General features: G+C 39.7%; 6 protein-coding genes across 8 annotated transcripts; 2 read left to right on the forward strand and 4 right to left on the reverse strand.

Annotated features, from left to right (window-relative positions):
• Positions 1-5,502: 5,502 nt before the first annotated feature.
• Positions 5,503-24,238, reverse strand: pde9al (phosphodiesterase 9A like). Its single transcript, XM_036150225.1, has 20 exons — positions 24,174-24,238; positions 18,471-18,588; positions 17,918-18,073; positions 15,695-15,765; positions 14,602-14,679; positions 14,396-14,439; positions 14,268-14,325; positions 14,020-14,090; positions 13,584-13,671; positions 13,414-13,495; positions 13,256-13,330; positions 13,072-13,158; positions 12,871-12,975; positions 11,715-11,797; positions 11,272-11,428; positions 9,958-10,071; positions 9,605-9,709; positions 9,377-9,505; positions 9,189-9,284; positions 5,503-5,919 (listed from the first exon to the last, which is right to left on the reverse strand). The coding sequence occupies exons 3-20, from the start codon at positions 17,984-17,986 to the stop codon at positions 5,872-5,874; spliced, it is 1,560 nt and encodes a 519-aa protein (XP_036006118.1). The 5' UTR covers positions 17,987-18,073; positions 18,471-18,588; positions 24,174-24,238; the 3' UTR covers positions 5,503-5,871.
• Positions 24,239-26,612: 2,374 nt separating this feature from the next.
• Positions 26,613-41,017, reverse strand: hepacama (hepatic and glial cell adhesion molecule a). 2 transcript variants are annotated; one of them, XM_012868016.3, is made up of 7 exons: positions 40,915-41,017; positions 37,232-37,579; positions 36,451-36,732; positions 32,997-33,087; positions 32,686-32,753; positions 30,054-30,124; positions 26,613-28,121 (listed from the first exon to the last, which is right to left on the reverse strand). In XM_012868016.3, exons 1-7 carry the CDS (start codon positions 41,015-41,017, stop codon positions 27,735-27,737), a joined length of 1,350 nt encoding a protein of 449 aa, XP_012723470.2. In that variant the 3' UTR covers positions 26,613-27,734. The 2 variants fall into 2 exon arrangements, with proteins under 2 accessions (XP_012723470.2, XP_036006119.1); XM_036150226.1 differs by having other exon boundaries at positions 30,054-30,139.
• A 6,986-nt stretch (positions 41,018-48,003) lies between these two features.
• LOC105930049 (sperm surface protein Sp17) lies at positions 48,004-59,758 on the reverse strand. Its single transcript, XM_036150138.1, has 7 exons — positions 59,653-59,758; positions 59,263-59,433; positions 59,114-59,193; positions 58,951-58,998; positions 55,710-56,015; positions 51,713-51,917; positions 48,004-48,964 (listed from the first exon to the last, which is right to left on the reverse strand). Exons 2-7 carry the CDS (start codon positions 59,414-59,416, stop codon positions 48,909-48,911), a joined length of 849 nt encoding a protein of 282 aa, XP_036006031.1. The 5' UTR covers positions 59,417-59,433; positions 59,653-59,758; the 3' UTR covers positions 48,004-48,908.
• An 827-nt stretch (positions 59,759-60,585) lies between these two features.
• Positions 60,586-65,584, reverse strand: LOC105930048. 2 transcript variants are annotated; one of them, XM_021319282.2, is made up of 10 exons: positions 65,368-65,584; positions 64,977-65,282; positions 64,723-64,776; positions 64,588-64,623; positions 64,367-64,483; positions 64,218-64,242; positions 64,066-64,106; positions 63,935-63,985; positions 63,789-63,844; positions 60,586-62,060 (listed from the first exon to the last, which is right to left on the reverse strand). In XM_021319282.2, exons 1-10 carry the CDS (start codon positions 65,411-65,413, stop codon positions 61,929-61,931), a joined length of 864 nt encoding a protein of 287 aa, XP_021174957.2. In that variant the 5' UTR covers positions 65,414-65,584; the 3' UTR covers positions 60,586-61,928. The 2 variants fall into 2 exon arrangements, with proteins under 2 accessions (XP_021174957.2, XP_012723486.2); XM_012868032.3 differs by having other exon boundaries at positions 63,741-63,844; positions 65,368-65,581.
• A 99-nt stretch (positions 65,585-65,683) lies between these two features.
• LOC105930047 (multiple epidermal growth factor-like domains protein 6) lies at positions 65,684-83,363 on the forward strand. Its single transcript, XM_021319280.2, has 27 exons — positions 65,684-66,613; positions 66,729-66,816; positions 68,371-68,559; positions 68,668-68,773; positions 70,275-70,508; positions 70,605-70,706; positions 70,886-71,077; positions 71,309-71,419; positions 73,318-73,510; positions 73,630-73,766; positions 74,702-74,926; positions 75,102-75,243; positions 75,350-75,473; positions 75,863-76,054; positions 76,160-76,297; positions 77,129-77,311; positions 77,451-77,645; positions 77,784-77,932; positions 78,020-78,188; positions 78,267-78,401; positions 78,814-78,966; positions 80,939-81,140; positions 81,292-81,432; positions 81,553-81,738; positions 81,994-82,065; positions 82,986-83,112; positions 83,208-83,363. Exons 1-27 carry the CDS (start codon positions 66,492-66,494, stop codon positions 83,359-83,361), a joined length of 4,161 nt encoding a protein of 1,386 aa, XP_021174955.2. The 5' UTR covers positions 65,684-66,491; the 3' UTR covers positions 83,362-83,363.
• A 123-nt stretch (positions 83,364-83,486) lies between these two features.
• LOC105930046 (multiple epidermal growth factor-like domains protein 6) lies at positions 83,487-121,031 on the forward strand. Its single transcript, XM_036150139.1, has 49 exons — positions 83,487-83,848; positions 84,024-84,173; positions 84,699-84,878; positions 88,304-88,420; positions 88,997-89,146; positions 89,268-89,420; positions 89,711-89,926; positions 90,631-90,735; positions 91,292-91,436; positions 91,521-91,732; positions 91,922-92,140; positions 92,265-92,374; positions 93,209-93,362; positions 93,757-93,856; positions 94,097-94,269; positions 94,530-94,766; positions 94,853-95,040; positions 95,174-95,294; positions 95,625-95,775; positions 95,903-96,042; positions 96,273-96,419; positions 96,702-96,812; positions 98,325-98,480; positions 99,874-99,990; positions 100,092-100,253; positions 101,220-101,438; positions 101,565-101,726; positions 104,025-104,165; positions 104,844-105,059; positions 107,376-107,554; positions 107,827-107,929; positions 108,057-108,215; positions 109,412-109,574; positions 109,942-110,045; positions 111,587-111,766; positions 111,854-112,075; positions 112,243-112,422; positions 112,555-112,746; positions 113,068-113,217; positions 113,346-113,449; positions 114,066-114,268; positions 116,804-117,024; positions 117,153-117,299; positions 117,428-117,592; positions 119,670-119,821; positions 119,921-120,089; positions 120,164-120,272; positions 120,626-120,762; positions 120,898-121,031. Exons 2-49 carry the CDS (start codon positions 84,080-84,082, stop codon positions 121,029-121,031), a joined length of 7,569 nt encoding a protein of 2,522 aa, XP_036006032.1. The 5' UTR covers positions 83,487-83,848; positions 84,024-84,079.
• The last annotated feature ends 4,635 nt before the right edge of the window (positions 121,032-125,666 follow it).

The raw sequence follows: 125,666 nt of genomic DNA on the forward strand, positions 1-125,666 counted from the left end.
TTGGTTTCTGGTTAGGAAACACTCTGATTGTCTTTGTGGGTAATTTAGAGACAGGCCCAACTCGCTCATATAAAAAAAATAAGGGGTTTAGCGCTACAAAAAAATCCCTAAAATTAGCCACATGTTCAGTCATCTGTTTTAAATAAAGCATATCTTAGGCATTAATGATATGACACGTTTTATTTATAGCTAGAAGTGTAATAATCATTGCAGTTTATGATGAGACAACACAATGTTTGATTAGTGCATTCCTACAGGTTAAAACTCAACACACTGTCACGCTATGTGGTGAAGTTGGTGGGTAATTACCTTTATTTAGGTACACACACAGACCAAAATAAGCTTTCTCTCCTCTTTCATCTCAACAGCCACTGATGCATGTGGTCTGCTGTTTTCTCTGTTGTTGCCTCGAGATTATCTCTTTAGTACCTTACGTCAGAATAACACTCAAACAGCCGCGTTGATCAAATGAAATTGCAGACTGATGAGCTGCAAATGTAGCTTAGTCATGCTACATGAATTTAGAAAGCTCAAGCAAACCTTACACCTAAAGCAGAGTACAAACAATCTTGATTCATGCAAGTTGCTGGTGTGTCATCTTGGGATTTTATCAGAACTACACAGGTGGCATTCGGGAGATGTCAGATGTAGCCTGCAGGTGAAGTAATAGTAGAGTAATTTACAACGTGATCCAAAAAAAGAAGAAAAGAAAGGAAGGTAGCAATAAAATCAGTTGTGGAGTACCTGGAGGAAAACTACCACCCTCCACGTGACTCGCACGGAGGGTGTTTCAGGAATGAGGGGTGTGGATCGTGGACTGGGTTTCAGTAAGTGCACCTTTAGATTGTAGACACTTGAAAAAGTAGGGAAATAAAAGTTGTATTCTGGCTTTTAGTGTGGAGCAGCTTATTAAAACATAACGATAGTGGGGTGAAAACATGTAGATGGTGTTTTCTGTGCTACATGAGACAGCCTTCACGGATATAAGAACCAGCTATCAGCATTATTCTGTTACTCATTATGCTTTCACTGAACTCGGTTCGTCTCTTGCTGTGCAGCATTCTCAAATCTGAGCTGTCTTCTGCTGGGCTATTACATATGAACACATCTGGGAACATTCCGTTTTACATTTTAAATCTGGTATTGACATCCTAGCTGGGCTTTCGTCTTTCAAAGATTGGAAGAATGACCCGAAGAAATGAACTCTGAACACTCACACCAGTTTATATAGGCTCCTTTGCTGACTCCACTACTTTGGACAGGAGCAAACGCTAACCGATATTTAAATTTATATTGAGCTTCGAAATCACTGAAAGCACTTAGTTTGTGTCCCAACCAACACTGGTAAAATGGATGATATCACACCAATTCATAAATTTCTACATTACCTCTCAGTTTGTCAACGAGTACACTTTAGCATCCTCCCAATTGGTTTTTAAAGCTTGAAATGGTTTTAGGCTGAAACATTTCTGAGCTGCTTGTCAAGTATGAACCACATGGAGCGCTCAGATCCGCTGAGACGTGCTTACTCTGTATTCCCTAGATAAGAACTTAACAAGGTGAGGCAGCATTTAGTTCCTAAGCTCCTCAACTCTAAAGGAAAACATGAGGCGTGGGGGAAATGGTTGGCTACTTTAAAGCAGGGCTGATATCAGAAAACTGCCAAAAGTGACTTGGTGAACTCAAAACTCCTGACAACTCTACTTTTGGGTAATGTTCATGGTGTGACTACGATGTGCAGTGATTTTTTTTTTTTTTTTTTACCAACATAATTCATAGTAAATGGTTTAATTACGGTGGCCTAAAAAAGTATTTACACACACATTCCTCCCCAATTTCTGTTCTTCATGTTTTCTTGTCTCACAACCTGGAGTTAACCTTCTTAACAACCTTCTTATTTTCAACACTCAGTAATGGCTTTTTTTCTGGGCACGCTTCCATAACGCCCAGCTCTATGAAGTGTACAGATCCTTCAGTCTCTGCTTTGGAGCTCTGCAGCTCCTTCAGGTTTACCTCTGGTCTGAGCATTACCGCCTACTATTGCTCAAGAGTGAAATCAGAGAGCAACTACATTTTATTTATTAATCCTGTTCGCATGAGGTATATAATAAGTGCTTCCTGGCTATAAATGGCACTAATAGATAACTGATGATTTCCTTCTTTTATTAATCCTTCCTCCAGATGTGACCTTTCTTCATTATATTTACTACAGTTAAACAGAACATGTAAAATTGTTTCTTCCATATGGCATTCATCACATAAACCTGTTTCATGTTACCCTATTAAATGTAATGTACTATCTAAATTACTGTGTCCCAATGTAATACGGTTACCTACTGTTCTTTTCTTGTGTTTTCTATCTTCAGAACTGCTTTCTGTACATTATCAACAAAAGCAAATATAAATCTTCCCCGTGGTTCTGCTCTCTATATAATCTGCCATCACTCCATAACTTTAATCCATATCAGAGATTTCGCCTCATTTTTTCCAAGTGGCAAAATAAAATCAATGTTATTTTTCCTGAATGCTTTTTCTGCTAATTTATCAGCTGCTTCATTCCCCTTTAGCCCCATGTGACCTGCTACCCACATAAAAGTGACTCTGACCCCTTTCTGAGCAGGTTTTGTGTGTATCAGCAACACAAAATATATTTTATTTTTTAATTGAAGGACTTCAAGCTCAAGGCCTCCTCCTTTTTTGTTCATCTTCTTGGTTTCTAATTGGCGGTTGGCCAGAAACGTTTGGTTAGCATTACCTGCATCTACTGATAGGGAATGTGGCTCAAAATATCTATATTATTTATACATGTATTATCATATTTTGTTAATAATCTATATTTTCCTGAAAAACTTAATGAAAATTTGAATGCTTTCACCTTCTGAGTCTCCCTGTAGTATGTTTATCAAATTAAATGTTTCTTTATTTTTTTCCTAAATTTCCCCAACATGTATCATCTCTCCCTCTCATATCCCCAACAAACAAAAATAACATGTTCTATTGTTTCACTTTCTCCACAATACTGACAGTTTCCTGTATTATGTTTTTGTATTCTAAGTAATGAGCTAAGTCCAGTATGTCCAAATCTTAATCTTGCCAATAGTTTCTCTTCTCTTCTGTTTCTCCTCCCTGCTTCTCTCTTTTGAAACATATAATGCCATCTTCCTTTGTTATCTTCAGCCCATTCTTTCTGCCACTTTTCCTTCAATCTTTATTAATTATACTTTTTGCTTCGGATTTGCTTGTAGTTACTGAAAGGTTCATCAGTCCTGTTGTTGCCTTTTTTTCTTCTTCTCTATCTGTTGTTTCATTTCTATTAATCCCAATATGTGCTGGTGCCCAAATAAATATAACTGTTAACCCGATCATCATCTGTATTCTAAATAATGATTGTTGTATTTCTAATAAAATGTCTGGTCTACTCTCTGAATGGCTGTATTTTAAACTGGTTAGGGCTGAACTGGAATCTGAACAAATTATTGTTCAATCTGATTTTTCGATTGCAATGCAAATTGTAATTGACAATAAAATTTGATTGATTGATTGATTGATTGATTGATTGATTGAAAGTCTTATTTCTTCTATCCACTGTACTGCTAATAATAATGCTAACATTTCACCTGTGTACAATGACAACCCATTTGCAATTCGTTTTCTTTGTTTTAGCTGAAATTCTAGTATGTTCAAGGCTATTCTTATCTCAGCCTCTGGGGTCTTTCAGAAAACCAACATAGAGTATTTTGTGCAGATCTGCCACACAAAATAAGAACAGAAATAATAAAATTACAGGTTGGAAAGTAACAAAATAGGTAAAAAATTTACAAGGGACTGTAAATTGACATTTGGATGAACATTCTCAATTTATGAACATTACAGAATGAAGCACAATCTGTTTTAATCCTCTGCATACGGATCTGCCTTGAGTACATATGTCTATACCTCCCCCTTCCACCTTTATCTGTTGAAAGTCATTTGTCCCTTCCAGGCTGGGTCTCTTTAACCAGGGAGGATACAAAATGCTGCAGCGAGCTCTTATGAGAATTAAAAGGCGAGACAATTCCCAGGCAGATTATGTTATCAGGCTCCTCTCCTTGGGAGCCAGCTCCCTTTTTTAATCTGTTCATGTCTATTTTAAAGATAAGGTTTAAAGCTTTTTTTTGCCTGAGCTTAAAATTCTTGGGCTGTCCTAAGTTTAGCACCCCTTTGCCCAATTTGGCGTTATTTGCTCTGCTGTCCATTTAAACGTTATTTGGATTTAATCACGGCTCCTGGTCTCGTCTGTATTTTTCCCGCGTGTTTGACTATGAACTATGTGAGGCAGATAGCTCCTCCTTCTAAATTTTTGGAGGGTTATTGCTTTAAAAAATTAGTATTTTTTTGCTCCACAGTCACCCCGTGCGTTCTCAGGTTGAGTGTACAAATCAAAGTGAAGATCAAATGCAATCCACTGGTTTCTTTTCAAGGCCATTATTTAAAACTGTTGATTCTGACTGCACTGTATTATAACTGGATCAAATTTACATTTCATACACCTGCATTGTAATGTATTGAAATGAAGCGAAGTAAACTTAACGTGTTCTTACTGATTGTTTTGCATGCAAGGAAATGGTGCCTTGAGATCGTCTTTGTTATGATCTGGTGTGTGTCAATTGAGGAGGATTGTATTTAAGGCGACAGTGAAGCAGGGGGTTAGGGAGTTTGTCCTGGAATTGGCAGGTTGCCGGTTTGATCCCCTGCTCGTGTCCTTGGGCAAGACCCTTCACCCGAATTGCCTGCTGACATTGGTCAGCCTTGCTTCTGTCAGTCTGCACAAGGGGAGCTATACTACTAACATAGCTCTCCATCATTAGGGGGTGAATGTGTGGGTGAATTACTGACTGCAGTGTTAGGTGCATTGGGTTCGTCAGACTACTTTAGGCGCTGTAGTACCATTTCAATATCAGAACATTGTGTTCTGGGTTGAGGCAGAGCTGGCCCAAGACTGCATTAGGTTCTAAGCAGAATTTTATAAGGGTGCTCGGATACAGCCGTCACTATGATTATGTTTTTTTGAGAGTGTAAAAGACTTGATTCAAGTTTAATGTTTTGTTAATAATCAATCACTGCAAAAAAAAGGCAATTGCACTAAAATTAATTCACAGTGTGCATGAAATGTGACCTTAACTCAAGCATGAGCGGCACAAATTGATTAAATCAGCATTAAAATATGACTGTGAACATAATTATTTGTTAGTGTTTTTAGAGTTGCAGCTGTTGTGAATCTTTCCAGTATAAAGTCAAATGCCCTGTTGGACCCGGGACCAACGGGGGGCCTAAAGCAGCTGCAATATTTGCTAATATCTCTTATATTAAAGCATACAACATACTGCATGCACTGTTTTTCACAAAAAAGTGAACACTTGTAACTCATAAGGACTATTAATGAAGAGCTGAAAGTATGAAAAACCATAATATTCGAAAAAAGAACCAACCAACCATACCAGCCAAAACTTTATTGCTTCGATTCAATCCAAAAGATGCCACTTTGGTCCATTGTATTTAATAAAAAATGGCTAAACCTTTGGTCAACTAGGCAAACTCACCAAGTCTACAGAGTGTGAAAACATACAATAAGTTAAAAAAATTACTTTTTGTGTAGAGAAAGCCATTCCACTGACTCTATCACTACAAAATGCAAATATAAAGAGAGCAATGCTTTCACACCATAAATATGCACGGAAGGTCAATACCTTCTTTCATCGTCCACTGTTAAAGTTCAAGATATGGATTGTCTAATTTTAGTTCAGCATTTTGTGGGGCTGCCTCGCTTTTATCTCGCCCCCCTGCTTCAGCTGTCATCTTCAGAATGCAGCGCTGGATGTCTTCACCAGGGCCTCACTCACTTTTCAAGTCTTTCCTCAATCGGCTCATGAAAGAAGACTCCTGCCAAAAACAAAAAGAGAAAGGAAAATAAAAGAGCTGAATTTAAAAAGTCAGGAACCTTTTGGCCTCAAGGACAAAAGTTTAAATTAAAACTGGTTTTTAAACACAAGTTGTCAATTGCTCTGTTCAGATAGTGCTCAATAATCCAACACTGCAAAAGCCTCAAAGGTAGCTTGCAAAAGTCATCCTTCCTCTTGTTTTTGTTTTCATTTTGAAACACTACAACCACAAACTGCACAATATTTCATTTAGAATTGCAATGAAAGCTATTTTTAATGATTTAAACTTAATCTGAAAAGTTTCAGATTATTCAGCCCCCCTTGAGTCAACACATTTTAGAGTTGTTTTTTTCTGCAGTTATGGCTGCAGCTTTGTCGGGGTATTCCTCTACCAGCTTTGAACATCTTAAAAGTTATTTATGTATTGTTTTTATTTAATCCAATTCCTTCCTCCAAAACAGCTCTGGCTCAGTCAAGTTGGATGAAGGCGTACTCTATAACGGGCTAACTCTGACAAACCTGCCTTTACCTGCCGATAAAAGGCATCCCCACAACGCGATGCTGCCGGTACACTGCAAAAATACAACTATAAATAAATAAGATTTTCTTAAAATGAGTGTACTTGTCCTTGATTTGAGCAGGTAAATAAGATGATTTGCCAATAGAATAGGATTTTTCCACTTAAAATAGGAACAATTCATCTCCATCATCTTATTTCAAGTGCAGGATGTCTAATTATCTTATTTTAGGGGTAAAGATACCCATTCCATTGGCAGATAATCTTATTTACAGGCTCAAATCAAGGACAAATAGACTAACTTTAAGAACATTTTACTTGTTTTTAGATCCGTTTTTGCAATGTAAAATGTTTCACTGTGAGGATGGCTGGTTCAGGGTAATATGCATGGAAGAAAAAGGGTTGAGTAAATTCAGTTTTGATCTCATCTAAATACCTTCTTTCACATGATTATTGTGACCCCTGGCTTGTGGAAAACTGCAAGCAAAACCTGTTAGGTTTTTACATCAACAAGGTTGTTCCTTGTTGCCACTTTGCCCCCAAAGACGAGCATATAAGTGTCCGTCGGTAATATAAATTATGTACTGCTTTGTGTTTCCCTGTAACATAATATCCAAATGAAACACATGGAAGTGTTTGGTTGTAATGTCAGAAAGTGTGGAAAAGTTTCAGGGTTATAAAGACTTTTGCAAGGCCATGTAGATGGATGATGTTTCAGAACCATGTTGATAGTAAGGAGTAACTTTGCATTTATTTTATTTTAGAAGAAGTGAAGTAGAGTAAAATAGACTTTGTGATTTCAGCTCCTGAACAGAAAACACATCTTATCACTGCAGGGAAAAAAAAGAAGAGTGTTTTAAAATAAAAATGAAATGGCAACATTTTCACCAGTTTGTTTTCACCAGTGACGGAGTGAAATTTTAAATCTCATTTTCACTCAAAAATGTTTTGTTCCTGTCTTTCCTGGAAGCTCCTTAAAACTTTTTGTGTTGGCTTTCCAACTGAACGCTTTAGATTTGCCAGGTAACTCAATTATATGGGATTATGAGAGCAAATGGATCTCTTAAAACTGGAAACTGCGAATCCAACGTGGTGAAAATGCTGCACATTCCTGATTATATATGTTTTCTGAGGAGGGTTTTGGACACAGAGCGCTCATAACACTCGCACTAAAAACACGCAAACACAACCAAAGGATTCAGTTGCTTTTACTTACACACTCCCCCACTGCAGACCTTACTTCTTCGCCGGGCCTAATGGCACATTTTCACTTTTTTTCTTCTGTGCCTCATTGAACAAAAGATATCTTTATGTTAGCAAGGAATGAGAGCGTGTGTTTGAGTGTTAGTCTGTTTTTCAGTGAACTCATCCTGGTTCAGAGCTCATGCAGCAGTAGGAAAGCACACCTCCACATTATGGTTTCCCAATCCAATCCCCAAGCACTGATCTAATCCGTCAGCACATGCTAGTTTTGATTCTTCTTGATGTGTGCAGACAGTTTTTTTCACAGCTTTTTTTTTAATCCCCTCACGAAAAACATATAAAATTGCTTGTTTTTGTGTGCACCTTGCATTATTACGCCGTTATGATGTCGGCACTATACAATCTTCCAGAGTGGTGGGCATATTTCATTGTCAGAGTAAGCAATTACAATGCAACGTCTAAAGTGATTTCATGTCAATGAACTGTTTATCATAGAAGGCTATAAACAACATTGAAAAAGGCCTCGTAAAAGCTCATAAACTCTTGTCTTATTCGCAACCTTGATTAAAAAGTGTGTCCTCTGTGTTCTGTTTGTGTTTGGGCAATTTGGCCGGGGTGTGTGCAGACTACACAGGGGATTGTCGAGTCCACGACAGTGAGAGAGAACTGGATGCAAAACAGCAATAAGTTTTGCTCCTTTTTACTTGTGTTACAACAGCAACAACTTGGCTGCCCTCGAGGAATATAATCACAATTCTTACTGTTGCGTAACTTGAAATGAAAACACAGTTTAGAGTATCATGCATTTCTGCAAATAGATGTCTCTGAATGTCTCACACTGCAACTTTAAATCAAGCATTTGTTACTTTGAAGAAAAGAAAAAAAAAAGTCCTGTTTGCTTTCTGGCAGAGAATAATTGTAAAAGATGATTTGTGTCTTGGCTTGGGGATGTAACGGCTTAGTCTTGCCTGGCTGGAGGACAGGGGGAGTTGGATGGTTATGAGTGGTAATTTTTTTGTTACTCTAGTGAGCAAAGCGTTGTTCAGCCCCATTGTTTCCCGGACATCCAGGAATGTTTGAATAGTGCTGGTTTGGGTCAAATCTGGAAAAAAGTGTTTTAGTGTGACAGCAATAAGAACCCTCTGGCACTTTGGAGAAACTGTCAGTAGTACAACTTCCACAGATTGCTTGCCTTAACAAGTTACATTTGATTCAATAAAGGATGTATAAAGCAGAGATATTTGGTGCAAATCATTTATATATATATATATATATATATATATATATGGCTTCAACCGGATGTTTCAACATTTGTCTTTTAGTGGAAAATGTTTCCCTGTTCTCTGGGATTTCAACCTGAAAAAAGGTTCCCTATTTGACTTGCCTTTAACCCATGTGAGGTCTCCCTGTTAATGTTTAATCTCCAGGTTTGTTGGAGATTGCACTTATTAGTCTTTTTATTTAAAACCTCTTTTTTCTACAACAAATTGACATGTCCTCAATAACATCATTGCGCTGGTAAATAAACAGACAGGGAAGATCATTTCTACCTGTGACATTGAGTCTTCAAGCTGCTTCAGCTCCTCGTAGTGGTCTCGAGAGTCTCTTAAAGGCTGAACCATGATTTCTTCGATCTGAGGGAAAAGCTGACCAAAATACACACAAAGAGTGAACAACTATTGCTGGAAACAAAAGTGCTTCAATAGCCACCTATATCTCTAAAGGCATTGTCCAATACCTTCATGACTGTCTCAAACATGGGGATGAGGACAAACTTGATGAAGCCAATCTGAGCGGTGGGTTTGGTAACTTTGTCTCTATCCATGAAGGGAGCTACTGGAAGACCCTCAGACTTCTCCCGGTCACTCTTAAAAACAAAAGAGGCCATTGCATTAATATTTTGTATAGTTTTCAAATTTTTTTCTGAAATATTAGCTCCTTCTGGGCAAAGGAAAATTCCAGCTACCTGCATGAAGTACTCTTCCAGTAAGCAGTCCACCCACGGCTCAGCCACCTCAGTTGGCCTCACTTCATTGGAAATATCGCAGCACTTGATCAACAGCTTCTTCAGCTAAAATAACAAACATAAACCTGTTCATCCTCAAATGTAATATGCCCAAGAGAGCTGTGGACAAAGAAGGTTATTCTTACTGTGAAAAGGATTTGTTTTGCTCATATTTCTAGCGTTCATTTCTTATTTATCAGTGATGCAGGCTATACAACCTCTGTTCCTTGCAACAAAAAAAACCTGATCCATTTAGGGTAGCTCTACAGTAAAATAAACAGGTGGTGATTTTGTAAGGGAAAATGTTTACATACGCATGTTACATGCTCCTCGTTGTTAAAATCAAAGTTGTCCAGGTTCTGCTTGAAGCCATCAAGAATCTCTCCGTGCCTCGCCATGTCAGTGGCCAGAATAAGGGTGATAATTGCCTGAAAACATGAGAGGAAAGGGCAAATCTTTTTAGCACGTATCATGGCGACTGCTAACTGCACTTACACTTTGGCTGAAGAGTCCCTGCTCTATAAGGGTAAATGGATTGAGCCTTTGTGTCTTGTTCAGCAGTGATAGCAGGATGGAATAAGATATAGACAGTCGGATTGGGCTTCGTCTGCAGTATTGCCGGCGCTCCTCCAGCGAAGAAAGAGCTGAGCCAGAAAGCAAAGCTCTCACTTTACTGCTCCATCTATGTTCCCATAAATGGACCAGTAAGTTCTTTCACAACTGAAAGAACGAGATCTGGGATACAAACGGCCCAAATGAGCTTCAGGGAGCTTAAAGTATAGCTGCTGCTTGTCCCTACTGAAAGGAGTAAATTGAGGTAGCTTGGGCATCAGGGCATCCCTTACAAGCCTCTCTTTGGAGGATTTCCAGGTAAATCCCACTGGGTTGAGATCACGGGGAAGACCCAGAACCTGCTGGAGGGACTATTTATTCTGTCTGACCTGGGGACGCCTTAGGATCCCCCAAAATGAACTGGAGGATGTTGCTGGGGAGGGGGATGTCTGGGGTTCCCTCCTGGACTGGTTGTCCCCATGACCCGATCTCAGATAAGCAGAAGACAATGGATGGATTGATATACTATTGACATCTAACAAAGAATCTAACCTCACCAAAGAAGCAACATTTTGACAAAAGTTCTGTCACTTTCAGAACTTTTTGCCATGACCGTGTGTTACGTTCAACAAGTCAACCGGAGGTTTGAGGGACAAAGACAATTCAGAATGAAATGCTTTATCATGGTAAGGAATTGCATGAGTGGAAATATGTTTATTGTTATTAGACAAGAGAAGTAAAGAGTTTTAAAGTGATCAGTGGATTAAAAACACACATGCAACATGTAAACTCGTGGATTTGTTTTGACTTCAGCTTTTTTGTTGGCAAATGTGTGAGTTTCAGGGTTTGTCAGAAAACCCATCGACACGTCCCAAAAACACAAGTCCGTGGAAGTTTTTTTTTTTTAATTATGAAATCAAGAATCATGAAATGGATTTATGACTCTGGATGAACATATAAGGGGAAATGTTAGCTGATTTAAGATAAAACTGAATCATATTCATCAGAAAGATTCATAGATATGTGGCAGCAGTGTAAACGATTGAAGAACAACTCAATACGATCGACATTCTTACCTGTCGGATCTTCTTGAATGCCTCAGGATCCACATTAGCGAAGATGTTGCACTCAGGAAGGGAAAGGATCTGAAAGGCCACAGCACAATGGTGGTTCTCCAGCGGGGAGATGTCGTTGTAACGCACTGCCAGCTCTGTGCGAGCGTTGATTTGGTACCTGATGGATGGATGAGATTGTTAAATGCATTTGAGATGGTTGGATAGTCAGTTCTCATGAAGTTCCTCTGATAAGGCTCTCACCTGCGTGAAAGTCAGATCAAAACATATCACTGTGGTAATCTCAGTCAGCATGTTTTCATACCTGAACTCTCTCCAGGCTGAACTAGTTTCACAGCTCATCAACAACAGTGTTGTGCAGAGTATTTCAAAACATAGTGGGGGTCAGTGGGCATCTGCAGTGCTGCATCTGTCAACAGTGCTAGAGACAGAGGGGAGAGCCTTACGTGTTGTTGTAGCCAGGGTGGTCCAGGTCGTGACACACGGCAGCTGTCATTAGAATTCCCAAATCTGTGAGCGTTAGCTTCCCCTGCAGGATAATGCAAAATGACAAAAAGCCTTTGACTGGAAATTCACTGGGAATATCTCGTTTAAACAATCTTAATTCTGACAGAAGATTTAGCAAAAAAAGATCAGGAAGCTTGTGCTGTGCTTTATTGGGTTGCCGTAGAAAGGATTTTGACAGCACAAAGCAGAGCGTGATTTTAAGCTGGAAGAAAAACAAAGCATGATTTTTTTTAAGTTTCTATAAATAAAGATAATAAATGTACTTAATACTTAGTAAAACCACCTATCACTTCAGTCGCAGCTGCAGTCTCTCTACCAGCTTTGCACATCCAGAGGCAAAACGTTTTGCTTGTTTTCTTTTGGGAAAACAGCTCAACCTCAGCCACATAGCTAATATTGGTACCGTCGAGAGGGACATATTTTACCTCCTTAGCTATGAATCTCTGCAGCTCCTCCAGAGGTACCACGGGCCTCTTTAGGCTGCTTCTCTGTTTAGCTCTTTGCTGACTTTAGCCAAACAGTAAGGAAGCTCTTGTCCACTTTCTGTCTTAAGGGCAGATTTTGCTTTATAAGAAAATTTCTTATTCAGATTTGCTGATTTAAAGGGGATCATGACAACAAATTTCATTTTTACGACTCTGACTGTGGTGGAAAGTGGTGGAGTCATGGTTGTGAAGTCATCTTAGTAGAGCTGCATGTCATTACCGCAACTGAGGAGTGACATTTGGCCTGACAAACAACAAGCCGAGGTTATTCTTTTATGTAATTCTTAGGAAAATTAACATTTGTAAGAATATTAACTACATGAAATGTTTTATATAGTGATGTCATGGCACCATTAAGTGTATCAGATTAAAAGCAACTGGATACATATGCACTCCATCCTTTTTGGATTTTAAAATAAATGTGAAAAGAATGCAACATTTTCCCTACTACTTTAAGGTTATACAGGACTTTGAGTTGATCTGTCACATAAAATCCCAATAAAGCACAGGGAAGTTTGTGATTGTAACACACATTTAAAAATAAAATAAAATTCAAGACACATGAGTAACTTTGCAAGATCTGAAAAAAAAAACCAGACACCGATCATACCTGCAGGTTGCAGAGGTGAATCATGCCATACATCATCTGACTAACACAGAAGCAGTGACGGAAGTTGTGGAAGGGATTGTTGCGATAATTTTCCTGAATTGCCAGCTAGGAGCCAAATAAATACACTTTCAGTTTACGTATCGCAGAATGTTAAACCAACCAGTGTTTCTAACCACTGACACGTTTGTCTGGTATATTTACCAGCCAGCGCTTCAGTGTGATGGGATTCATGTTAAATTCCTTCACTAGTCCCAAGTCATGGTACATGAACTCCAGACAACTCAGCATCTGTCGTCACAAACAGAGTGGAAAATAAAAAAAATCAGCAATTAGGTTTATTTTATTAAGGGGTAACACAAAACTGTAAAGATGGAGATCAACAGACCTCATTGTGCTCCCAGTGCCAAACATCAAACGTTGGCTTCTTCAGTGCATCGATGGTCTCCTGAGATAGCGTGTACTGAATATGGCAGATGAACAAAGACGGTCAGAAAATCCACGCAGCTTTTGCAGCCTTGACTGGATGTAATGCAGAGGAAGTACCTTTGGGTATGTGGGGACATCTCGTCTGGGCGTGACCTTCTTCCCATCATCTGAGAAGTTGTATTTGCATGAACAGTTTATCCTAAGATCAGAAGTAGACGCAACAGATTAATCTTTTCCTGTTTTTTTTTCATCGCATTTATTATGTGCGGTGTTTTGTTTGAAATCACCTGCTTCCAGATGTTGAAGTCACTTCGTCTCGAAGTTTCCTCAGATCATTTTTACACTTTTCTATTTCGACTACTTTCAAGCCCTCCACTGAAACATGACAGGCAATACGTTAAAGTTTTGCAGATGCTTTTTTTTTTTTGTTGGTAAAAACTCCCTTTCCAAAAAAGGTTAAAAAACCAAAACAACTGAACTTCAGTTCTTGCATTTTTCTCTCTTCCTCCAAAGAGCGTTCTCAGTTCAAAGCTAGTCGGGGAGCAGTTTCAAGCTTTTAAGCTGTAGGGAGCTTGGGACTGCTCCCCACTAGGTTTGAATTGACAATGCTCTTCAGATGAAGAGCCAAAAATACAAGAACCAAAGTCCAGCTGTTTTGTTTGTGTAACCTTTTATGTATTGGCCATGTCCTGGATGACCGAGGCTCTTCACCAGCAAACTCACTTTCCACTCTCTTCTCCAATGCTGCCAGCCTGTTGTTGACCTCGGTCTTCAGCTCATTGATGCGAAAGGCTCTGTGACGCAGTTAAGAACAAATGAGAAATCAGCTTTGTTTGTAGGTGACTCAGTTCACTTGTCGGGGCAGCGATGTGGGCTGTGGTGGAAATGCTTGGGTTTTATGAACATTACAGAGGTATGTTTAAAGATGGGGACGGCAAAGCTTCAGACATAACAACAGATGAAGGTGTTACCTGGTGAACTGCTCAGCCACGTGAGACAGCACACTCTGAAACATGTCCTCTCTCTCTGCTGGCATAAAAAAATGGTGAGTCATTAAACACCCATTACATTCCCATACAACTGATTTTAAAGACTTTACCTTCTGGCTGACCGGTAGGCAGCGGGACAACTTTGTACAGAAAGCTGTTAAGAAACCAGATGTGTACATTTTAGTCACATTTGCGTGAACTATCACGTGGAAGATCATGTCAGAGCTCCTGAGAGTGTGACTTTATCTTAAGAAAATGTCATGGGAAGAAATCTGAGCAGAGCATGAATATTTCTGCAGCATTTCTTGTACGTTACGTTGGAGAGTTGGTGGGCATCGTGGCGTCAATGGAGATCATGGCACCTTCTGGATTTATCACCTTGATGGGAGCGTTCCTGTAGAGAGAGAATAAGATTGTCTCGTGGTGGAACAATATATGCCTTTTTGGTTTGAACGTTGTCACATTTAAACCCCAGAGTTAAATGAAAATCAGATTAGGTGTGAGGGTATTTTTATTCAACCCCATTTAACCAGATGCCCCTTAATAAAAGCCACTATAGTAAACGGTATTACAAGCTTAAAAGCTTCAAAGATCTCCAGGAGCACTGTTCTGCCCATCTGTGTAAACATACCAATACATGGGAATATTGGCAACTCGGGAGGACCTGCAGACGTCCACAGCTCAGGTAGAAAGACTTTTGACAGAACAACTAATATTTATATGCAAAACATTATAGAAAACTACACATTCTCTTTCTTCTACGTCCCAATTACACTGCAAAAAGGGAACTCAAAGTAAGTAAAATTTTCTTGAAATTAGTAAATTTTTCCTACATTTGAGCAGCTAAATAAGACTATTTGCCAATGGAATGAGTATTTTTACCCCTAAAATAAGATAATTAGATATCCTACACTTGAAATAAGATGATGGAGATGAATTGTTCTTATTTTAAGTGCATAAATCTTACTTCATTGGCGAATAGTTTTATTTAGCTGCTCAAATCTTTTTGCAGTGTATGTACTGCTTTGTGTATCTTGAAATCCCAAAAAAGTTTGTGGCTATAACATGACAAAATCTGAGAATGTTTAAAGGGTGTGAAAACTTTTGTAAGTGAGAATACACTCTGCCACGGGGAAGAAAGACAAAAAAGAAAAATAAATCTAAACAACAACATCGACATCAGCAAGATTTACTCTAGAAACAGTGACAAAGAGCACAAAGAGAAACTCAAATGTATCATTAATCATCTCCAGTTTTGATATGTATATGACGCCAACATTGTTTAGCCAAACGGAATAGAATATTCTTTTATTCGTCCCACAGTGGGGAAGGTTTAATGCTACATGTATTTAATATATTTATGTGATATCTCCTTATATTGCATTACAAAACCAAGCCAAACAACAGACCTGGGAAGGTTGGATGAGGAACACAGAAGTTCCTTGATGTCGCCTGGATTACAGTGCCGACTGAAAACCACCTGAAATACAATAATTCATCAAAGTCAGATCCAAGGTTAGCTACACCAGCAACCAGGATGTATGACAGCGGATCTCTGCAAAATAAGTTAGCAGTAATAAAGAGCATTTCATAAATGTCTTGTGTTTACAAATCTTACACAGTGAAATGAGGGTTGGACTGTCTCATCTTAAATAAGGCAAAGTTAGAGGCTGCATTGCTTCATGGGAATAATTTGGAAGAAAACAACAGCTGGAGTGAGAGATTTCCTGGAGCTCTCAAAGATGTCACTCACGTGCAAACAAATCAGTCGAGTTTACAAGAGTAAGTCAGCACTTGCAGTCTGTGTAATTGAAGGAATGAGCAATGATTTACAGCAAGGACCCAGCCAGAACATAAACTGCAGTTTTCATGGGAGCAGGGGCTGTAGCCCAAGCTGTAAAACAAACAAAATATACATCGCTGTCCAAACGATGGGCTTGGAGCTCCTGTAGAGACGTGTGTCTGGGTCAGATTTCTCCTTAAAAAGCGTTTTACATCCCTAAATGAGCAAAGTTTCTGCTTCTTATTTCTGAATGTTTGGAACCTAGACGGACAAAAGGAGCATTGTTGCACATCCTAACGCCCAACAGCTGTTAGACTTTATAACCATCACTGCTCCCAACAACTCAACAACTCGAGTCTTCATTCTTGTAACAGTAAATAGTCTGTCGCTGTTTTTTGTTTGCACAAATAGACATGCATGCTTTGTGCATTTCCAACCTTCTTAGTTAAACAGTTCTTTAATCCAAGTATGCTACTTATTATAACTGTACAGAATATTTTTCTTATGATGAATATTTCCCCTGTGTACTCTCGTATTAATATATATATATATATATATATATATATATATATATATATCTTTATTTGTATCAGAATGCTCCTTTGCCTTTCATTTTGCTGCTGGTACACCTAAATTTCTCGACTGAGGAACAATAAAGGTAATTTCTATTTCAATCTATTTTATTCTATACATGAAATCTAAGCTTGACTTTATTTGTTGAACTGTTCATATTGTAGGGTCTCTTAAATTGCTAAGCTGTTACTCTGTTGTCATTATGGAGAAAGTGGAAAGGGGTTTTACTTAAGTATTTTTCGAGCTCTATATCATAATAATTAACAATAACATAATTATTTTTATATATAAATGTTTCCTGGTGAATATGACGTATGAAGAGGCTTGTTGCATGTTTAACACGTGTTTTGTCGGCAGCACCTATGATTAGACGCTTCACCGTCTAATTTTAGATCCTTGTTACGGTACTTGAATCCTCTCCGGGAATAGCTGCTGTGTGGCAGGTGACTTATTGACGGGGTTTTTGGTTTACCGCTGTTTATTGTGGTTTATTTTACAGCTGAAACACGAAAGATTGGTAGTCATTCATATTCTTGACAATAAAGTAATTGGATTTGAGAGAAATAGCTGATCTTTAAAAAAAAACTTACAAAAACAAGTCAAAGAGAGACAACAAACCCAGCAAAACTTGTGAAATATATATTATATAACTCTTATGGAAAGCAATTGTGTTAAATATTTGCTGCTGTCTCTCTCAAAGTCCATGCTCATGTTATATTTGCATCAACAGAATAATTAATATTAAATCAGGTCACTTGAACATACATATACAGTTGCATTTCATTCATACAAGAAAATATCCTATAATATAATAATTATATAATTATTCAATCTTGTTTAAATGTTAATTGCATATTTTTTTTATTCTTATCATTTTTAGTCTTTTCTAATGGCATTTGTTGTTACAGCTTTTTGCCTCCATCATAGCCTTTTTGGCATGTGTTATTGTGCTAAATAAACAAAATATTAAATTAATGCATAAGCTTGAGAAGTATTTGAGACTGAATATCAAAGATGCCTTTGTTTCAATAAACAAATAATTTGATCCTTAAAGTATGTAACACCCAAAACCCATAAAAAAGAGCTGCATGTTGGGTTATTTTTTATGCTGACTAACACATTCATTCGCGTTTAATCCATTTTTAGTTGTTGTTGCGCAAATTTAAACCAGTTATTTGGACATATCATGCAAGTTAAAGTTTGACCCAATTTAATAAATAAACCCTATCAAGCTCATTACTACAAACTTTATTGAAACATTTGGAATCAGTCTTACCTTTTGCACCTTCCCATCAACATCCAGGTAAATGTTTCTGGGAGGGAAAGACGAGGAACTGGAGCCCATGGTGCTAGACACCTGAAGAGGTTCTGCTTTGGAGACCCTGCTACCAACCTGAAGTGCCAACAAACCGATTCGACTTCTCAGGGTCTGCTGCAAATAAGGCAATATTATGGTATGCTTAGCACATTTATGCAGACAATCAGACATTCAGTTGAGTAATGGGAAAGAAAATCTAACAAAAGAAACAGGTTATAGCAACAGACACTATGTTAAAAGTTTCTGATAATAACTTAAAATTAGGTAAAATGCTCATAAAACTTTAAATGTAAAGTAGTCCTGTTTGCATGCAATAAATCAATAAGACAAATTAGACAGGTAGTAGCAACAGACACTATGCTAACTGTTTCTGATAAAACTTAAAATTAGGTAAAATGCTCATAAAACCTTTAAATGTAAAGTACTCCTATTTTGCGTGCAATAAATCAATTAGAAAAACAAAACAAGTGGATGATATCCTGTAAAGTATCAGTGCATGTGTTGAACTCACAGCGTCAGTGATGCTGCTTCCTCCCGTGGAGACTGGAAATAAGGTCCCAGGTGCAGAAGATCCGGCTTACTCACGTCTCACATGAAGGCACGTTCAGACACAAACAACCACACGCAAACTGGAAGCGGTGAAGAGGAGAGGAAGGCTGTGAGTGATGAGGCTGATGATGCTGTACAGGTGAGAGCAATGGAGTACTGCGTGTAAGTGGCACTTGTTGCCATGGGACCGTTACTATGGAGAATAAAGAGACGATCATCAGTTCTGAAGGGGTGATGGGATATTACGTGAATGGGCTTAAAAGCTCTGCATTGTCTGAGTTAAGGCAAAGGCTTAAGTATTACAAGGATTTTAGAAGGGAAGAAACATACTATATAGCAAATGCAAAAATATGAATATCTCTTTCGAACATTTCTCCTTGTTACAATATTAGAATATGCTTAAAAATCTAAACGTCTCGACACATTCTTCTTTGCAAAATAGCTCCAGCTCAGTCAGATTTTATGGATAGTGTCTTTGTGGAGAAAAGCATCCCTCGCGCCCTGATGCAGCCACAGCCGTCTCACATTTGCAGATGAATGTTCAGCTTTTCCACACGCAGTATTTGTTTTTCGGCAGACCAAAGTGAGCAACTCCTCCCACGTGTTCGCTGCGTTCCCCTACATGGCGTGTAGGCAAACTATAATCAGATGTTCATGTGGCTTCTTCCTCCTCTTCCATAAAAAAAAAAAAAAAAATGATTTGTGGAGTGCAAGACAAGCAAAACGAATGACTGTGGTAGGAAACGAACAATGACACAGGACTATTCTCATCCTGGACATGATCTGTTTGAGTTGCAGCCATCAGGAAGGCTTTACAGATTCATCCAGATACGCACCTCCAGCTTTATACCCCAGTGCCAAAAACCTTAAACCAACAATAATATGGCTGCTATCAGGCATACCTAAAATGGCAAGCTGCACCTTATGTTCTACCTGTTAAAAAAACAAAACATATATATTTTTTTTACTACAGGATAAGCTTTGCAATATGTTGTGCAGATGTATGGCGATAAGGCTTTGAATTTGAATTGAATTTAAATAGTAGTCGTCCTTTTGGGTGATTGAGCCACCCAGGCCGTGAATCCCTGCAGCTCTCTGAGCTCGGCCAACCTGCAGAGGAAGTTAATTTCAACCGCTTGAAATCTGGATCTTGTTCTTTTGTTCATGATCCATCTGCCATGATTGTAGGTAGTGGCCACAACGCTGACAGAGCTCTGAATTAACAGCTCCCCATGTCCATAGCTAATAAAGTACACCCCAAAAACCTACACTACATACATAAAACCCTGAAAGGAGAAAATACTTTCTTTTAGACATCATTTTGTAAGTTTGGGAACAGTTAAACTTCAGCTGAGATGTGTCCGAGTTCAGTTTGGGGAATTTAAAAACAGTAATTTAAATAACAACAGAAAAAAAGTATCAATGTGGTTTTTATTTTGTCAGTGACTGATGCAAACATCCTCCTTTGTTCTGCCCATCTTTTTAACTTAAAAAATACAATTTAAAAGGAGACATTCTATTAAGACAAGGGACAACTATGAAAATCAAACTGCGACCATTCAACGCAAACTGTCCTGCCGTACTGCTACAAACTCAACTATTTGAGATGTAATGAAATAATATGTTCACCATCAATTTTGTTATCGCAACACTTAGTTGCTTACTAAGGAAATGTTTGCTTTTGTATGGTAATGAAAGTTGAAATATTTGTGTGGGAGAAGCCATTCTGGACAGCCAAAGAAAAAGGAGGGGGGTTTAAGGGGGGAAAAAATAAGTAAGATATTAATTACTTCAACAAATGGCCTTTAAATTATTAGGGTCTTGTCAGATAAAATAATAAAAGTCAATTTTTTTTAAAAGGATTGATTACATACTTTTGCTTTGCTCCCTTTTACCCTTTGTCCAGAGGAAATAAACAAAATTTTAAATAAAAATGTTTCAATGAGGAAATGTTCAGCTGAGTATTTGCCAATTATCTGACTGGTGTTAACAAGGACATCTGCAGCAGGGCTCAAACAGGTAGCAGGAGGTGTTTAATTGGGACTGGAGAGCGAACATCACCTCCTGTCAACTCAGAGGACACATTCTCTCCACACACATGCAGACACACAAACACACACACATCCTTTTTGTACTCTGAAGTGATGCAGCTCTCCAGAGTCTAATTACTCCCCTTTCCCCGCTCTCCTTCCACACCGGAGGAAGCGTGGAACATGACAGAACAGACTGTGGCACCAGCGTTCAATAAGTGAGCTCACTAGAGATTAAAAGCAACTTTCCAAAGCCCGGCAAGACTGACCCGCTTCTATCATCTGACGACATCTTATGTTGCACAAGCGATTATGCGCACGTTTCTGTGTATTCTTGCCGTCATGTGAGGACACTGCGCTGCATGTGTATTCATGAGCCTGAGCATCGGTGGATAAATGGTGCTTCCATTAGAACAAAGACAGCAATGAGCAGATCAAACCAGGCGGATCTGATTAGGTTATGCAACTGCGGGATTCACACCTTCAGCGAGGGAAGATCCATTTCAGGATAAAAGCAATCGATAAAATCAGGAGGATTTCCATGACAAAACATGTGCAGCTGGACCTCTGAGGAAAACACATTATCCTTATTATACTGATGGATCGGGTCAATTTAAGTCCATGAATTTTTACACATTTACTTCACATGTAAATATACCACATTACCAATTTCAATCTTTTTTTACGTTTTATGCAAGGTAAATGTTTCCTTAGGTACCAGGCAACACAAAGAAGGGGAAATTAATATGACTGATCTCTTACTCCTATGCGTTGATGGAGCTGTCTTGCTGGGGAACTGAGTTCAAACAAGTTTGCACAGGGAAAAACAAAACAATGGAGCGGCGTAATAATAACCCCCTCCAAATTTAGAGAAACATCTTTCAACTGCTGTCTAGCTTACTGACAACAGATCAGCATCATCAACAACATCCTATCATCAACAGCATCATCAACAACATCCCAGATAATCTCATGTCAAAGATGAAGAGGGATTCAGTCATTTTGAGAGAAGTAGACATTCTGAGACAACATTACTCAAAGCAACATATATATATATATATATATATATATATATATATATATATATATATATATATATATATATATATTATAAATTATTATAATTATAAATATATATTATAAATATATTTTGGTAAAGAGGCATTTTAAATATATATCTATATCTATCTATCTATCTATCTATCTATCTATCTATCTATCTATCTATCTATCTATCTATCTATCTATCTATCTATCTATATATATATATATATATATATATATATATATATATATATATATATATATATATATATATACTGTATATATTTAAAATGTCTCTTTATCAATTTAGGAACCCATTAAAATATTAATTTATTTACCTCTATGCAGAAAAACCACTCAGGACAGGGAAACAGTTGTAAAAGGTTTATAGAAGGAACGATGAGCGTTTTCTGTAGGGAGGATGGAGCGAGCCAGTTGCAGAAAGGTATAACTGCAGACGAAGTTTCGGAAATCCAAGACGACGATCTTAAGCGTACTGTGTTAAAAAGGAGGAGGTAGCTCAGAGGGAGAGGTACCAGTCTGGTTTTGGATCTGAGGTTCTGAAAGCTGTCTAAATTCTAGAGGGACCGGTGTTGCTGTGTGAGTGGGAGACACTCTGTTTAGTGATTCTGTGACTTTGCACACACAGTGCTAACCTGGCCAGCCAGATTGATGAATTGTAGCACTCTACGTTCTGCATATTATCAATCTGGGACTGATGCCATCTAATCTGTTTGGGGAATGGAGGGACTGATTGGGCGAAGCGACACCTAGTGCCCGCCTACCAAAAGTTGGCTTTAGCCAGTCACAATAGAAAATTAAGCCGTAAACAGAGCGCATCTCGAGAACCCACAAGAAGGTAAACTAGTCAAGGCACTTCTTCCTGTTCTTGTTTCAAAGAAGAAATTGTGGATTCTTGTGAGTTGCTATGCGTACGTCCTTCCGTCGCTGCCATGTTTGTGTTGGTCCAGCTGTGGGCTCGTCAGCTCTTGTTTTCGTCACAGCTGGCATGTCCCGCCTTAAATCATAATACTGCAACGTGATTGGCCCGAACCGATTTTGGTTCGATCACAAACGGTTGAAGCAGGAGCGGTACAAGATGGATTCTTGTGTGTTTGTGAACCCATAAATACCACGAGAATTCATCTTTCAGGCAAGGTTAACACAGTGCAGTTGGTTCCACCTATTTTTAGGAATACCAGAGTCAAGGGGGCTGAATACAACTTCTCGGTTTTATGATAACCTCTGAAAACCATGTGCCCTTTTACTTTTACATTACAATGAACTACTTTGCTTTAGTATATGTAAAAAAATGAAATTAAACCTGTTGAGGTTTGTGAATGCAATAATGGGGAATAGTTATAGAAGTACAAAACATTTACCATGTTACTGTTTTAACTCTTTCATTTCACTAATTTAACATGGTCATGTAGATTTAATGTGCTTCTGCATTTTATTGTGCTTTACACTAAGCAAGAGGCTTGCTGTGTGGGTTTCATGGTTCACTGCCACAAACAAGTGAGGACTGTGAACACCACACAGAAAATTAATCTTTTACACCTGGAAGTTACACTTTTGCTTAATGTGTTGCACTAGGAGTCCATGTGAAACATTTCTTTCTGTATGAGAACGATGACAATGAAGCGTTTTGATCTTGGAATTTTTTTTTTATTGTTTTTTTGCATGTTCAGTCTCTAACATTAGGCTAGCCTTTTTTTGAGCACAGTGTAAGCGCTATAAGATGATTGCTACATGCTACTGCTGACTGATAATGCTGAAGTTTGTGTCTGCTTTGCATCTTTGAGTTCTGCACTGAATAAAGCTATTCTGATGTTATTTTATAGCATCATTTATCCTTCTTTAAAGCAGATTCACAAATACTCAACTGATTTACTGTACAGTAAAACATAATCTGAGAAACCTGGACTATTTTAGATTGAAACCAATGTGAAATGTACAACAGGCTGGTCAAACCTGGACTGAATTTTTCCAAAATGATAACGGATGTTTTAAAAAACAGTAATTTGTGACTCCTTAATGTTCAGGGGTTTTCTTTCTCGTTATTAATCAATCTGATGTTGAACTTTAGAATCACTTAGGCCATTTTCACAGCTGATAGTCCGGTAAACCCGGATCGATTAAGGAGCAAATTGCAAATTTTCAGATGGTGCGGTTTGCTTTCACACTGCCCTTTGTTAAACGAACCAAACCTTATGACCAAACCGTTCAATCCCTCGCCTGTGGTGTCGCTGCACCAAGAAGCACACACGGAAAAAGATCAGTCAGCAACACATCACAACTTCCTTTTGTGCAAAAATGTAAACAAGATGGAATGGCAACAGATTTTAGCAGTGTGATTGCAATGCTGTCTTTTGGCATGTGTGCCACAGAAGCACAATTCAACAGTGGACTCAGCATGAGCAGAGGATGAGGCAGAGAACCACGGAGATCTTTATATTTTACACATGGCTCCTTATGAGGTGGTGGCGTGCGAGCAGGGGGCACACAGCTCCATTGAACTGATGTCACACTTACACAAATTTTGAGCAAGGTATTTACAATATACGAGTTACTTTATTAGTAATATTTACCCAGATTGCCCTGCCCTGTAGTCCACTTCCTGCTTTTGGAGTGGCCTCTGGTCCGCTTGGTATTCACATGTGTATTCAAACTGCTCCAGCGTTCAGTTTAACCAAGCTGAGACCTAGGCTTTGAGGTGGACCCAAGTTTGCTTTTGTGGTCCACATCATCCACAATTTGATCGTCCATTCACACCTCCCCAACCAAACCGAACTTTCTGAGCTAACGAACCAGAACCTGATTAAAGCTGACAAAGCATGGCTAAAAAAGCACCAAAATTCAAAAACCTAGAAATGCGTAGATTGTAGTAACTTAAATTGTTCTGGAACCCTTAAATTAGTTTTTTTAATGAAATGCAGTAATGGTTGTCTTGTTTTCTGTGTTTATATATTTTTTACTAAATATTTAAGTAAATACTGAGAGTCAGGTCAGTGGAGGTGAGTCAACAGATTTAGTTTTCTTGCTAGTGACTGTTTTGCTATGAGCCGGGTTTGTTTATAAAGGGCAGACGGATTTGCTGGTGTGACTGCTCACAACTACTTGACAGGGTCTCACATGCACGGACATGCACACGAAAGAACCCGGGGGCCACGCTGCAAAAGACAAAAGCTCAATTTATAACTGAGCTGGGAGTGCAGAACTGCCTCCTAACAAAGCCTATACAGAGCTGGGAAGGATTGTTTGTCCTCTTGTGGATTTCTACTGTTTGGGCTTTTTTTGGGTCACATTTCAATCTTCTTTAAATCAGAGAAGGATGACCTACATGAATACTGTAGATATTCTGTTTTCAAAGTATTATGACATTTTTAAGACAAAAAACAACAACAATAAAATAACCCTAGCCTTTAAAAAAGGATAGCTCACAAGGTAACTTCCAACTGTCACAAAGAGCAATAAATCCTGCCACAATGATGAAATTAGAAAACACATGAGAGACACAGTCATTGACATCTATCAAACATAATTATACTGTGAGGCAGATACCTTGTCTACTTTTAAGACTGGGCTTAAAACCTCTTGTTGTGATAAAACTAGAGTGGCTTGAGCTCTCTGTGTAGTTATGCTGCTATAGGCCTAGGCTGCTAGAGAACATAATGACCACTTTAACTCACTGTTACATTCTCCTACTACTCTCCATTTTTGCATTATTTGCTACTTCAATTTTTAACTTTGTGTTCTCTCCTCCATCCTCTTAGGTTAAAAACTTTTACACTTTTTAATCTGTCTGTATGATTGGATTGAATTGAATTGACTTTATGCTATATATCCTGTCTCTGACCTCAGTCATAAATCTGGTTGGAGGTTCGGGGTCCAACCTTAACAAGTCAGTCAAGCTCAAAACCTTTTAGTGTGGCTGACGTAAAACAATTACAAATGTATTTTGTATTGACTCTTGTTATCTTTGTCAGATATAAAAACTTGACAATGCAAGGAAATAAGGTTTTGTAATGACCTAGTAAAAATTCAGACTCAAATCAGAATGAGAAACTTTACCTAAAACAGGCTGTTCAAGCTTGAAAACCCATTGTGACTAAATTAATAAAATTGTGCATAGATGAAAAAAATCCTTAATGACATTATCACAAATCCACGATAGTATTGTTTTTTGGACAACTGTGACAAAAGTAGTGTTTAGGTTTAGGAGGCAATTTTACCACATAGCACCCAGCTGTTTAGGATAGCATTATTTGCTTAGTAAATTAAATAATTTTGAAATTGTATTTTATACAAATTCAGATTATCTATGTCTGATAACAAAAACTAATTTGAAGATCAAAAACATTTAATTTTGGCAAAAATAATAGAGAATATCTATAGGCAGGCAAAATCTTTTTCACAGCTCTGTAGTTTATTAGTTGTGTTAAATATTAATCAAACTGAAACTTGAAGAACCAAGATGTAGAAATGCAAAAACTGCAACTCATTATTTGATCTCAACATGTGTTAGTTATAGAAATTTACATTTAAACAAAATTAATTTAAGATTTTTTTATTTTTGAATTCAAGACTTTATATGCATTTGATCACACATTAAATTTAAAAGTTTCTCTTTAACAGGATTTTTCACATATTTTTGATCTGTTGTTTAAACCAACTCCTCGTGCCAATTTTAGGTGAAACAAAAGTTCAAATCAGTGAAAGATATACATTAAGATAAAATTTGCACAAATTTTTAAGGACCTTTAACCTTTTAGGGTCGAAAGCGGAAAGGTGAATGAGAAGCAGCCAAATCTTCATAGTGAGTTACTTTTACACAGTGTGGTCTGGTCAGATTAAATGCATGGGTGACACCTACTGGACTGAAGAAGCATTACAACGACAGTACATACAATTCCAACTGACAGGAAACCATAAAATATGGTAAACCAAAATTTAAGATGTTTTCTTAACAAATATGAACGTGTTTTGTGTGTTTGGTTACTTTAAATAATCTTAGAAAGCATGACATGTACTTGCAGGAGCTGGAGGATTTATTGTCACAACGAACAAGATACAATTTATAACAAGATTATTTTTATCTTTATGTTGTAAAGTGACCTAATGTGAAAAAAATGCAATGTGTGTTGCAAAAAACAAAAAACAAAAAAAAAAAACCAAATAATTCAAAGACAGAAAACTATTGACTTATATACATTTTGTGTGGATGCCACATAAGAGGTGGCACATTACTTAGCACCCCAATTTTTATTGCAGAAGAACATTTCTGAGATTTTTTTTTAAAGTCTAGCCTTTAATACGATATTATTATTAAGTGTTGGAATAATACCTTATTAAGAGAAAATATTTAACAAAAAACTTTTTTTTTAAAAACAAATCTAACTGACGCATGTTTTAATTTATAATTTGAGGATCTTGAAGAATAAAGTTGTTTCTCTCCCCCCCACTCTAAAACCTTTTTAGAGTGCATGGAATTACACGTTTTTTAAGGAAGAAAAACATCTTGGTTTTAGCATTCAAGGCACTTGAAATTGGTCAGGTGAGATTAAGCGATGGGAGAATAATAGACAGCTCCTAGGTATTATACAGGGCATGTGCATAAACTGGTCAAAGATCTCATTCTACCTATGATCTCACATTGTCAAATGTTACACAAGAGGATCAATTGCTGCCCTGTTGGCAAAAAGAGGTAAGATCGTGACTGTAGTGGTGCCCCCAAGTAAGTTTGACTGAATATTTTGTAAAAAAAAAAAAAAAAGAACGTCCCACCTTAATTTTGTAAAAAGGAAAAGAGCAAGGAAAAAAACAAAGGCTTTTTACACATCTTTAGTTTGGGTGCCAATAAATGTGGCTGAGACTCTAAGGATTTGCAAAATTTTTAAATCAAAAACTCAGCTCTGTTATTCTAAGTACTATATATACCAGAATCTTACATGATCTCCTACCTGCTGGTGGTAAGGACACTATTTAAGAGAAACGCATAACGGATCCTGTGCATAGCCATACAGAAGTGCATCATAAATACTGTCACATGAGGAAAAAGGAGTGAACCCATTTTTTATCCTAGAACGTAGAATCCGAACTAAACATGCATTTCACTTATCCTAGTGTGAAAACTATAATCCAGACGGCGGTCAATGCTGTGAGGAAGCGAGAGTCTGATCACTGGGATCTGAGCCCTCTGTCTCCACAGGCAGGTGGCTGGCTGGGATGCCCACTGGAGGTCGGACCCTCCTCACGGGGCTGAAACTGCGGGGGGACGATCCTGGGGAGTGAGCCGGGGAGCGAGCCGGAGAGCAGACAGGACGTAGGACAGGGGCAGGGAGAGGCTGAGGGAGAGGCTGAGGGAGAGGCTGTGCCAGGGGAGAGGGGCTCCGGGGGTACCGGCGGGGAGTGGACCAGATCGGCCGCTCAGTTCTGTTGGTGGTCGGGGGAAGGACGGGAACATAGGTTGCAGGGATACTGATTTCTGGTTGGATGGCAGTGATGCCCGAGGATTCTTCCAGATGCTCCAAAGTTTCCTGAATTAAAGAAAGATACATCTCAGATTCATCCTCTGCTTATTTTATTATTTTAACTAACATCATTTGTGGGTTAAATAATCATTTAAAACAAAGCTAGCATTGTTGTCCAGGAAAAAAACCCTCCATACTTTTAGGACATTTTCAAATTTTTTTCAGGTTGCTAGTACTTACTTTACTGTGCGCTATTGGGACTTTATGTAATGAATCAACACTAAGTACTGCCTAAATGTGAAGAGGAAGGAAAATAATAGTTTTCTAAACGTTGTGGCCTGCATTCAAATCCAACCCCAATGACTCAATACTTTGCTGAACCTTTAGCCTTATCTATCTTCCCATCACCTCTGACCAGCTTCGCTGTCCCTGGTGAAAGGCAGCATGCCCACAACATGATGCTGCCATCACCATGGTCTACTCCGGGGATGGTCTTTTCAGGGTGATCTGCCAGAAAAGGGAGTTTTGGCACCAATGTCTTCAGAGCATCTTCTGTCACATATTAGATTTGCTATATGACTTGTGGCAAAGTGAAAGTGGGACTTTATTATGATCTGTTTGTGTTTGAGTTTGTCATTTTAGCCCCATTTTGGTGTGTCAATGATTTCCAAGTTATATATATGTTGTTGTTTTTGCTCTGTTCCTCACTGCCTCAGCTTCCTGCTCTGCATCAGCTGTTCCGCATATGCTCATCAACTCACCTGTGTAGCACTTAGTAATCAAACTCCTAGCGTAGAAACTCCTTGCTTCACTTACTTGGTCCAAGTTTCCTTACAACGTGCTGCAGTTCTGATTTAAATCTTTGTTGCATCAGGCTGCTTCCCAAATCTTTTGTCATTGAGTCCAAATAACCATCAAAAGCTGGAAGACTTCAACTGAGTTTCTTTGAATATTGGCTTTTATTTCCCGCCACTCTTCTCGATAGGAGAAATTTGTGAAGCGTGCAACTACTGTTTGTTTAATTAACAGATTTTTCCACCTGAGCTGTGAATCTCCGAAACTCCTCCATAGTTGCCATGAACTAGTTGGTTGCCTCTCTGATAAGTGCTCACCTCGTCCAGCTCTTCGGTTTAGGCAGACAACCAAATCTTTGTAGGTTTGTGGAGGTGCAATTTCTATTTTCAGATGATAGATTCAGCAGTGCTACATGAAATGTTGGTATGGGATTTCAAAACCTAACCCTACTTTAAACTTCACCGCATTAACCCTGATCTGTCTGGTGCATTTCTTGGTCTTTGTGATATTGTTTGCTCACTAATGCTCTCCAGCTAACCTCAGAGGCCTTTATAGAACAGCTGTATTTATGCTGAGACAACATTAAACACTTGGTAGACCCTATTTACAAATTATACAACAGTAAGAAGCTGAATAAAAATGCAAAACAACCTTTTCAGATTTTTACTTGTAAAAAGCTCCTACTTTATAATAGTCACTTTGTGATTGTTTATCCCGTAAAAACCCAATAAAATATGTGGATATTGTGACGAAATGTACAACGTTCAACGGATAATAAAACTTTATTTTAGAAAATTTAATCTTCAGATTTTTCTTGCTCTGCCGCCATCAGGCTCTGTTGCAGCTTGTGTTTTGGATGTCTGAACAATCAGTTCAAAGCTCTTAATTTAAATCTACAGTCAGCTTATTGTCTGTATGCAAAACTCACAAAAATATCTCGCACATCACTTACAGAAATAAAGGAACAAATTCAGCCGCACATTGTTTTTAGAACATTTAAACAACTGCTTTCATGCCTACACATTAAATTAAAACCCTGAAACCCTGTACATAATAGATGCACATTAATTAAGGATGTTCCGCTGTCCTTGTAGGCATGTTTAGATTTTGCTTTAGGCTTCTTCTTAAGTTTAGTCTCAAAGACAACATTATGAGGATGTAGCAATCCTAAATAGAGGTTTTGTAAATAAAAGAGAAACTCACATCTTCGTTGAGAACGTAAAGAGGCATGGGGCTCCGTCGGCCAAGCGTAGTTGGCTTGGGCACCACGTCAACTGTAAAAGACAGACCTGTTAATATGATTTAGATATGAATTGACAGAACCCAGAAGAGTGAGGGGAATCTCACAGTTAACCACTATAAGTGTCTAGGAGGTGTTTAAAAAGATGTTTGGAAAAAGCACAAAAGGTCTAAGAAGCGTTTTATAAAAAGAAACGGTACTGTTCATTCAGTCTGCTGCATCAAAGGGCTGGACTTTAATGCCTGCTTGTCATTTTACTTATTTGCCATTTAATACTTTTGCAGTTTTGGTTGTTTCTGACATCATGTCAAGGACTTTGGTTTCTTATGTACATTAGTGTTCTGCACTTTTAGTATTTCAAGTTATTAGGATTCTGACTGGAGCTCTTGTCTTTAATTACTATGTCTTTTTTTTTTCTTTTTTCTTTTTTAAAGTGCAAAACTATTTTGGAGACCAAAGTTTCTGTTTTGTTTTTGGGCAGTGTCTGTTTTCCCAACTGCTGGTTCCTAGTGTTGTTCTTCTTCCATGTTTTGAGCCTGGTTTTCCTATGGTGGCCTCTGCCTCTGCATTAACTCTGCAGTACTTTGTCTGCTTTATCAGGTTCCACTTATTAAAACCTTTTTGTTTTACCAGCCTCCTGCAGCCGTCTGTATTTGGGTCCTCCAAATATCCACTATGTCACAGGTTCATACCCAAATGATTCTTCTCCAGGAAGGAGTCTGTCAAAGTTAATCAGATCATACCCGTGGATATTTTCTTTACTTGGTAGAGGAGGGATTTGCAGCAAGGTGACACGTATTGTGATAATGTTTCCTGGCTTAATATTTCTAGCTTTTAACTTTTACGGAACATCCTGGATTTTGAAATGTTGGCAGACTTTTAAAAATAAAGGTCTGCACTGTAAAACAAAATGTGCTAATTGTTAATATAAATTTAACATTTTTAACTTCAAATCATTTTATCTTTGTTTATCTTTTGACAGTGACTGCTCTCTCATGCACACAGAGAGACGTCGCCTGTGATCGTTTGTATAAATAATAATAATAATTTGAAAAAATAATAACCCCTAACAGCAAGAAGAATACAAACAGTCTTCATAAAAAATAGACAGAATTGGCCAAAGTTGGTAATGGGAGGTCAAGGCTTTACAAAGACAGGAGATTGGATCAATATTTTTCTCATTTTAGATCATTTAAACCCTTACTTCCTGAATTTATTCACAATAACATAAAACAGTTCCTCTAAATTTAACTCTGAATGAACAGATTCTAAATTAAATAGATATTCATGCAAGTGAGGTAGTTTAAAGGGACAGTGCGTAACTAATTTGGCATTTAATTTACAAAAATCCAGTATTGCTTTTATAAATACATATTCTGGCAAAGTCTAATTACCTCACATCAAAAATTAAAATGTTCTCGTAACTTAGAATTGGTAGTTTATAAATACATAGGTGTCGGTGCACCCACTGGGAGGCGACATGTTGCATCACTATTTCTGATTTCAGTAGCCGAAAGGGACCAAACTTGTAAGCCATACTTGTTTTCCTTACCTGTCTTCTATATGAAGACATGCTGTCGGTGGAAGAGTATAAAACAAGTAAAGACAACCATAGATCATTCTATTTGGCGTTTTCTGTTGAAATGAAGGACCATCCATACTCTTTGCCCAGTGAGAAGGAAGAGAGAGTAACCAAGAAAAAAAACACAAGTAATAACCAGGAGAAAACGAGAGTCTATATCGGTGCAGCTATTATTACCAACTGGAGATAATTCATGAGGGGGATTTAAAACGGATTTGTTGCAGGCTTTCTGCTGAACAGCAGGTAAGTTAATTCAATATAACAATTAAGTTTATTTAGGCGTCATGTTAGAAACAGGCAGTGTAGTCCAGCAACCACCCTGTCCTCCTGGCAGAAATGGCTCATTTGTCTCTCTCTCCCTCCCATGGAGTATGTGGGAGGGAGGCGGAGGGATATCAGCTGGCCAGTTCACTGTCTGTAGTGCAGCAGTGAGATCTGGTCACCTTACAAATTTTTAAAGTCGCTTTTTTTAGAGCCCAAATAAGCAACTACATGTTCAGAAATGAGCCCATAAAACCGCGTCTCACAGAATTTACAAGCAACTTTAAAAAAAAAAACAAGCGGTCTTGGCAATAGTGCCAGGAAACATTTCACACGATGACCGTAGCTATTAGGAGTAGCTTGGTATCAAATACATTGAGGACATGTTTACGCTGTCACACTCATGATACTCCATGGCTTCTGTAGTAGTTAATACGCACTTAACGACAAGATTGTTTGTAATTCATTTAGCGCACCACTAGATGGTATGCCAGTGTGAAAATCTTACACACTGGGGCTTTAAGCATGATTTGGCAGAACAGCAACCACTAGATGGCAGCAAAGTATATCCAATGAAATCCGTGGTATGTGTTAAACATGCACCAACAGTTCCAAGTGGTCATCATAAAATAAAGTCAATATTAGATTGATATGTTAGTGATGGTGGGCTCAAACCTATACCCAAATCCTGAATAACACAATTTTAATGTTAGTTACTGAAAAAAAAAGAATAGAGTAAAACTGTTTCTCACCATCATGGCCATTTTCACTTTGCTCCATATAAACAGGAACTCTTTGGGGAACAGGACGGTGTTTCTTCCTGCAATAAATCCAATAGAAACTTTGAATTATGCTAAAACATACCCCAAACCTTGGGGATGAACTCAGACACAGTAAATACTACTGTTGTTTTATGTTTTCACTTCAAGGCCACTTGAAATTCTGCTCACATAATTGTATGCATTATCAAAGCCTGTCAGAGGAGAAGGGGAAACAAGAAGTTACGAGAGGAAAAGAGGTGGACAAGAAGAGGGGGAAAAAAGGATAAAAGAACAGCTCTTACTTGGAGGGTTTCCAGCAAGCACATACTGTCACCAGGGTGATTAGGAGGAATATGCCCCCGGTGGACAGGATGATGTATAACGAGCTCCGTCCTAAACCAGATTGGTAGACAGAAAACAGAGAAAACAGAGAAAAAAAGGCATTAATAAAAGTCTAATTAAAGTTCTGACTTTTAAATCTACTGTAGCTACGCTATTTGACCCTGAAAGCCTTTTGAGTCGTTTCTTCTTCTGCATCTCTTTTATTCATTTGTCATACTGAGACTGTGCTGGCATGCCTTGGATGCAGTGAAGGAGGACGTAAGGGGAGTTCCTCTGTGGCATTGTGTGGTGCTGCTATGCATGCAAAGGGATTGTAGAGCATGTCTGAGGACCTGTAGCTGTCTGTGCATGCAGCACTTAACAGTACACCAATAATGAAGTCAAAATTGTTGTGGCTCACTGAGGCAGAGCATCGTCCCCACCTGCCTCCCTCCTCATAAATAACTCTTCGTTCATTGGACTAGACTGCCTTGCCCCCGCTCTCTCTCTCTCTTTAGCCTGACATGCTGTTCTGTCCTGGCGCCCCATAACAGCCACTCTGAGCCAGCCCTCTTACAAACACAGCCGGGATTTGCGCTTGTTGTAAACAACATTGTTAGGGAGGCCAGCATGCCTGTGTACTGGTCGGCATGAACTGATAATTGCTTTGATTGGCCTCTGAAAACGGCTGTTTTGTAAACAAAGTACTGAAAGTCCTCAGGCGTCCTCCATTTTTGTATATTTTGCTTCAAAGTAGGAACACTTCTAAGCTTCTAAGAGGCTCTTGGATCTTTCAGCTTTCGAGATGTCTTACAAAGATTTAGCTTGGACTTTGGCAGTTTTTCCAGTCCTTTTCAGTCCAATATTGTTTCACCGTGTTTCTTTCAGGGATCAAAGGCTCCTGAACTCTTGGGGTGTGCAATACACCTAAAAAATATCAAATTTGGTAAAGAGACATTTTTAAATTGGACCTTGATGCACGTTGTTGCCATCAGCCGATCATAGACATCACTTTTCTTCTTAGTTAAATGTAAAGGAATTTTTAAAGTTTGCACAGTGTGACAAATTTTCAAATAATCAGCACTTCAGGAATATGTACTCTTCTCATTTGATACCAAATTTAAACTGTCTTGAGCTCAGAAAGATTGACTATGTGAAAAAGTCCGAATAGGATATTTCCTGATCTCCTCCATGTAATTTATATAAAAGTGAAATCAAATATTATTGAGTCTTATGCTGTTGAAAGAGTTTGAACAATTTGTCCACAATTACCCCAGTGAAGTATACAGGACAGCTCAGAGAGTTGAAAATGAACTAAATTAGCAATAAGTTATTTAATTCAACATATTTCCTTTTAATTTAAAGTCATTCATATGTGCTAATGCTTTTAACTAGAAGTGATGAACCAACAGTTCATCACTTCACAACCTCTACACACAATCAAAAGTAACAAGTAAAAGTAAGTTCTATTTATTTGTATAGTCCACATTTGCATCAAATGTTTTCCAAGCTCACAGACACAAGCATAAATTGTTGAAATTGTTTAAAACTCTGGTTATAAAACTTTCACGCTATGAAGCGTTTACATGCAAATTTAGTGATTAAATTTTGCTTAAAAAACAACAACAACAAAAACACAAAAACTGCTCATGTCCCTATATGTAGCATGACATTTTTAGTTATCCGGAAGTAGTAGTGTCAAACATTGACAGCAACATTTATTTTGATAAATGTTTGTTGTTGTTCTTGAAGATAATTTGTAAGTGATTAGTCTCTCCCGAGGGTGTTTAATAATTAACAAAGCTTGTGTCAGCCACGCTGACACTGATCAATATTTTATTTTTTGTGCAAAGATGTTGAAAAGTTATAACAATCTTGATTATTTAAAAATTATTCCATACATGCATTGGCAGATCAAGAGGACAAGGGAACATATAACACCACAGCTTAAAGATATTTTAACACAAGTATGCACAAGTTGCAATTCGTAGTTTTATAAATCACATTTTGAATATAAGTCAATGGTCTTTCTCTCCTCTCTGCTTCTCCTTTCGTGTCTCCCTCCCCCGTTTCCCTGCCTGCTTCTATCAATTTTTTTGGAGCATCTTTTTACATATCTTGCAAACTATAAATTATGGATCTGGTCAGCTGGACTCAATGAGAAATCTGGGCAAAGGAGAGCCCCTGTGCCCGACGGGACATGTGCAGCTGGACACATGGTGGGAGGAGGATCGTGTGTCAGTCCATTTTGTCAGTCGAGGATGTTGAAAATGTATTCAAAATTGGATTTGTGATAACAGGATTTTTGCTTTTTGGAGCATAGAGAAATTGTGAAAATTGTAAAAATGTCGGCAGCTGTTTTGGCCTATATCAACGCTGCCTTAACTGTCTATGTGAGGGATATGTCCACTACCAGCAATCGAAATGCTGTGTAAGCAGAAATGCAGACCAGCTGCGATTCCTGAATTTGCTAGCTGGATGAGAACAATCTTGAAGAAAGCTGGAAGCTGGACCCTGGCACTATGACCACGATTTTGGCTGCTTTGGAATCACCATTAAGATGTGCCAGTGATAATTTAAGGCAGACAGAAAAACAGGAGTCTGTATGCCCAAAACAAATGCTGCTATCCAAACTAGCTCCCCTGCAATCTTAATTTCTCCTGGATGTTATGTAAACAAGACACTCTGTGACATCTGTCACATGAACAAGAGCATTACTGCACTGCCTGATAATGTTTCATCACTATCAAAGACTAATGATCGCAAGTGCTGTATGTTTTTCTGTTCATGTACAGCACTTTGAATCATCTTGTTACTGAAAAGTGCTATATAAATAAACTTACTTTACCTTACCTTCCAGTTAGATTAATTGTAACAGGAAATAATAATACAGATTTTTTTAAATGCCAAAGGTGCACAGATTGTTTTACTTAGATTATAAGACACAAAAAATGATTTAGAATTTCCCCTCAAAATACACATCTCAGCCATATTTATGCACAGCAAAAAATATACTTCTATAGCTGTATTGTTTTTCAAAATTAGAATAAATTAAATTGTCAAGATTCGGAAAAAGGACTGGAGAGAAAATTAATGGAAAAGTAGCTAAAAGTCAAAAGAAAATGCTGGAAGATATTTCTTGGGAAACATAAAAAGGTTTTGTAGCTGGACACACATTTCCAGACAAGTGAGTGTTACTGAAATCAAAGACAGGACCTTTTAATCAATGTGAAATGCAACTACTTAACACTGCTTTGGTCAAGTAGGATTTTTGAGATACTTTAAGCTCCAGTTTCTTTAGAGTTGAACAAGTGTTTGCAGGCAAGACTTATAGATGCATTAAGGACGAATCATTCAGCTCAACTCATCTTACCATCTCATTTCTAATGTGAGCTTTCGTAACCTAAGCTTCTAGCAGTGTAACAGGCCACCTACTGTAGACGGTGAGCCGAACGGGGATGCTCTTCATGCTGCTGATGGGGTTCTCCACTGTGCAAGCATAGATGTCGTCATCGGACATGAGAACGCGTGAGATGCTCAGCACTTTCTGGTCGTGTGAAAGCAGCAGGCGTGAGTCATTGGTCAGCACCTTCCCTCCTTTCAGCCAACTGTAGATGGGCTTTGTGCCATTATCGTGGGAGCAATGGAGGTGGAAATGCTCGCTGTACTCCAGGACAGAGGAAGCCATCATCTGGATGTAAGGTTTTGACACAGGAACTGAGGAGGATAACAAAGTACAGCTAAAAATGATTGAATATGGTGAAAAAGTTCAGTATTGTTTTTCACTCATTTCAAAAAGTGAAACTCATATCAGCTAGACATGGATGGAAAAATGTCACGCCTTTGATCTACTTTTGATGATTTTGAGGATTCAGTGTTAATAAAAATTTTATTTTTTGCATTAGAAAACTACCATAATTACCATAAAATAAATCAAATATTTTTCACTTTCTGTGAAATATGCAAAATAATGACTTTTTTTCCATGATATTCTATTTTTTTGAGTTGTATTTGTAGTATGGACTTGAGAGTGAATTATTATTTCCATTTCAGAAACTGAATTACCTTGCCTGTATTATAATTACACTTCGTATTGAAAGTCTGTTTTTGTGTTGAATATATTTAGTTTTTTTTTAACACTTTTCCTCTTTGCGTTTCAGCTTATACATTTTGGAGCATTTAAAACCCATCTGATACACAAAGTCAGTCTGAATACCGTCCACAGTCAGCTTAATGTAGTGATCTCCGGTGAACGTGTCGTCTGTGATGGAAATTTCGACCTCGTACGTCCCTTCATCTGACAGCTGCAGCTTGTGAAGCAGCAGGGAGCCATTCTCAAACACCATGATGCGGCTGCGATACTCGGGCCTCAGGTTTCCGATGATCTCGGTGCCGATTGACTGAACGACAGTGACGGGCTTCACTTTGTCCTTCTTCACCTGCCATTTAATGACAGGCTTGTCAGAGCTGCTGCTGGAGTAGCTGACCGACAAGAGGGCCTCTCTGCCCACCGTGCCCCTCACCACCTGGGTCTGGCTGGTCACGTTCACTCCAAATGCCTCACCTGTAAGGCAAAAAGAGAGTGGTGATGCGCAAAACTGTTGAGAACATGCGTGCCTTGAAAAAGTATTCATATCTCATGAACTTTTAAAGATTTTTCTCGTAACGACAAAGTACTTTGCTTTATTAGGAATTTATACAACACATCAAAACAAAGCTGAACATAGTAGTGAAGTGTAAGGAGAGTGAATTTTTTTTCAAAAGTTTTTTCGTAAATACTTTGCAGAACCATCTTTTCTGTAGCAATTACAACTGCAGATCTAGCTAGCCTGCTTTGCACATCTGGAGAATGAAAGTTCTTGCCCCTTCTCCGGCATTGTCTATATTTAAATTGTTTACTTTTGAATCACTGCTGCACCCTATACTGTAACCCAATTTTACTGCAATTTACAAGCTGTATGCAACGAAATTTCGTTCTGTACGCACTCTGTGCATACAAAATGACAAATAAAGCTGTCTAAGTCTAAGTCTAAGTCTCTAAGTCTTCTTCTCTATAAAACAGCTTAAACTCTGTCAGATTTATTGTCCATTAAATTTGTTTTTAGCTCTGTCCATCATGCACAAACAACTTCTCTGTCCCTGCAGAGGAAATTGATCCCCACAGCACCATACTGCCTCCACCATGCTTCACCTTGAGTATGGTGTGTTCTGGGTGATGTACAGTACACAGTGAGCTTGGCAACACATGGATTGTTTAATGCTCTAGCAACCATTGTATTGGGTTACCAGAGCATTAAACATTTCCAACCTGTTATTTTGGCATTTCCAAATAACAGGTTGTGCAGTGTTGTGCAGCTGGTTGCACCAGGTCTCTTTAAGGGTACCATTCTCATAGCTTGTGTTGTTTTAGGACCAAAAGGCAGGAAGGAACATGGCAATCTCATAATAAATGAGCAACTTTACTGAAAATTACAAAAGTCCAGACTTATTGATACAAAACTAAAACACAAAGGGAAGAAACTCAGAATAAAGAAGCCTGGGTTGATGTGTAAATATACAGAACTTAAACAGAGATGAGCTTAAAGAAGACTCCACAGTAGCTGCGGTAAATAGTTGAACAAACCGGCAAAAAATGAGAAGTTAGTGCTTCAGTCATTGGAAGATTTATCACAGGACTGCTTCCAAGGTGAGTTTATTAGCAGAAAGACTGAAAACCTGGAGGGGAGCAGGAGGCTGAAGGAAAGGGAACAGTAAACCCATAAATTAATACACAGATACTAGAAAAGTGTACAAAACAGGGCACAAGCCAACACCAGATTGAATATCGACCGAAAGGTACCAAAGAAGCAGGAATAACAGGGAAACCAGAAGTGAACAAAACGCAGTCATCCATCGTCATCTCCATGTGGGTACCCAGCGGACCAGCCCATCCGCCTCCTGTCTGTATGCAGACTCATCACCATCCTGGATCCGCCCGATGACTGTGGTGTAATCTACAAACTTCAGGAGCTCCACAGATGGTTCCGCAGATGTGCATTCATTAATGCACAGAGAGAAGTGCGGGGAGAGAACACACCCCTGGGGGTTGCCGGTGTTGATTGTTCTTGGGCTGGAGAAGATGCTTGTGAGGATTTGCTTTCAATATCCCGAATGTGATGATTGACTGCTTAGATACAAGGCAGCAAAAAAAACAAAACAAAAAAAAAAACATTTGCTATAAAGATGAAAGTGCAGCTTATTAATACTATTCCCAGTAATTAACAAGAATAGTAATAATAAAGAAGTATTAAAAATATTTAAAACTTTGAAGTCAGCTTTCCTTTGGTGTAATTTGTTTCTTCTTAAATAACGTCTGTTTCTATTGTCCACGTTTAACCCCAGTGTCTTACTGCAATTTAGATCATGAAAAATGTCTGAAAAGCCGACCCAGATGCTAAAGAAAGCTGGTAATGCTGCTCCCACACTGTTTTGAATGAGTTGTTTGCTGTTCAGTTTCAGTTTCTCCCTTGTTATCTGCAAGAAGTCAGAATACATTAACATGCTGCATGCCTTGTGGCATGTTTGGCACTCCTACAACAATGAGCAGCAGTCATGAACCAATTAGCTGACCTCTTATATCAGGACTGACTTTATCTTTTAAACTCTTTGAAAGGTGGCCAACACTAGTGTTTTTTGAAAAAAATGAATAATTCAAACAGGAGAGGACAAAAGGTTATGCATCAAGAAATAATGCTATTTCAGAATAGAACGTGAAACCCTTTAGAAAATCCCTTTTCTTATAATAAGAACAGCTTCCTCCATAGTCAGCCAAGAGCTTCAGAGACCAACATATTGGTACGCATGCCTGTTTTTGTTTGATCCTATACATCTCCATCACTAATCCTCTTCTCAGAAACCCCCGTTGAAATTTCTCATGACCTCTTAGAGCGAAGGAACAAGCATTGTACTAATTTTGATTTGTGCTCCCCAGTTATTTGTCCACCTCCCGGCGCTTTACGGGGATCAGGTTTTTCTAATGTAAGTCACATTTTACCTTTACAGTGCAGCTCTGTCTTGGAAACCAAACAAAGCAAAGTTATTATGTTCACAGTGGAGGTAGCCATAACTCAGCTGTAGCTGGACACATGGAGGTCCAAACATTGGCTGCGAGCCCGTTGGGGGGGGGGGCATCCTACTGTTCGGCTCCAGTGATGGAGAGATCAGCCTAAGAGAGAGGGAAAGTCTGCGGCGCTCTCTTACAGAGAGGCAGTTAGCAGGGCATCGCCTCATTGCTGTGGTAACCATTTGGTCCCCTTGACAAGAGTTGCCAAGGCAATAGCACAAAGGGCACGATTGTTGCAGCGAGTTTCCTCCCTTGAAAAGAGCTAGAGCGAGAGAGCGAGAGACAGGCTCACAGAGAGAAATTCTTTGTCACTGGTGAAGCTGGAGATAGACACAGGATCCAGTGATTTCTAACCAAATCTGGCCTGCTTGGGTAAACAGGGCCCATGGTACTGTCATGAACTTAACTTTTTGTGGTTATTTCTCTGGAATGAACACATAAAAAATCCCCCAACGAAAAGCAAGCCGCAGCTCCTTCTACAAACCTTTTTTTTGTTTTTTATTAACACTCTTGACCTCGCATTGTCCTCTTCATTTACCCTCTCAATGGCCACTTTCAGCTCCTTTTGAGCACAAAATGTGAACTCAACAAACCCATTCGGAAACAAAACAAGAGGATCATATGCACAAAAAAGAAAAAAAAGAAAACTCTTAGACCCCACTAATCTGTTGATTACCCCCATTCTAAAAATTCTGTTAGGTCTAAATAAAACTTTCCTTTACCGGTAGATAACTTTTTGTAAATGATCTGTTAGTTTGGTTAACTTTGTTGACTGGATGGCAAATGTTTGCACCTACCCATGAAGAGGAGGAGGAGGAGGAAGAGGCCGAAGAGTGTCAGCAGCGGAGGAACGTCCCTGAAGTTGTCACCTTTAGAGGAGGGCTTCCTCTCCACCTTCATCTTGTGTCCTGGGCAGAGTCTTTCTCCCGCTCAGTGAGCATGGTTTATCCACCCCGGGCACGTCTCTGCAACACAGTCCTCTCTCCACTGCCTGCCTGCCTGCCTGCAACGCTGGCCTCTGCCTGGACACACTGAGCCCCACTCTCCCCACAGCACCCCACTCACACAGCCAACAACAGCCAACTGTGTACGTGTGTGTGTGTGTGTGTGTGCGTTCATGTGACACAGAGACGGTGTGGACAGAATAGATCAGTCCTTCTTTTCCTCTTAACTTTGAACTTTAAAAACAGGGGATAAAAGAAAACGTGTTTTAGATACAACCTGCAATGTCTTTTGTTAGTTTTAAAGCTTCTTAATCTGCAAGTAAAGAACAAAATTATACGTTACTTTGTGACTAGTTTGAACGTCTCTGTAATAACATATAAGAAACTCACAAAATGTCTCCCTTGTTTGACTCGCCTTAGTCTTTCTGCACTAAACTACAATTTAAAACATGCCTTCTTGAGCTAAACATGCTATTAATCCCAAAAAATAAAATGTTGGTTGAAGCCTTTTTTCTCTCCTGTACCTCAGTGGTAAATAACGGTGCCTTGCTAAAGTACTTATTTTAGTACGATTCAACATTTTGTGACATTCAACCATAAACTTTGATGTATTTTACAGTGATTGTATGCCATAGGATTGCACAATATCAAGAAAACATGTACTTGTGATACTATAGTTTAATATTGCAATTAGGATATTAATTTAAACTAACGCACATCTTCCTTTTCTTCGCTGCCCTTCTTCACAATATCCCCACTACTTTGCATTTGTGTGTGTATTTTTGTGGTATGAGTTCAGGTTATATTGATTCACTAAACTTTATATTTTTAATCTTTACCACCTCAGCTTTGGACAGGGGTATTCAGCCTCCTCCTGCATCCCGTTTGGCCTTGAGTGCAGTGAGAGTCTCTCCAATAGGCCGGATCTTTTACTTGCATGCCAGTTTGCATAAATTGCACTTGAAATACAACCATGTATTGCATCCAAGCTTTCCTTTGTAATCTCAATACTGTAAACATCGATATTGGGATGACAACAGCAATTCAATATTCTATACAGCTCTGTTATGACAGCCCAACACAAGTGATGCATAATTGTGAAGCTGCAAGAGATTGCTACCTTCATTGATAGGTCAACATTGATTAGAGAAGCAGCCTTGATGTCAAAGTAAACTCTTCAGGAAATGCACAGATCTGCAGCTTAAGTGAGAGAATCCGTAGACCCTGACAAATGTAAACCACACACTTTGAGACCCTGGCCATCATGGAAGAATTGCAAGAAGATTACCATTGTTGAAAGAGGCACATAAGAAATCAGTTTTTTAATTTGTCACAATCTACACAAAATGCTACGTGTGGTAGAAAGCTAATAAACACATAACCCTGAAAACGCCAACCTTCTCCTGAGAGACATGGCAGTGGCTGCATCATGCTGTGGGGAAGCTCTTTCTCAGTATAGACTGGGAAGACAGCCAGAGCTGATGAGACGATGGAAAGACTGAACACTTGGGTGCAGGTTCTAGACATACTGGCAGAGCTGTGGTGGAGGTCAGTAGTAAATCCGCGTCTTCGTTTACAAATTCTCTCCATCCAATTTATCTGAGCTTGAGCTTTTCTTTCTTTCTTTCTTTTTTTTTTTTTTTACAAAGAATAATAGGGACATTTTCAGGCATTCCACCAAAATACGTATATAAGTATTGGCTCCAGGTGGTGGAAAAAAGCAGGCCACACTTCTCTGATTCTTATTTGTGAAAACAAACAACAAACAAATAAATAAATAAATAAAATAAAATTAAATTAAATTAAAATAAATAAAAAATTAATCTATTTTCAGCAAATGTGGAAAAGTTCAAAGGGACTGTATACTTTTGCAAGGTACACTCCATCTATTTAATAGTTGAGCAACAAATAACAGAAAAAAATATAGTGTATACTTACTTTGTCCTCTAGGTGGAGTAAAGGCTGTATTTAGACAGCAACCTCTCCTTTGAGAAGAACAAAGTGAGCAGTAGGAGGGGGTGCATCAAAAGAACAGCCTAGGCCATGTTTTCACATTAAAGCTGTGTAAAGCTAAAGACAAATACCAATATCACTGCTGGACCCTATGAGTAGCAAATGGAGCAGATATTTTTGATAGAAAGATTTTTACACCTTAGATATTCTTGCCAACTATCAGATTGTTGTTCTTATTGGAAGGTTTGTCACCTTTTTATTTCAGATATGGTGCCATAAAATGTTCATATTATATTATAGTCTTTTTTTTCTTTGCATGTTCCAGATTACCCTGTGTGCGCTGATGAGTCAGCTGCATTATAAGTCATCTCTCCCACTTTCAGATATTCTTTATTGAGCTGGATTGCGTTGGAAAACAAAGGTTGGCTCTCTGCAGAGGAGGAATCATGGTTGACCGAGAGGTCTGGGACTGTGGGAGCGGCTGCTGTTAGCCACCCAGCGTTCAGCCTCCTGTGTACCGAGCCATCAAAGTCCAACCTCTCCCCTTCACCTCTGCTCTCTCTGAAAGGCGGGCTTCGCCTCTCCTCTCATCCTCTAATGGGCTCTAAATCAAGTGGGACACTTCTCAGACATGAGAGGAAGAGAGACAGGGAAACAAACTGAGTTTCACATAGTTTTGGGCTAATGGTTCATGACTCAGACCATTGTTCTCACTAAAGCCACTAGCCAGACGTTTCCATCAAATCAACCAAACTCCATTTAGATTGAGTTTGTCACCTACAGAACAACATGTGACGGTCAGTTTTTGAATGTTTTGCTGTTTTGTGGTATACTGTTTCTAATCAACATGCCTCTGATGACATAAGGCCAGAGGTAACCCATTAGACAGCCTTTGAATTTATCTTTTAGATTCTTTGATCTTATTGATATTTATTAAAAAAAACATTTCATGTGTGTTTAATTGCACTATGTTTGGCTGGAATTGAGCCATATGTAAGAATATCAAATGGATTTCAGGAAGATATGGCAACGATACTTGGAAGTAGTTTGAGAAGAGAACCAGGGTCGCCTGTAATGGCTGGTTTTCTTTACCCAAGATCTTTAGTGTTTATTTCAAGCACCCGTGGTACAGCCCTGTTGCCATAGTTCCAGTTAAAGGGGACATATAATCCAAATTCCACTTTTTTAGTCTTTAAATACATATTGTTGTGTTCTTGGAGTCTCTGAGAGTGCAGAAAAGTTGAATGTAGTTTTTCTAGGAGCAGCGTAGATAACCTTATATTCAATTTGGGTCTTACTTTTTCCAGTTATATGTATTCTCTATAATGTTTTTTGAATAATTATGTCACAGTATTTGCTGCAGAGCTACTAAACAAGATTGTGGACTTCCGGTTTACCAAATTTGCAAATTCACCATTTTTATTCCCTGCCCCCCGCCCCCGAGATTTTGTAGTCCAAGTTGAAGAATGTCGAAGCTGTGAGTGGATAATTAAAAATGTTTGGTATTTGGGAATTCAGACCAAAATATTGCAGTTTCACTATCTATAGACTACAACTGAATGATTTAAACGTTAAAAGGAAGGCATTAAAAAGCATGATATTTCCCATGAGAGGGAAGAAGAGGGAAAAACTCCCATTGGTCAGGGAACAGAAGGAGAAACGTTGTTTGAGTAAGACAAAGTAATACAAGTTCAGATTTCATCTTCTGCTACTGAACAGGTAAATCAACTACTTGAAGTGATACCAGCAAAGGACATAATTTATTCATTTTGTTAGGGGCCTAAATGAACTAAAACAAATCTGATGGAAAGATTCAAACAGGAATTTAAACAGATTCATACTTGTTAAAGTTCTGGAGTCCTGGGCGTCCCATGTTGTCATTGACCCAAATCCACATGAAGCAGAATGAGCAGCTTTCCTCTTCAGTCTGGTGATCTATACTAAGATACCCAGCTGTTTCTATTGTCACTGTATATTTATTAGTGAAAAAAAGATATATCACTGGACATTATCTTTAAACACATTGTTTAAACTCTTAGAAACATTTATAGATTTCTCCAGTCCACACTGTGAAGTGACAAAATTAACAATGACTTTTACCTATATGTGGTCATAATGTTTTGCGTCTTCTCTTCTACAAATTGGATACCTTTACTGCACTACATACACGGTAATGATCTGGTGTAATTTGTGCAGCTGTGAGTTAATTTATGTCTGTTCTGTAATTCCTTGCTAAACTGGGTGACTTTGTTGAAATAAAAAGATAGGAGGGGCCAAGGTGGTGGGGGCTGTGGGGTAACCAAGGGAAATAATATAATTGCGCCCCCTGCTGTTTATGTCCTGGCTTATTCATCTCTAATTATGACCCAGGAGACTGGATATCTTTTTCTCACTGACAAGCTGTCCAAGAAATGGAACAAGCCAACCAAGCACATCTTTCCTACCTTTTACTCCTAAAATAGTCCTACTTCAGCTGCATAACGCTTTCAGAGATGTTTAAGGCTACCGTCTGTTTTTACAAAACTCCCTCACATGGAGATCTTTCGCTGTCCTGACAATCATGATTTCCAGGCTGACATTGTTTGAAATATGTCTTTCTCTTCGCTGTCAGAATTCAATCTACAGCGCAAAGTGGGTGTTGTGCTATGTTTAGAGGTGTGCATAATATTGATTGTTCACCCACAGTCATTAAAGAGACAGCAGAGAACGTGGCCATGGCACCTCTGGGACTGAGTAGGAGAAAAGAATAGGTCCAAATAAAACCCATAGAGGATGTTTATGAGATTGAGGAGGAGGAGGAGGAGGAGGAGTAATGTCAGCCCGAGAAGGAAGTGTTTGCACTCTGCCATTGCCAAACCACTTCTAACGAGATGTCGGCTGTCCTATCTCTACAGCTGGTGACACAGCCCATCACAGGAGTGCGTGTGTCAGTATGTGTGTGTTTGTGTGTGTGTGTGTGAGAGACGGTGGGAAAGAGTTGGTTTGAGTGCGTTGAGCATGTTAAAAGCATGGGCTGTGTTCTTCCTGTGCGAGGAAGCATGTGCAGCTCGGGTTTGTGCAGTGTGCTGCGTGGCTCAGATGTGTGTGGGTGGGCTGAGTGGGTGCACAGGGAGACTGAAGATGCACTATCCTGTTTCTCATAAAGTGAACAAGACTGCCTCGGCAGATGAGAAGAAATGGAGATACGCTTAGCTGGTTTATAAGAGCCTTATTATGATAGGTCATGTATTATTAAATATAGTGCCTGGAAAAGGTATCTATGCCACTTTAACACTTTGTTGCGTTGCAACCTGAAAATGTGTTCGAGTGAGATTGAGAAGCGCAAAGTAGCACATAGTTGTGAAGGATTAGAATAAAAAAAAGTTAAACTTTTTACAAATACAAAACGGAGAGGCATGCGTGTGTAGAAATGGTTCAAAACCACCTGCAAGTCTTATTCTAGCTCTTAGTTTTGAACATATAAAGAGAGTTGTCGCATATTCTTTCTCGTACAAACGGCTCAAGCTCAGTCAGACTAAATGGAGAGCATCTATAAATATTAGTTTGTTAGCTCCGGCCACATGTACTTAATTGGATTGAGGTCTGTGCTTTGACTAGGCCGTTCTTCCACCATTGTAGCTCTGGATGGATGCCTAGCTCAGTCCTGGTGGAAGGTGAATGTCAGCCACATAGCCAAGCCTTTTCAAGCGTCCAGGATTTCTTCCACAACTGTCTTGTATTTAGTTCCATCCTCACATAAACTCTGACGCGCTTCTTGGTCCCTGCAGAAGAATGATGATGCTATCAAGCTTAAATGTGGGGATGGTGCGTTCAGAGTGACGAGGTGTGTTGGCTTTGCATCACACGTAACATTTTAAATGTACACCTTAACGTCCTGTTTCCAACTTGGTTATTTCTGACCAGAGCACATTTTGCACAGCTTTTCTGTCCTCCTTTCATGGCTTTTAGAAACCTGCAGACATGACCTGTTATGGCTTTTTTTCTAGCCACGCTTAAACGTTCAGATGTCTGCTGTCAATAGCAAATGGTTTTCTTGTCAAGGCTTTTTCTCTCGATCCGTGGGTCTCTGCAGCTCCTCCCGAGCTAATGTGGATGACTTGTAGCTGTGCCGTGCTTCTTCCATTTTGAAATGGTGGATTGTGCTCTTTGAGATGTTCAAAACTCGGTATATCGTTTTATAACCCAGTCCCGCTTTAAACTTCTCCACAGTTTTATCCCTGACCTCTCTGCTTTGTTCCTTGGTCTTCATGACAAACTTCTGAGCTCTTGATAGAACAGCTGCATTTCTAGTAAATCTAAATTCAGTTTACTAATTAGGGGACTTGCGATGGCAGCTGTTGGTCTAGATTTTATTTCGGGGCATCAGAACAAACAGGGCCAAATACATTTGCCTCGTCAGACTTTGCAGATCTCTGTAGACGTGAATGAGCTATTATGAGACAAAATGTGTAGCAGGTTCCTGCCCCCTTCTCAATTAGTCACCTCTCTGTGCTGCTCCATCACACCAAATCCTATTAAAATACATTAAGGTCCTTGATTGCAACGTGACAAAATGTGGAAAAGTTAAACGGGTGTTAGCAATGTTCCAAGGTACTGTTGGCTGTAGATGAGAGGATCTAGAGAAATGATCAAAACATCTCCATCCTTAAATGATGCTGGTTCTGCGAAACGTGCAAAAACGTAACTCTGAAACAAAACGGCGTTGTTTAATAAACATTATTAGTGCAAAACCTGGGAACTTCGTCTACGGCTTGGTAAATACATGTTTATGTTATAAATTATTCATGAGACTTCTTGCATAAGTGAACTCCACAGGAGACAGAACCGTGTTTCAGCTTCAATAAAACATGCTTCCTCTGATTAAATCCTCTGCTTCTGTTGCAGAGGAGAGCGAGCTGCTGAACGTTTTTACCATTTAATGCGAGGGGCGAGACGTAGGTGAACATAAACGGGACCTGTTTGAAACAAACACATCCTCAAGTTTTGCTGTATAGTTAGAATGGATTTATTAGTGTAATGCCATGACTCTACACCAAGGTTCAGGTACTACTCAGTTGATTTTTGAAGCACAAAGGCTCTAAAAAAAACTCTTACAGCACAACACAAGAACATAGCATAAAGAATTAGTATCTTATAAGGTAAAGCTGTACCAAAATGCATCTGGATAGGAGTGTGGATACGGCATGCTTACTGCTCTGGAAGATCAGATTTATAGAAAAATGCCTGGAGTTGTGAAAAGACTTAACACGTGGTCAGAAAAGATATAAATAACAAATAGAACGTACATAGCTACGTTTCTTTTGGTGATTTGGATGCTTTAATCATTTTGTAAGCAAATCAGATAACTGTCAAAATACAAGCACATCATTAAACATCGAAAGATCAACAAACAACATAAGCCACTAATCACCTAAAAAAGTGATGCATACAAGGTGCCTACACAGGATATATGCACTGATCCATTCAGAAATAAAAGAAGCCCTGTTTAGCTTTTGGAGGACATTCATTTTCACATTCACAGATCATCATCTAAAAACTAGCACAGTACCAGAAGTTTCACAAGTACATGCAGTGAGTTGCAAATTCTGGGTCAAAGACATCCGCACTGATGAGGCTGCCGAAGAAGCAGGGAGGGAGTGTTAAAGTTCACATATATTTCACATAACACACCCTCGAAACTGTTCATTTTCTACAGCTAAGTCATGTTGGGAAAAAAAAAAAGGGGAAAATGATTTGTGTGTTCATGGGTGTGTTTGGGTGTGCGTGTTAGGGGGGAAGGGGTGGGGGTGGGGGGGTTAAAAGGTAAGCTCTCCAACCAGCTGGTGCCAGCCATCTCTCACTACCTCTTCTTCTTGACTCTTCTCCCTCTCACCACCCGGGTCAGGACGGGGGCGTCACTGCTCCAGCGCCGATGTGTCCTCTCTCTCTACTGGCCCCGATCTTCCTGTCTCTAAAAAACAGAAGCGGGTGAGGCGTGGTGAGGACACGAAGAGTCTAGAAAGAACTGTTCCTATATCCAATAAAGTCAAGCTTAAAGAGCCTCTGAGATGAAGTGACACACTGGGATCGTACTGGAAATAAAAATAAGCTGAGAAAAACGACTTTTTATTCAAAGAAGTTTATCAATTCTACTATGTTCTTCTCGGCTGAAATGACTGATGAGCGCTTCCCTTGTAAAAAAAAAAAAAAAAAAAAAAAGGGGGTCTTCCCCTGCGGGAGGAGCTCAAGATGCCTTACTTCGTCTCCGACAGGTCCATTAATTCTGCCCGGCCCTTTCAGGCTTATACCATACCTAGAGCACCTGCAGCTATAAATACACCTCCTACATGAACACATAAAGCATCCGGCAACTGGGTTAGAGAGACTCAGCCATGCAGATCCATGTTAAATGCATTCTCCTGATTAAAAACCAGCCTGATCTGGAATAAGAAGGGAGTACATATGATTACAGTTTTAATTCATGTTGATCTCGTTTGACGGCTACAAGAATCGATTTAAGGAAAGTTTGGGTAAAATATTTGATTTTTATCTGTCGTTTTATTCTTTACCTTTATTTTTAACCAACTGCTTCTTTCCTTATTTGTTGTGTTTGCTTTTATTTAGTCTTTTTCTCTATTTTCTTTCACCTGGATGCAGGTCATTCACCCCTTTAGCCATGTAGCTTTGGCCATGCTGTGCCCAACTGTTTTTTGGACCTTTCAAACTGACCAACAGGGATGCTTCTTATCCGCCATGGCAACCAACAATGCAAGGTAGCTTTCAAATCTACTCATAGAAATACTCATACAAAAAGAATGCATTGTAGTAACATGTTTTCAGAAAGTTATACACTAGCAAATAACATTACCTGTGAGATTCAGGCAGTTTATCAGCCCTTTTTCCTGTAATCCAGATGAATACTTGCTACAAGCAAAGACAAACTCATACGGCATTGTTTAAATATGTCATGAGTATGAAAGGGTTTTAAAAAAGGTACAAAAGGTAAAAAAGATTCTTTTTTTGTGACTTTTTTTTAATTAATTGTCTATTCTTTTTTGCTTTTCTTGTCTGTCTTGTTATTGTTGTTTTGTCTCTCCAGGCTCCATCATTGTTGTGCCAAGTCCACCTTGTTGCTTGAATTAGATTTGGTGCGTCATGCCGTTAAATCAATAAAGTCCATTATGCAACTGGAGGAATATCTCACTTTCCCCCTTTCTGCAGAGAAAATCTGACCGGACATCACATGGCGTGAGAACAGGACAGAAGAGAAACAAAAACAAATCAGGAAGTAGGAGGGACAATTTTCATTCAATGTTTTTTGTTTTTTTAAATACAACATATCATAATTGCTTCTGAATTTCCAATTAAAGCTCCAAGGACACATCCTGTTTTTGGATTAAAACTGATGATTCTTTGTCCAGGTCATTACAAGAAAAAAAAAACTTGTTCAAATTCCAAATAATAGTTTAAAATAATTCATGGAGTAAATTTTTGAAACTCTAGACTTTATGCAACATACTCAAATATGCCTGATGATGGTGGCGAAGGTTCCCAAAGCACATGTAGTCTTACATGTTTTCATCAGGTCTAAGGGTAAAGTTTCATCAGAAGTCTTGATGTAAAATACTTTAAAGAAAGGGAAGAAACTGAACCTCGTCTACAGGTTAGGAGTTAGGAGTATACTGGTACAAACTGGTACAAACGTATAACTAACAATTTAATTTATGTCTTAAGTCGCACTTTAGTCAGAGGATACTTCAGTTTGTTGTTTCTAGCAAGGATAAACTGTCATCACCTTCAACTTCACGGCTATGTGACACAATGTCGTTTTAGAGTTGGAAAGCTAAAATATTCCAACTCAGGCTTCAACAGACATGTTTTATAGTTGCTGGCTACCCTCTAAATACCGAAGTCCCTTCCTCTAAACTGACTATTCATCTTCCTGTGAAGTTTTCTGTTAAATGTATTCTTCCTGTAACACAAGTGGGACAAATTTTAAATTACAAAAACATGCTTTCTCTGACTTTTGTCTCTTACAGAAACGCTGGTTTGTAAAACGTAAGCACTACCTGGTAAAACAACTTTTGATGTAATACGGTAATCTCCCCCCCCCCCCCCCCCCCACACCTCCTCTTACATCAAATACAGCCTAGTAAATAGGTGCAGGATTATGGTACTTGACATTTTCCAAGCAAACGGCACCTGAACATCTTCTGCCTCTTGCTTCTAGAGGCAGATTCATCCCGGCCCTTGAGGGGAAAAAGTGAGCCGAGACATTCAATCATCTGTCGCTATCCCGTGGGGTAATTAAGTGAGTCACTCAGTTATGGCTTGCATTAATCACACTTGGGTTAAACCATGAGGGACTTTTAAAAAAGATGTGCTGAGTTGTATAAAGGATTAAATGGTTCCTGTGCTGATGTTTAAGATGGCAGATCGGTTTGTGTTTCTTCATCATGCACATATGTTTATCTTTCAGAAGACCTCCTCAGAATGTCAGGCCATGTTACTCCATGTTGCTTTCATGGATGTATTTGGCTTTATCTAAATATTCAATCAGTGTGGTCTAATAAGTAACTTTTCCGTCACTTACCTTAAGTTATCTAGTGTTGCTATGTTATGGAGCCTCTTTCTTACTGTGTGTAAATTCACTAACCATAATGCCTTTGTTAACAGCATTATGGGACTTAGGCTTACCCCTTGGCCCTACAACACTGACCTGAGCCCCCCTGGCTGCTGTGGAGCACATCCCCAGTGCTGCTCACCTCCTCCCCTTCGGTTTTGTCCTCTGGCTTCATCTTCTTACGAGTCATGTGGCCGCGGAAGCCAGCCTGGATCTTGGCAGCGGCTCTGTTGGCCTCGGGGTCGTCCAGGGGGATGTCCATGATGTCCTCCTCCTCCTGGGGCCGGCTGCACTCCTCCTGCTACGAGGACAAGCAGGTTTATAGCAGCACGGTAACAGATTTATGGATCATGTGATGGTGTTTTCTCTTCGTTTTTTGCTTTCTCTCGCATTAAACACTTGTGGGAGTTTATCCGTCGATAACAGATTGCGAGACCATATTTTGCTAAGTTTACTGTAAATGCTTAACAGTTGTAATTTTTTTCCTTTGAAGTATGTTTAATTTAGCCGCTCTTATCCGATATATTCATCCTCGGGTTCTCCGTCTAACAACATCCAACTTTCTCATTTTTGTCCACGAAACAGTCCCAGTTCAAGCCTACTAATTTCAAGATTCGGTCTTTTATGTTTTTATGCTTTGTCTTTATTATTAAACAAAGTCAGATAAGAGGTAAATCTCTAATCATACATAACAAACAGTAGGTAAGGGCGCAACTTTGAACAACTTTTTTTATTCCAAACTTGCTAAACTCACACCTGAAGCCATCTTTCAAAGGAAAGAAAGAAAAAAAAACACTCTCTCTGCCAAATTTGCCCCAAAAACAAGATGATCCAGCACAAAAAAATAAAAAAATAAAAAAAATGTAGCTGTGGTCCACGACAGCCGCTCAGAATCCACTGTCCCAGAGGAAAAAATGGAGGAGTGGGCGGAAGAGAAATTCTGGCTGGTGACAAACTGTCAGGGAAAAAGTGCCTCGGATATTGATGAGTTACGTAAACACCTATTCAATTCATTCGGAGACAACAGATCGCGCATATGTCGTGCTTTTGCTCATGGTAACGGACTGACATTTCCCAGAAACAAACAATAAACGGCAGCCCACAGAACGGTCCCACTGCCATCCCACCAGCTCAGTGAGGCAGTGCATCACGTCTCCAGTGAAACCCCTTTCAGTGTGGGAGTGTGACCACCCACCTGTTCGGCCAGCATTCATTAGCCTCTCTGTCTGACTGCTCACAGAGCAGCCAGAATCCAGCTCTTTCACAGGAGATCGGAGACGTACACTGCCAACACATCCACTGTGTTGTTCAAATCTCCCGGAAAGTTGGAACGCTTTATCTTTACAACACAATCGCCTCTTTTTTGAAAATTAATCTTTTAAAAGAACACAAAAAAACAACCTATACTGCTTTAAAGGATGAAAAACAACAACAAATCTAGCTTCTCCGGGCAATTTGACATTTCTATCAGGCATCCCGAGTAAGTAACGACGGAATTGCCCCAAACAAGTAAAAAGGGGGATTTATCGACTAAAAAGTTCATCTGAAGCATCTACTTACATTGTGACAGTCCATTCCTGTTGCTCTGGGACGATTTCAGTCTTCAGGTGAGCAGATTTAGTTTGTCTTGAGTCTCTAAATTTTGACTTGGGCCAAGGAGGATGCTCTTTAGGTGAGTCTCTGATACAATACAGATGCCTGACTGGCTCTCACTAACAGTTGCTGTATGTTCAGTAACAGCCGCTCACGCACAGAGGGAGAAGGAGCGAGAGAGGGAGAGAGAGAGAGAGAGAGAGAGGGAGAGAGAGAGAGAGAGAGAGAGAGACCTTCTACAAACGTAACAGCTTGTGTTTCATCTTTTCAGTCTCATTAGGGTTGCTGACCTACTCTGCTCACTTTACCCGTGCAAATGTCTAACAGATCCAGGAAGCGCAACATTAAATGGAAACTACATATCATGGGAAGACTGCGTATTCCATGTGGGCAAGCTAAACGTTGTTAAATTCTCATCCGAACGCAAACAGAAAGCAGCCTGCATTATTAAAACGGTACAACTTTCTCCGTCACAGTAAGGAATTCCACACAAAAAAATAGAAACCAAAAAAAAAACAACAACAAATGACCGGCTCGGACATACTATTTAAAGTCCAGATGGCCGAAAAACATCAACTGCTGACTAAATTTCTGCAAAAAAAAAAAAAAAAAAAAAATCTACATATAGTGTGACAACAAAAACTGTGCGGGCATCTTGGGCTGTTTTCTTCTCTTTTTTTTTTTTTTTTTTTTTTTGCGCTGGGAGGTGTTATAAATTTATTAGAGACAGAGAGAGCTAACAGCCCTCTCCATCCCTCTGATCCCAGCTGGTACGGCCGCCCACACTCCTCTGCAAGCCTCACAGACAAGACGGGGGGAGAGAGAGAGCGGGAGGACCAGCAAAAACATCCATTTATCAGCGTTGTATGTCAAACAGCAACGTACTGCTGCCAATTTGCGGCGCTTTTCATCACGGTGATTGCGGCACATGCCTAACAGCTCTAAGCTGAGTTGCTCTGATAATCAATAGATCAATATTAGGACATTGTAAACACCTTTTACTTGATTGTGATAAATGACTATGCAGCTAATCGGCTCACATCTGCCTGATGTATTGAGTGCATGTCAAAGTGGTGTTTTCATCAATCTAAGGACTTTAAACAGAGTTAAAGAAGAGGCATAGGAAATATTCAAGTATTACAATGGCTGTCATATAGTGTCTTTGTTTTAACTAAAGTTAGGGGTTTATACTTTTTTTTTTTTTTACACTGCATGTTAGAAACTGCTCTAAAAGGTAGATTACTGATTACTGACACAGAGGGTGCCTAGCAACTATCGGCATCACATCTCCTATTAAATCCATGACGACACGTACATGGTGAGGGAGTTACCATAGTAACATTCTCAGTACCCCTCTTCCTACACTCCCTCCCTGCATGTTCAAAGAAACCTGGTTGGTCAAATCGGATGGCGGGGCATGTGTGTGTGTGTGTGTGTGTCCTACCTGTGACAGCACAAGAATGTTGGAGACAAATTGTTTAGGCGCTCTTTTACGAGGACAGGCTCTTACGGAGTCAAGTTTCAGTGTGGGGGGCTCTCCCAGGAGAACTTATCTAGCGCAGGCAGATTTTGTTTTGGATGAGCAAACAGGTCTTGATACAGAGTGATAAAGACCTGAGAAAGACATTTTTTTTCATATCTTGCCAGGTAAGATGGCATTTAAAGTATCAGAGAGACTATGACACGTCACACAAGAGAGGAAACTATTTTGGAGATATTTTCAACGCCTCCCGCCTGGAAGTCATGTGCCTATGTGGGTTTATTATTGAAGGTAACCTTCTCTATCAAAAGTTTACATATAATTGCTAACCTTTTAACCTTTCTCTTTTTGGGGCGGATGCATAACAGTACCTAAATAGTTTTTAAATATGAGAATTGGGTTAAATATATACCCCCACCCATTAGAAAGCTGTGTTCTCTTCCCACAAACGGTACAGTTGATTTAAAATGTTTCATTTCCTGGCCCATAGACTTCTATAGGTTGAGGTCTGTGGCCTTCCAGAACCTCCAGACCTGTTCAAACTATGCAAGGATGGATAAAATTGTTTCTCTCATTCGTTTTAGCCTCAATTAGTTTGTTCTCAAACTGGAAAGAACGGGAAGCTCTTCCTGACCTGGAAATGTCATACTTCACAAGAACTTAAGTGTAGAACTCCTGGGAAGTGGTCACAGGCTCCTCTCATCGCAGAGTTTGCCTGTGAAGTAACCATGACCATTTTAGATTTCCGACCAATCGCGTGCGACACCACGCAGAAAAGAGAGGTTCTGCCCAGCATGTGCGTCAAAGAAAAAGCTGCAAGAACTCCCGAAGGAGCTCTGGAAGAACAGAAGTACATCGTTTGGTCACGCCAGGAAAACAGATGATTGAAATTAGCTCAACCATATCTGGTAGGAACACCAGGCCAGATTTATACCAGGACCTTGCTGATACTTACACAATGTGTTTTTTTTTTTTTTTTTTTAAACAGGGATTGCTGTTTTCTCAAACAACCAAGATTACCTTTTCACTCTTGTTTGCAGGTGCCGCGGTATCCTCCTCAAACCCAGCAGGCCTTTCCTCCTCCTTATGGTCAGCAGCTGTCCAATCAGCACTGCCAGTGGGGGTGATAGTCTTCTCTTTCTCCAGTTCTTCGCTCTGTTCTTGCACTTCCGAATTAGCCATTTCCACTTCTTGTTCAATTGCGTCCTGCTTTTCTTCCTCGACATCCTCCGACTGTGACTCCCCAACGATCTCGGGCCTTTGCTCATTCGGCTCGGGGAGATGCTCTCGATTTTCCTCCAAGGGTTCCTTCCTCTGTCGTGATTTCAGTCACTGACAATTCTAATTCAGTGGGCTGTGATGGGTTTTGTATCGCCCCGCTATCATTCATGTCCTGATCGTCCGTCTCGCTGTCACCTTCTGTGCAAACTTTGTCTGTCGTCTCGTCTTTTTTAGCGCCCTGCTCATTTGACCGCTCTTTTTCTTCTGTCTCTCTATCTGGGTCGGGTTTGTCCTCAAATATCTCCTCTATATGTCCACCTTCATCATCTGTTTCATAATCTTTCATTTTGTTTTCTAATTCAGGCGATATACCACCCATGTCCCTTTCACCGTCATTAATATAATTTACATTATTTGTTTCCCCTTTATCTTTCAGTGTGTTAAAAGCTGTGTGATGGCTCTCTAGTTCCTCCTCTTCAGCTATAACTTCCCTCTTTATGATCTCCTTTTCAGTTTTATGTTGATCTTCTGTACCAACCATATCTGTTGAACCTGTTGCAAGCTCCTTAAACTCGTCTTTTTGGGGCATTTCTGATATATTAGTAAGCTCAACCTCCATTAAAGAATCTTCCTCAAGTTTCTTTTTCAAACCCTCAGTAATGCACTGATCCTCTGGAACATCCTCAAAGCTAATCTCAGCCAAAGAATCGTCCTTTGGTGTAGCAGTGTTGTCTAAAGGATTCTCAGAGTGTGCTAAACCTTTATTGGTTTCCTCAAGAGAAGCTTCGGTTTCTGTTGTTTCCCTCTCATTTGGTTTTTCTGCATGATCCTCTGCTTCCTGATGGATTTCCTGAGGGATTTTAGGCTGAGAAGGGAGTAATTTGACATCAGTTTCTTCAAACTGATGTTTGATAGTTTCCTCCTCTTCAGTAGCATCTGCATCTTTTTGATAGATGACGTCTTCTGATGTTCTTTCTGTTCCTCCCAGCTCTGAAGCACAGACATCCACATTACTAAGAGCAAAATCTGGAAGGCTCGCAACTGGTTCTGCTACTTCAGCATCCTCCTCTGAGCCAACAACCTCCTTATCTTCAAATGCACCATCTCGTCGATCTTCTTCCTCATATTCAAACGCTGCCACCTCCCTCCCATCTACATTTGAAAGTTCTTCGGCAGGCGACAAATTAGAGAGGTCCAAGTCAAGCTGCGTTGTTGTGCAATCTAGAGCAGGGTTAACATCATTATGCGGACCGTCCATTTCATTGGGTTTAGCCGTGGTTAACTCATTCTCCTCGTCTGTACCTCTCTGTTCGTCTGACTGTTTATCTGCGCCGCATGTCTCTTCCGTATGTCGTAAATCATGTGAAACAGCATTTTCTTCTGTAGGATCATTATTTTCTTCATCATCATCTGTGCTTTCAGCCGAATCTGTTTCGTCTGAAACAAGAGGCTGTTTGGCGGAAAGAGTTGCATCTTCTTCTGAGAGACTTGGTTCATCTTCACTTTGGGATTTGTTTGATTCTTCTCTAAAAAATAACAAGAAAATGAAACATTTTCGGAAATATTACAGATTAAAGCAATGCTTAGAATATGCCGCTGTACATTGATTTCACTCAACTGAAACCTGCGTATGTCCTCTGCAGCTGCTGGTCTCAAGTAGTTCTGTTCTGCCTTTTCCCTTTCAGCCTTGACACTGCAAATCTGGCAATACTGTGCTAATAATTATAGCTTTGTCATGTCTCCATAATTATTTAAAGGGACTTTTTTCACATGGTGGCTTTAGAAAGAGACATTATAACATCTTGGTATCCTTCAAGCAATTGTACATATGTTGCTGTAGAAAGTTATTTGCTGCCTCACAAATTTCTTCTTTTTATGGCCCACTTAAATGGTTCAGGTCATCGAAAGTCACATTGTATAAAGATAACCTGAGTCAATACAAAATACTGTTTTCCAACAGTGGTTTCATGCATCACTTGAAAATAAAGATCTAAACTAACCTCCCTTGTTAGATCATGAATTAACTGTGATTAATCACATTTTTTTTTTTTGGGGGGGGGGGGGGGGTAAATTTGCAAGCCACAGCTACAAAAGACTAAAGTACGAATCAAGAAGTCCCTTAAGCAGAACCTGTCAACAAAACTTAGGCTAAAAGATCTCAAAAGGCAACTCATCATGCTCTGTTTTGAAGAAATTCAAGACACGAAAGCAGTCAGCTGAATAAAATGGCTGTTTCCCACCCTTGGTTTATGGGGTGCACTGCAGGGGCCTCTTATTTCTCCATCCACAATCTAAATCTGGTATCATGGAGAAGATAAATCTTTAATAATTCAGATGCAGTGGTCTTTGAGTACCAAGGAGTTTAGACAAAATCAAATAGATAGCTGTGGTATTTTTACTCACATTTCACCTCGGGATTTCCAATCAGAGCAACAAGTTGATTTATTTATTGATTTATTAAAAGTTGATTTAATAAATAATTTGTTGATTTATTAAAAGTACCCCTGATTTATTAAAAGTACCCCTGAACTCTTGCCTGTCCTCTCAACCTACAATCAGTTGTGGAGGATGACAACACTGGGCCAATTTGTTCCTGTGAAAAGGAGAATTGTTCCCTTTTCAACTTTTGTTACATCCTTTCTCGGGATGACGGACTACTGCAAAATATGACTCTGCTATTGGCTGGCCTTGCTTCTCACTATCTGGCATTTTATGATAAACATGTTGTATGAATCTGTCTGAATAACTGGATTTTACTGATTAAATTCATTGTATTTTAAAATAAAGGGATATGAATTGGACCCATAGCTCTTTAAAAGTTCCCTGGGACAACACTGGTTATGAACCCCTCCTTTCGCAATTGACAGTGCATCGAAAAGGTCCACATAAAACTGTAATAAATGACAAACTGACTCTAGGCTTTTTAATGATAAAAAGGTAAACTGCGGAGTCATCTCATCAGAGCACGCTTCTATCCTGTCCCTCACGTTCTTCCTCCATCTCCTCTGTTGATTCTGCCAGCTGCACCTAAATAGACTCACTTGGAAGCGGTCTCCTCTGCTGCTGTTTTCTTTTCAGGACTAGCAGTCTGGGGAAAAAATTTTTTATAAATACAGAGCAAATTAACTTAAACTCATTTTAGTTAGGTGTATTGAAAGCTGTTATGGTGTAATAAATAAATAAATAAATAAAAAGCAATCTACCTCTGTGTTCTTGAAAGCATGGTTGTTGTAGAACCTGTCTTCCAGTCTGGCAGCCCACTCGGCGGGGTCCAGCCCACTTTCTGCGAGGAAAAGAAACGCCAGTGACCCGTGTTTGCGTTTAACTGGGAAGCGTTTAACGCTTCAGTTACCTTGTCTTTGTTTTAGAAGCTTATCGAAATACTGCGCTGCATATGAAGGGATGTCGTCCGGCTGGTCACGGAGAACCTCTCGGGCCAGTCCCTCCAGGACGGCCCCGAATCCTCGCGGGACCCTCAGGTGAGTGTTGGAGAAAGGCACTGACATTTTCCGGGACTACGTGTCTGATTCCAAGACAAATAGAACCAGGAAGTATTTCCGTTTTTTCCCCCCCCACACACTAATACAATTTAACGCCTTAACAGGGAGCTAAATCGTGCGAACGGACTTTCTAAAATATTGTTTACGTTTGGAATTAAATTCAAAGTAGTTAATGACTTCAATTGTGTTCTGTGAGATTCATAAAACTTCGCAACACAAAAGTTAATAGTAACACGTGTTACCTGAAAGCTTTTTTTTGTTCTTCTTAAATCCACCTTTAGCGGCACTTTAAACGTTTACAGCCAGCTAGCGCGACCAGCGCTGTGCTTTGTTGATATCTATTACTAAGCGACGGTTCCAAGTACGGCGACAAAGAAGGGTCATGTCCTACACACGAAATACTAGTATAATACAATCAAATCTTTATTATATACATAATTACAGAGTTAAAGAAGATTATACATAAACATTTGTTATTGTATTTTTTTAGGAGGCTTGACAGACGGAAAGGAAAGAAAGCAAAATTACATTCTTGAATGCAGAAAGACATTTATTTAAATAAATGTAGAGCCTATGTTACAAAAATCTAAACATAAAACAGTAGGCATTTTATGACCTTCACAGTTTTCTAAGATCTGAACATATTTTTTTTTAATTCAACATTTTTATTTTACAGAACCCCAACCTTTATCAAAAGAAAATGAATCAATGTGTACATTATTATTTTAAACAATCAGTTAATGCTGCAAATCTGGGTTTGTTGTCAGTGTACTCCTAGTACACCAAAAAAATAGGCTGCACATAAATCTAAGTTAATATCAACAAAAGCAATCTTTTTTATAATGTTTTTAAGTTTTCTTCAGTACACTGTAATACATTTTAAGTCTCTTCAGTGTAGAAACAAAAGTTCAAAAGCTGCCTTAAAACTGCAAGTAAAGTCAACTTTCGGTTTTGCATATTCCCAATTTAAGAAAGGTCAGGACGATTTACCACCATAAGTTAAATGTTGGAAAACTTAAATTCCTTGTCAAAAACTAATTATAATAAGTTGAGTTTATAGGACAAAATGATTTTTTTAACTTAAGGGGGCCGTCAATTTTTACAGTGTACACAATGACAGTATGCTATATTCCCATTAACAACTAAAACACATGGTTTGACTAACTTGCTTCCAAGTTTAACATGTAAATGAATCCCATCATAAATATTGTGAATTTTGACACCACATAAACATAAAACCTAACAATGTGTTATACATGTGTTTTTCATCTGCACAAACATGTCTGTGCATAATTCTTTAATATTTTCTCTTCACTCAATATTCTATTTACAATCAGTCCGCCTTTCTTGCCATTATTTAAAGTGTATCTTCATGGCATTAGTTGTCAATGGACTGAAACAAAAACACACAATATGTTTCAAGAATATAAAAAGTTGTTTAAATCATTTATGCAACCCTGAATATTTATATGTATATATATATTTTTTTCTTTATTTTAGTTATTTCCTGTTGTTTATCTGCTGTAGCTCAATAAGTGTAACATTTCTTTGTGTTTTTTTTCTTTTTACACAAAGACTTACAAGAACGTTTAGAAACCCTTAACCACACTAGATGTAGAAAGAGCCTTTCTCTAACCTGACTTTACAGAAAAACCACAGCAATGAGCTGTGGCCAATTCACGCCTTCCTGACACAGAGTGCAGGTTTCGTGGAAAAAAATGCTGGTTGTATGAAATCTAGAGACAACCAGAAATTCATCTGATTTTGACTCAAACACATTACGTTTTGAGAATTTCAGCCTATTGTATGTTTTATAATAATACAATAAAAATCTGACTGTCTTATGAGATCCAGGGCCACTTTAGAAAGTGTTGTTAGCTGTGGTGCTGAATGCTCAATGATGTCAGTGTTGAAATCTTTGAAAAATAACAAAGGTAAAAAGCACTAATGTAAAATAAGGTATATTTTAACTTCAACAGAATGATTCCTAAAGGCAACAATCAGTGGATATTCACCTGGAGGATGATTTCTCTCTCTGAGTTTGCTCCGTTTTTCTTGTTTTCTAAAGGCTCTGACGAACAGTCCGACTGTATCATGTTTAAGATAGTATTTCTGAAGTGAAATGATCTGTCCCTTTAAAGTGATCAATTTAAAGGTAAAAAAATTGCAGTGATTCATATTTAGTTTTATCAGCTAATACAATTATTACAAGCAGCCTATACAGATATGCAGGTCTACTATCAAGAGTAACAAACACAGCAAAACAAGAAAACACTTGAGCTCTGACGTCCATGATTACACCTAGAGTTTTTTTCTATTTGTGTTTCAGCCACTGCATTTATATCAGGACTTGATGGGATAGGTCTGCACTTGTACAAAACCGCAATAACAGGACTATTTTTAACTTATATCACACATGAAGTATGTCTATAAGTAACTGAAATGTGATTGGGAAAATTTACCGGGAAATAGCGGATGATTCCTGGGCCACAACAGAAACGGACTGAAATACCTATGGTCAGGCATATGTGATAACTGCATACTCAGAGTTGGTGCTCATCTTGCGGCTGACTTCTCTGGGCTGGGGCACATGCAGTCTGTCAGCTGAACGCGAGGCTTGCAGGTGGCATCTGGATTCATCTCCTCGCCACTGCACATGGACCAGAGAAAAACTGATGTTTAACAATTAAATATGGGACGTCTACTAATGCTCCTGCATATACCATCTAAATTAAACTGTATATAAAAAAATTACAAGCACTCAATAAAGCCACATTACATTGACTCTCACAAGGTTTACGCAATCCTGTCAGATTGCCGTGTTTGATGTAAAAAAATTAAACGATGGCAAACGATTTACATTTCTTTCCTCCTTTAAAGCAACACATACATCTTATCCTGCACAACTGAAATACAGACAAATTATGGGGTGAAAAATATATAAAATAAAAAAAAACCTGCAATAACTTGATTGTATATGTCTGTAAATCCTTCCTCTGATATTTTTTAGAGGATCCTTTGATGTAAAAGCAGCATTGAGTTGTTTTTGTTAGAGGTTTATTTACATTCTGCAACTTGACTGTAAGATTTGCCCGCTCTAGCTTACAAATTTCTCCAGATCCTTCAAACCTAGAGAGCATTTCCTGTCCACAGCCCTCCTCAGATGACCCCAGAGAGCTTCTGTCAGATTTAGTTCTGGATAGGCTATTCATCTTGTGGCCATTCTTTTGGTGATTTGTATCTGGAATATGATTGGTTTTACTAAAATGGAGAAAATGCATTAATGTTCAACTTTCTGGAGATACCTGAAAATTTTAAGTCACTTAGAACTGTTAATGATTCAATTCGCCCTCACTGAATCCCTGCTTGCATATGATGAAAAGGCCAGACTCGTGATAATACGACCACCATTGTTCACTGTGGTGTTCTTTCGGGGATATGCTGCTGTTTTAGTGCCAAACGTACCTTTTGTAAATTGCGGCTCAAAAATTGAAGTGGAGGATTCAGTATGGCTAGAAAATACTGTATAAAAGCAGTCCATTTGTCATTTATTAAGGAGAGTATAAATAGTTTTTTTAAACATGTACAAAAAATTAAATAAAAGCACCCACATTTTTTTTCCAGAATTGCCACTCCTTTTTCTGTTGTTTATCTTTTGACCCTCATTTCCTATCAAACATAAACTCATTGGTTGATAAAAAATTATTTTAAATCCAGGGCTTAATTGTAATTGAGGGTCAACGTGTGCCCAGATAGACTAAATGCTGAAACTGAATCAAAAAGACACATAAGGCAAACTATTTCTTTAAAGGTGAGCACACCTATGCACCTGGAACACTAAAACTGTACCGGTTATATGTCATGTTAAAGTTGTAAAATGGACATAATTGACGAAAACGGTTGTGTTTTAATGCGCATAACCAAAGCAACTTGCATACAAGCTAAGCCGTTATTGCTTGAAAACACATGCAAGCGTCTGAGCAACCTATGTGGCCCTCCAAAAAATGTCTGTATTTCAAAAATATGCAAATGTTTTGAAACAAAAATGTATAAACGGAAGCAATGCAAGACATGAAGCAAGGTGTACAAAAATAAAAAGAGAAAAAGATCTTGAGCCTGATATAACTAAGTATAACAGACCTAAACTCCTGCAATAGAGAAACAGGAAACCATGCATTTTTTATTTTTTTTAATACAATTCCCTACTCATTGAATGCATCGAGATTATGAAAATGAAAAGATTGTTGGCAAACCATCCTGTGCAAAAAAAGATGGTGGTGGAATGATACGTGAATCGCTACGATTAGGCTTGGCTTGCTTTGTCTCTCACCTCTCCTGTTCCTAAGTAGCCAACTTGAGTGAGCTCGGGTGTACTGACCCCTCGGACGGTGATCATTATATCTGCATACGGAACCTCCGGGTCCCCCTCATTGTCTGGGTCAAACACAACAACACGTTTTACCAGTAAATGTCAGTCATCATAATGTCAGCTGTGGTTCTGATGGTTCTGAGAGTTCATCTTACCAGGTGGAGGAATGCGTAAGGTTATCTTCTCATTTTGAGTGGATGGCATCCCTGCATGGAGAATAGGACACGTGTTAGTTGCAGAGGTCTTTATTTATTTTAGTCGTTTATCTGATATTTGGATGTGTCACCTTTTACTGGTGGAAGGGAGGCATTTGGGGGTTTAGGTGAGCTGGTAGGGTTAAAAAATAATGATTTATAAAACCTAATGAAGGGCTATGCAAAACAAAGATTGCACAGTTAATCTTGCAGAGGTTTGAACAAGAGCACAGATTATACTCACCATGAACGGGACACAAGCCGCTCCCCTGGAATGAGAAGGCCTTGTCGTTACAATACGTCACAGATACCAGTCTGTGCATATGTGTTTTCTTCTATGATTTACGCATAGTTTTGCAAGTGCTTTCAAATTGCATACTGCATAGTATTTACCTTTATCATTCCTGATCTGCCTGCTGCGATTAACACACAAGAAGACAGTCAAAACTACTAGAACCATGGCCACTGTCAGGGTTGCCGCTGCCAAAACCTTCATTCCATGAAATCCTCCTGTTAACATCAAAACAGATGTAATATGACTGATGACATTTCAGATCAGTTCCTAAATATGCATTTTATAAGTTGCAAGGTTTTTGTTCTAGCTGGTGCCTCACCTCCGTTTGAAGTCCCTGGTTCAGCAGGAAGCGATGCTAAGATATTTAAGATCATTGCATTAAAAAGAATCGATTCTTGAAATAATTATGGCAATTATGGATTATTTTGTGTCGAACATTAGAAACGTCTCTTACTATTTTTAAGATCAATATTTGGGTTATTTGTCCAGTTTGGGACAGTGTCTTGAGCTGCAAAAACAAGAAAAAGCCAGATTGTTATATCTATCTATTGACCTATAGTCAAACAATCAGTAAAGAATACTGTTAAAGCCCTTATTTCTGTGTTAATAAGGACTATGTTTTTGCTTACATATAATGAAAACACTGCATTTAAGATTAGATTATAACATTGAACCGATTTAAAAATAAATAAATATAATGTTCCATACCTTGAAGTCGAAGGAAAACAATGCGCACAGTGTTTTTTGTAAGTTTAGGGTCGTCTGTAGCTTCTGTGTAGCAGCTGTAGTTCTTATCTGCATCTTGAGTAGTAATATTTGATAGGCAGATGGACACAGTGCAAAAGCTGCTGCTACTTTTACTTTTGTTGCAAAGAGAGAGATCAGACTCTGTCCTCCAGGAGCCACGGACAAATCCAGACGAGCAGTTATAGGTGCAGTTCAGCATTAGACTGTCCCCCCATTTTACTACTTTGTAATCGATGGGTGCCTCTGAGTTAGCAGAACTCATGTGCCCTGTTAAGAGAGGATCATTCAGTTACATTAGAAGGAGAGACTTTATGTTACAATGAAGGTGAAACTTTATGAAATCCTTTTTTACCTTGTGGTCGAAGGAAAAGTATGATGAAGTGGATTGAGATCCTCATTGCTGCTCCTTTTTTTCTTATGCCTTTGCCTCTTATACTCTAAAACAACGAAATGCTTTGTGTTCTTGCAGGCTGGCTTTTCTTGCACCTGCATATACCCACGTATATGTTCCTTCTCCTGAGTTCGGGTACAGGAAGTGGTATTTAAAAGGATTCAGGGGTGTGTAAAAACAATGCACAACTTTCCATACATTGCAACTGACTTCCTGCACAGGAAAGTTCTTTTGAAAAACTAAAAGGGCAAACACATCATGGAACAAGAACTAGCATTTTTTTGTAGTAGATAACAAGTTTTTTATTTTTGCATTAATACCATTTATTTTCATGCTGTTGACACCTGGCTTAGAAAAGGCCATGGCACATGTTAACACAGGAAGTCTGATGGTGTCACTTGTTCTTGCAGCTTTGCCTCTGCTCCAGCAAAGGCTGTGTTAAACTTGTTATGCTTCTCTCTGTTTAAATCATTGGTTTTGCAGTTATTTCCCTGGGAAAACAAAACGTGTCTTGTTTGCATCCATTAAGTTCAAGGAAGCGTCTAATTTTTATATCTATTGCATAGTCTTTCAATGTCTTAAGTCACCTACTTACAGTGAATGACAGCTCATGGGTAACATAAATAATTTGCTGTGATCCACTAACAGAAACAACTAGGCTAGCTTTTGCGCGTGCTCATGCATAATGAAAGTCACAGATACAGTTACAGAACCTAATTGCACATCACTGTCAGCTTGAGTCCCCACCTGGGAATCACATTTCGTGCTCATTTCACTTTCAGACAAACAGGCCTCTCGCTTTTATTGGGTCTAAAGAGTTGCCGTGTAGGATTAGCCCAAAAAAGGTCTGCTCTGAAAATAGAGAAAAACTGTAACATGCTTAGATACAGGATTAGAGATCCAGATATAAAGTGTTTGTGGAAGGCTATGTATTTGATATTTGTTTCAGCTTCTGGGATTTTTCTGCTGCTTATGCATCCTGGAGCTGCTTCAGGTAAGAGAAACAACCCTCATGAATTTGTTTTCTAAAGTGCATTTATCAACATGATGAATGATTTTTTTTTTACATTCTTTCTAATGCCACTATGGAAGAAGTCCCAGAAGGGAGTGCAGATCTTATTCTCAGTGAAGAAATAGACGTTGGCGTATGTCCTGAAGGAACCTACTTCAACCAGCAGCTTTGTTTGGATTGTCCTTCTGGTCATTTGTAAGTCATCAATTACATTTGAAACTTTAGGACTGGGTTTACCTTTTTTAATGTGGGAGACAGGAAATTAACAATTTATGTTGTTTTGCCTACTTAAACATTTTCTGCTCTAAAGCTGCCCTGGCAATGTTTCTGCACCTAATCGATGTCCAGCAGGAACATTCAACCTCTACACGGGGAAAAGCAGCATTGGTGACTGTAAGGTAAAGCTCCCATTCATATCTCTTGGATTCATTAGCCTTAATAGGAACAATTTACATAAAAAAACACTTTCCCCAGCTTTTTGACTTGTCATGGCATTAAATAAAAAAATAATCAAAGAGAAACTTTTTCTAAGCAATTAACAATAAAACGTTACAGTGCTTTCAAAAGTACTGATACAACTTCAGCCTTTGCTCATTTTATCACTTTACAATCACAAATTCCAGTGTATTTTTTTGGGATTTCATGGGATATGTTGTGACCAAAACGAAGTAGTGCGTAATAGTAAAGTGGACGGAAAACCATATATGACATTCAAATCTTAAAGGTTCGGTGTGCATTTGTGTTCATGACTACCCCCCCCCCCCTTCTCTTTAAAAACCCCTAAATGAAATCCAGTGCAAATATCTGCAGCTTGTCATTAATTAGTAAACGTAGGCCAAATGGTTAAAAGTTTGCCCAATATTAACGGACTTCAGTTTTTAAGAGAACATTATTTAATAAACCTAAGGTTTATTGTGGATTATTGTAATGAAAAGGAAGCAAAAAGGTTATCCTATAAGAGCCCTTGTTTTGTCTCACATGAGAACAGTACAATACAACAGAACAATATAGCAATTATTATTATGTGAGACTAACCTGTTGGTTTGGGAAAGATGCTTTATTTTGGCTAAATTATAAATTTCAGCTAATTAGTAGTAAGCAAAGCAAATTTCAAGGCAGGTTCGGGCTACTTTGGCGAGAGAGCACTGGTGCCAAAAAGCAAGATCATAAAGACCGAGGAACAGACCAGGCAATTCAGGAGTAAGGTTTCAAGGACCTGAAAAGCAGGGTTGGGTTATAAAATGATATCCCAAAGAGTAAACATCTCCCAGAATACGGTTCAGTTTATCATCTAACAACAGAGAGTATGGTACCAGTGCAAACCTACCAACATATGGCTGTCCACATAAAGACAGGAGGGTATTAATTAATGAAGGAGTCGATATAATCGGCTGGTCGTCCAAAATGCTGCAGTATGTATAGCAGAAAATGCTGCAAACCATCCATACCGGGAAACATGGCAGTTGGTGGTGATTTTTCAGGAGGGAAAGAGAAGCTGGTCAGTGTTTGCAGCAAGTTAGATGAAGCCAAATACAGGGAGCTGCATGAAGAAAACCTGCTAGAGGCTTCAAAAGACTCAAGATAGAGGTGAAGGGTCACCTTTCAGCAGGGCCACAGCTCTAAACATGCAGTAGAATATTTTAGATAAAAGCATGCTGACAATCAAGATCTAAATCCAGTTGGAAAAATCTGTGGAAACATCTGAAAACTTCTGTTTATAGATGCTCCCCATCTATTCTGGCTGTGCTTTAGTTATTTTGCTCAAAAGAATTGGTAAGCATTAGTCAGTCACCAGGTGTGCAAAGCTGATGGTAACATACCCCCAAAGACTTGAAGGTCTAATTACTGCATTAGGTGGTTGTGCGCCGTTTTAAATCAGGAAGCGGAATATTTATACTTGTATGAATCAAGTTCTTTTAAATGTGCTCATTGCTGGGTGCTTCATGTTGCAGCCCTGTTTCCCAGGCCTGATCAGTTCAGAGGACCGAGTGGATTGCCGGCTGTGTCCCGCAGGCTTTTCATGTGACCCGGCCAATGGAAGACTTTATCCATGCCCAGCAGGACAACATTCACCCGAGGGAGTCCTACAGTGTCTGACCTGCCCTTTTGATTCTGTTTGCACGTTTGGGCTCCCTTATAAGGTCACCATCAACCATTAAAGACATGAAAAGAATAGAAAACACTTTTACAGTTTGACACAGAAAGAGAAAAAGTACCCGTTTTCTTTATGTTTTTTTATATACCCGCAGTGTGGACCTGGAAAGGAGCCCAACGTGGATCACACTGAATGTATGGACTGCTTCCCAGGTTTTTACTCTACTGTTTGCACCGCTCAGTGTCTGCAGTGTCCAGCAGGTAAGTGCTTCTATAAAATATTACTTCTCTGTCTGAACTGTTTCTTTTTTATATTTAAAAGTTAAACCCCATAAATGTTTAACTCTTAAACATTTTGCTGCTGTTAGTCTGCCCCAGGACAGCTGTGGTGACAAACACAGCTCATCCCCGTCAGGGTGTGAATGTGTAACCTGACTCTAGCCATATGGATTTTGCTCCGCCTAGCTTCACTCACATCCATCTGGGACCTCTCCATAGGAATTGCCTTTATTGAAGGCTGGGCCTTATCAAAAATTCTTGCATATGATTGGATAAGCCACTTGTCTGTCATCTTTATCGACGTGCTATTTCAACCACTCACACCGAAGCTAACCCGTGACGCTGATGAGAGCGACACAGGAAAAAACAAAACTTTTTTTTTTTTTAAATGTGTTTGCGGCTCTAGTGGCACACGTTTTATTGACAGTGAGCTGACAGGAAGAGGTGGGAAGACAGGCGGCAAAGCGCCGCGGGTCGGAGTCGATCCTGGGCTGACTGCGTTGAGGACTAAAGGCCTCCTAATATGGTTCACGCTAACCGCTCCGCTACGGACGCGCCCCGGAAAACAAAACTTGCCAAATCCGGCCGGGAGAAGGGCGAAAACATCGTTTCCACCAACAAAAGCCTTCAGAGCCGTTCTCTGATGTTCTTTTAATGAAACAATATTAGGTAGATTGGACAACACGGAAGAAATAGCAGCATCAATGTTAACGCTTGCTTCCTCGATGCGAGCAGCCATTGTCTGAATCAGTCTCATGGTCGCTTCTCCACTACGTCACATCTATGAAACTCCAGCCCTGCATCCTGATTGGCTGGACAATAAAATTGGTTGGAGAAATCACTCTCTATGGGAGAGGTCCCAGATGGATGTGAGGGAAGCTAGGCGGAGCTAGGCAGAGCGATATAAATCTGCCTAGGGTCAGGTTAGTGAATGTGTGCATGAATGGGTGAATGACTGACTTTAGTGTAAAGTAATTTAGGCAAGGCAAGGCAAGGCAAGGCAAATGTATTTATATAGCACAATTCAGTACAGGGACAATGCAAAGTGCTTTACATGATTAAAATATAGCAAATTAAAACAGAATAAAAGCAAGTAGGAATAAAATGTAGATATTAGAACAAAGAAGTGGTGATTCAGTTAACTAGAACAGTTGAAGGCAATCCTAAACAAATGTGTTTTTAATCTTGATTTAAAGGAACTCAGGCTTTCCGCACCTTTACAATTTTCTGGAAGTTTGTTCCAGATAAGTGGAGCATAGGAACTAAATGCTGCTTCTCCTTGTTTAGTTCTGGTTCTAGATATGCAGAGTAGGCTGGAACCAGAAGACCTGAGTGGTCTGGAGGGTTGATACACCGATAACAAGTCTGTGATGTATTTAGGTGCTAAGCCATTCAGGGATTTATAGACTAGGGTCGTCAGATTTGGTAAAGCGCTATACACGTACAAGCCATTTGTCATTTACCATAAATGTGTCTTCTGTAGGAAGTTACTGTCCAGAAAGCGGGATGTCACAGCCGTTCCCCTGTCCTCCTGGTTGGTCCTCCACACCTGGACAGATGTCCTGCCGTAGTTGTAATGAAACATCCTTGGAGTGTGGGGGGTCTGTGTCACCCCGTTGGAGCCAGTCTATCCACAGAACTGGTCAACCCGGCACCTGTAGACCAGGAACCTACAAACCTGCAAAAGAAGATGGAACTTGTATTGTCTGTCCAAACGGTTGGTATTAACCATGAATATTTTAGCTGGATATTTTTGTTGTTGTTCCTGGAGGAAACCAAACATGTGTTGGTTCTTATTTATCCCCTTTGATAGGTTATTATTGTGTGGGAGGTTTGGCAGTACCCTGTCCAGCTGGGACTTACGGCCCCAAGGAAGGTCTGCAGAGACTGAAGGACTGCGCAATCTGCCCTGCTGGTACAGTTCTAACAAAAGCAAGCCTTCTAAATGGTTTCAAGTCCAAAGGTTTGCACAAAATCTATGGGCTTGAAAGGTTCCAAGTCATTTCCCCCCCCCATCTTTAGATACATCAGCTTACCATACAGGCCACGTCCTTTACAAAATGTTCTTCTCATCTATAAATACTTTTCCTCAAGGGTTTTACTGTCTGGAAGGGAGCTCACAGAGACCTACCTCCCAGTTCATCTGCCCACAGGGCTATTACTGTGAAGAGGGCACCGCCACCCCTCATGGGTCACCTTGTCCTGCTGGAACATCAGGGGAACAACTGGGTCAGACAAGTAGGGCAGCCTGCAAAAGATGCAAAGAGGGACGCTTCTGTCCTGCAGGTTAGTCTTTGTTCTGATGAAACTCACTTCACCGGAGCAACAGATTCTGAGATGCAAATAAAATGTGTCCCAGAAAGCAAATGTGTGCTCGCTTGAAGATCCCAACCCCACACACAAAGATAGATAAAAACTGCAATGTGAACAGTGCTGCTTTTTTATAATGCACAGTAGCTGTAACAGTTGAATGAGGTCTTTCCAAATGTTTGATTCTATGTGTTTTACATTAAACAGGCTCTTCAGGTCCTGGTTTGCCCTGTGCTAGAGGAAGGTTCTGCCCAGCCGGCACATTGGAGGAAGTGACCTGCCCATCAGGCACCTTCACCCCTCATCAAGGAGCAATAAGTACGTTTTCTGCATTTGCAGTTCAGTGAACATACAACAGGAACGTCACATTAATTGTGGGGATTTTAATTATTTATTTAAACAGCGTTAAACCACTGAATCTTTTTAAAAGAGAACAAATGAGTGTTAGAATTTACTGTGGATATTCTCCAGTCCCCACACTGTTATAACTATACAAACAGACTCAAATATGTCCATAAACCTCCGTTAATATTTGCAAATGGCCCTCAGCAAATAGTCTGGTTCCTACGTATTTTGGAGCCATTAACAATGTCCAGAAATAATTCTGGTTTGACATTCACCACTGTTCTTAAGAAGACTGAAAAAGATCCACTTTCTACAGTGCTCCACTACTACTGGCAACAAAACATATCTTGAGCATGAAAAAACTGCCATTGTTTTTTTTTATTGTTATTGTAAGGGAAGCAAGACAAACAATGCCTGTAAGAATAGCTGAACAGACCAAAAGACAAAGGTTATGTGCAAATATTATTAAAGAGTCCAGTATGGTTCATTAAGTGCACAGTGTCATCTGGATGTGGATCGATATGGTTAAAAATAACTTGAGAGTCAGGAATAATGTATAACAACTACAACAACAAAAAGAGAAAAACCGTCCTTAGTTGAAGTCATACCGATTAGGATTATAATAATAACGAGGGTTATTTTATTAAATTATGGTTTGCTTTTAACCACTTGGGAATGTCAGGTCCAGAGCAAGCCATCAAAGGTGCGGATGGTGCAGTGCAGACACCCCAGGGGTACACCCTGACCATTTTCCCAAAGGTTAACCTTAACCCATATCGGGCAGCTCTGTCCTGCTCTTTTGTTGTTGTATAAAAGGGTGTTAAGATTATGTATCCCCAATCTTGTGTGATGCGTTAAAAAAGACACGGCAGAGCAGCATACAAACCCCCCTCTGCCATGCTTATCGTATCCTTTGTTTATTACATATTTTCTTTTAAACATTATTTTGTTTAATTCCTTATTCCATTGTTTTGCTTATTTTAATGTAATGCATTAAAATACAATGTCGTCAGTTTGCCGACGTCACCCCCCCCCCCCCCACCCCCCCCCCTCCACCCCATGATCGCAACAATAAAAGCTAGGTCTAGTTCAATGGGGCTCTACCAAAACAGTTGATACAATATCCAACCTGAATGATGGTAAATTATGAGATTTACTGATAGCTACAAAAAGATGTGGTCAGGTGTATGTGTACATTTGAGCCAGAATTTTTTTTTTTTTTTTTTAGCAATAATAGAAGTTGTGTTCTGTGAGCTCATTGCACCCTAGAATAAAAAAAAATAAAAGCCACAAATTAGTAAGATATTAAATTACAACTGATTACAGCATGAGTATATGTAAACATCTGACAGAAACTGTACATACATACATCTACTTGTTCTTTTTGGAAATCAGATAAAGAAGGGGCAAACACCAGCAAGGCTTTGAATGTATATTAAAAATTAATTGCATTGTTGTTTGGTTTTTAGAGTATTTGATGTCTAAATTTTGCATACATTTCATATAATTTACTCTTTACATTCCACAGTTATGCAAAGAATAATTAATATTGTACTATTCAAATCTATCAGGCAAAAAATTCACTGATTACATAAGTTACTGAGTTGCTAAAGATTCACACTAGGAATCATAATGTGCAGACGAGAAACGGCAATAGATGAACGAAAAAGAGGGCAAACACAAACAAACTACGGTAACTATAAAGAAAAACAATCATAAAATAGAGTCAGCAACTGACAAAATGATGGATGACAAAAAAACAAAATAACAACCTCGCAATCAAAGTTATTAAAGGCGGTTTATGTAACAGATATCTCGGCAGAGAAGACACACGCATACATTAACTTCAGCAATCTAACTTTTTCCTCCAGGTGTGAAGGATTGCCTGAAATGTCCAGCTGGTTTCTACTGTCCAGAGGGGACAAGTGACCAGGTGCCCTGTCCACCAGGCTCCTTCAACCCCTTAGAAGGGCAGGATGAGGTGGACGATTGCAGAGAATGCTATGCAGGAAAGGCTTGCACACAGATAGCTCTAAGAGCTCCTGATGTAGACTGCATGCCCGGGTAAACATTAGTTCAGAAACAAGAAAGTCTTTTTTTGTCAAGAATGCTGTTGTATACTCATGGTTGTGGCACTGCAAACGTGGTGAGGTTGAAAACTTGTAACGTATTTGTTTTCCTAGGTTTGTGTGTCCTCCTGGCTCATCAAAACCCAACGCGCCAACCAATGCCTGCCCACCGGGAACGTTTAGCAGTCGCATCAACCTTACTGACCGCTCACAATGTGAGCTGTGTCCAGCACAATACGCCTGTCTAAGAGGTTACATTTTCTTTATCTGTTCAGCTGCTTTTTAAAAGGACTTACATCAGGACAAAATATTTTAAAACATGGGGCGAGTGGTGGCCAAGTGGTTAAAGCACAAAGCTTCGGTCCCAGAGGTTCTGAGTTCAACTCCCACAAGCTGCCATTCTGGGTCCCTGACCAAGACCCTTAACCCCAGATTGCTCCCCAGCACCGCACAGTGGCAGCCCACTACTCCCCAAGGGGATGGGTTAAGATGCAGAAGTGAATTTCTCCATTGTGAGATCAATAAAGTTCAATTATTATTAATTCAATAAAATTGTCTTACAGAGCTTGGTGATGTCTCACTCTAATTTACAGTGCCTTGCAAAAGTATTCGATATACGTTAGTATATTATATTTTGATTTATTGTGATAGAGCAACAAAAATATGAGCCTAATTGTGAATTGCATACACCTAATCTTGTTTCCGTGTAGAAGATACTACTAAATAATATATATATATATATAAATATATATATATATATATATATATATATATATATATATATATATATATATATATATATATATATATATATATATATATATATATATATATATATTGAATCCAATTACCTTCAGAAGTCAACTAATTAGGGAGTTCAGTATAGATCCTGCTCTTTTGTAAATACCATCGAGATTTGTTTGAGAGCTTTAGTAAACCGTATTTTGTGTTGTTTGAAAACACAAAATTACAGCTACAGAAAATATGTAGAAGTTAGAAGCGGTAACATGACAAAATCTGTGAAAGTTTAAGGATAATCAATTCTATTGTAGGGCACTGTAAATGCATCCCCGGCATTATTTACAGATTTAATAGTTGATGATTTATCATCTTTCCTGCATATCATTACACTTCATTGCTCCATTTTCTTACTGTAAAAGCAACGTTTTAATTTCTACCGTATTAGGAACAGGTGGCATCCAAAGGCCTCCGCTCCTTTGTTTCGCTGGCCATTACTGTCCTCCTGGAACGATGTTTCCGACGCAGTACAAGTGTCCGGTGGGGACATGGAGCAGTCAGAGTGGGCTGGAGGCTGAAACGGAGTGCCAGCCGTGCCCTCGAGGCTGGTACTGCCTGGCCGGGTCTGCAGCTCCATCAGGCCGGTGCAACTCTGGACACTACTGTCCTGAAGGTATACGCTAAGAAGGTCAAAGGCACAGGCAGTAAAGTTTATACGTCTGCGTTTAAAGGACGAGCTTATAGAATTGTCTTTTTAAATATTTTAGCAACATTTTTAAAACGTTTCAAATGTGCTGTAACCGTGAGTCGCTCGCTTGGATATGACTGTGGTGATTTTGCCTCCTAAGGGACAGCATATGGCACCCAGTACCCTTGCCCCGCCGGCACCTACAGCATACAAATGGGCAACAGATACAGAGAGGACTGCTTGATTTGTCCCGAAGGCTCGTTCTGTCAGCTGGGAACCTCCAAACCCTCACCTTGCCCCCCGTACGTAAGCAGAATATCAGAATGTCGACGTGCGACTGAAGGGAATGAAGCAGGCGTAACACCTCCTGTATGATCCAGTAAAATTCACTTCCACACTGTCTGTCAGCTCTTCATTTCGCCGCCTGAAAGGAGGTCGAAGGCTGGAGGACTGCTCTCCTTGCCCTGCTGGCTATTTCTGTCCCCACTCAGCCACTATCAGCCCCAAAGTCTGCGGAGCTGGCAGCTACTCTGTAAGACCCCATTAAACCACAATCCTGTGTGACTGGGCGACTGACAGCATGAGTGGAAACCAGCACTGGTGTATTCCCATCATTCTAGACATGGTGTTGATTGTCCTATTTTTAGATTGCATTTGCCACCCACATGCAATCATCTCATATTACTCACCTGCTATGTACATCTGTAAATGCCTGTGGAAGGGTAGTATAGTGCTTTTGTTACAAAATATCACCGTTTTGCCTTCTCGGTTTGAGGCAGGCTTTATGTTCCAGCCTTTTCCAGGTTGAGTCTTTCTTTCTCTCAAGTTATCAGTGTGCATTTCGCTGTCTCCCACCTCCGTACCAGTTGATATCTTTAACTTCGACTCCCTGAGCGTCTTGTCTGTATCTCTTGTGTGAAGGACGAGGGCTCTGCAGAGTGCTCTCCATGCCTCCAGGGGCACTACTGCAGTAATGAGACCACCAGCGAGGAGGCCATGCTGAGTGTCATGGTGTGCCCACCTGGTTTCCTCTGCTCGCAAGGTTTGGCCAGGGAACCTCAGAGATCAGCCACGCTCTGCCCTCGAGGTTTCTACTGCCCCGGGGGAGGCATTGTAAGTTCTGCAGCGTGTGATATGGGTAGAAAAATAACTATATTGAATATAGATAAAAGCATGCCAAGAAGTGTAAATATTCTGCCTGCAAATTTTAACGCACAGGACCCCAACCCTGTCCCGTGCCCTAATGGGACGTACAGTGCATCTCCTGGTCTGCGTGATGTGTCCCAGTGTGTCCAGTGTCCCGAGGGGAAGTATTGTTACACCCGGCAGCCTCAGGAGCAGCCGATCACCGGGCCTGTAAGAAGAAAAAAACTTATTTAAGAGGAAACACATTAATTACTTTGCAACCTAATGAACGGATGTGGGCAAATTTGTGAAAGTGCAAAAACAAATGGCTTATAATAATTGAATCTTTGACTGCAGAAGCATAATCTTACCCAGAAAAATATGGAAAAATCCAATATTGAATTTCAGACTGTTTATTCCGAGATGGGGAAAAATCCAATGTGAAGGAATTTTTTTAACAATGTCACTGGTGGCGCATCAGCTGGTAAACCATACAAATGTGTCTCATATAAATGCAATTTACAGGTACTTTGCTTTTTAAAGATGGATATTAGTTTCTATTTGCTCCTAATTAGTAGTCTGCGACTTTCCATTTTGCTGATATATGAATGTGGCGAAGTGGCCCTATTTTTTTAAAAATGAGAAAAAGGAAGAAAACAGCTGTGTAGTGACAAGGATGAAATTACTGTCTTGCATCTTGGCCTTATTAGAAGATGTACAATTTTCTATTTTGCCCCTTTCTTGAATTGTGGTTGCGGGCTGGACAGAATCCTTCTAGGGGCCGCAAACAGCCCACAGGCCACCCTAGTCAAAGATGCCCTAACACAGAGAAAAAGTGCTCCCATATTAAATGTTTGATTATTCACATTTTCAGGGTGAGATTATACCCCTGCAATAAATTAGAATTTTCTTTTAAGGTTTTTTTGCACATTTTTTACCAGCCTTGCCAGTAAATCTATTATGATTTTTAGTGACTTTCACACATAATTTTTCTTAATTTAATTTTTACATTTTTATAGTTATATTTACAGATGAGCATTTTTCTATATTCTTCTGATTAAGACTGAGCCGTGTCCTGACGGGCACCATTGCCCTCCGGGTACCGGCTACCCCTACACGCATCCCTGTCAAGTTGGCAGTTTCAGGAACAACAAGCTTGGTCACACTGGAGAGGCCTGCATTTCATGCCCGTCTGGGCATTTCTGCAACAAACTGGGAACCGATCGGCCTTTACTCTGCCCTGAGGTGGGACCTGCCGAGCATGGATTTCTCTCGCATTTTCCACGTTTCTTCGAAGATAGGAGTTATAGATTCTTAAGTTGCTCCCGTGTTCTATAAAAGCTCAACTAACATCAGCTCTGCTCTCATTTATTACTTATTCCAGGGGTTTTACTGTCCAGACGGCACTTCTGCTCCCAAGCCTTGTCCTGAGGGAACTTACAGCTCGCGCTCTGCTCTCAGCGAGCTCTCAGAGTGCACCTCTTGTGGCGGCGGCCAGTTTTGCACCGGGGTTGGACTGACAGAGCCTTCTGGAAGCTGCAAAGAGCGTTTCTACTGCAGAGTGGGAGCCAAGTCTGCAGTAAGATGATGCTATTTCTGTAAAAGAAGCAGCAGTGCTTAGCTTTTGATATTTCAAATATCACGATACAATTTTCAGCACTTTATAAAATGAAGTGAATTTTCACCTGATGTTTGTGCGCTTTTTATTTATGCCTAGACTCCAGTTGATGGACCAACGGGAGGTTTATGCCCCCCTGGGGGTTACTGTCCTCAGGCTTCAACCTCTCCCCTCCCCTGTCCGTCTGGCACTTTCAGCAACAGCACTGGCCTCAGCAGCCCTGAGGAGTGTGTTAGCTGTCCGCCTGGGTAATTCAACTCATTCTGAATCCCCTTTTTTTGATAGCAGATGGATTATTTTGATTTAGAATCACATCTTCGCTCTTCCCGTTACAGTTTTTATTGCTTAGGTTCCAACAATACCTCGCCTTCAGGACCTTGTTTTCCTGGTTTCTACTGTACCGTGGGATCTTCTTCACCGGTCCAGAATCAAGTAGAAGAAGGTTTTTATTCCCTGGAGGGGGCAGCCAGGCCAGAGTCATGTCCTCTAGGCACTTTTCAGCCGGTAGGAAGTGATAACTACATACAATATCAATGCTGAGATAATGATTGTGCTTAACTTGCCTATAAAACGTCTCCCCAGCGTCGAGGTGCAGGTTCATGTGTGGCGTGTCAGGAAGGCAGGGTGTGCAATCGAACAGGCTTGGCCCAGCCACCAGTCTGCCCCACAGGACATTACTGTCCTCCTGGTTCCTCTGCTCCACGGCCCTGCCCTTCAGTCAGTATCTCCGTCTCTCAGTTTGTTGTTCTCCTGGTCTGTGATATCACTTCTGTTCACCTAATAATTACAAATGCTTTTCTGAGAATAAGAGAATAAGCCCTGACCAACAGGCTTAGGGCCCTAATAAATCTGATCTGCACCAAGCTTCCTGCACTTCCATTACGTCTGCACCACTGTTACCAAAAAGAAAAGACTTGTTTATTACTCCATCGACTGCGGTTATGAACCGTTAAGTTTGTCAACTTCCTGCTCCGTGCAGCAACCTAAGAACCAATCTTTATTTAATTTGTATTTTTGGAAACGTTTTAAATGTGTGTGCGCGTATGGGGTCAATTATTTTGATATGCATTGTACTTTTTCCTTGTAAATGCTTTTCATGCAGATGATGGTGAATAATCTGATATTTCAGGGCACTTACTCTGATCAGCTAAGTGGCGGGGATGTGAAGCACTGTCGACCGTGTGAGGCAGGTTCGTTCTGTAGCAGAGCTGGCCTCGCCGCACCTCAAGGTCTCTGTGACCCGGGTCACTACTGCACCTCTGGAGCCACCACAAGCGCCCCTGTAAGTTCCAATAAAAATATTCAAAAAGAGTCAGACGTGTGCTTTTAAATTACGTCGATAGGCATTGCCAAAAAAAAATTATTCATACCTCTTTGACTTTCAGACGACTCCTTATTAATAACTGGGGTGCAGCTATGTTAAATTTAATCTTAGTATAAATCTAGCAGTTCTGGGAAGGCTTCAGTGGTTTGGACACTCGTGAACAAACAGCATCACGAAACCATCAATACCAAGCTTTAGAGAAGTTAAAGCAAGGTTAAGCTATAAAGCCACATCCAAAGCTTTAAACTCTTTGTGGAGCACTCTTCAATCCAACATCCAAAAAATGGTAAGGCTATGGCACAACCTACCAAGACATGGATGTCCGCCTAAACTGACTGGAGGTCATAAATCCAAGAAGCAGCTAAAGAGCCCATGGTCAGCTCCCAAAGAGCTGTACAGATCCAAGCTCAGGTGGAATTATCTGCAGACATGTTTACTATTAGTTGAAAGCCTAAATAACCGTAGAACGAGTAGAAGGCTCTGTTCTGAGACCAGAATGTTACGTGAGGAGGAAAATTAGCTCTGCAGATCACCCTGAACACACTCTTCCCACCTTCAGAGGTGGCAGCTTTATGCTGAGGGGACATTTTTCGTCAGCAGGCCTAAGGAAACGGGTCAGGCTGTAGGAAAGAGGGATAGGGCTAAATTCAAGGCAAAGATGGAGGAAAGGTTGTTAGAGGTTTCAAAAGACTTGAGACTGGGGTGGAGGTTAACATTTCCTAAAGACAAAGCTCCTAAAACATACAGCCAGAGATACAATGGATCGGTCTTTTAAAGCTGTGGCCCCCAGACTGTGGAATGCTTTGCCTTCATCTTTGCCTTGACTCTGTTCATTATTTTAAGAAGCAGTTGAAGACCCACTTGTCCTGACTGGTTTTTAGTTGTTTTTTAAATGGTTTTGTGCCATGATGTAGAATTTATGCTGTTTATGGTTTTTTATGGAATTTATGGTTGTTTTTATTGTGAAGCCCTTTGTGGTTTTTAATCCTCTGAAAGGAGCTATATATATATATATATATATAAAGTTTACTTACTTGCTTTACTTAATATAAAGCATTGTTCTATTGGGGCTAAATGCATTTATAACTTTCAAATATTCAGTTGTTACAAATGCTGAAATACTTGTTTCTTTTTTTCCCCCCTTTACACTTATATACTACAGTTTGTTGATCTATCACATAACAATATTGATAAAATACATTGTGGCTTGCAGTTGTAACGCCACAATATATGAAAACGTTTAAAAGAACGTAAACACATTCACAAGGCACCGTACATTTACCCTAAAGAATGTTGTTCGGATGTCTTGGTGTGGTAAATTGTACCTGCGTATTCCGTCATGTGGATAAAATCTTTTACAATCTGTCTGCCAGGTGGTTGTTGGCGATTTGTGCCTGTAATTCAGTTTTGCTCAAGTGAGGCAATTTGTCAGCGTGGTGCCGCGTATGAGCGAGCGGGAGGGGGGTAGAGAAAGAGGAGAAACAAGATAATTAAAGAGGGATAAATGTCCTGCTTTTCTAAGCAGAATCAAGCTGCACACAGCTCTCACATTTCTACACCCTTTGGCATTAATTTTCATGTCGACCAACATGAATACAAATAATAATAAAAAAAAATGTTTTTCTGTTTGTATTTGGTCAATTAAAAGCTGCAGCTCTTCATTTGAAGAAGCTGTTGATGTTGCGTAGGAAACGAATGACAGGCACCAGCCTCGACTGCCCACATCTCTAGCTTTAAAGAACATTCGAGATGGAGCCAACATGATCGGAGTCCATCATGTTTTGACATCCAAGATTTTTTTTTCTCTCTCAAAGATAAAGTTTGAGGATGTTCTGAAGATATCCAGTTATCTTCAGTTTAGCTTTCTGGAAATTAAATTTGAGAAGCCAACACACTGTCCTAAAAAGTAGACTTTTCTGAACTCCTACAGGTAGCTGTGGCCACTGGAGGCGTGTGTCCTGCAGGCCACTTCTGTCTGCGAGGGACCAAGTTCCCACGGCAGCACCCCTGTCCTGCAGGGACCTGGAGCAGCTCCGTAGGAGGCCAGAACCCGTCCTCCTGTTGGGGCTGCCCACCTGGATTCTACTGCAACAGCACCGGACTCAGCCAGCCTTCGGGAATATGTGACACGGGTATTTGTTTGTCCATCAACAATGTGCCTTATTCTAAAAAAAAAAAAAATGATTATAGTGTTATTTAAAGGACATTAAATGTAATATGTTTTAGCATGAATTATTTAGATCAGTTTTCCGATTCATTTTATGTTTTTTTTTTTTTTTATAGGTTATTACTGTTCAGGTGGGGCAATGTTGTCAAAACCCTCTGATGGAATAACAGGCGACATTTGTCCAGCTGGACACTATTGTCCCCCAGGGTCAGCTTTTCCAATCCTTTGCCCTGATGGGACATACTCAAACAGCACAGGTATGCCACACAAACATGAATAAATAACACACACAGGCTGCATATCCTTTCTAAAACGTAATATTTGAAAATGGCAGCTTGTCTTAACCTTCTATTGATTGTTTTTTTTTGTGAATAAAGGGGCAGAGGTGTGTGATGAATGTCCCTCTGGGACGTACTGTCTGTCCGGAGAGGGCGTCCAGCCCTGTCCAGCGGGTCACTACTGTCTTGGTGGGGGAGTGGAGGGCATCTTGCCCTGCCCCCCTGGCACATACAGCTCTCGGTTTGGTCTACGTCAAGTGGAGCAGTGCCTCATTTGTCCAGCAGGTGGGAGTGTTGTCACATAGTTTTGGGCGCTACCTCTCAGCACATTGGTATTCTGCACATAAAATGTGCTGCTGGAATGGATTTTAATTTGTTAAGCTGCAATTTATTTACTGGTCGGGCTGAAACTAATTGATAAAAATTAAAGGCAATAATTCAGAGTTGCGTCGTATTTAATTAACTAAATGAGAAATATATTATGATGTGATGAGGGTTTGTTATGAACACTTCATGCGTTACAGCCAATGTTTCCTGCAGGTCTCTACTGTGATGACTGGGGCCTGTTTGAGCCTACTGGACTCTGTCAGTCTGGATACTACTGCATAGCAGGTACAATACATACACAGCACCTCAAAAAAGTATTCCACATATATTCCTGTATATGTTTTTTTAACCGTGTTTCACAAATAAAAATCTGCAAAGTGTTATTTTAAACCACTCTATTTACTCATCCTTTTTAGCAAAATAGCTGAAACTCAGTCGTACTGGACGGATGAAGAGCGTCTGTTAATAGCAAATTTGCAGTCTTGTCACAGATTCTCAGTTGGATTTAGGTCTGCATCTTGACCGGGCAACTCTTGCACATGGGCACGATTCAATCTAAGATATCACTCCGCCGCTTCGTCTGTATGTCAAGAATCGTTTTGCTGCTGCAAGGCGAACCTCTGCCTTGGTCTCAAATCTTTTTGCTGCTTCTGTATTTAGATGCATTCATCATCCTGACACCTCTTCCCCATCCTTGCTGAAGGAAGGCCTCCACAAAATGCTGCTGTCATCACTCCAGGCATGGTGTTTACGGGATGATTTCAGAATCATAATACCGGAGCACTTTCTGCCATGTTACCTGCGTTCCCTACCTGGATTGTGTGGCAGACAGGACTTTCTTATGGCTTTTTTTCTTCAGCCTTTTTCTTCTTGCCAGCACTCCACAAAGGCCAGAATTGTGGAGTACGTAACTAATGGTTCTCCCAACTGAGCTGTGGATGTTTGCAGCACCTTCAGACTTAGCATAGGCCTCTTGGCATTTAGTCATCAATTAGGTGACTTTTGAAAGGGCTGGAAACAAACGCATGCCCAGTTTTCAGAGTTTTTAATTTTATTTCTTCTGGCACCACAGTATGCCCACAAAGTTGGAATAACCTGCTCAGTATGACTTCCTGTGCAAACTAAAAGACCTGTTGCTTTAAAAACAGCGCTATGCTAAAGTGGATCTGATGAGTACACTAAACTGAAATGCTCATCTGTGCAAGGTGTGAACTTTGACAACCCTGATGGGAACTTCAGCACGGGAATCGGAGGAGCATGTCCGCAGGGGAGCTACTGTCCTGAGGGCACCAGTCTCCCTCTGCCCTGTCCGCCTGGGACTTACTCCGACAGGTTTTTATTAAAACTAAACGCTGAAAACTAGTATTTATCACCAGGTAAACCCTACCGGTTTGTGCTGATGTTCTTGACATTTCCTCCGCTCGCAGGCTTTATCTGACAGAAGCCGCTGGCTGCAGTCCATGTCCAGCGGGTCAATACTGTGGCACCGCAGGACTCAGCAGTCCATCTGGTCTGTGTCAGGCAGGATCCTACTGTCCAGGTGGAGACACGGCAAGAACAGGTAGGAAGCAGGAATACTGATGTCTTTGTCTGAGTTTCCTTGTCTGGTGGTTTTCTCACCTTTGAAGTTGAACACAGCAAGGATTAACATAAAGGCTTTGTTGATCTCACATTGGATAAATTCACATGTCACATCGGCTCAGTAATCAGTAGTCATAGGAAGGAGGAGTACTCAAGCTTGAAATCAGGGATGCAATAGATGCAAGTACTGAACGAACTTGCATCTATTACCGACTCATTAGATTAAAGGCTAAAAGTAGTGATAATTTTATTGTCCGTCTATTACATCTAAATAAAACCTCTTCCCCAGGCTCTGAAGGAGGACTTTGCCCAACAAGTCATCATTGCCCCGAGGGAAGCTCCACCCCAGTCGCCTGCCCCGCTGGAACCTACAGCAACCTCACAGGTCAGCCAACGTGCTCCCGGTGCCCGGCAGGGTATTACTGTCCGGAAAAGACTGACAACTTCACCAAGTTCCCCTGTCCCCCTGGGTTCTACTGTCCTGATGGTACGAAATGCTATCAGTCATGTGCATCTTGAAAAACTGCTGGAATAGAAAGCTATATTTAGCTTCCTGCTGCACTGATTTATAGCGTCTGCTTCAGTAAACCTCTTTCCTCAGCTTTGTTGCAATGTCCAAATGGAATGGGTTTTTTTGCCTAAACTATGCATTATATGTATAGGAACTAAGCATGCCACCCAGTTTCCTTGCCCCCGTGGGTACTACAACCCGGAGCCCATGACTCAGAGTCTGGACAGTTGCCTCCCTTGTCCTCCAGGACACTACTGTGAGAAGGAACGACTAACCAAAGTGTCTGGAAAATGCAAGGCTGGTGAGTAATGGCGTCTTTGTTCATTTCTTCCGAGCACATGGTCACAGTCACGCAGCCCAGTTTCCCAGTGTCAGGACTTTGTCTTCCGTCCCGGCCTGTTTTGGCTTCAGGGTCAGTCAAACCGGTCCAAAGCAGACTGCAAGACTATGAAGAAGAGAACAAAGAGTGCGCATGAAGCATGAAACACGAAACATCGCCACAGTGGCAGCATTTGAGTAGCAACAAAAGCTTCTGAATAATTTTTCTGCATATCATTTATTCATGCAGAAGGATGCACAGGAGAAATGGCCCTCTCCTTAGTCATATTCTACCCACATCTCTCAGGCTGGAACTTGAAGTACGCCTGTCTGGTTTATTAAGTCATCTCCTTCCTCAACAGTGACTCATCCCTCTCACCTTGCTCTGTGTTGCTTTTTTTTTTTCTTTTTTCTTTTTGCAATATTAAATTTCTCTTTTTAACCCATGCTTTGAAAGTCATCACATAATGCCTGCTTTGCGTGGTTTTGTCCTTTTTGTTCTTCTCAGGTTGGTTCTGTGTGTCGGCAGCTTGGAACTCTCAGCCCTTTGACCTTGATAATTACACAAATGCCAACTGCCTGTGCCCAGCTACCTCCACAGGGGGGCGCTGTCAGGTGGGCTTTTACTGTCCTCTGGGCAGCTCTGAGCCTACACCTTGTCCACCGGGAACCTTCTGTAATAAATCAGGTATACAGATTCTAATAGGAGATCTTCTTGTCCCCATAACAGCTTTTAATCTCCGTGATAAATAGTTCTCATGGTGACACTGGCAGATCTCTTATAAAAACAGTGCCTTCAACAGTACTTTTTACATCTTGTTATTTCACAGCCTCAAACTTTAGTTTATTTTAATTGAGTTTTATTTAATAATGCACAAGGGATGCACTCAGTGGGCCTTTCTTATGCATTTAACCATTTCATTTTTAGAAGATCCAGAAACAAGTACAACATGTCGTAAATGTTGTTAAAGCTTACTTTCATTGTCTGGTTTTATGTTTGAAATTGCATCTAAAAACTGCTTCTGTATGTAAAAGAGTACTTTGATCTCAACAGGTGACAGACAGAATCAGACTAGTAGTCTTTCTTCTAAGCAACCTTATTGTCTGCTTGATATTTGCTGAATTGTTATGACCCCATTTGTAAATCAACCTTGAATAAAACCATTTGCCAACTGCATAAACATAAACACGAGCAACAGATCTCTGCAACTCATCCAAAGTTACCTTGGCTTCTTGGTGGATTATTTGATTAATGTTGTCCTTGCTGCATATGTCACTTTATCCGGAAGGCAATGTCTTGACAGATTTGCATTGGTGCATTCGAGCATGGCTCTGGGAAATTTTTTAAGGTTCTCCTCCATTTTCTAATTAGGTGACTTCAGAAGGCAGTTTGTTTTGCTGGATTTTATTTAGGTTAGCAAAGTAAAAGGGACTGATACAAAATTCACGGCAGACTTTTCAGATTTTTATTTGTAAAAAAAAAAAAAAAGTTAAACAATGCATTATTTTCATTTCACTTTCCAACTATTTTAACACAAGATTGCACCTTATACCTTCAGCTTTGTGGTTATAACAAAATCAAATGTGAAAGAATTCAAGTGATATGAATACTTTTCAAGGGACTGCAATGTTAATGCGAAACATTAAAACTCTTATTTTGGCTGTCTTAATTGCAGATGTAAAATTGGGAATCCATGATACAGAAATTATTTCTTTGTATAGTGCAACCAGTTTTTTTTGTTGTTGTTGTTTTTTAAGAAAAGTCTAGATGCAGTGTTGCATTACCTCCTCTTTTAGCAATACCCTGTCCTCAAATTTTGGAAGAAAAGTCGCACAGGATTCTTCCTTGAGGTAGTAGGACTCCTGCTGTTCAGCACCGCAAGACTCCCTTTGTTGTTGCTTTTCATTTCAAAGTGCTTTCCGTGTGTGGCAGCTCGGAAATGCGGGCAGGCCAATTTTACACACAGCTCCAACAAAGTTACATCTTAAAGCTTTAACGCATTAGCAAACCCCGTATCTCCCCTTGCCTGCCTCTTGCTCGCCGCTTTTCAGCTCTTTGTTGTCATTGAGCCGAAGGGCCATTCACACAAGTTGGTGCATAAAAATCTCTTTCAGACACAATAGTAGCTTTTCTTTAACTGAATAGTTTACCTTCTTTTATTAAAAGACTTTTGTAAAGAGATCGTTACATGGAGGACAAAATTACACTGTTTTTGTTTGTTTGTTTTGGAGTTTAAGACGTCTTGGGTTATTCAGAGGTTGTCTTTTATACCTCTACCTATAGAGCTGTGTTGTTTTGTGATATGAGCAGGGTGTGGAACTGCCTTTCTTATATAAATAAAGCCTTACTTGACTAGGACTTTGCATGGATGCCTGTTTTTTTTTTTTTATTTTTTTTTTTAGCTCCTGAGCAGAAATAAATCAGTTTCAGTGATGCCTTCATGGTTGTGGCATTAAGCCATGCCCTGTGCACAAATGCATCACCATACACCATCGATTCTTGAGCAGTGTGCTGATAAGAAGTTTGATGATCCCTCTCACTCTCCGGGCTAGAAAACATGGCTCTAAGAAGGGGGTTTTAAATTTTGACGGCTCAGATAGCTGGACAGTTTCTCACCTTTTTTTTTTTTATTCCAGCTAAAATGAGATCTGATACTGAGAGGTGGCAGCAGTGATGGCTCTTTGTTCATAATTCTTTTATCAGATTGTTTGCATTGGTTGTTGAACTGCACTTTACATAAATAGTTAACATTAAAACTATGCAACCTGAAATCAGTTATTTAGGATTAGGGATGTGATGAGAGAAAAGTTAATAAAAGAGTATATGGTTGAAACCGTAATAATTTTAGACAGTAAGATAAAAATACATTTCAACAGTATTTCATCATCTGCATTGATGTTATGATTGTGCACCTCCTACTCGATCATTGAAGATTCAGATACTGTGGTTTCTGGGTTTTTTGACAGTCACAGATACTTGTCCTAATTGGAGTCCCTGCCTTAATTTGCTGCTCAACTATGTTACATGATTGTACTTCAGCAGTAGTACTCAAGTGGTTCTCCTTTTATTGTACTCAAGTAATTGTGGTATCAACTTTAAGATGTAAATAGAGTGCTAAATACCAGCCAAAAATCATTATTTTTCAAGTGTACTGATGTTTTTTTTTTTAAGGAACTACAAAAAACTTTGCTGGTAAGCAGACACCAGAGAAACAGGCATAAGTGATAGGTTAGTTATCTGATTCTGAAATGGTAACAAGCAAAATTACACTAAACCCAATTTAACCAGGATCCAGTTGCAAATTTAAAAACCAGAGGGGCATACTAATTGTTGTGCTCGGTGTAAGCCAACTACTGCATTTTGGATAATAACAGTGTATTTCTTTGTTTGTAACATATTCAAACACAAAATGAGCATGCTCACTTGCATGCATTGTGCAGTACTATGTGTGGATATGATAAAATGAGGGGAAAACCATGAAACATTTTTTTCCTTTTTGAATACAACATCCTTATGAGATTTAAAGGTTAGGATTAGTGATTGACTTTTAATTTTCCTGCTTTGAATTTTAACTTCAAGAGATAAGATATTCTTTATTGATCCCCAGGGGGGGGGGAATTCAGTCGTTACACAGTTCAATATACAATGCAATGAAGAAAAGAACTAACAAGAAAAAGAAGTTATACCAGATGTAACAACAATAGATTAATTTAAGGCAGCATGAATTAGGGCTGGACGATATAGAAAAAAAGCATATAGATAAAATATAACACATATTGATCGACATAGACAATTGTCAACAAATTTAAAACATATATTTGAAGTGCAGCCCTGGCCATTTTATACTGTTGCTTAGCGACCTATTTTTAGATACAGAACACACAAACAATGAATTCAAACTGAACCCTTTATTCAACCAACTTTCTACCTTACATCAAGTTTTTAAAAAAGAAAAATTACTTGGGCCATTATTTTAGGAAGATGAATCTATTTAAAAAAGTTAAAATAATTTGAAAATCCCTGTTTTTGCTGGAGAGTATACTTAATTAATAAAATAGAAACATCTGTTTTTGCTGCATGAAGTCAAAATAAGTTTTTGATGTTATCCGAAGGTTTAGCTTTGCCAGCAGGACCGTGCTCTCCTGGGTATTATTGCGTTGGAGGAGCCACTGAGGCCAGACCAACTGATGGGGTGACAGGCAACATCTGCCCTCCTGGGACATACTGCGGTGAGCCCAGCTTTACTACCATAGAGTCTTTCTATCCTCTAGCTTGTTTATACAAGCAAACTAAAACTTGGGTGAAGTTAAAGTGCATGGGCAGGGGAATAGACACAGTGCATTTTTTCTTTCTTTTTATTCTGCCTTTTTAATTAAAAGTGAGTTTTTATGTCAATAAATAAACTTTATAAACTGTTCCTTGCAACCAAACTGAACACAGAGCAACAGATTACTTCTAAGGTATTGTGAAGGTCCTTTATTTTCTTTATCTACTCTATTGCTGGAAGTGAAAGTGCAAACTAAGTTAGATGGGTCATGGACCTGAAATGATCTAATGGATTTGGGTAGATAAAAAAAAACTCTTAAATTACCTGTCTTTATATTTGTGACTCAGCTGTTTCTTTTGTGTTCGCTTGTTGATAAAGTGCTGAACCCTGTGGAGTTTTGCCCATGCGTCCTGCCAAGTTTATTTCGCTATAAGTTACCGTGCCCTCCTCGATACCCCTGCAGTGGCAATTTATGTGCAAATAGGATGAATAATTAGAAGAATGACTGATGGGTTTCTTGACCTCTTTGTTTGTGCAGCGGAAGGATCAGGAGAGCCAGAGTTGTGTCCACCTGGAAGCTTCTCCCCTCTGTCTGGTCTGACTAATGTGGCTAGCTGTCAGCCGTGTACAGCAGGGTTCTACTGCGGAGGCGCAGGCCTCCGGACTCCTACTGGACCTTGCAGCCAAGGTCAATCCACACACTGTTTTCATGAGTTAGTTGTTTGCAAAAAAGTTTGCCCGCTTATTCCTTTACTTTGTTAAAGCCCTTGTGTTTTTACTGTACCTTTTATCTTGATTTACCCCCATAGGATATTGGTGTCCTCCGGGTCAGAGTGTAGCGACAGCTCTGGCGTGTCCTTCTGGTCACTTCTGCTTAGAGGGTAGCTCAGCTCCAGAGGCCTGTCCGTCAGGAACATACCAGGACAGAGACAAACAGGGATCTTGCATGATCTGTGAGGCTGGTGAGAGGGACTAAAACTATTTTATCTCTCCACAAAGAAGTACATTGCAAGTACATTGTTGAAAGATTTTTAATAAGTTATGACGCTGAGATAAAAATATACTTTCAGAAGTCTGAACATGTTTCGGTGGAAGTTGATTTATTATAGTAGTGCACTTTGCCCATTTGTATAGATCATCTACCGTACACTTAAATTACAGGTATATGTGCAAAACCTTTTTGCACCAACCTTTGCTCTGTTGCTTGCACATGCTATGCTGGTTTAAAAACAAGCTGCTCTCCTCTTTAAAGGTTACCACTGCGATTTGAGGTTGGGTCCTGTCAACACATCCTTGCCCAGACCCTGCCCTAAAGGACATTACTGTCCTGCAGGTACGGGCCTGGCCAACCAACACCCCTGCCCCATCGGCTCCTTCAACCCAAGAGAGCGTGCAGGCAGCCCAGCAGGGTGCGTCCCTTGTCCTGCCGGACGCTACTGTGCTTCTGTTGGACTATCAGAGCCAACAGGTGAGGTGGACGTAAATGTCCTGTCTTGTCTTTTAAAACGTTTATACAGTGGCAACAATCAGGTTTCCATTTTTGATATTTATCATGTACAGAAACATTTTTGAATATAAAAGTTTGGTTAGGTTTTCTACGGCCAACACATCTAATGTCTAATTTCATTGCGGCTACCTAGTTGTATGAATTGCAAAATTCACACTAAATAGCGACTGATCAAACAGCCGCATCCCTTTGCAGCATGGATAGGTCTGTGTTATCAGCGTAATTCACTTCATCTGTCATTGGTTATAGCTTTATCAAAGAGTCAATGTTAGCTTAAGCTTGTGCAGCACAATGCAAATATTACTATTGCAAACTACTGTTTATGTTATTATTATCTTTTATTATTATTTTATTGCATAATTGTTATTGCATTATTATTATTTTTTATTATTATTTTATTGCATAATTCCACTGTTTTACTATACATTTCTTTAGAAATTCAATGAAGTCATATTTGTTGTAGAGTGCAAAATGTTGGACTCTGACTGGTTTGCATTTTTTTTACCTGACATAGAACTAGCCCTGATATAGCAATAAAAATTGAGATTGTATGTGTTCATTCTACAAATGTGTAAATTGGTAAATGTGGTCTCTATAAAGGTCAGAAGATTTGTCTTGAATAGGTTACTGAATGATCTACATGTGTTATGTCCTTCCATCCGTAGGACCATGTCATGCTGGATATTTTTGCAAACTTGGGGCATCCTCTCCTTCCCCACAGGATGACTTCTCAGGCTCCTTGTGCCCACCTGGTCACTATTGCTCCTCAGGTTATTTGCCTGCGTTTCCTCAATAAACTTGTAGCTTTTCCATATATGCACTGCACCTTGTTAATGCATTGTTTTTTTTAATGTACTACACATAAACGTTACTTTCATATAAGTGCAATGCAGACAAATGCATAGTGAAGGACTTAATTAAAATGTTGGGCCATTATACGATAGGGCTGCAATGTATTATTCATGCTAATTACCATTTGGAGGCCATCAGCAAAGTTCTGACAACATGTATCTTTTGGCTTTGCTCTCCTGATGTCTTTGAAATAATCCCCACACATGCCCTCTTTTACTTGGCTGACCCATCTCTTAGAAATGCTGCTGCAGGGCAAACTGATTTGTTGTGAGTTTGCCAGCGCTGTGCCCGACACCCGTTGCTTCATAGGAGTGTCGTGCTTGTATACTTGCTCTTATATTCGGATCATACTGTGTGAAACATTGTCACACTGGATAATTTAGCAGAACACTGTGCAGGCATGGTTTTAGCTGTGTTTTCTTGTTTTGTGCAAACTGCTGTTTAATGCAGTTTTTCTTCATGTTGTATTAACAGGCACCGCCGCCCCCCAAGCCTGCCCTAAGGGAAGTTGGTCAAACAGCTCCGGCTTGCGCAGCCCGGAGGATTGTAAAGCTTGTTTGGGGGGATTTTACTGTGACTCTGCTGGCCTCACTAAACCCAGTGGATTCTGCAGTGAAGGGTACATCTGTGCTTTGTGTTTTCTGGATCCAAACAAGTCATCTCATTATTAATTTGATGCCATTTTGTCATATTTCCAATGCAGATATTACTGCAAAGAGGGAGCTGTCATATCTACTCCCACTGATGAAATTTCAGGAGGACCCTGTCCTGAGGGTCACTACTGCCCTGAGGGAACAGTTCAACCGCTGCCCTGTGATCCGGGGACTTATGTGGCTGTAACACATGCGAGTCGGTGTGAGCTTTGTCTCCCAGGATGGTTCTGTGTGTCTGGCTCTCTGTACCTTTGTCCTGCAGGTTCATAGATTTGTTTGTTTGTTTGTTTTGCACAACTTAAATAAAGATAAAACAAGTTCTTATCAAATCTAGGCTTATGCTTAGCTATGTCATATTCTTTTTTTTTTTTTTGACAAAACAGAAACAACAAAGCATATGCATTTTTTCCACATTTCTTCATTTCCATTGTTTTCTATCTTTGCCCTACAGGATTTTATTGTCCCGAAGGAACTGGATTTTCCTTAAAAAGCTGTCCAGAGGGCACGTATGGTCCAGATCCCGGCTACTGGTCCGTCTCCCAGTGCAGGCAATGCGACGGAGGCCATTACTGTTCTTCCAGAAATGCCACAGCTGTCACTGGGCCGTGCCAGGAAGGATATTACTGTTCACATGGAAACATCTCCCCACAGCCTCTCTCACAAGCTGCAGGTAAACAAATGTCTTTACACGGCATGGACTCCAAACTCCCCCCATTTACTATAGGTGACTGCAGATGTTGTTTTGCTAGTCTACATATATCAGTGCTCTTTTTAAGATGTGTGTGTCTCGCAAGGAGCAGGAGGAGGACCTTGTCCTGTTGGACACTACTGTCCCCAGGCCACCATCCATCCTCAGCCCTGTCCACCTGGAACATTCTCTAACATCACCAAAGTGGCCTCCAAGGTGACTTTGATTCAGCCTGACATACACCGGTCTTCCTTATACTGACAGTGAGGTTTTTACAAATTAAATTCTATCAGAATGATGCTTTTATTTAAAGGACCAATAAGGACACTTTCAAATCAGAACAACAACTGTTTCTTTAATAGTCCTGTTGCTGTGAAACTCCACTGTATCTTTATTTCCACAGGATAGGTATATAATGTTGTATTCTGTATTTCTGGTCCGTTTCTCTTATTGGCTTCCATGTTTGCAGGCTGCTGCTCTTTTGCCAACATAAAATACCAAATGCTGCGCTCTGTTTTGGGAACCCTGGGAACTTTCATATGATTGGCTCAGGAACCAGGAAGTAAACACGGGCTACGCACTGCAATGAAGTTGTACCGAGCCGTACCTCTAATTTTGAAAGGAGAAAAACCCTACATATACACATGCATACACATTGTTGATGGAGAGGACCGATTGTTTATAGGGAATGATACGTCTATTCCGGGTGACAAATGAGAATGATTTAAGTTGATTTTACTCTAAATATCTTACATATTGCTCCGTGAAATTGTTTACAGTGCCGGTATGATTTAAGATGTAATTTCGTATTATAATTCTAATGTCAAGATTGTTGTTTTTTTTTAAAAAACCATGCATCATTGTCCTTCCACTTTATAACTATGCACAACATTGTGTTGGTTATTACATAAAGTCCCCATAGAATACATTGAAGTTATTCTTTCCACCAGTAAAAGGGTTATGAATACTCTATAGAGTTAGAATAATCTACTCCCAGACCAGTTCTGCTCATTTTAAAACATTACCTTCCTGCTGTTTATCTTGCCATAGGAGGATTGTCAGCCATGTTTCCCAGGTTACTACTGTGATTCAGTTGGGCTCTCAGCACCTTCAGGGAAATGCTGGGAAGGCTTCTTCTGTGCAGGGGGTGCAAATCGCCCTGACCCTCCTTTTAAAGACAGCCGTGGAGGTCCATGCCCAAAAGGTGACCACGGATCCTTGATATATCAGCCTTTAGTCTCTTCTTTAAAAATACTGGCTAACAGATCATTTTGGGGAGGAAATGAAATACTGGGGGAGTGCTAAATATGTGGTAATGATTAGATCAAGTTTCTATTGTTGCTCAAGCAGTAAAATCCAGCACAAAACTGTTTTATGACATTGAACAAGCTGTACATATGATAACTTTCAAACAAGATTATGCTTCTCATTTACATAAGCAGAAGATAAGCTCAGTGCACAAGTAAACAACAGGCTCTTCCAAGCTAACAGAAGCAAACAGAAGCAGCTACTTTGTTGGGACTAGAAGTAAAACCCCATTTTTTTGTGGATTGTGTGTGTGTGCATCTCTTTTATGGTCCTTGTCTTTGCACAAGCAGGTTTTTACTGTTCAGAGGGTTCTGCAGCTCCTCAGCTCTGCCCCCTGGGAACCATCAGCACCGAAGATGGCCAAGCCAGCTGCAGTGTCTGTCCCCAGGGGTATGCTTGCTTATCAGCATCACACGGTCTCCATGAACTCCAAGCTGACAGATTTTCACATACTTACACAACAGAGGGTGCAGGACCTGAAAATATTCCTATAGCGTGTTTAAGGAACACGCTTTTGATATTTTTGGACGCAAGGCGTTCCTAGTTTTGTTTGTTTTCTGAGCACATTCAGTCCCTGCTGCCATCGGAGGCCAACAAATAAATAAATACTTTCTTGTTTTGCCTGGACAGATTTTATTGCCCTGGCAAAAGTGACAACTCTCTGCTGGAGAGCTTCGAGTGTCCACCGGGTCATTACTGCCCGACCGGGACCTGGTCCAAATACCAGTTCCCGTGTCCAGTTGGAACATTCAATCCTCGCACTCAGATGACAAAACCCCAGGACTGCGTGCCATGCCCTCCAGGTCACACATCATTTACTGCTAATGATTAATTAAAGATTCAGCATTTGACCCAGGGTTATTTTTTTGTAAATGATCATGATGGTAATTAGAAACTCTGTGATTAGAATAGTTTGCTTTGGAGTAGCTTCTTAAAATCCTAGATGTATGTATTTCAGCTTATGTTCACAAGCTTCCCCATGCTTTTAATAATTTCTAGTATAGATTTTCTAGGATATGAACATTTCCGCTTGTTTGTTCTTCTTTTTTTTTGTTCCAACCAGGCTCGTTCTGTGCAACTTCTGGTAAAGATGTCGCATCAGGCCTGTGTAGTGCAGGCTACTACTGTCTCTCCGGTGCTCAGACGCCAACACCAGAGGATGGAGGGGTGACAGGGGAGAAATGTCCTGAAGGGCATTACTGCACTCAGGGCTCCTCTGCACCCCTTCCCTGTCCTATAGGTTATTACAGCAACAAAAGCAGAAACAGTCATATCTCAGACTGCCTGCCTTGTCCTCCAGGTTGGAACTAATCTGAATTATTTGGCATTAATCCCATAAAACTGTAGCAGCAACTGCCTAACAAGTGTTTTTTCGTTGTTTTGTAGGCTATCTGTGTGTCAGCAGAGGGCTCTCTTTTCCTTCTTATATCTGTCCAGCTGGCTTTTACTGTCCAGGCAGAGAAAACGGCAACCCGCAGGACGCTATAACCTGCCCGCCAGGCAGCAAGTGCCCACCTGGATCTGATAGACAGGTGCCCTGCCGGCCTGGGACCTATCAGAATTTGCCGGGTCAGGTGAGTGGGATAAACAAATCAAAATATTTAAGAGCTTGTGGTAAATAACCCAAAACCCAGATAAATCACAAGTATATTATTAACATGCATACACTAGTTTTGTTCTGTCTGAAGGTAATTTTCTCCTCCACAGGCAGACTGTATTGAATGTCCTGCAGGATTTTTCTGTCCTGGCTTAGTCAGTGCAGATGCTGGCCAAGTGTCTGGAACTCACACCCCCATGCCTTGTCCTAAAGGACATTATTGCCCTCCTGGTAAGCTACAGCACACCGGATATTATGACCCATTTATACCAGATGTACAGCCTCATTGCATTATGTTGTCACCAATAAATGTGACACAAGTGATGCGGCATCCAGCCTCCGTGAGATTGGTCGTCTGAATGTTAAACGTGTTGAATGCTGAGTGCACCACTGAACACGTTTTTGTTTGCTCTCCTGAATGAGTGACTGCCGCACTAAACTGCTTTCCAATTATGCTAATGGCCATTACTGAGCATAATCGAGATAGGCATGGTCATCATAAATTGTTCTTTGATGTTTAGCCCTCAACCATCTGTAGATACAATACATGTTTATCTACAGGAACCCAGACTGGTGTAGCCTTCCCATGCCCAGCTGGCACTTTCAGCAACCAGATGGGCTTGTCCAATAAGTCAGACTGTGAGCTCTGCCCCCCAGGGACGTACTGCAGTTCCTCTGGACTGGCTGCTCCCTCTGGGGTCTGCTCTCCTGGGTAAATACATGCTCTGTTATGTTTGCAGAAAGATTGCAAACTCGTCTCGGATTCAATCTTGCTTCTCTATTATTTGTCCACAAAACACACCAGGTTACCTCTGCTGTAATGACCTTTCTCTCCCTAGTTACCTCTGTATCCAAGGTTCTGTTTCCATCCAACCAGAGGAGGGCCCAACTGGACGGAGGTGCTCTGCAGGGTCCTACTGCCCACAGGGCACAAGCTTCATGGTTCCTTGCCCTCCAGGCACCTTTAGCTCCGTCGAAGGTGAGATAAAAATATACCAAATACAGAATTATATAAAAAGTCAACAATTTTCTATTGCAAAATAAATAAAACAGCTTTTATTAAAGAGCAGAATCCTGCAACTACACACATGTATTCACTTTGGTAACTGTTTTGGTAAAACAAATAAACGGAGTGTGTGCCCCTGCACGCAACCGTTATTTCTTCTTTCAATCAATAGTTGTTGTTTTTCTGGTTTCATTCTACATTAGGTGCAGCGTCTATAGAAGTATGTCAGCCCTGTTTGCCTGGCCACTACTGTGCTAAGCCTGGAGCGTCTTCCCCGTCTGGACTCTGCAACCCTGGTTTCTACTGCAGAGAGGGATCAACAGCTGCCTCGCCTTTGAGAAATATAACTGGTAGCATTTCATACGTGAACGTTTGATAACGTTAATAAATGCATAGCAATATTCTAAGCAGTTTGTTTTAGTGGCAGCTTTGGTATGAAACTGAAACAATCTGATACTTATCTCTTCACAGCACCTTTGAGGGTTTTAAAAAGTAGATTTTTAACATCACTTTTCACAGTTTTAGCATTTTTTTCTTTTTTACATAGGTTGCTGAAAATAGTTTTGGTCTTTGAACTCAATCACCGACAAAGCCAGTAGAGGAACCCAATAAAGGTGTATTCTCTGTTCCAGGAGAAGCAGCATCTTCAACCAGATTTGATGATGATTCAGTCCATGGGGATGTGTGTCCTGCAGGCTACTACTGTCCAAAAGGCAGCGCAAAACCAAGCCCCTGTCCTCCAGGTAGAAAGACAACATACACAGACAGAGCAATTAAAGGAGAAACTGAAATTTTAGGTCAGGTTAGAAGTTTATATACACTTGTCATCAGAATCGGGTCAGATTAGTTAATAGTTGTGTGTATTTTGAGGCTGAACTAATTGTACATTCATTGTCTACACATGTTTATCATTGGATGATCGCTGGTACCTGTCTCCAGGGGTCAGAGTCAGGGTACATTCTGGACATGTCACTAGTCCATTACAAAGCAGCACAGAGGATAAACAACTCTGCATATACACACGCATACCCTAGATAGCTAGTTGACCTCACGTTAATACTTTTGCACTGAGGGGGGAGGCCTAAGTACCCCGAGAGAACCCACGTATCTACAGGGAGAACATGAAAACTACACGCAGAACTGCTCCCCTCCTGTATAAGCAATTTGCTTATTTGATATTTAGTTAACCAAGTGATATGGTTTTCAGTGAGATCTAACAAACACTTTGGTGCTGAGATAAGAAATTACTGAGTTTTCTCTAAACAAGATAGATTTAAAAAAAAGTGACACATATAGTTCAGGGATGTGCAAACGTTTTGTCACGTTGGCCAAAATGATAGGTCGGAAGTACTTATTGGCCGGAAAATTGTAATAAACTTGAATATTGAAATCACAAAAAATATATTGTGATTTTTTTTTTACCTACTTAAAAATAAATGTAGTATGTAATATTTTAGGGCTTGTTCACAATTTTCAGCCTTTTTACAAGCGTATAAAACGCTTGGGTCAAGAAAAGCCGTTAAACAAAAGAAAACTACCATCTCTCAAGCCTGGTGTTGCAATATAATCAAAGGGTCGATTTACTGGTGCATTGTACAAATTAGATGGCGCAATGATGAATAATGAGGACCAGCTCCAAATTCTTTAACTTCAGCTCATATCAACAGTTGAACGGTTGAAGTTGGACATAATTAAGTTGTTCCAACAGGACAGGGATCCCAAACACAAACTAGTTTTTAGAATGACCAACATTAAGCTTCAGGAACTTTGCATAAACCTGCTCCTTGTTGTAAACGTGTGGGCTATGACGTCGATGATAATGATGAGCGTGTATATACTTCTGACAAGAACTGGAAGTGTTTTATCTTTTGTTATAATAGTGTTGTTGAAAGGACTCTCACAGAAGGAACACATGCTTTATCACACTCACACACGAGCTATGTGTCCGACCTCACACATTGAGCACACGTCTTCAATAGATTGGGCAAAGGGCCATAAATCCCCCAGAGGGAATATGTGATAGGTTAATGTATCTACAACATTACGGAGAGATGTAAAACCTAATGGGAGTCCAAATAAAGCTGTCAGAATGGTCAGATAGGTACTTAATTTGGTGAATAAATGGAGCAGTGGAGCACACATGACAATTATCCCATACCTTTTCAAGTCTATATAGATATATGTGTGTATGTGAAAAAAGGGAGCAGGACCATGAATCACTTTTGCATGCGGGGTCATTTATCTCCTTTGAATAGGTACTTTCTTAGGGAGGACTGCAGCGCACTCTGAGGACGATTGTGCAGCTTGTCGCCCCGGGTTGTATTGCCCCTCGTGGGCTCAGACGTCAGAGGACCTCCTTTGTCCCCCCGGATGGTTCTGTCCAACAGGATCATCGTCTGGACATCAGCCAGGTACAGTCTGCATTATCAGAGGGTGCAGATCACACCCGTTAAAATAATTTGCTCTGTGTGTCGTAGTTTCCAAGCGATTAGACAGAAATATGTGCAGGAGGCAGATCTTCAATAGTAAAACAACATTTATTCATGAGCTGCCGCTGAAATTATGTTTTACAGTGATATATATAGTAAGATATATATTGCACGGTAACAAAACAGGCTTGATGGTGAATGACAGTGGATTAGAATATTATATAAGCTGTGATGACAGGCAACAATTATTTCAGCCATAAATAGTCCAAGCTCACTGTCAGATGGTATAGCATTTTTAAATGTTTTCAAGCATTCATATTGAACCGAAATAGTCATAGATCATCTACCTGAAAAGGTCTAATTAGATTTGAGTGCAGGCCACAATACTTTTTTACTTCTTAAAGTTTTGTGTAGATTACTGGATTTAACACAGTTAGAGAAAACCCACAGGCAGCTGATGTATGTAAAGCTGGAGGGTATAAATAAGAATATAGAAGCAACACCTTGGACACCCCTGCTACAAAGCAATGAAGATTTAACCTTAAACATTACATGAAAACTCTATTTTTAAATGTCATATTACTAAACCTATTTATTTCCTCCAGTTATTGACCTATTAGATTTAAAACCTATTGTTTAAATAATCCCATTGTTGTAAAACCTATTCTTAATTTAAAGATTTTCACCTATAGAGGAGGTGTTATGCAGTGCACTGGTCTTCATTTCTTAGCCTACTGTAGCAAGCATCAATTAGGTTGCGTTTATATGCACCTTCAACTCCTACATGTATAGTGTAGCAACAGTTTATTATAATAAACATGAAAAACGCTCTACTTCACATTAAGAAGTAGCTTCAAATTTAGTTTTGCTGCAACTATTGCAGTGGATGTCCTATGCGTCCATCCACATATCTACATAGCTAATGTATAGAAGTAATTAAACGTCACTATGTTGCTTCTTGCCTTCTCTTTTATTACAAGTCTGAGAGATGCCATACCCCCTTTTAGCCTTAGGTTGAAGAGTGTTTTGTCAATTTGTGCAGGAAGTGGCCCAGAATCTAAAAATAGTTTTGAAATTGCGTTTGTTATTTTCGTGATACTTCAGCTGTGGAGTTTGCCACCTATTTTCCATTTCTCCCACTGAATTTTTGTGGAGGATATTAAATCTGAATAGAACTAGTATTTTCTTTATTGCATCGTTTGCATTGTGCCACACTGCATGATTAAAAATAAAAAAATAAAAAATACCTCGCACGTTGTTACAATAATAAAGACAGATGCTGATTTGTAATTTTGCTCTACCCATGACCTTTATTTAGATTATGATCAGGGCAACAAATGACAGTGTGGGTTTTATTGTCTGATTATTTTTCTAGGACACCAGTGCCCACCTGGCTACGCTTGTCCACCTGGTTGTGCAGAGCCAGTCATCTGCGGTCCAGGCACTTTTCAGTCTTTATCTGGCCAGCCAGTTTGTGACAGCTGCCCACCTGGTAAATTAACTGTTCTCACGTGTTTATCTGCTTTAACTTAATGCATGTTTTTACTTGGAGGTATGTTTGGTTTTTCTCATAAAACCTGAATTGTTTCCCAGGTTTTTACTGTCTTGAAGGTTCTTCTATTCCGTCTCCGTGTCCAGTGGGCTATGTCAGTCCATTAGCTGACAGGATGTCCCTGAGTGAATGCTCCCCCTGCCCCTCCGGCCGCTTTTGTAACAGCAAAGCTCTGACAGAACCGTCTGGACCCTGCAGCCCAGGTCTGTCAGTTTACAAGCAGAATGTAAAAAAAAAAAAAAAAACCTACCTAAAAAAGGTTATTTTTATACAGAAGATATTTTTGGAGACTAGTTAATGTCATGAATAGTTGGAGTATTTAATGTTTAAGTGAGAGTTAATTGGATAATTTGGTCAAAATATCATTCATAACTTCTACAACCATGTCATTAGAATAATTACAGCTTAATAGCTTAATAGCTTGTCCTAAACTTGCAACATACAAGGTAGGCTCTGCTAATGCTCGATTCTTATCTCTTTTTTGTCTTTTAACATATTTTGGTTATTTTGGCTACAATAATTAAATATTTGTGGTAAAACATTAGATTCTAGAATATATGATCACTAAATGTAAAAAAAGAAGAGGCAAAAAGGAGTCAGATACCTCAACTTTTAACACACCAAAACTGAGCACAAACTGAATAAAATTTGAAGATAAAAAAAACCTTTGAAGTTGCAGATCTAGCTCTGACCCCATGTGAAATATATTTGCCAGAAGAATTTGGAAATGAGTATGTTTAGAATAAAACTTGTCTGCAGAAAATATTTTCTTGCGACAAAAAAGTGAATGTTTGACAAAAATGTCAAGATACCAGAGTAGCAGGATGATCCCTACAACTAGCCGGGTCTAAAATCTAATTGAGTAACTTTTATATCTTTGTCTTATCTTGATTCTTTACATTCATATTTGGAAGTTTTTATTATACAACACTTTAGGTTTAACAGCAAACATGTAGAAGGTGGACAGACAAAGGCAGCTTCTCTTTTTATACCACAAAAGGCAAATAAACTGAATCTGAGTCACAATCATTTTAAAATACGTTGAGATAAACTTGACTTAATATTACAAAATGTGTCTGTTTTTTTCCTGCAAAACCCTTAAGCCATTTTGGTAAAATAGTAAATATTTCAATAATCCTTAGGGGAATGTTTGTCCATATTGTCCACAGGGCATTTTTGTTCCCAGGGGTCCACCGAGCCTTCACCTCTCTCCCAGCCGTATGGTGATGTGTGTCCCATGGGGCACTTCTGTCCTCAGGGAAGTGGGTCACCCAAACCCTGTCCTGTTGGCAGTTTCCTTCCTGACACGGGAGCTTCATCCCTCTCCCAATGCCGTCCTTGTCCCCCAGGGAAGTACTGCCAAACTCCCGGAGCCTCACAACCCTCAGGTGGGGGGCGACACTTGTTTAATTCTGATTCTGTCCATATATAGTCTAAGTGTGGAACAACTCGGCTTATTTTGTAATTATATGATGCAATGCAACCTCTTCTAAATAAATAGCTCTTTGTGTTAGGTTTATGTTATACAGGTTTCTTCTGCGCTGGAGGAGCTGATAGCCCCACACCGCGAGCCAACTCATCTGTTTTTAATTGTCTTGTGGAAATCCTGGACCTTTACTCGATGAAAATAGACACTGTCTTCTGGATTCATAATCTCTCCTGCTCCAACTTTTCTGGTAAATCATGTATTAGTATATATTTCTTGATGTTAAAGTGATGCAATGAATGTTTTTGTAAAATAATAAAGAAAAGTTCCCATCTCTTTAAAAAAAACACTTTGAATTGAATTTAATTGAAAAAAAAAAATTGTTCAGTTGAGCAACTTGTTGGGTAATTTATTTGCAACCGACTCCACAAAATAAACACACAAACAGGACTTGTCCAAAAAAATGAAGACATTAAAACAAAACAATATTTATAGGACAATATCAGCTCCAGGTAGCACTATTTATCAGTGATGATTTAAAAACATATCAGCTAAGGGAATAAAAGGACTAAGGTATCAGTTAGATCTAGCTTTATGCTCCCAGATAAATCTCCTTCTTCATGGCAGGAGCCTAAATTGAGTGTACAAAGGACGCCGAGGATCATTAGGGATTGATGTTGCTTTCTTAGTCACTCTTGTTCTGAAGACAAGATTAAGGTTTCTCATATCAGGACCGGCAATTTTAGAACAGACCTGGTAAAACCATCTAGCAGCACATCTTTGACATTTCAGAGGAATATATTTGAAACCACTGAGGTAAAACCTTTGTCAAGTATTCTGTGACACATCTATGTATATATATATATATATATATATATATAAGCTCAGGTCCTATATATATATATATATATATATATATATATATATATATATATATATATATATATATATATATATATATATATATATATATATATATATATATATATATATATATAAGCTATATATATAAGCTCAGGTCCTATATATATATATATATATATATATATATCTATATATATATATATATATATATATATATATATATATATATATCTATATATATATATCCTTTTCTGTTGTCCCTTTGTAGCCTCTAAGGATAAGCGGGTATAGACAATGGTTGGATGGATAGAAACTGAGAAATATGAAAAAAATTAATTCCAGCCTTCAGCTTGAATGAAGGTTTATAAAGGGAGAATTCCTGCAGAGATTGATCCAGTGAGGAGGAGGAGGAGGAGAGAAATGTTACCTGAGACAAAACAGACCGACACTGTACCCCTGGATTTGAAAGCAATCCGTACCAAGCTCAGTCTGCCTGTAATTACCCACAATAGCAAATTGTTGTTCAAAAAAGTGAAAACTCTGGCAGGATTTTAGTACAAATTATAATTTCTGCTGGCAGTTCAGCCATGTGTGCACCGCTACTACATTTTGTCCCAAAAAAACATCGCCAGAATACTCAATAATAGCAAGTCGTTCATTGATTGTGTAAAACGTAGCGGAAGCAATTAAAACTCACCTCTCTACAAACAACCATTCTGGGTTTTAATGATGAGTATTTAGATACACTATAATTATCAAGCTATCTGACTAGTTCTGAAAACACTGAGATACTGCTATGCCACTCAAACAGCATAAGACCATCTTCTCTTTCAAAATGTTGAAAGAGAAGTTAACACACAAATACAATCTGCCAATCACTTGGCAATAGAACACTGAAAAAATCATTTAGAAAGTCTGATTACTGATTTTTTTATTATTAAAGTTATTCATGGAGGTCTGACTTTTTGACTGTTTTTTTTCTTCATTCTATCCCTACTTGCTTTTATTCCTATATTTTAATCATGTAAAGCACTTTGCATTCTCTCTGTACTGAATTGTGCTATATAAATAAATTTGCCTTGCCTTGCCTTGCCTTGGTGTAGAAGTAAATTAATAAAATCTACAGTAAAACAGTTCATTTTCATGAAACTACATGAATTCTAGAAAGCTGTGATAGTCTTCTTGAGCTGGTTGATTAGTTTACTGGTATTATTTGTTGTATCCAAATGCTTGAACTGCCTAATCATTTGGTCTTGGGTTCTTTCTTTCAATACAGTCAAGACTTTGGTTGCTCATAAACCTGGGGTTAAAGTTTTTTTTTTCCTGGCAGACTGGCTTCATGGTGGGTGAAGAGAAATTTGTGTTTTATTTTGCCAAACACACCTGTTGCCAATCAGCAACCACTCATTCCTGTTGGAAAAGTTTTTTTTTGTTTTTTTTATCAAGAAAGCAATCCATTTCCCCTTAAAAACCCTGGAAAAGCTGATTGTTATTTGCTTATGTTTCATACTCTCAAGTCTCATGAGATATTTCTAGGTCTGTAGACCTAGAAATACCTCATTCATCTTGGCCAAAGATACAATATTTGCATGTTAAAAAATAGACACTGTTTCCGTTTGTCCCCCATCTATCTGGTAAAGATGAAACACAAGCAGTATGTTGATCTTTTGTCTGCCGTGTTCAGCTGCAGGGAGAAACGCCGCCGGGATGAAGGTAGCTGCGGTGCCACAGGCAGCTTCTGATCACAATGTGAATCACTCAGCAGAACATCTCAAGAGTCCACATTATGCATGTTCCACCTACACAGGAGATGTATGTCCTAAGGGTGAGTAAATCCTGACAGTGAATATGCGCTCTAATATAACTTTATCTGCTCGGCCACAAATGTCACTGTAATTGCTGTCACATGCTGTATCACTGATTACCAATTTCCATGCTAAACAGTGTGTCTGTTATTTGAGTATCTTCATACGTTTAAGAAAAATAACAAATGTAATGATATAGTTTAATACAAAAGTACTAAGAGAATATATTTTTAAAATTTTTACTATAGATGCAGGAAGTGAAACAATCTTTGCTGTCACTTGATCGTAGCAGCACAAGACGATGATGCTTATGCAAAGTAGGCTTCCTCCTCTATTGAATGTTCCTCACTCTTCAAGTCCTCCTGTTTAAAGATTTGAAAGTCTGAATGCTACATTGTGACCTCCCTCTTCAAAAGAGGCTTGGTGGTGATATGCATGAAAGCTCCATAAATAGTGCCTCATATATCAGCTCATAAAAGAAGAAATTTGAATTCCTGCAACAAAGTAATTAGTTCCTCTGAAATGTCAAAGAAGCTCTGCAAGATGGAAAATAAGAGTGTAAATATTTAAACCATTGAGGAAAACATCCATCTTCAGGGGGAGTGCTTGTGTGAAAAAAGAAAAGATTATCCTCCTGAGTTTTCCCATTTTGTAGCACTTGAATAATTCAATTGACAGCTGTTCTTGCTGTTTTTCAGGTTTCTATTGTCCTTTGGGATCCGCTTACCCTAAGCTATGTGATGTTGGCTTTTACTGTAACCAGACTGGTCTAGAAGCACCGGTGGGGCCCTGCATGGCTGGTTATTACTGTCCCTGGGGGTCCTCAGACCCTTACATCAACCCCTGTCCCCCTGGACACTACTGCCCAGTTGGAACACCACTTCCCATTCCCTGCCCTCTAGGAACCATTCAAAGTGAGACATTTTGGAATATATTTGAAACAATTAAATTGATTCAATAAAATGTGTTTTGATAGAATTTGGAGCATAATATAATTCTCAAAAGTAAACTGCTTGTCAAACCATTTCTGAACAAGTCAGTAATCCCTAGTCCATTCTGAGTCGGAAATAATGAGTATTCAGACACAAACCAGAGCTGAGATAAACAGGAACAAATCCTCCTTGCTGCTATCATCGTCAGTTTTTCCCACTGATCACACGAGTTGGATGTCTGTCTTTGTGGCTCACTGATGTGGAAAAATATAGAAACTGGAAATGGGAGTATTTTTTTTCTCCTCCCTTGAGCGCTTAAGAATAATTGTTGTCACAAAATGGTTTAATCGTGTAATTATATTCTTGTCTCACGGCGGACAACTAGAAGCTTATTATTGTGTGCCGTAGGTTCTTTGTCTGGCTATGAATTAGAAACTGATGAGGATGCAGGTACTTTGTACTTTGCATTCAAATTACATTTTTATCCACTTTAATGCGTTAATTATTTTAACTCACAAAGGGAAGCGGGATTTGTTTTTTGTTTTTTTTGCTACAGTATCTGAAAATAGATAACCAGCACTCCATATTACTCCTCATCCCTTCAATGTGGGCAGGGTATATGCATGTCAGCAAAAAACTAACAATATCTATCTATCTATCTATCTATCTATCTATCTATCTATCTATCTATCTATCTATCTATCTATCTATCTATCTATCTATATATATATATATCTATATCTATATATATATATATCTATATATATATATATATATATATATATATATATATATATATATATATATATATATATATATATATATATATATAGTGACTGCTCTCTCACCCATTTTCTCAAGCTCGGGTCTTCTACCAGAGGCCTGGGAGCTGGAGGGTTCTTAGGGATCTCAGCTGTTCCTAAGATTGAGCTCTTCTGGACTGGGATGTCTGATGTTTCTCCAGGGATCTGTTGGAGCCACTTCTCCAGAGTTGGGGTTTACTGCCCCGAGGGCTCTGATGACCACAGACACTACTGTTGTCTCAGGCTCTTTTTAGTTCTTCCCTGACTTCTTGGTATTTCTCCAGTTTCTTGTGCTCTTTTTTCCTGATGTTTCCATCACTCGGGATGGCCACATGGATAAAAATGCCTGCCCTCTGCTGCTTATAAATGATCACAGTGTCCAGTTGATTGGCCATTACCATATTGTCTGTTTGTATCTGGAAGTCCCACAGGATCTTAGCTCTGTCATTCTCCACCACCTTGGGAGGTGATTCCCATTTTGACCTGGGGGTCTCCAGATGGTTCTGAACAGATGTTTCTGTACACTGTACCAGCCACTTGGTTATGGCTATCCATGTATTCCTTCCCTGCTAGTATTTTGCACCCTCCTGTGAGATGCTGGATGGTTTCTGGAGCCTCTTTGCATAGCCTGCACGTGAGATTTTTCCTGGTATGGTAGATCTGGGCCTCTATTGCTCTGGTGCTCAAGGCCTGCTCCTGTGCTGCCATGATCACTGCTTCAGTGTTGTCCTTCAGCCCAGCCCTCTGTAGCCATTGGTCAGATTTGGTGATATCAGCCACTTCTGTCGGTGCTACATCCCATGCAGTTGTTTTTCTTCCCACAATGGTTCCTTCAATGCCTTTTCTTTCAACTTTCACTGTCTGAGACATTCACTGAGCGCTTCATCCCTTGGGGCCATCTTCCTGATATATTCTTGGAGCTTGGATGTTTTAATCTTCAGTGGTGGTTCTGATACTCACTAGTTCTCTGCCTTCTTCTTTGTGCTTACTGTATAGCCTGTGGATATTGGATTTGGACCATTATTGTTGCACCATAGTGGTGGAACATTCTTCTGGACACTTTAAAAAAAAAAGTTTTTCTCCTGCATTGTTACATTCTTGTCACTGCTGCACTTTATATTGTAATGTTATCTTATTCCAACTGCAATCTCATTACATTGTCGTTTTGTATACACTCTGTGCATACAAAATGACAATAAAATTTGTCTAAGTCTAAGTAGTTGCCTAGTAGTTAGAGCAGGGAGCTTGGTTCCAGGAATGAATTCAAATTCCCTGGTTTGAATCCTACAGACTGCCACTCCGGGTCCCTGAGCAAGACCCTTAACCCCAGAATCCTCCCAAGGTGCAGCACAGTGGCATCTCACTGGTCCCTAAGGGATGGCTTAAATGCAGAGGGGGAAATTTCATTGAATGTATGTTGCAATGACAAGCAACGGTAATTATGACTATAAATCCTTTTTTCTCCTGGTAACGTTTGTCGTGTGTTAACCACCAGGTTCCCTCGGTGGATCCACAGTGGAAACATGTCAGCCGTGTCCCCCAGGTCACTACTGCGATCAGAGAGGGCGAACTGAGCCAAGTGGCTACTGTGCAGACGGCTACTATTGTCCGGGAGGACAGAGCTCTCAAAGACCACAACTGCATGTCTGTTCACTGGGACATTATTGTGAGAAGGTCAGCCATGCTCCATTAGTCCTCAAGCTCTCTTGTCAGTCATCACTACTGAATATTGTATGAGCTTTCCTCACAGAAGAGTTTTCTGGTATGACATGCACAATACTATATGGTGCAGTAAGTCTCCGACTGGGTGAGGACTGTCTCAATCTTCACCTTGTGCTGTGTTTGTCTCTATTCTTATTGCTGCTCTGCCGTTATGCCCGTTGATAGGTACTGGTACGCACTGTACGCAGGTCTTATGTATAAAATCATTTTAATTGTCATTTCAGGGCAGTGTGAGACAGACGCCCTGCACTTCTGGCAGCTACCAGCACAAACAGGGCCAAGGGACCTGTGAAACATGCCCCCCCGGCTTCTATTGTCAAGATCAGGGTAAGTCATAAATTACACGGTGACTATGCTTTTAGCGATTGAGAACAGGAATTTTGAATAGCCTTCATTAATAGAGCTTTTTATGGGAACAAAGTGTTTAATTTGATATTCTGCATCAACACATCAGGAATGAGTCACCCACTGCCCTGTGAAAGAGGATATTACTGCCCCACTGCGTCAGCAAATCAGCGTCCTTGTCCATCAGGGACCTATGGAAACTTGTCAGGACTTGCAGAGGAGTCCCAGTGCGCACCATGTGACCCTGGCATGTACTGCAAAGGAGCAGGTAATATGGTGACATTCCTCAAAGTGTAAGAGAATTACACAGTGCAGAAAGCTACAGGACCACTACAAGGATTACAGCCACTCATCATCAGAATGAGTGTTACGTTGTTTTTGCCTTTTAATTATTTATTCAAACTCTTACTCTTTAACAGTAAAATGAATATTCAACATACAACTGCAATTCATTTTAAAAATAAGGACTGGGTGCACAAGTTTGAATTTATTATTGATTTTGTTTCTTATCCACACAGGGTCAATATGATGCCTACAGGCAGTTTGATCCCTCTTCCCATTAGAAATAACACAGCTCATCTGACATTGGTTGGTATCCAACCAAAGTTAAATGAGCTTGAGGTCTGGGCCATTCCAGAGGCTTTATGACAGCCTGATTTATGAATGCACAAACCATTTTAATGAGCGTGGATGTTTGGTTTGAAAGCCTCACCTTAACTCCTTCACACATATGTCTGGCTGCTGTGGCCTGATAAGCTCAACTGACAATGAAACTTTTCTCCAGAAAGTCTTTGCCTTGTCAACATGAGCAGCTACAATTTTAGTCAAACTTGAAGGTATACATTTTGGAGGATGGGCCATTTCCTTGGTCAACAGCCTGTCAATGCATTGCAATGTAAAACTTGCTTTATTGTAGACAATAGTACTAGTCTTCCAGCATTATCCAGTTTCTGATCATCAGTGAACACAAACTGGTCACACTTTGGGCCAGTAAGTTGAAACTGGGACAATACTAGTTATTCCAACAATACAGTGATCCGCACAAAACATTATAAATGGTTTTAGAATGAATAAAACTTTAAACTTTTGGAACCTCAACTCCATTTTAATCTATGTATTTAAAGCTGCAAAACTGCTAGAAAACAAACCCATTTGATTACCACTTCTGATGTAAAGAGTGGTTAGCTAAAGAGTGTGGCCACGCTGCAACCAGCTCTGAAATAATTATTGCTCTTAAAGCTCTCAGCTGTTGTATGTTATAACATCATTTCATCTTGGAAAAAGAGAGGTTCAAATGCATTGTTGAAAGCCAAAAATGTATATGAAATTGATCCCCACGATGAATCCGTCTAAAATTACAACACTCTTGTACAATTCAAATGAAGTGCTACTAAGTCAGTTTTGTTTTGCCGCTGTATTGTTCCTGTATAACAATAAAACACTTGAAATGAAATGTGCTTTCAGGTCTGAGTATCCCCAGTGGGCTTTGTGCTGAGGGGTACGTTTGTGTTGAAGGAGCCTTTGAGCATTCGCCATCAGACAGTCTGACAGGATTCCCATGCCCTGCTGGGCATTACTGTCCCACGGGGACTTTTGTACCAAAACCGTGCCCTAAAGGAACATACAGGTGAAAAATCAGCTGTATCTCTTTGTACTTGATACACCTTTGAATGTCTTTCCTTGCCACATATCATATTAACTGGAAAAATTTGATCTGAGGCAAACTTTATTGATATTGGCATTTTGAGTATATGATAACCAAGATTTTTTCTAACTAAGTTTAAGTATTCACAAGTTTTTAGTATTTCCAGGTAATTTAACTTTCATCATGACTGTGAACTCTAATTTAACTTTCATCTTGAGTGTGAACTCTAATTTAACTTTCATCTTGAGTGTGAACTCTAATTATAACGATCATATAAGTAAAAGCACCAACATTAATTTCCCTGTGTGATCTTACCAACCACCTCTGTGTCTTAAAATATCTGTGCCAGTGAACAGATCGGACTCACAGACAGTTCTCAGTGTCAGAGCTGCAGTCCTGGCTTTTACTGTTCAGAACCTGGTCTCTCGTCAGTCTCTGGGCCGTGCCTCCCAGGTAAACTTGGTGTCCTCCAGACTCATTTCCACCTCTGGTAAAGATGTGTTAAAAACCCTTGGAATAAATGCATCTTTTATTGAAGCAGTGTAATCTCACACTGCAACATGTAAAAAGGTCCAACCTTTAATTGAAGTACATTAATTAAGCGGGAAAATGTTTTTTTTTTTTTTTTTTTTTTTTAACGAAATCCCCATCTTAACAATTATTGTCCGACCATGTTGTTTATACAGCACTTTGAATGTCTTGTTACTGAAAAGTGCTATATAAATAAACTTACCTACCTACTTTGTACTGCCCCCTTTTGTCAATAGGAGGGTACTTAGTCTTCTGCTTTAACATTTCACAACATTGGAGCTTTGACCATTCCTCTATTCCTCTGGTCCTTTTGTTCCTTTTCTCTGCAGCTGATCTTTTTCAGAGGATTCAGAAACAGAGAAAATCATGGAATAAGGTTGATTTGTGTCCAGATAAATTTTTCTGTGTTTGATATCCGTTGTGCTTATACTGTTAAAAGTTTTCTAGTAGAATTGTATAAATTTGTATTAAAAGTCTCCTTATACTTTAAAGTCTTGATGTCTTGAAATCTAAAAAGGTTACCATGGTGTTCAGAAGAGAAACAGGCCAACAGCATCACAGATCCTTGACTGGGAGGGAGCGATTCCACACGTTTATCCTTTGTGTGACGCCACACTCAAAAATTGCAATCTCCGTCTTATCTGACTAAAGTACATGGTTGGACCAAAAAAAAAAGCTTTTTCCTGCAACCTCACTAAAGCAACTGGTTGGCATGTGGAGAGTGTAGGCGGACTTAAAATGACACTCTTTGCTACTGTTCTCTAACAGGGAGCTGTAGAGGATGTTTGTTTGCCTCTCTTACCCTTCTGCTCATTGTACTTGGTGGCAAGATAAAGTTGTGTTCTTGTTTCTCAGAATTCCAGTAGTTTTAATCCATTTAATAAAAAAAATAAAAAATCATTGTTCTGACTGTAGAAATGAGCAAGCTTTTCTGAGTTGCTATTTTCGTATGGCCATTTTATGGAGCACAACACACATTTGCTTCACTTGAATGCCGTTTTGTTTTGCCTTTCCCCTTTTAAAGAGTGGCCAAGCAAAATAGACCTCTGTGCCCGATCATAATTATTCCCCTGAAAAATGAAAAATCAAGGTCCACTTCCAATTTAAATGTTTTAAAATATCTGATGGTTTAATGCATAGTAAAAGCTATTAATAAAAACGGTTGTTGAATATATAAAATGTATTGAAATCAATAGGGTTGCACTTAAGTATATAGCACCAGTGATTAAAAGATTAAAATAAATCTTAATTTTAGGTGTTTTCCACTGTTTTTCCACCTTAACTTAAGACTGACTTTTTTCCTTAGTTTTAGTGTGACATAATTACAACAATAAAAGATGAATCCTTTCAAGGTTTTTGAGACATCTTTAACTGGTGTACAAACAAGCTCCCACCACAGGGTGCTGTAAAACACAACTTTATATGACGGACGATAACATTTATAAAAATGTCTCTACTTACAGGTTTCTACTGCTTAGAGGGTTCTCAGTCTGCTTCTCCAAGATCAGGCGAATCTGCAGGCATTTGTCCAGCAGGCCACTACTGTCCCCTGGGCACCAGTGTTCCTTCACCCTGCCCAGCTGGTTTTTACCAGAACAATCCTGGAAGCAAAGGCAAAGATGACTGTAAAGCCTGTCCACCTGGTAATCCATGGCTTCAGCTCACGTTGTAGGGGCTATAAATTCTTAATCTTTTTAAGGTTTTGTTCATTTTTATAATACTTTTTTCAGGGTGGTTCCAGGATTCGCCTGGCCAAAAAGAGTGTATCCCCTGCCCTGCTGGATTCCACTGTCAGCCTCTGAGTCCCACTCCCAACAGAGGGACTTCTCTTGGCGTCCCCAGTCCTCTGCCCTGCCCAGCTGGGCACATTTGTCCCAGAGACAGTCTGGACAATCAGCCCGTTCCATGCCCTAAAGGAACCTACAGCTCCAGCCAGGGTCTTATCTCTACAGGTAGAGAGTCGATTTTCCTTTCGTATTGTTTTGGTAATTAAATTCAATAAAGATTTGGAAGATTTTGACCTCATCACTTTTAACACCAAAAACATATGCTGATGGTTCGGAGTGCGGCCGGTAGCTTGTTTTGCTGAAGTCACAGCTGCTGGCCTCTTTGTCTGCAGGTCAGTGCTTAATGTGTCCGGCAGGTCAGTTCTGCGGGTCCGAAGGTTTGGTTGAGCCCTCTGGACCGTGTGCTGCTGGTTTTCTGTGTCTGATTGGTGCAAAGGTGCCAAATCCAACTGACAACAGGACTGGATCTCTCTGCCCTCCTGGGTTATTCTGCCAAAAAGGGGTTAGAGCAGGTAGGTGGGATAAAAGATGTACCTCATTTGGACAAAAATAAAATAAACAAACAGCTGTAAGTTGATAATGATATTAACAGAATTAATGTAAACCAACAATGAGCTTATTCTTACAATGATTTACCTTGCCAGGTGATTGCCAGGCAGGGTTTTATTGTGACTGGGGCTCCTCAAAAGCAGATCAGGCTCCATGTCCAGCTGGTTTCTTTTGCCCCAGTGGAACCCCGACCCCCTTAGCTTGTCCTGCAGGAACATTTAGCTCTGAAATGGGCAACCCTCATCAAGACAACTGCACCAAATGTATCCCTGGATACTACTGTCAAGGTGGGAATCAACAGATTGTCCTGACATGATCTGCAGCAGAAAGGACAGTAGGCTAAAGTGTTTGTCTCTTTTATTTTGAGTAATGAGTTGTTATATTGAGGGAGTCAGTCATTATATTGTCTTTTTTACAGGAGCACCAAATTAACTTACTCTTTATTATGTTTCTGGGATGAATTTAGTTAAGCAGCTGATTATTTTAGGGAGAAAGATAGAAAAATATGAATTCATTGCACAACCTGTATTTGATTTAGCTAATAGCACTGATAAATTGTTCTTTATTGTTGTAGAATTTTCTTTTCTTTTTTTTCTTATGTGTCTCAGCTGAGGGTACCCTCCAGCCTGTACTGTGTCCCGTTGGACATTACTGTCCCGCAGGGCAGATTTTAGGACAGGAGTTCCCTTGTCCACCTGGGACAGTGCAGAGCCGGCTTGGAGCCTCCAGTCCTGATGCTTGCAGTCCCTGCCCTGCTGGTTAGATTTTTTGCAATCTTTTTTTGTTTAAAAAATTTAAACTACAATACATTATTGAAAAGTACTTGTATGCAGCCTCCATAATGGCAAGGTTTGCACTTTAATATTTTTCTGTTTCGTTTCTGCAGGAATGTTTTGCTCTCGGTTTGGTCTGTCAGAGCCCTCAGGTCTGTGTCAGGAAGGATTTTTTTGTCCTGCAGGATCAACCAGTCCAAACTCCACAGAGAATCAGGTGTTTTTTTCTGTTGCTGTACAATCTTTTACGTATGCTGAACCATGAGTCTCATACAAAATATAGCCCTGTTATATATTTAAAAATGTCCTTAGTCTCCTGTAATTTGATTTGATTTATTGTCACAAAAAAGGAGCACGTTGGTTCTTCTGTTTAACTCTTTTATCATCTATATTATGTATAACACTTATAGTTTACATAGCTGCAAGATGCTGTTCTGCTACTCCACATTGGCCCTTAATTGATACCGAAAAAACGGTTTTAGTAGCTCTATCTTTATGCTACCAAAGACAGAATATTTTTGCATTTTGATACATGTAGATGTAATTCTTCATGTTCATTAGAAAATATTATAAATAATAGAAAATAATATTCAATGTGGAATTTTATTAACTAGGAGAGCAGATCATAACGTCTCTTTGTATCTAAAAGGTTGCTGACCCTTCCTTTTAGGTTGTTTGAAACTAATTAAAATATTCTCCACTGGCACCACTTGAAATAATGGTACACAAGAAACAGAACAAATGGATAAGGTCCTGTATTTACATGGGTAACTGTTTAACACAATAACAAATTTTGCAATTATTAATAATTGACATTCATTTTTTCCCCCCAGGGTAATTCAACCAACGGTTATCTTTGTCCATCTGGGCATTATTGTCCGTCTGGCACTGGTCAGCCTCTCCCTTGCCCCGTTGGCTCTCTTGCCATTTCCCAAGGACTGAAAACAGCAGAGGAATGTCCACCTTGCCCTCCTGGTTTATATTGTGACAGTCCTGCAATGTCAGATCTCTCCAACGCTTCGCCATGTCATGCTGGGTAAAACGTTCTGACCTCCTTCTTCAAAATGTATAAATAGTTCTGCTTAAAATTAATATTTTGTTTTTAAAACTTCTGCTCAATAAACCATTCTAAGAATATTTTTAAGTGTATTTGTTGCAGTTCCTTTAACACTTGAGTATTTTCACTAATGCATGGCCAAAAATTTAAGTTGGGTAACAAACTGGGTAACAATAATTTATAAATCACATAAGCCCTCATGTATTAAGCATGGATAGTTTGCTGACCATTTCAGAACATTTGAAATGAAAGTAGATTTTACATAGATTGCTATAGATGTGTCACGTGTAATTGTGTAAAGAAGGCGAGGCTTTTCTCTTTTTTTTTTTTTCCAGTGTGATGAGTTTCTATTTGTTGAGTTTATCTTCCAAACCATATCATTATTGGGTAATGCTTAATCTTGAACAGCACCTAAGAAGAGGAAAGCTGATGCTTCAAATTGCCAAGCCCAGGTCCTCCATATATTCTATCTTTTTAAATGTTAAGTAGAACCTGTTTCTTTAGGACTAGTAGCATCTTTTTTTTCTCAAAAAACAGAGTTGGGTTCATCCATTCATTAACCTTGGCTAAAGAAAGTTGTTGCGGGAAATAAAGTAAAATAAATGTATAAACTAACAAAACAGAATACACTCAACCCAGAAAGTTATTTATTTTCTGTCCTTTATTTTATGAAGGATAAAGTAGAGTAAAAGACTATATTCGGATCTCCAACAACTTGTTCTTTTCTACAAAAATCGGACTACTTTGTAATGGTTAATAAGTTTTTTAAAAGGTTTTATTGTGAGGAGTAGTGGCAGGTTAGGCAGGCAAGCAGAACCAGACTAAGCAGAAGAGTAATAGCTGATGGTGCAGGCAGGCAGGGATGAGCAGGAGACCAGAAGATGCAGGTAGTGACAGACCAGAACAGACAATGTGGACTGAGGAACCACCAGAATAGGCCAAACAAGTGGCTGGAACTCATGGGGAAACAGGCAGACTTGTGCAGCACGCAGATACAAGCAACTTTTATTGGAAGAGTTCAGATGGCTTAGTACAGAGGATCTGGTAGAAGAAGTGCACAATACAAAAGACAAGATGAGATCAGAAGAGAAGAGATGTTCTGGCAGGGATGAGATGGCTGAGGCAGGTATTTGAAGACAGGTGCATAGGTGGGCCGAGTTGACTAATTAGTGGCAACAGGTGTAGCTGATGTGGGCTAATTGACTGAAGACTAAGCTGATTGGATAGTGGCTGGTTGCTGAGAGGTGACAGGCTGATAGGAAAACCCCAGAAAGTCCAAAGCAAAACAAACAAAAACCTAAATCATAACATGTTTCATGAAAATATATTATGTTTAATTTACTGTTGAGCAAAACAAAACAATTCAGAATAACATTATTCAGCCTTTTAAGTTGGAAATAAAAAAAAGATGGTACTTTCAATTTGGAGATTTTGGTCTTCAATGTAAAACATTTGGGAGACACTGTTTTTTAAGTCTTTAGTGGTTCAGTCATCATATGTTTTGAAGCTGTCATAAACACATCAAAGAGAAATATATATTTGTAAATCTATGCCCCTATTTCAATAAGCAAGGCCAGCAAACCTTGAATAAATTGTAGGGTGGAATGTAAACGATGCCTGTTTCCAGCCAGCCAATATACCAACACAAAGAGTTGAGCCCCAAATTATGCATACCCCAAGCAGATTGAGACTGAAAACTAATTTAATTCAACCAAAAAGCCTTATTTGGATAGAGAAAACTGTTAAGATTGACAAACAATGCAATGTATTTATTTAAAAATATGCTTTTACGTCATGTTGAAAATCCTTTATTCAATCCTCAAAAATCAATGAACAATCCTTTACTATTACAGCATACACATCCTTCTCATAATAGCTGTCCAGATCTTTGCATGTTTCCTCTGGTATTTTGACAATTTATCCATTTTCTTTTCTTGGCTACAGTTTTTGCGGTTTAAAGGCCTCCTGATAGACACCCTATTCTGTAGCTCTCTCCACAGATTTCTCTATGGCTGGACCACACCAAACCGTTAAAATCACTTCCAGCCAATAGAGACATGTTGGTAAATTTACAAATTTATCTTAAACCTTAAACTACAAGACATATGAATAATTTTAGGCTTTACTTTCATTGTTGGTATGTTGATAAGGATGGTTTCATGTACCTCATGTGCAATTTGTTTTACAGCAAATGTGGCTTAATCCATACCACATTTTTAAAAAATTCCCATTATTCCGCCCGATCAATTGCTGACACAGGTTTGCTGCATCCTGAAATTGCTTGTGAGCCTCATTAAAGTTATTGAGTTGTATAAATACAATCAGTTTCAGACTCCTTTGTTAAAATGCTTAACCAGATAGTTTTACTGTAGCCAGACAAATAATTGTTATGACAATTAACTGAAATGTGTGTCCAAACACTGGAGGGACACATCCTCACTGTCAGTCTACTTGGCTTCGATAATGTAATCTTTTATTTGAAACGAAGGTTGTTTTCATTGTTTACGCCTATAGGTATGTGTGCTTGAGAGGAAGTGCCAGTCCCACTCCGTCCGACGGGTCCCATGGCTACCCATGCCCTGCTGGCTACAGCTGTCCTGTTGGTGCAGCAAGCGAAGTGCCCTGTGAAGCTGGCACTTACAGTCCTGCCCCCGGAGCAGCTCGCTGCCTCGTCTGCCTGAGAGGAACCATGTGTCCCTCTTCAGCGACTCAAGAGCCCTCAACCTGCTCAGCTGGTGAGGATGTGAAAACAAGTTTTGAATCAACAGTATAAATTCTTTACTCATTCGGTGCAGATGTAATATGTTTCAGGCTTCCAGCTTTTATCGCCTGCTTCACAATATATAATTGTGTCATTTCTTAGGCCATTTTTGCCCCGCTGGGACAGTGCTGCCTGAGGCATGCCCTATAGGAACTTTCAATAACCAAACAGGAGCTCATTCTCCTTCTGCCTGCTTGCCATGTCCTCCTGGAGTGTACTGTAGCTCATATGGAGCCTCTACTCCGCAAGGTAAAAACATAAACTAAGATGTTTACTGATGTTATTTCACCTTCACACTGAAATGTACTCATGTTCAGGTCTCTTAATTCAACTAGCTGGAAGTGAATAAACTAAAAGTGCTGATGGGTTCTGTGTAGGTCCATGTTTGCAGGGCTACTTCTGCCAGGGTGGAGCCACAGCGCCAACACCTGAGAGCTCTGAGATCTTTCTGAGAAATGGTCCCTGTCCTGCTGGACACTATTGTCCAGCAGGGTCTCTCAACCCAGTTCCATGCCCTGCTGGGAGTATTCGCAATGCAACTGGTACATCTCTTTGTTACATCACCATCTGAAGGGCCTTTCAAAAGTATTTATTAACCTGGGGCTTTTTCTCGTTTTGTCACATTAAAACCACAAATTTGATTGTACACAAGATTTCATGAACTATACCAGAGCCTTCCTCTTCAGATAATGAGTGTAATACAAGGCTTTAATTTTTTTGTGTATATAGATGATTAAAAGTCTATGAAGTGAAGCATATATTGATTTTAAACTATCTTTAATTAGGCAGCTCTAAATCAGAGTTATACAATTCCAGTCCTCATGGGCTGATACCCTGGATATTTTAGATGTGTCTGATCCAACAGCGTTGATGAAAAAGACTGGTATTCCTTCTCATTACCTGTTAATTGGTTTGATTCAGGTGGTTAACCAACAAACATCTAAACCATGAGAAAACAGGAAAACTGGCCATTGAAGATTGACTTTGAATACCAATGTTCCAAATAAAATCCAGAGTAACCAGTTCCTTTTAGCAGTTCCGTTAAAAACAATCCATGTGTATTTCATTTGATGTCAGTGTAAATACAGCTCTTCTTTTATGGTATCAAATGTTTGTCAGAGAACATTAGTGATCAAACGGCATCATGGGGCCTGCAATGTCTCAGACTCGAGATGTGTAGAGAGAGTGGCGAGGACAGCGGAGGGACAGCACTTCCCTCCATCCTTGACATTGCTGACTGACGCTACAAGATCAATGAGTAACTGTACTGTCTGCATTATCATATGGTCTGTTCATTGTCACAATATATCCTACTGCTACATATATTTGCATTACTCATATTGTCATACACATAACTTTTCTATACATATAAAACATCTTGCTGCTACATTCCTGGCAGTGTGTCACAATATTTTTATTTATCTTTCTCTTTTGTCTTATGTTTTTACTCAGAGCCTTACAATGACCTTTTGCTCAAATGTAAACTTTTGCTCCAATTGTGAATAAGCAGTTCAATGACATCAAAGTCTGTCTAATGAAGCAAACAGTTCAGGGATCGCTGTACACATAAAATGACTGACCTGACAAGGCCCACTGTGACTCTGGAGGAGCTGCAGAGATTCACAGATCAAGTGGGATGATGGGAGAGTGACAAAAATATATTCATTGCTGAAAGAAAGTCTTAAGAAGTCCTGTTTAAATTTGTTTTCAACAGAAATAAAAATTAAGCATATGCTCTTTTCAAATGAACCCAAAATGAAACCTTTTGGCTAGTATGAAAAACACCATGTATATATGCTGTGATATATGCTCCACAAGACAGGAGAAAATAGTATTTTTTCTTGAAAATGCAAGAACAAAGTTTTTGCTTGCTAGGACATTTCATACTTCACAAAAACTAAAGTGTACAACCCCCAGGGTGTCTTTATAACGTTCTGCCAGTTTTGCACACAACGCAAGAAAAAAGTGCTTCCCAGAATATGCATCAAGAACAAAGCAAAAAACCCTTAACCAGAGCTTTAAAAACAAACAGTTATGTTTTTTCATCCTGAACGCACCATTAACCTATTTAGACATGGTGGTGGTAGCATAATTTTGTTTTGGATGCTATTATTCCACAAGGAAAGGGGAGTCAGTCAGAGTAGATAGATGGAGCTAACTTCAAGGTGATGCTGCAAGAAAACCTACAAGAGGCTGCAAAAGATTTGAGACTCAGACCTAAATTTACCTTCCAGCAGGAAAAAAAAAGCTAGATCTACAATGATATGCTTGGATCAAAATCAGTCAACGTTTTGACCTAAATCCCCTTGAGATTCTGTAGCAAGACTTGAAAATGCTCTCTATCAAATCCGATTGAGCTTGATCTGTTTTGCCAAGAAGAATTGGCAAATATTTCCATCCCTGGATGTGCAAAACTGCCTGATAAAAGGCTGTGGAATTTGTGGTTGGAATGTGACAAAATATTGAAAAACTTAATCTTGCAAAAAGCACTATATGAAAATATTGTAAAAAAAAAAATGTGATGAATTCAGTTACATAATTTCCATCTTCATTTCAAAGACAGTTTTGAAATCTCTTTTGCATCATTAGGTACAGCAAGTTTTTTTTTTCTGACTGTAGGAGGTGTGTCCTTGGAAAGCTGCTTTTCATGTCCTGCTGGTCACTACTGCTCTTCTGAGGGCCTGGCTATCCCTAGCGGTCCATGTTCCGCTGGTTTTTATTGTCCATTTGACTTCTCCTCAACCACTCCATACACCTTCCTCTGTCCCAAAGTATGTTTATTTATGTACGCTTCTATTGTTACTTTTCCTTTTTTTCCTTCTCTTTTCTGTTTTTTGAACTGCAGCGGATGCCTTTTATTTTTGTTCCAGGGCCACTTCTGTCCCGAGGGATCTGCCATGGCCTTGCCGTGTCCAACTGGAGCGTACCAGCCAAACCCGGGGTCAGAGAGCTGCTTCCCATGCCGACCTGGATTCTTCTGTGAGGAGGCTGTAGTGGGAGACCCGTGGCCCTGTCCTCCACATTCATTTTGCCCTGCAGGTGAGCTATGGAAAGCTTTATTCGCGACAGTTTGTAATTATTATTTTACTTTACTACTGTGACATTTACTTTAGGGACAATGGTGCCACAGCCATGCCCCAATGGGACATTCACCCATTCAAACCAGAGTGGGTTACAAGAAGAGAAAGAGTGTTTGCCCTGCCCTCCAGGGAAGTTCTGCAGGTACACTGAAAATATCCTCCATCTGGTGCTTGCATGCAAAAACTAGCATTGCACGTGTCTTACTGTTACATACTGTACTACATTGCACTCACACCATTTGACACATGCACATCCTATGCACACTGACAATTGCTCAAAGGCAAGCACTGACCTCCATTTTGATTTTACTTGTTAACATCAGGAAGCTACATCACATTTAGAGGTTTAACTGAATTAAAAAATTCTGTATCGTGCACTGTTTTTATAATGTATGACAAGCATTAAGACAACAACAGTATTAGTATTCTATTTATCTAAATACACATTTCAGTGGTTTCAAATGTTTTGTGTGTTTACAAATCATCTTTCCATAGGGTTGGTAAGATCCAGGGTGTTTGTGCTGCAGGATATCTGTGCATCTCTGGGAGTGCAGATTTCACCCCCCAGGGCTCAGTGTCTAACGTGACCCTTTGTCAGTGGGGTGTGCAGTGTGCAGGCCCATGTCCACCAGGTACTAAACGTCAATAAAAAAAAATAAAAAAATCAACAAAAAAGTAACCACGTATCTACAATGCTCAGTTTGTTTTGGTTCTTGAAATGTCCATTTCTACATCTTAAAAAGATTAATAATTTTTTTTTTATCTAGGTTTCTATTGTCCCGAAGGTACAGAACTGGCTCACGTTTGTCCTGCAAATACAGTCAGGAGCTCCTCAAGGGCAGTGAGTGTAAAGGACTGCTTACCCTGCCCGCCGCAGTATTGGTGCAAATCTGGTAAGTAAAGGCGCAGATGTGAAAATATTCACACCCCTTCTAGTTGCTTAGGTTACACCCTCAAATGTTATTATATTATAATAACAGAAAGTAATGCCACACTTTGAAGTGGCAGGAAAATGTAACATGCTTTCCAAATTTTTAAAAACAAAATCTGACAGTTGTGGTAGGCATTTATACTCAGTCTGCCTGAGTTGAAAAGGGAGGGAGAGTTTAGTAGAGAAACCATATTTGCACCTTGGCAGCTGCAAGACAAGGCAAGTTTATTTATATAGCACTTGTCAGTAACAAGACAATTCAAAGTCCTGTACATGAACAGATAAACATTGCAGAGGGAAATATTACATAAGGAAAAAAAACATTACTTTAAAGGAATAAGCTAAGAAAAACCTTGACTAGACTTCCTTTATACATTAACAAACATACAGTAAGCATAATACTTAATTGTTTCTATTCATAATAAGAAATAAACTAGGTAAATCATTGGGAGGTTTCTGATCTAAAATAATTTTTCCAACTTTTCTAAAGCTGCAACTAGAATAACTTATTTTGTTTCATTGTTATGGATAAGTTAAGTAAATCCTTGACTAGACTTATTTAGCTTCACTGGAACAAGCTTCATCACTAACATTTAAAGCTTAGTTGTTTCTATTCATACATTAGCAAAATCCTTAAGGCTACAACTTAATTTCATTGTTCTGATCTTTCTGGAACTACAACTAAAATAGGAGGCAAGCAGAGTACAGGAAAAAAGCACAGCAATCATGTGTGTGTGTGTGTGTGTGTGTGTGTGTGTGTGTGTGTGTGTGTGTGTGTGTGTGTGTGTGTGTGTGTGTGTTAGTGTAGGTCTGTGAACTGTGGCAAGTAGCCCCCACAGACATAATCATTGATAGTGATGACGTTATCAGGCAGTTCAGTAGCACTCTGTTCCATGTCACAGATGTCACAGAGTGTCTTGTTTACATAACATCCAGGAGAAATTAAGATGGTGGGCCTTTCAAGGCCTGCAATAGGGGGTTTTCAGCTGACGTCACGCTCACGTGACTACTCAGCGCGTCCGCCATATTGGGTGGCAGTCGTTTCGCACCGTTGACCTGCATTGTATGACGCCTTAGGCAGTATTGGAAGTGAACAATGGGAAAAACGTGTTTAATGGTTGGTTGCACGGCCCGTGGAGGTGGAGATCAACGCTCTTTCTATCGCCTACTAGCCGTAATAGTGAATCAGTGTGAAAAAAAAAAAACAGCTGTCTGAACAACGCCGTCACCTATGGCTGACACGGATATCCAGGTCCGATTTGGACGGTGTTAAGCTGGAATACGCCAGAGTCTGCGGTGCTCACTTTGTCACAGGTAATTAACTGTTAAGTATTTAAAACATATAAGAAGAATATATTAATAATAGGGCTTGGGCGTTATGACTTATTACTTTCCGCGGCTGTCGTGTTGACTGCCTCCGCCGCCTCTACTGCCTATTACTACCGCATACTGTACTCCCTCTCTCAGCCGTGTTTTAATTTGATTAATTTCACCTTAACTTGATTTCAACCATGGTAAACCGTTGCTGTATTGTGGGCTGTAACAGCGCAACACATGATCGCCATGGGAAAAACATAGAAACAGATTAATTTTCCACCGCTTTCCTGCCTGGAGGCGCAACCACGGAGAACAACTGTTAGTGATAACAAAGAGTCATCGGCTCGCTTGGATCGCGGTTGTAAGTCGACCGATCATAACTTTCCACAGTATCCCGATGTCAATGAGAGTGTGTTCTAAACGTTTGAAACACATAGCAGCTAGTTAAAAGTACATTACATTCGCGAGTGGTTGTTAGCGCTAACGGTTAGCATGTGCTAACCTGTCTGAGCGCACCTTACCTTTGAACGAGTTACAGAGATAAAGAGATCGTCGGCTCGCTTGGATCGCGGCTGTAAGACCGAACATAACTTTCCACAGTATCCCGATGTCAATGAGAGTGTGTTCTAAACGTTTGAAACACATAGCAGCAAGTTAAAAGTACATTACATGCGCGAGTGGTTGTTAGCACTGGCGGTTAGCAGCTACTAAACTAGCATGGGCCAGAGCCCGTCTGAACGCAGCTTACCTTTGAACGAGTTGCTGTGTTCCCACTGTTTGCTGGCTTTATGATCTGCAGCTCCTACCGGCGCCAATACGGTAAATACAACTTAATTTTGCACTGGTCATTGTTTTGCTTAAATAATTAAAGCCGCGAGCGGCGTCGATCGGCCTTGCAGCCAAGCGCCTTCGCGCAACACATTTGCGTCGGATTGTTTACATTTTTACCATCTTATTAAAACTCACCCGTCCACGTATGATGGCGATTTCCTTGATGTACATAACCAGATGTGAACTGGTTGTGAGCCTCTAGATCCTTGTAAGCTCTCATTTCCTCAAGAGTGTGCAGAGGGTTTTCACTGAACACCAGGTAATGCACTATGTCGCCGTGCTCTACATTTGGCCAATCATCTGGATTACGGCTAAACAAGGCACCGTGGAGGGCATACGGGTCCATATGGTCGATCACGGAACATTTCCTCAGATATACGTCCTTATCTGGTCGCTCTAGCGTGCTGGCGTACTTATCCATTCGCGATACGATAATACGTGTAAGACAACTAGAGATAAGGAAGTGTGCCACCCAATATGGCGGACCGGAAGTTGGCCAGTGACGTCAGTGAAAACACCCTATAGACTGGTGACCTGTCGAGGGTGTACCCCGCCTCTGGCCATTGACAGCTGGAGATAGGCACCTGCACCCCTCGCGACCCCACAAGGGATAAGCGTGTTGGAAAATGGATGGATAGATGGAGGGTCTTTCAAGGCTGACATAGGAAAGCCAGATTCTGATAACAGCATTTGTTTTGGGCAGGCAGACTCTTGTTATTCTATCTGCCTTAAAGTCTCACTGGTTCTTCTCAAAAAGTGATTCCAAACAGTCACATTTGTGGTCATTCTGCCAAAGTTGAGCTTCCAACTGCTTGTCCGTCCCACCAGCAAATTCAAGAACCGTAGCTGGCCTGCAAGGAGAAGAGAGAGGAGAGGAGAAAGAAAAGTGTTTGCCTTCGCTGAGAGAGAAAAACATAAATAAAAAAATTCTAGTCTTGTCTACATTGGGACAAGCTTCCGCTGAACTAAACAGTGCTAAAGAAAGGCTTCCTGCAGTGATTCAGACAAAGCCTTATCCACAGCTGTAGATAATTGTCTATTGTACATAAAATGCTAATATGCACAAGAAAACGTTCATACCAAATTTTTGCAACCTCTTAACTGGTTTTTCTTCCAGGATTGCCCTCTACTTAGCTTCCTCCATCTTCCCTTCAACTGTGACAAACTTGACTGTCCCTGCATTAGAAAAGCCTCATAGAATATCAAGAAGAAGACTGAAGACACGAATGGACATTTCAATGGACCCCCTTATATTTTTGTTTGATCTGCATCCAAGGACTTACTGATGGAGGACCAACAATATATTTCACTTGTACTTTTATTGGTAGCAAGAAAAACTATAACCCTAAACTGGCTTAAACCATGCCCGCTGACCATTGTACAATGGACAAAAAAATCTAAAACAGGTATATCAGATGGAGTGTCTAACTGCTCAACTCCAGCTTAAAATAGAGATTTTAAGGAGATGGTCATGGGTGCCATATCTTTTTGAGTGACCCTTGTTTTCATTTATTTGTTTTTATTTATTCACTTTGTTGTTAAATAAATAGTCTGTATCATAAGCCTCTTTAATGTATTGACATAATTTAATAAATTTTAAGCCTGTTTTATGAGCCAGCCCGCAACACTTGTTGTTTATTACATTGTAAATTGCCTGAAATATATATTTTACTTTCGGCAATAAAATAAAATAAAAAAGAAAATAAGAAAAGCCTCACAGCATAATGCTGACTGCACTATATTTCAAGAGGGGATGGTGCGTCTAGTTGCCTGCCACACAGCGGTTTGCATGTAACCCCCGATAAATTCAAATTTGTACCAGAGCCTGTTTATCCAGTCCTCCTGCCTTCTCTCCATCACTTGTAGAAAAGTGACAATGCTACTTCTTTTTCTTTCAGCAGTGTTAAAGAATATCTCTTCCAGCATTACCTCTTCACTGCTTCTCTAATTGTTGCTCCTCTTGCCTTATCCATGAAAAGAGGTTGGTGAGCTATGTCCAAGTAGCTTTGGAGTTGTGTCATATTAAAAAATGCTGTGTGAGGAGCTTAGGGGTATTGTTTAAGAACCTACCTCTGCTTTAACGTCACCACAACTCTATCATGTCTGCTGCGTTTCTTGGTCTTCTTAGTGCTGTTGTTCTTTAATCTGAGACCTTCACAGAACATCTTTTATGCTGAGATGTGAACTCTACTCACTATTGATACTGATATAAAAGAAGTGGCAATAACAGTTGAATCATGAAAACTTTTTCTTTTACGTATTATTATAGGGATTTTTTTGTTTGCAGGAGACCCTGTCATTCATCTTTGTCCATCATGGTCATTACTGTGACGGTCTGCCGGCAGTGACTTCAGTGGCGCCAGCGGACCCCGGCCGTGTCCCATATTTACTTACCGGGCTTCCCCAGGAGCGGGCAGCAAGGGGACTGCCTGCCACTGTCCTCCTGGCACACACTGT

This window comes from Fundulus heteroclitus, chromosome 18, assembly GCF_011125445.2.
Source record: "Fundulus heteroclitus isolate FHET01 chromosome 18, MU-UCD_Fhet_4.1, whole genome shotgun sequence".
NCBI classification, from domain to species: Eukaryota; Metazoa; Chordata; class Actinopteri; order Cyprinodontiformes; family Fundulidae; genus Fundulus; species Fundulus heteroclitus.

Excerpts from the sequence above, each read along its gene's own strand:
- pde9al (XM_036150225.1), bottom strand. The coding sequence starts at position 17,986 with ATGGGCTCCAGTTCCTCGTCTTTCCCTCCCAGAAACATTTACCTGGAT. Across the intron at positions 14,091-14,267 it reads GTGGCTGAGCAGTTCACCAG|AGCCTTTCGCATCAATGAGC; the intron begins GTAACACCTTCA and ends ACTGCGTCACAG. Across the intron at positions 9,285-9,376 it reads TGTTTGAGACAGTCATGAAG|CTTTTCCCTCAGATCGAAGA; the intron begins GTATTGGACAAT and ends TATTTTGGTCAG.
- hepacama (XM_036150226.1), bottom strand. The coding sequence starts at position 41,017 with ATGAAGGTGGAGAGGAAGCCCTCCTCTAAAGGTGACAACTTCAGGGAC. Across the intron at positions 36,733-37,231 it reads CATTAAGCTGACTGTGGACG|TTCCTGTGTCAAAACCTTAC; the intron begins GTATTCAGACTG and ends TATCCTCCTCAG. Across the intron at positions 30,140-32,685 it reads AAGTGAAAATGGCCATGATG|GTCTGTCTTTTACAGTTGAC; the intron begins GTGAGAAACAGT and ends TCATATTAACAG.
- LOC105930049 (XM_036150138.1), bottom strand. The coding sequence starts at position 59,416 with ATGTCAGTGCCTTTCTCCAACACTCACCTGAGGGTCCCGCGAGGATTC. Across the intron at positions 51,918-55,709 it reads CTGCAAACAAGAGTGAAAAG|CAGGAGGAGTGCAGCCGGCC; the intron begins GTAATCTTGGTT and ends TTGTCCTCGTAG. Across the intron at positions 48,965-51,712 it reads CAGCAGCCAGGGGGGCTCAG|AGACAGGAAGATCGGGGCCA; the intron begins GTCAGTGTTGTA and ends TCTGTTTTTTAG.
- LOC105930048 (XM_012868032.3), bottom strand. The coding sequence starts at position 65,413 with ATGAGGATCTCAATCCACTTCATCATACTTTTCCTTCGACCACAAG. Across the intron at positions 65,283-65,367 it reads ACTTTTCCTTCGACCACAAG|GGCACATGAGTTCTGCTAAC; the intron begins GTAAAAAAGGAT and ends CTCTCTTAACAG. Across the intron at positions 63,845-63,934 it reads CTTACGCATTCCTCCACCTG|ACAATGAGGGGGACCCGGAG; the intron begins GTAAGATGAACT and ends TGTTTGACCCAG.
- LOC105930047 (XM_021319280.2), top strand. The coding sequence starts at position 66,492 with ATGGAAGAAGTCCCAGAAGGGAGTGCAGATCTTATTCTCAGTGAAGAA. Across the intron at positions 68,560-68,667 it reads CGTTTGGGCTCCCTTATAAG|TGTGGACCTGGAAAGGAGCC; the intron begins GTCACCATCAAC and ends ATATACCCGCAG. Across the intron at positions 76,298-77,128 it reads AGCAGCCGATCACCGGGCCT|ACTGAGCCGTGTCCTGACGG; the intron begins GTAAGAAGAAAA and ends CTTCTGATTAAG.
- LOC105930046 (XM_036150139.1), top strand. The coding sequence starts at position 84,080 with ATGACTCAGAGTCTGGACAGTTGCCTCCCTTGTCCTCCAGGACACTAC. Across the intron at positions 104,166-104,843 it reads AGGAGATGTATGTCCTAAGG|GTTTCTATTGTCCTTTGGGA; the intron begins GTGAGTAAATCC and ends GCTGTTTTTCAG. Across the intron at positions 112,747-113,067 it reads CCCTGGATACTACTGTCAAG|CTGAGGGTACCCTCCAGCCT; the intron begins GTGGGAATCAAC and ends TATGTGTCTCAG.